This window comes from Malaya genurostris, chromosome 3, assembly GCF_030247185.1.
Source record: "Malaya genurostris strain Urasoe2022 chromosome 3, Malgen_1.1, whole genome shotgun sequence".
Taxonomy (NCBI): domain Eukaryota; kingdom Metazoa; phylum Arthropoda; class Insecta; order Diptera; family Culicidae; genus Malaya; species Malaya genurostris.
The window spans coordinates 173,880,664-173,994,318 of record NC_080572.1 but is presented as its reverse complement, the minus strand read 5'-3'; the positions used below and the strand labels follow the sequence as shown (position 1 = coordinate 173,994,318).

The 113,655-nt window shown below is 35.6% G+C and overlaps 5 protein-coding genes across 7 annotated transcripts; 2 read left to right on the top strand and 3 right to left on the bottom strand.

Annotated features, from left to right (window-relative positions):
* Positions 1 to 423: 423 nt before the first annotated feature.
* Positions 424 to 5,405, bottom strand: LOC131439624 (CTD small phosphatase-like protein 2). Its single transcript, XM_058610872.1, has 6 exons — positions 5,260 to 5,405; positions 2,838 to 4,255; positions 2,391 to 2,782; positions 2,042 to 2,161; positions 1,884 to 1,986; positions 424 to 1,659 (listed from the first exon to the last, which is right to left on the bottom strand). Exons 2-6 carry the CDS (start codon positions 4,248 to 4,250, stop codon positions 1,594 to 1,596), a joined length of 2,094 nt encoding a protein of 697 aa, XP_058466855.1. The 5' UTR covers positions 4,251 to 4,255; positions 5,260 to 5,405; the 3' UTR covers positions 424 to 1,593.
* Positions 5,406 to 11,082: 5,677 nt separating this feature from the next.
* LOC131439628 (uncharacterized) lies at positions 11,083 to 12,018 on the bottom strand. 2 transcript variants are annotated; one of them, XM_058610877.1, is made up of 2 exons: positions 11,882 to 12,018; positions 11,083 to 11,801 (listed from the first exon to the last, which is right to left on the bottom strand). In XM_058610877.1, exons 1-2 carry the CDS (start codon positions 11,926 to 11,928, stop codon positions 11,384 to 11,386), a joined length of 465 nt encoding a protein of 154 aa, XP_058466860.1. In that variant the 5' UTR covers positions 11,929 to 12,018; the 3' UTR covers positions 11,083 to 11,383. The 2 variants fall into 2 exon arrangements, with proteins under 2 accessions (XP_058466860.1, XP_058466861.1); XM_058610878.1 differs by having other exon boundaries at positions 11,857 to 12,013.
* A 6,930-nt stretch (positions 12,019 to 18,948) lies between these two features.
* LOC131439627 (DNA polymerase epsilon subunit 4) lies at positions 18,949 to 19,625 on the top strand. Its single transcript, XM_058610876.1, has 2 exons — positions 18,949 to 19,239; positions 19,296 to 19,625. Exons 1-2 carry the CDS (start codon positions 18,954 to 18,956, stop codon positions 19,547 to 19,549), a joined length of 540 nt encoding a protein of 179 aa, XP_058466859.1. The 5' UTR covers positions 18,949 to 18,953; the 3' UTR covers positions 19,550 to 19,625.
* A 9,510-nt stretch (positions 19,626 to 29,135) lies between these two features.
* On the bottom strand, positions 29,136 to 107,966 carry LOC131439625 (G2/mitotic-specific cyclin-B). Of its 2 annotated transcripts, XM_058610874.1 has the most exons (8): positions 107,757 to 107,966; positions 106,671 to 107,189; positions 106,425 to 106,604; positions 106,251 to 106,367; positions 105,866 to 106,192; positions 104,120 to 105,421; positions 93,135 to 93,244; positions 29,136 to 30,367 (listed from the first exon to the last, which is right to left on the bottom strand). In XM_058610874.1, exons 1-6 carry the CDS (start codon positions 107,790 to 107,792, stop codon positions 105,140 to 105,142), a joined length of 1,461 nt encoding a protein of 486 aa, XP_058466857.1. In that variant the 5' UTR covers positions 107,793 to 107,966; the 3' UTR covers positions 29,136 to 30,367; positions 93,135 to 93,244; positions 104,120 to 105,139. The 2 variants fall into 2 exon arrangements, 1 of the variants encoding a protein (XP_058466857.1); XR_009231155.1 differs by lacking the exons at positions 104,120 to 105,421; positions 105,866 to 106,192; positions 106,251 to 106,367; ... (1 more) ...; positions 106,671 to 107,189; positions 107,757 to 107,966 and adding an exon at positions 97,160 to 97,757.
* Positions 36,261 to 37,258, top strand: LOC131439626 (conserved oligomeric Golgi complex subunit 4-like). Its single transcript, XM_058610875.1, has one exon. The coding sequence runs from the start codon at positions 36,467 to 36,469 to the stop codon at positions 37,010 to 37,012; it is 546 nt and encodes a 181-aa protein (XP_058466858.1). The 5' UTR covers positions 36,261 to 36,466; the 3' UTR covers positions 37,013 to 37,258.
* Positions 107,967 to 113,655: the final 5,689 nt, after the last annotated feature.

The following is a 113,655-nucleotide window of genomic DNA, read 5'->3' as shown; positions in this document are numbered from 1 at the left end:
TTGGACCATACACGGAAATTAACTGGCAATATAGCCTAAGTTGCTATGCCATCAAATCGACGTCAACTCAAGTGAGGTGACGCCAACCAGAACCTGAAGGAAAAGACGACACAGATTTCTCAAACCGATCACACACTGAAAATCATTTCTGCCTTTTCTATTTAGTCGATGCCGGATAGGTCGGATCGACAAAATTCAGGTATATTTCTCGCTAACAATTAATCGATACATTATTCCTTTTAACTCGCTTGGTCATTCACAACAAACAACAAAGTCTACCAGTCTACTTCTACCAAAGACATCATAGCTTCTACTCAACTCAGCTCGGGTTCGGGTGCCTTTCTGTTGATATCGGTTCACCATTTTGGTTTTACTACATAGTAATTTCTCGATGAATGTGATATAATAATGAAAATAAAACGATTGTTTTGAAAATAATCATTGTATTCTCGAATTAGGCTTCCTGTGTCAGTTGTTCTGCGCAGTTCCTGTTGTTTAATCCACCAATCTGTTAGATAAAAACAAAGCTTTATAAGCTCGACTGCTTAAATGATTTAAAGCACGGTTCTATATTCGTATTCTTGATGAAGCAACTTGAAGAGTTCCAAATGATGTTATCTATTTGCGATAGGGTATGATTTGGTGCTTTTTAAACCAATAACCCTAAATCATCACAAGCATTCTAATAATGATCGGATGATGGCCCAAATTAAAAATCTCTTACGAATTCAATAAATCAATGAAACGGATTAATTCAGGACATTCTTTCTGTTACGCCAGTTACAACGGATAAACATGGATGATCATTCGATTGGTTTTCACTAGTTTTGACTGAAAATTCATTACTAGGATTTTCTGTACACGAAAGAACAATGTATAATTATATCATCTTAAAAACTAATCATATACAGCAATGATACATGGAAGTTTCCTCAATAAATAAAAATAATATCAAATTATTTATAACAATAATGATCGCTTGTATAGGACAATATAAACAATGATATATGTTCACAACTTAATGGTTGAAAATGTTGCATATTTAAATTTCGTTTTAGTAAAGCTAACGACTACGCTTCTAATTAAATATGTTGCATGTGTCGATTAAATTGTTTATCTTATTGCATTCTACGCTTAACTTGATTTGTTTGTTATCAGTTAACTTATACTTTGTTAATGCTTAATTTTCATAATCAGGGATTTTAAACCCACTGTAACTAAGTGAAAACAGTAACCTTTACAATTAGGTCCACGAAATTTTAATTTGCTCGGACTCTCATCATGTATGTGTGAAATTTTCAATCTGTATTGTACGGGTATTTGTTTTATTTGATTTCTGTCGTTCAACATGTAGACGCTTAAGCCTCTAAAAATGTGTGTTAATTTATGCTTCATTTTTTAACTTAATCTTGTTGTTTTGTTTACTTTGTCTAAATGTGTATGTTTATGTATCTTTTGTTATCTAATTGGTTTAGTATAAATTTAGTTTCACCGTTCGCAGTAGTGCAGTGGAAACAGAAACACTTGCCTAGAAGATGCCGTTGTTTTGCTTTTCAGACAAGTCAACATACTGTTAGAACAATACGGATTATCTTAGTCTGGTGGCAAATACGAAAACAAACGATATTTCTCGCGTATATGCGGTCGAACATCCTGTCTCTGTGGAAAAAGAAAAATTAGCTATGTCCGGAAAATATTTTGTTTATCGCAATGTTATGAAATAATCGTCTCCATAAAAATCAAATTCAAACAAACTATACCTAGTATAGAAAATCAAGAAATGATAGTTTTTTCTTCAAGTTGATAATCGATCTTATAATCCAGTTAACGAAATTATTTTTCCTGATACAAGTTAATTTTTTGGGAAGAAAAACAATACTCACCATTTCCGCTAGCCTTTCTAAAAAAGGTAGTATTTTCATCAATTCTGAGTCATTTTTGTCCATATACCAGCTTTCAATGGGAATACCATTCTCAAGTTGATACCTGCAAGCACAAAAAAATCATATTTGGAAACTACGCAAACTCATTGTCCACATACCCAAATGCTTGTGGAGAGTTGTCTATGATAATCGTCTTAGACAAATCTCGCCCAAGAATGGTCAAATCTTTGATATAGTTATCCTTGACTACTACGCAATGCTCACGGAACAGACGATATCTACGAAAAATGAAAATGAACAAAATGAGGATACTCGTTGATATATGTTTTCAACTAAACGTCAATTTCTTAATCAGTTAAATTCTTGGTAGTGCATTTCAATATACATAAAACTCAAATTGCTATCTCAACAGATTTCAGTATTGACAAAATTATCTGAAGAATTTGACATAAAAGAGAAATTGATATGACGTTTAGATCAGTGCAACGTAAAGTCAAGTAAACCTACTTAATAAGTCTTCGCTCGGGGTCCAACAGGTTGAGTAACTTATCCGCGTAGACCCGCTTAGACGCAGTGAACAAAATCACCTCAAACAACTGTGAAACCTTCTCGAGAAATTCGCGGAAAAATGGTCGCGTGCGTACAAACACCATGTATTTGCGCTCCTGGAATAGCACCGGAAATTTGAAACTGGCATCCGACAACTCTTCCAAACTGCAGTGTACCAATGTCTCGTCCAAATCTAGCACAAGGCTAAATTCGGGACTAGAACGAGTTTTTAGTGGCAGAGCAGGACACTCGGAGCGCATCTCGTTTGTCAATGGAGGCAGGTGTTTAATGAACACGTAAGGATCGAACGGTTCCCATGTCATATGCCTTTGCTGGCCGTCGTTGGAATCCTAAAACATAGTTGAATCTGATTTCAGTTTGCACTGTCTCACTTACTCCACTTACCTCAACATCCATGCACTCGTCGGACTCCAACTGCATTCCAGCCTCACCCTCATCACCGCACATGGGAATCCTTTCGTTACATTCTATGTTATGAATCAGTGATTCTGTTTCTATCTGGACATTACCATGATCACCCATGCTCGTGGATTCCCTTACAACACCGATCTCAGTTAGGTACACACCACTAGAACTTGGTCCGGCTTCATCAATGCTGCTCAAAGTTTGATAGTTGGTTAAAGCCTTCAAATTCTCAATTGCCGTTGGGTTGATCGATGATAGAAAACCAGAATCATTCATCCCCACCGTCATATTTTCTGCAAGCACCTGACTGCAACCTACACTGAGACTAGAAACATCACCGCAATTCAGCAATGCTTGGGTCAGCAATGTATTGTAAGGAAAGTCGGTATACTGGCATAGCTCAGCAGTACTTTTATAATGTTCATCGTCGAACATAGAGATCAAATCCGATGCGGTAGCATTCGGTGAATAACTGCTAGAAGCTGGCAGATCCTCTACACCAGATACTGACGAACAACTGCTGTAACCTGCGGGCTGAAAAGTGGATGACAACGAGGAAGATGATGAAGATGAGGACGACGACGAGGATGACGAAGACGCCGATAAGGGAAACGAAGATATGATGTTAGTCGCTGTCGATTCCAATTCATTTGTTGTATCAGGGATAGTGTCGGTTGTAGAATCCACTTCCGGAACCACCACATCATGCGTTTGAGGAGAGCATTCCAGTGGATTCTTAGACCGACGACTACCAAATCCAGACGTTGATGGAAAACTTTCATCGCACAGGATTGCATCCGTGGTGCTATCACACTCTGTTATGCATTTTGATTTCAATGGATCAACAGACTGAGGAGTACCCAAAACGTTAGTCGGTACGACGTTCCCCGATTTATTCGAATCGTAACTAATTACACCAAATTGATTGATACAATCGTCCGGCGATCCAATCTCATCTGTTTTCTTTGAGTACAGATTGGTAGTTTCATACTGATTTTTCAGATTGACAGAGGAATCGAAAAGCGTGAGATCATTGCTGTCCTGCCAACAGTTTTCTTTGCAATCCTCTGGAATCGTTTCGTTACTAGCAGTCAACACCAAAGATTTGTTCGTTCTTCGATTGGGATTAACTGGCCGCTTCGGACTGGTCCGATTTGCCGTGCGGGCCGAAGTACGTGTGGTGATGGCTGTAGTACCAACGGATGTTACAATTGCTCGACAGCGACCGGATACCGGTGAAGGAAGATGCGAACTTCTCCGTGTTCCAATTACGGCCTCCGGTGTGATTCGTTTTAGTTTTTGTTGGCATTTCACATGCTTTTTATTTTTTACGGTCATCCGGGCACCACTGGACCGCAAACGTCGGTCTCTGGTTTCGCTCCTCAGCCACATAATTCCTAGAAATACAATATAAAGTTAGTAAATTAAGAATTTCATTCATTAAAATTTATATAGCACTGAAAAAATGACTTCATGTTTAAAAAAAGAATGAAATAAACAATATTGATCATAATAACATTCATATATTGTCAGTATATTACATATTTCAGCACAATAAAACAAGAATTCAATTGATTATTTATTTATTTATTTATTTGTTTGGCACATAAATCAAACTTTAAAAAACTAGTAAAACTGATATTTATTTATGAAAGATTTTGGGCTTACGAGGGAGCTAATTTTGAATAACATGGTTGTACTAATGCTGTTAAATAAATAAAATAGCATACTCTATGATTATAAGATGCACAACAGAACATTCAATAGTAGGAAATTTAGTGATGGAATTGTACATCGATAAAGACATCTATCGATCCAACAATATTTTATGTTGGTACTTACCAATTAAAACTTTTCAAATATTTACATTAGTTTCTTTTATACGTTATACAAAGTCGTTTAATAAGTGTATCTATTTCAAATCACTACAGAAAATAGTAGAAACAAAACTGAAGACCTAAAGAAAATTAACACGAAAAATCGCGTAGGCGAAAGTTAGAAGTGAAAATCAAAACGCTCGCTATAGTATAGACATGAATATTTTTTTCATCACGACAAAGCACCAGACTCTTCCATTGGCTTGGAAGCACTATTTCGCATCACGCTCGCATGATTGCTCATAAACAATAAACAAATATTTAATTATAAACAAATAACAGTTGAAAATTTTACTACATCTAAATGTATACTGGATAAACTGTGCATATAAATAAAAATATGCAATTAACATAAAACACCAGATGAGTTAACCGAATCCGAAGTCTCACTTGATTCATGACTGAAACATTCGAGCATTTCGGCTGAAGTATAGGAATAATCCTCACACCAAACCTTTCAGTACAGATGAAAAGCAATTTTGTCCAATACAATCACCGTTGGCTTAATTCAACTTTGTACTTACCCGATAAACCTTTCAAATTCCATTCGATAGATACATTTTTCTACGGTATCACGACTGATTGAATTAAGAAAAAATACTTTTTTTCTAGACCGCGCACTAACGTACCGAAATTTTCACTGTTTTGATTTTCTAAAATGGCTACGCTTTTTGACATTAACAAACTTGTCACATATACTGTTGCAGTGATTTCCGAAACATTTAGTTGTGTTAGTGACATGTACATGGGTAATAAACAAAACATATCCAGGCGGCTTAAAACATGTTCAGCGGCCCATCGAGATGTGTACACAGAAAAAATAGGAAATAGATTACAACTAACTATCCTAAAATAGCCGCCCGGTGGAATAAATAAACGTTCAACAAAAGCTAAGAGATGACCTGACAATTGAGCACTGGCTCCTTATTCTTCCTTCGTTATTCTGTTTTTCGACATCATATACATGCTGAAAATAATTCAACTGGTTGGTTACGTGTCGATTACAGTGATCTCAGATTTATTGATGTAGATATATTCTTATGCATTAATTTAAGTCAAGAAAATTCAGGACCACCACAATTGTTACGTATTAATCGTTTTAAAGTAGAATAATAATGGTTGATAACTCCACCCAGACACTCCATGATAAATAAACAATCTTTGCATTGAAAATCATTGACTTATGGCGTTTTCGCTTGCAAAAACGGAAACTGACCCAGGGTAGTTTAATCAAATAAACACTTTTCACGGAACTGTGTTGTGTTCGCACCTAGCAACGGGGGTTTGAGCAAACCTGATATAAAAACCGGGTTTGAAGCTGACTCGATTTTTAGTTCAACAACGTTTAAACTTGGTTCGAAACTACCTTCAAACAAACGGTTTGACAGCAGTTAGGGTGGAAACTGGGTTAGGTTTGACATCAAGCGAAAACGACATTACTATTTTGTTTTATTTAACGTCACATATCTCACTTATGTTACAAAATAACTGCATACTACTATTTGTTTTTTTTTACTGCTTTTTCAATCCATCCAATTAGTAATACAACTCTTGCAATGAAAATAAATTAAATCTGAGTTACTAAAATCAAGTGTAAGCAATAAGAATGTAAAAGTAAATTCGTTCTATTGGTATTTGAGGATAATTAAATTATGAAGTAATAGGATTTATAACAAAGTTACAAGAAATTAAATACATTCAATGTTACCTTTTTTTATAAAGGGGGCACTCGCCCCGGGCGCAACGATTTTCGGGTTTGCAAACCAATCCTTCAGACCTTCTTTTTTTACTCGTTCAAGTCATCTTTCCAGGAATGGAGTACAGCTTTTTTTTGCTCACTAAACCAACGATGGGGCGGCAAATCTAATTTTGCTCCGGGCAACAAATTTCCTCTGTACGCCACTGGATGATTTGGAAGTATGTATTTTTTTCAGCACGGCTTTGATTTCTCTTATAAACACTGCCTTTAAGCACAACAGGATTTCTCCTAACTACCGAAGTTATCGAAATCAACCAATCAGAAACTGGAACATTCGGACATAAAATTGGAACAAAACCAGCCCCAGTTGTCAGGTCTTGTCTTAGGTAAACCATAGAGAAAAGTTTTCTCTTTCGTCTGGTGTTAAAATTTATACTCTATTATTCATAGCTCGCCTGCAATTTCTTTCAAAAGTGAATGTTGAAAGGTGGCTATTGGCCCTTATCACATTTTCCCTATTTTTTGAGGAGAAATCATCATGAGCTCTTCTATAAGCTACCCAAAATTAGGTCGTGCTGAGTAGCGTGCTTCGTTATGGGATAACACTTTGAGCAAACTTACATTTACCTAAATTTTGAGGTCATCGCTCGTTACCTAAAATTGGGGAGATGCAGTTTAGTTGATTTTCGGTATGTTTTGACCCAAAACAAACCCTGCCAGCTTGGAGCGAAATTAATATTCAGTTCAGCAACGCCATCGCACGGCATCACATTCAACATTTCATGTCAATTCCCGATAAACATTAGAAAAGGTCCCAAGTGCAAATGACAGATTCTCTTTGTTTGCATACTCTTTCGCTTATAACGGCTTATTCCTGTATTTTCCAACAATTTCTGAACTACAGATCGAAAGTCGATGGGTTCAGTCGTTATTCTATGTAAAAGGTTGGATAGAGGGATTACCGATAGGGCCGTACTAATCGAAAGAGAAAGTAAAGAAAGAGAAGCTCTCATTTGCACTTAGGACCTTTTCTCTTGTTTGTCTTCAATTATATGGGTGCACAGTGCTGCTGATATGGTGCGCACGAATTTGACATTCCTCTCCCCTACTTCTATGTACGAGTTTCAATGCGGACTCACCTGAGGGCGCCATGTTCGCTAAAAAGAATGTTGCCATTGATTTGTTCGGGAAATGTGATAGCTGGATATCTTGTTAATATGATGTCTTTGCCCAAAATTAGGTAGCGGCTGGTAAAAGTAGGGATGCCAGGTCATTTTTTCAAAAATCTGTCTCGGACTTAAAAATTTAGGTAAACCATTTCGCGATTATTTTAACTTTTGAATGAAATCTGATACGACGACACGACCAGGCACTCCGAAGGAAAATCTGAATAAAAAGTGTTCGTGAGCGATTTACCGCCAGTTACCATAAATATAGCGACCCCTTGATAATGATAAAAATAATTTTCTTGAGCAACACTGTTTAAGTTGCTACGAACTTGTTACCAAGGAGCCCTATAATAAATAAACAAACCTTTTGAGAGAGTTTTGAAGCAGTTATATTATTTTAAATTGTGTGCCATCAGTGCCAAATTATAAAAACGAAAGATTTTTCTGTACAAGGTGCCGCGAGCTATCGGCCGGAGACTCGTCACTCTGGGGACGTTTAACGTAACTGGTGACAGATTCAGAAACTCTCACAACCTACAAGTTTAACCTTTTGGATTTGCACCAACCGAACTAGGACTGGAACTGGGTGCCCAATATCCAAATTTGACATGACAGACATGCGTCATCTTATATCATCATCATTGATAATGTAGTGTTATCAAACTCATTCATGATGCTGGTCATTCTTTTCAGGAATATCCAATCGAGTTTCCGGATCATCACTATAGCTTAATATAAACAAGGAAACTAGGAATTTCTTGCCAGTCTGCACGGAACAAACGAAGAAATTTATTGTTTGAATGTATCCGAAATGACATTTGACTACTTCAACAGCTTCCAGACGCCTTACGGGAAATCATAGTTACTGACTATTTTCAGCTTGAGAATAAATTATCAAATTATTTGAAGCAAACTTGTTTTTATGGGTAATTTACAATGTGCACTTAAGAACCTATAATTTTGATCAGATCCTAAGAAGCTTGATTCCCGCACTTTTCAAGTGTCTTTCATGTTCATCAAATTTTACACATGTTTTGCGAAGGTCTCCAAATAACAAAGCAGAAGTAGAGGAGTTTCTCGAATGTCTGAAATATGACAGCGTATTGTTTTACAACATGTACGCTGATCAGCAACGAGGGTTGAACGATTTGGAACAAACTCAGATGTGCAAATATACAAAGATTTGTGGAACAATTGAAATAGTTTTACTTTCAAAAGTCGTTAGAAAGAGCAAATATGAATTCGGTTTATATGTGTATTCGTTCCTGTATACGAAGTGCGATTCTGGAATGGATTAAAAAATAAAGCTCAAATATTTAAGTATCTTTGATTTACTGCACTCGAATTTCATGCATCTCGTAGAATAGTACGAATATACCGGATCGACTCAGTTTTATCGTTTATATTTTGATAGTTTCGATAATTGGACTGATAAAAAGTTTCGGAACAGCGGTACTCCATACAAAAGATCTTGGTCACATACAGCAACCTGATTGCTCTGGCCTTACTAGAAATTTTTCATATGCTCGAGTCCCAGCAGAACTAATCGATCCACTGCCCTGACGTTTAATGATGCTGCAGAACTTGCAACTTGCCGCGAAATAAGGATTTTACACTCGTGGCAGTTAGTTTTGTTTACATTCCTCAAGTCTTCAATAAGCGGTAACCAAGGTTTCGTTAATTGTTATTTAAAATCAATAATTTATCAACTTGTGTTGCCAGTTTTAATAATTTTTCAGGTGATTTCGTTTTGACATTACCAGTACCTGAGGGGTACTTAAATTTGCGATACAGTTTCGATAGACGAGTGGCAGGTCGTGTCGTCGTCTGATACTTGAGTGGTTATTTGTGTCGAGTAATTAAATTTAACTAAAACTGCGGCCCATTTCAAAATTGGACGGATGGAAAGTAATTTGGGTTTATTTTGCACTGGAAATAATTTTAGCTAAAGAATTCTGTATAAAATGTTCAAAACGACGTATGTAACATCACAGACTAACAGACAGGACACTCAAATTAATTCTTCGATCATTTTAACGGTCATTTCGAATATTCCTTTATTTGGGACAGTACTCACATGTGTCATGATGGCGCCACGTTACCCTATCAAAAACATCCTGTCTGTCAACTAGACTGTGTTTATTTTTTTCATTTACCAACAGAGTTGCCATTCATACAGAATTACCTGTAATGTATTGATTTGTATGCGTCCATGCGAATTTCATGCAGGATACAGATTTAATACATATTGCCAAAACTATATACATAATTGTGCCTATTTCTCATCCTCCAACGCAAGACAAAATCGAACCCGTTTTGTTACAATATTTACTTGCTTCTGGTCTGCCGCCACTTAATTTCTGGTGAAAACTACCAACACAATAAAAAATAGTCTAGATGAACAACGTTGAGTCAAATAAATGATTACCTTCCAACATCGCAAAAAAGTTAAATATATTATCAACGTAATACAATAATTTATTGTGACGATTCATTTTCAAATATTTTGATGAAATCAGGCATCCCTGCAAGCAGCTGATCGGTGTTGACAAACGAGGGGAAACCAACTAGTAAAAAAACTTTTACATAACACAAGGGGTGTGCAGATAGTAAATAGTTCGCGCAGTACAATATAGGTGGAGCTAGTGCATCACGAAAAATTATTTTTTATAAGAATTTACTCATACTGTCATGTCTGTTAGTCTGTGGTAACATTGAGAGATTTTCTTAATGATTATTGCGAAATATTCCTGCTTTTTTAGATAATTTCTCCAGAGCAGATTAAAAGATGATAGCTTTAGTTATTATTATCGGTAAATAATTAAAGAGAAGGATTGCTAAGAGTGCCGTAATAATCAAAAGAGAAAGTAAACAAAGAGAATCTCTCATTGTTACATACGTCGTTTTGAACATTTTATACAGAATTGATATTAGAACTTTCTTTGCAGGATTTTTCTCAGTGTCGGAGAATAACCATCGATCTGTCAAAAATAACCATGCTTTTTTGGCAACATCAAAATAACCACTCGAGTGTCAGATTTCAACCAAAAGTTAAAATTAACCGCGAAATGGTTCACAGCCTTATCTGGATTTGTCTGGGTCCAACTACATACAAGAAAATTTTGACCGGGCTTTATTTTCAGTGAGAAAATAGGCGAAGGGAGAAAACTTTGTCATTTGCTAGATAAATCTGGTAACCTAGCAACGCTGGGTAAGAGTGTGCATATCTTTTAAATTTATTTTCGATGAAAACTGAAGTATATTATTCATACTTATCTAGTTTGAAAATGTTGACTTCAGAAGTTGACATGAAATTCCAACTAATTTGCAGCCTCAATTCAGGTCATACATTTCTATATGCAGTAATAAAGTTTCATGATGCAGACTTTTTATTCTTTTTTTTTTTGAATATCAGTTCAAATTATATTATAAATGTATGTCAGAGGTGATCATCAAACATTGGCCCAAACGTCTCCTACTTCAATTTTTTATTTGTTCGTTTATTTAAAAAAAATTATCTAGCCACTGAAATTAAATACTAAAAGATAGCTTAGACGGGAAGGTTATTTTCTTTATGATTTTTTGTGAAATCTGTATGCGCATTCAAAACTCGGTATAAATTGCATCTCTGGATTATAAATTGGGTGCGTTTATTGTACATTTAGTCCGTTTTACGTGGGTCGTTTGCCGGGAGTAGCATAAAAAGTTTAATAATGTTATGTAATCCGTCCGGATTATTATAGACACCTGTATTTTCTACAATATTTTTACTATAACAGATTACTCAGTATTAATTCCCAGCTCTTTCATCCTCTGTTCTAGCTCGATTGTTGATAAACCATGTTCTTTGTTGTAATTATAACTAATTACTAGCTGTTTCTCCTCTAATCCGGGAACATGATCGTACAGTGACCGTCCTAGATCTTGATCAATATCATTTTCCTCACGGAGAACACAGAAATAAATAAGAAAAATTGCTACACTTGCCATTACAACGTAGGGCTGGTACCAAGGAATATCATCGTCTTTCACATGACCACTTCGGGAATACTCCGCCTTCCATCGAGCTGCTGAACTACCAAAGTATTTTATAGGTTCATTTTTGGTTTCTAGTTCAATATTTCCTTTTGACTGTTGTAACTTAGCACTAATTGCAGTAACGCTTCGAGTGCTTGAGAGTCCATATATCATGTGTCGCCTAAAATAGTAGAAATTTAGCAAAATGCATATATGAAGCATTATTCCATTGAAACCCAATTTATTCCAGAATACATTTACATTTTTTGCATTCTTCGCAAAGACTGACATAGACAAACTTGTAACATTTTGCATTTAATACCAAATGCATATATTAATCTAATTACACAATAAATGTTTTTGTTTTGAAATCGTTATGGAAGCTAGAGATGGGAAACTTATCGATATTTATCGATAATATCGATATTACTACGATATCAACGATATCGATAATTCAGAGCATTGACAAAAAATATCGATATTCGATATTGCAACCATGAGCGGCCCTAACACGAGTCATTAAAAATGTCATTAGTAAAAAAAAATCATTTTAATGAACGTGTAGTGGTGCACTAATGACGAAATTTCTAACAAATTTGAATTACATCATTTAAATGACATCATTTAAAATGACATTTTTAATGCTCGTGTAAGGGCCGCTATAGAGTTAAGTAAAATTATAATTTCATATTATTACTTCGCTCGTGTAGTTTTTATCTAATATTAGATATTTAGGCTATGTTAACAAATGCTTAAATCAAATCTTACCTAAAATCAAAGACATCATATTAACTAGATATCCAGCTCTCAAATTTCACGAACAAATCATTGGCAACATCCTTTTTAGCGAGCATGGCACCCTCAGGCGAGTCCGCATTGAATCTCATACATAGAAGTAGGGGAGAGAAATGTCAAATTCGGTTGACGCGCACGAATAATACGCGCCCATACAATTGACATGATATGTTAAATGTGATGCCGTGCATGGCGTTATTGGAATGAAGATTAATTTCGCTCCAAGCTGACAGGGTCTGCTAAAATTGACTTGCACGCAACTCTTCTAAAGGGCGAACTGTACTTATTGTTAAGTATTTTGTTTGCAACGTGTATGCTACGTATTGAGCAAGCACCAGAGAAAACAGATATTTTCTCTTATTGGGAAAATTACACAGAAATTTATTGCACAGCGTCATTTGATAATTCTAGCAAAATCAGTTGCCGCTGAAAGAGTCAATTCAACAGCGGGAAACACGGCTTGTTTGAGTCCAGGGATTTTACAATTTTTGAAAATGTAATTTGTTCGGCTGTGAACCTAAAATAATTTTTGCAATCAAATATACTTTCTTGTTTTAATAAATTTTGATTCGCCTGGTGACAAATATCGATATTTATCGATAATATCGATATTGAATTGCGAAATATCGATATTATCGATAACTGATTTTTTTCGATATTTCCCATCTCTAATGGAAGCGGTCTCCAGAGCTGAGTTGCCAGCTGGTATTACAAGTAACCGGTACACTAGTAAAAATAAATAAAAGATCAAATCTTAAGAAATAAAATTTCAAAACGTAAAATCTTTTAGTATTTGATTCCAGTGACGATATAAAAGTCAATCAATCAACGGACAAATCACAAATTAATATGGAAATCTGTGACATCCATTTATATTATAATTTGAAACCAATTTGAACTGATATTCAATTTTTTGCAATGACTTAGTGGAAACATATATTGGAGAAGCCAAATGAATGAAAAACTAACAGAAAAGATAATATATTGGAAATAGATACGATCAGAGACAGTACTTTATTCAAGGAAGTAATGGCATCATGAAACTTTACTGTCAAACTGAGAGTTGTATATGAACCGACTTGACGTTGCATATTGGGCGTTGAAATTCCATGTCAAATTATGAAGTCACCAATTTCTAACTAGATAAATATATAGAATTACAATTCAATTGATGTGGATAAAAAAATGAAACTTCGCCGTTGAATATTCTTTTGAGCGCGGCAATGACTGATTGAATCTACCATCCTACAACCACAATCTATTGGAAAAACATATCTTAGCATCATTTTGTTGTAAGAATTTCATTTTATTAGTGAATACAGATTAGTACAGTTTTTTTATGCAAAGGATACAGATTTTCTATGAAAATATCTGGCATCTCTGCTTAGATCTTTGGTATCACGATGTAAAATACCCTGGTGATCACGTTTTTCTATGTGTTAGTGCAGTTGTCATTTTATGTCGGAATAACAGAGAGGAGTGAGGAAGAAAAAACATAAGCAAGTGACGTTGCAGGAGTTGGTTTTATGCAAATATTTAGAATTGATTCTGTTTGCGAAAAAATTTACAGTAAAATGCGGTGTTTTGTTACGGGATGTTTCAATCGTCAAATTCGAGGAATTGATATCATCGAGCATCGAAGAACTCGGTTGTTGAGCTTGAGCTTGAGCGACCACCTCTGGTTGCTACTCCGTTACTGATCGGGATTAGCTGAACTTGTACAGGGAGTTTCTAGATTATCGGACCTGGGACTGATAAATTATCCTTCAATGTACATCTTCTGGTAATTCCAGAATTCATTGATCAGTACCGGCGACGGTCAGACCCGAACGTAGACCGTCTAAGGAATGGGAAGGGATGTTAGTCCAACACTTGTTGTTACTAGAGGCCGTATATACTACTGCGCACTCCACAAGTGTCACGGGAGAAGGTTATTTGTTAGTAAAAATTTCAGTATTGGTATTATTCGCGCGCGACTCAGTATGTTCCGATTCCAAGATGCTCGGATGCACCACTAAGCTCTGTTTTGCTCGCTTGTTCGTTCATCCTTGGAGTACTGTTCTCTCGTTTGGAACCCTCACTACATAAACGGAGCTCATAGAATCGAATCGATACAACGCATTCGCTTTGTATCATTCGCTTCGCCCTACGGCGCTTACCGTGGAACAATGCTCACCAACTACCAAGCTACGAAAGTCGCGGGATATTAATCGGTCTCGATACACTACAAGTTCGTCGAGATGTTGCACGTGCTTTATTGATAGCAGATGCTCTGACCGATAGGATTGACTGCCCTGCTTTGCTCCGCGAAATTAATATCAACGTCCGACCCCAGGCTCTTCGCAACAGTGCATTTCTTCGACTTCCTTTACGACGAACTAACTACGGTGTTAACATTGTTTTGATTGGCTTGCAGAGATCATTCAACCGATTTTCATCAGCATTTGAGTTCAATCTATTACGCAGTAGGATACTTGGAATTTTTTTATATATTACTAGAAATTATCATTAGGACCATGTTGTGTCTGTTGATTATACCTAAATAAGTAAATAAACAATAAACAATATTACTATCGAGTAAAGAATAAAAACTTCCCTATTTTTGTAAATGAAATTACGTGATACAAAATAAACGAATGAATAGGATTTAGACAAAATAGTTGATTCATTGTATTGACATATTCTAGCAAAGCAAAGCCTTGGCATTACATTCCTGTATTGGAATTTGACCTTCTGTTTCAACAGACTTCGCAGCCGATTCAGAGTGTACAGAACCATTGCATGGCTGATGCTACGATTCTACTGACACTACGAATCCTTCCAGGTAGGGGCTCGAACATACGACAACTGGTTTGTAAGACCAGTGCCCTGTGCATTGAGCCGCCAACCCGGGACACATTCTAAACGGTTGTTATAAAATCATTTTAATCATCAAATAAAGGTCAACAGATTTCACGCGCGTCTTGATTCTGTATTATTTCCGCTTTATTATTTTAATTATTTATTAAAATTATTAATTGGTTATATTGGTTGATCTGGGCACCCGGCTACCGAGAAAAATATTAATTTATTGTTTGAAATAATAATATCAAGTGTTTTTTACTATGTATTCAATATACCGATATATGTTATCTTACAAGCCAGTTGTCGTATGGTCGAGCCCCGACCTGGAAGGATTCTTTGTGTCAATAGGATCCGTAGTACTAGCCATACAATGATTCTGTACACTAAGAATCGGCTGCGAAGTCTGTTGAAACAGAAAGGCCAAATTCCACAAAAGGAATGTAATGCCAGGACTTTGCTTTTATATGTGTTATCTCTGTTATTATATCATTCAATTTATAATCCTGAAAGACAATCAATAACATGGAAGAAGAAAACATTCCAAATAAAACTTTTCTCCGAAGCTAGACGGAAATTGATAAATTGAATGAAGAGATAATTTATTAAAATAGAGTAGTCAGCAGTTCTCAGACATTGAAAATATATGAGAACTGAAAAGAAAAAGAAACTCCTGCAATTGTCGCCTTTTACGACATGAAAGCAGGACATTGAAAATATATGAGCACTGAAAAGAAAAAGAAACTCCTGCAATTGTCGCCTTTTACGACATGAAAGCAGGAATCCAGTGGATCTATTCTTGGTTCATTTTTTCCGCCGGATTCCACACGGCATCTAGGCTGATACTGTTCGGAGAGAGCTAATAGGTACTATAAATCTCCTAGTGGACTTCAGCCCCTACACCGAGCATCGAAGAACCTGGTTATTAGAAAAAAAGCCGGTTTATTATTTGCGGACTGGAGTACTATAGTGTAAAGAACTGACGCGTAAGTTCTGCACATGTCAGGATTATCAGTCGAGCGAAATGCAGCGTAAATTTTGTGGATTTCAACGTCGGATCTAGGTAATGAGGACATTGATTTTAGCTCAACCTTATTTTCGCTGTAATTCCACCACAGACTAACAGACAGGACACTCAAATTAGATTCTTCAATCATTTTAACTGTCATTTCGAATATTCCTTTATTTGGGACAGTACTCACATGTGTCATGATGGCGCCACGTTACCCTATCAAAAACATCCTGTCTGTCATCTAGACTGTGTTTATTTTTTTTATTTACCAACAGAGTTGCCATTTATACAGAATTACCTGTAATGTAATGTATGCGAATTTCATGCAGGATACAGATTTAATACATATTGCCAAAACTATATACAAAATTGTGCCTACCTCTCATCCTTCAACGCAATACAAAATCGAACCCGTTTAGTGGCAATATTTACTTGCTTCTGATCTGCCGCCACTTAATTTCGGGTGAAAACTACCAACACAATAAAAAATAGTCTAGATGAACAATGTTGAGAAAAATAAATGGTTACCTTCCAACATCGCTAAAAAGTTTAATATATTATTAACGTAATATAATAATTTACTGTGACGATTCATTTCCAAATATTATGATGAAATCAGGCATCCCTGCAAGCAGCTGATCGGTGTTGACAAACGAGGGGGAACCAACTAGTAAATTAACTTTTACATAACACAAGGGGTGTACCGATAGTAAATAGTTCGCGCAGTATAATATAGGTGGAACTAGTGCATCACGAAAAATTATTTTTTAAAAGAATTTACTCATACTGTCATGTCTGTTAGTCTGTGATTCCACGTCGGAGTTGGATTTCATTCCATTTGATAGTACCGGTAAGGACAAAATTATCCGAAACGGATTAGGTAGAAGCAAATGGCATTGATCGAGCCAAACTTAGTGGTCACAGCACCTTCCTTCTGTAAACTAACAAGATCAGAAACACATCGACCATCATTAAAAAAGCACTTAGGCACTACTGATAACTTGAAATGAACCGTTCGTACTGTGTATGAGTTGGCGGGCGTAGAGTAGAGTAGAGCAGAACTTCGGCTGGTAACATTCTCCACCGATGGATTTCAGTGTAATTCGAGCGAACAAATGGCTTGATTCGCTTGACCTCTATCCATAACATCGGAAGTCTGGGCTGATTTCATATTGTCATCTTCGGTGTTTCACGATGGATTGCTGTCTCGTTGTGGTGTTGACAAAACATCATATTCGTCAATTACCTATTTAGTGAGAACGCTGAACCGATGACAATAAATTGTCAGCAAAAAGGTTAAATAAAACCATACTTAAGAGTCTTAAGAGCTACAGGCAGATATTGTTTGATCGAATAGGAACTGTAAAACCAAGAAGTATTCATTATTGATTAACCGATCGGTTAAACGACATTCAACGTGTGGTCTTCTTTGTTTATCAATAAAAATTATAGATAAGTGCAACATGTTATTCATCCAATTCGGAATGCTCTAAATGATCATCACCAGTGTTTGAAATGCCAGCCACAGCACAATCACTCCATTATCCATGATAACTGTAATAGATTCCACAGTGCGATCCACCAAATCCTTCCTCCAACGAAATGAACAGAATCGGATGTGTGTACAATTTTCTATATTTCGACGTTACCTTGCAAGCCCTTGAAGAAAAATGTCCAGATTTTCAATTAGATTCAATTCAAAGATTCGCCAGGCTGCGCGACAACCGGAGCAACTTAGAAGTAAAATCCCGATCTGAACTGGTCGTTTGTTTATGTTTACATGCTTGAATCCCGTTGCACCATACTTAATATCGTGAGAAAATTACCAACACAACCAAAAATGTCTTATCACGCCACCAGCGTATTTTACATAACATGCTTTGGTCACCCTCCTGTTATGGAAGCTGGTTCCTGAAACCGACGCATTTTGTTTTGGTGGCGTTGTTGTCAACAATATGTTAAGATACATTCATACCATACAATCAAACCACACTGGTGTCAGAAGTTAATTTCTTCAAACCGAATATAAATATAACTCTAGTCTAGTATTCTCTATAAAACAAGTAATTTGACCTATTTTTGAATAAGAAAAAGAAATTGTGGTTTATTATAGTTTCATTATATTCCATCGAAATCGTTTCCTTATGTTGGTGCCACCGCATGAAGAAATATGTGAACGTGTGAACACTGCTTAAACACTGCATTTGTCAGCGAACTAGAACCAAAGAACCAAAATTTTCGGCTTCAAGCCAATTGTATGCAGATGACTATCGTGCCACCGGGGTGGCTTTGGTATAATGTTAGAGACATGATCAAAGATAAACTCAAGAGAGAGTAGTCTGCGATTTCTTATGTATCATTTGAATAGGACCCCTCGATGAGCTCGGTTCACTGTCAGTTTCAGTCTTTTGAAGCAAAACAAGAATCGTCTGATCACTAGAGTGACTATAGTCAGAGTGGCGACAGCTGTTCGTTTGGAATGACAGCTACCAGTTCCAAACGAGCAAACGACCTGTCAAATCAATGTAAAGCTAATGGAATGTTTTTAATTGTTGCCAGCATTACGGATGAGATGTCGTCACTCTGGTTATAGGCACTCTACTGATCACTATACTTGGCAACGTTGAACCACACTTACACGTAGAAAATTCTCGCCACCTGTTCATTTACCATCGTGTAAATATTATGACACAAATGAAAACCCGCAAAAAAAATTATATCACGATGGAGCAAGAACTATCCGAACAATCGCAAAACACCGCTAATAATAGATCAGGAACTATTGATTCAGAGGAAGTATATTTTGGTAGCGAACCGTTACCTCAAGAGAACGAAACACACCAGGCGGAAATTACTGAAGAAAGAGCTGAGATTGAAGATATCGATGAGATTGAAAATTTGATAAGTGCATGTGAGGATTCGGTTGATCAAGAGAAATTGCAAACGGCAGCTACTACAAAACTTGCGAATGGTGAATAATCCGTTATCCTGATAATTTAAGTATTAAACACTTGTCCTTTATTTCAGAACCTCGCTTAGTCAACTTACCGTTGAGTAAGGTTAAACAGTTGATGAAGTTTGACCCGGATGTGCATATTATTTCAGCGGAGGCAATATTTCTGGTGACTCGAGCAGCCGAACTGTTTGCCCAAACTCTGGCGAAAGAATCGCACGCACAAACCGCTGCTAGGAAAAAGAAAACGATTGTTAGAAGCGATGTAGATGCAACCATCGAGTCAGTAGATAGTTTAATGTTCCTGGAGGGAATGATGAATGCTTGATAACTTGCATAAATCTTTTAATACTGTTCTAAGAAATACGAATTATTTAAACTATTAAAGTTTTACATAAATATGACACTCTTCTGGGCTTCATTTGAGCAAAGACTTCATATTAAGGTAGCGCTTCGCCGTGGTCACGAAAGTTCGCTGCCTATCCCGGGGTTTCACGCACTTTACCCAAAATTGTGAGAAAACGGGGAAGAAAACGGAAATTCCAAGAACATACGATTCTAGATAATTAATTTTTCTATCGATTCGTATATAAATTGTGCCTGATAAACATATTTATCGAAAGATTTCGTGCGAGTTATAAAAATAAATGAGTTTTTCCTTATTCTTTCGCACGCACACAATCACCCTCATTCTTGTTTACGTCCGTATCCGCTATACGACGAACGGGTACTTTCGAACGAATACGAATAAGCCATTCTTGTTTTCACTCGAATGAATTCGAACGCGACTCGTTTGCCACAAAATATTCAAATATCAGTAAACTTCTTCAAAAAAAATGCTAAGCATTGATGAAATCAGTCCAATTCTTGTGATTAACCATATGCGAAACGCTAGAATGTATGCCATTTTAGCTTCAAACGATACGTGTATTCGAACATCATTCGTACGAACGAAAAGTCGCATTCTCGTTTACGGACGAATAGACTACATGCCGTGGTTTCGATTCGTCAGTTTAATGTTGCGAATCAATCGTTCGAACACATTGAAAAATGTTTAACCGATTTCTAATAAAATTATTTTCGAATCTAAAGGTGATTTGTAATCAAATCATAAATTTGTGTTTTGCATAAAACATTTAGAAAGCATAGCAGTATAGTAAAATGCTGTTTTTTGGCGTGCCTTTGAATATATGCGAGGTTCAAAGTTTTTACGCATCAATTTTAAATCTATTAAGTACTTTATGGAAAATACGCCATGGGTAAACATGCTTTATTTTATATTAAATGCATGATTTTACCAATGTAATAAATAAGTAGGCTATCGAAAACATGACAAAATTGCAAGAAAAATGCAACATATTTTTCGCAGATACTACTGATCGGACTGCTGTTTTAAATGTTTTTTTAACTTTGCATGAAGTTTAATTTGAAAATTTCATTTACCGACATGAATGAAATTGGTCCTGAGTGCGATATTTATTTCTTATGTAGCATTCGTCACTTCCTTGATGCTTGGAATCTTCCTTAAAAAACTACCTGCGCTACCGATCCTTCTTTTGCATAGGAATCGCGTACGTACACGTTCGAGTGAAAACAAGAATGGCTTGTTCGCATTCGTTCGAAATCATGTGTTCGTCGAATAGTCAATACGGCCGTAAGCGAGCATGATGATACAAAATCAGCGAAAAAAACAAGTCAAATAACAAATGATAGCAAAGATTTTTATTTACAACTCAAATCTGTACCAGAACTGATAATTTAAAGTTGGAAGGGCGTTGTTTTTATGCATGTACGATGTTTAAAAGTGTGATTGATTCGAACGTAAACGGGAATACGAATTTGATATACTTTCGAACGTATCGCATACGGCCGTAAACAAGAATGAGGGTAAATGTCAACGCATGCATTGGGGTGTGCAAAATGCTACATGCGGTAGACGCTAACAACATTTCTTTTGTTTTCGTTGTCCGTTCTCTCTGCGTAAACGTTGAATATAGATGAGTAGAAAATGCAAGTAAGTGTTACTACTTTGTAAAATAATTTCTATTCATGTTTCAGTAGAACCAGAAATCAGTAATGATTTTCATCGCTACTAGCTTTGACGTAGAGTGCCTATAACCAGAGTGACGACATCTCATCCGTAATTTTGGCAACAATTAAAAACATTCCATTAGCTTTACATTGAATTGACAGGTCGTTTGCTCGTTTGGAACTGGGAGCTGTCATTCCAAACGAACAGCTGTCGCCACTCTGATTATAGTCACTCTACTTTGACGCTTTGTTGAAAACGTAGCACATCCCTACATATGCGAGTTGTTTATAGCGAGAAAACGAAAAAAGAAAACCAAATTTTAACAAAACTCGCACGAAATCTCGCGAAAGAAAAGCTTTCTAACTGATATTTTTTGCCAAATGCATACTAAAATCATTTACATACAATCGTATGTTTTTGATTTTTCGTGAATCGGGTTAGTATTTTAGAAATTTGCAATTTAGGGTGAAATTTCGGCGACAAAGCAAGAGGAAGCAGTGAGTTGTCTTGCTTCGACCTGACCACGGCGAAGCGCTACCTTAACAAGATATCCAGCTCTTACATTTCACGAACAAATCATTGGCGACATTCTTTTTTGCGAGCGAGCGAGTTCGCATCGAATCTCGTACATAGAAGTATGGGAAAGAAATGTCAAATTCGTGCGCGCCAAAATAGCAGCACTGCGCACTCATACAATTGATAAGATTTGTTGAATGTGATGCCGTGCGATGGCGTTGCTGGACTGAAGATTGATTTCGCTCAAAGCTGACAGGGTGTGATTTGAGGGTAACCGCCAGAGATGCCGTTTATACAGATTTATCTGTATTATACAGATTTTTAAATGCTCATACAGATTTAATATAGAGTACAGATTTTATTCAGATTTCCTCAATTTAATACAGATTTATACAGATCTCACAAAAAGTAAGAACGAAAAAAATCAACTTTTCTGTCTGAGCTATGTTTTATTATTTGATTCCAGTGATGAGATAAAAGTCTTGCAATCAACGGACAAATTACAAATTAATATGGAAATCAGTTGTGAAATCCATTTGTATTATAATTTGAAACCAAGGATGGCTTTTATCGTATCAAAGAACGCAACTCTTTACACGATTCAATCAGTGCCATCAAAGAGAGAGGAATATCATCGCAGTAGCAAAAATCCGACATGGTTCATTTAACATACAATAGACACAAGTGTGAGAGCGAATTTCTTTCGATGACCTGTCTGAGAATCAAAGGTTAGCTTGCTGCTGTGGGAATTCTCTCTGAAGCAACAAACGGTCGCTTATTCTCGTCTCGCGATCAGATTCCACATGGGCAGGGGCTAATTGCTATAGAATCATTTCGACCGTTCCACGACAAAAGGGCCTAACTGCAAATGACACTTTCTCTTTGTTTACTTTTTGTTTCACGATTTACCGAACTGATTTTATATTTGACGCTTTACTCTTCGCAAAACCTTCAAGGTGAAACTACAAGCTTTCGATTTATATTGTAAACTTTAGAGAATTTGCAATAATGCCTCCGTAATAATCAAAACAGAAAGTAAACAAAGAGAGGTTCTCATTTGCGGTTAGGCCCTTTTGTCGTGGGACTATTGGTTTTACTATTGCCGCTCATTCTAACTATGTACATATAACCTTTGTATAAGTTGTGTTTATGAAAATGTGTGTGAATGCTCCACACAAAGGTTTTTAAATATTGCAACATAGTATGAGAATCATCTTGAAAAATTACTGCCAAAAAAAAACTGAAAGCATTTTGAAATTTTACTGCCAAACTGAGAGTTGTATGACCCGACTTGACGTTGCATATTGGGCGTTGAAATTCCATGTCAAATTATGAAGTCAACAAAGTCAATCCGATGCTCTCAATGCATGACCGTGAGAGAATTTTTCTGCATTTCTTTGCTCCACTTCATACTCTGAGTATTTCACGGCCCTTAATAAAATTATAGTCTGATAATTATCGTTGCTGGCTGGAATTTACCAAGAGAGAATCGCAAGTTGACAATTATCGCGGAAAATCGAATCGATGATTCGACTTGATGATACTCATACTATGTTGCAATATTTAAAAACCTTCATAGACACAACTTATACAAAGGTTATATGTACATAGTTAGAATAAGCGGCAATAGTAAAATCGATAGTCCCCCGAAAAAAGGCCTAACCGCAAATGAGAGCCTCTCTTTGTTTACTTTCTCTTTTGACTATTACGGAGCCATTTTTGCAAATTCTCTAAGTTTCCAATATAAATCGAAGGCTCGTAGTTTTACCTTGAAAGTTTTGCGAAGAGTAAAGCGTCAAATATAAAATCAGTTCGGTAAACCGTGAAAGAAAAAGTAAACAAAGAGAAAGTGTCATTTGCAGTTAGGCCCTTTTGTCGTGGGACGGTCGAAATGACCCTATCGCAATTATCCACTGCCCATGTAGAATCTGATCGGGAGACGAGAATAAGTGACCGTTTGTTGCTTCAGAGAGAATTCGCACAGCAGCGAGCTAACCTTTGATTCTCAGACAGGTCATCGTTAGAAATTCGTTCTCGCACTTGTGTGTTAAACCAACTTTGTCGGATTTTTGTTGCTGCGATGATATTCGTCTCTCATTGATGGCACTGATTGAATCGTGTGAAAAGTTGCTAGTGAGCGTTTTTTGATACGATAAAAGCCATCCTTGGTTTCAAATTATAATACAAATGGGTTTCACAATTGATTTCCATATTAATTTGTGATTTGTCCGTTGATTGAAAGACTTTTATCTCATCACTGGAATCAAATACTAAAACATAGCTCAGATAGAAAAGTTGAATTTTTTCGTTCTTACTTTTTGTGAGATCTGTATAAATCTGTATTAAATTGAGGAAATCTGTATAAAATCTGTACTCTGTATTAAATCTGTATGAGCATGTAAAAATCTGTATAATACAGATAAATCTGTATAAATGGCATCTCTGCCCCCAACAAACTTTGACTTCGGCTCGCACACATTCTAATTTCGTATATGAATAGAACTGCTCACTTTGCATCGGTGTGAGTAACAGAGACGTCAAATTGCTCAATACGGTGTCTGTCATTTCCGACACTGAAAAAAATCTTGCGAAAAAAATTCTTTCAGGCCTTTAATAAAAATTATTTCTGTGTGATATCTTTTCATACTTTCAGTCTAAAAAAAAACATTCCATTACGTTCGCTATATTGCAATTATTAAACCACTTGATATCATTTTATTTTAAGTGTAAAATAAACCCAAAAATTTTCCATCCGTCAAACCTAAAAATGAGCCAAAGTATTACTTAAGTTTAACTACTTGACCAAAAATAACTGCTTGACTGTCAAATTTTATCAAAACGTTAAAAGAATTCGCGAGATGGTTCACGGTTTGAGACTAACAAGTTCATTAAGAGCAATTCAACAGCTGTAAATTTTATATTAAAGATCTATCATAGAACTGAAATTGGAACCAAAGATAAAGTCAAGATTACGAAGTATCATAAAAACCTATGAAGCATTTTGGGTAACGGTTCGTAAACCGATGAACTGTTTCAGAATATCTGTTGATTGACCCCTCAGTCTGTAAGGTTCAATTATAATGCTGGTATCCATGGTAACCTATCTATTATTTACAAATAAAACTAATGTCGTTTTCGCTTGAGAACACTGACACTGACCCAGGGCAGTTTCATCAAACAAACACTTTTCACGAAACTGTGTTGATTTAGCACTTAGCAACGGGGGTTTGAGCAAACCTGATATAACAACCAGGTTCGAAACTGACTCGATTTTCAGTTCAACAACGTTAAAACTAGGTTCGAAACTAGCTTCAAACAAACGGTTTGACAGCAGTTAGAGTGGAAACTGGGTTAGGTTTGGCATCAAGCGAAAACGACATAACTAAAAATGGAAACAGCAAAGCATGGGTCGCAGTTGTGTTGTTAACGACTGTGAAAGCCGACCAAAGAATTCAGCAACATTTTTAAAATTTCCTGACAAGTCAAAACTGTAAGTAATCATGTAATATGAATTATTACTTATGTATGCAACTTTCCATTAGAATTTAAAGCGCTGATATATCTTGTGCTGTTTACATTTTGTAGAACTAAATTGCAATTAGAAAAACGAAGAAAAAAAACGATATCCTTCCAGAGGAATTACAGATTGAGAGAGAGAGAGAGAGAGAGAGAGAGAGAGAGAGAGAGAGTACAAACGAAGACTGCATCGTATATGTAATCGTCTATTGAAATCATTGGAACTAAAAACTACCAACTGCGAACAATTATTCAAAAATTCAAGAAAATGACATCTTCCAGATTTAAAAAAGATCAAATCATCGAAGCTATTTGAAACAATCCGTTATTGAAGGAATCTTTAGAAAAATTTGCTGGTCAATTTTTTAAGCCAATCGGAACAAAACTCTGAAAGTTATGGGCCTTAATCTTTCCTTATCTCATACTGCAAAGAAGCAAGAGTCCGGCGACAGGCCCAAGAGTTCTGCTTCAATTGATTTGAAAATTTGACAAAGTATGTTTCATTATTTTGTTATAAAAACGGTGATTTTATGGAAATGTTAGACTCTTCAAAAAAATTTTTTTTTTATTTAAAAGGTATTTTTATTCAGGCCTATTTGCGTGCAAGCTTTACGTGGCTGAATTAGCCGATTTTTTAAATAATACATTTTTTTAAGTGGATTCCGTTGTCACTCTTTTTCTAGGAGGAGAGAAGCTTCCATTTCCCTCCTGCGAGGGTTGAAGGGTACTTTGTTCGTGACTCGTCTCGTCATCCATTCCCGCATCGGTGGTTTTGTTGTTGATTGCCGTCTTCTTTTCGTTTTGGTTGAAGATGTCCTTTTCACAGTTTCGGTGCAAGGTTTACCGTAGTGTGCAGGTTGTCACAAAACTGGCATGTAACCAGCTGATTTTCATAGGTAATCAGAGTTTTACACGGATGTGTCCCACCTTTACCACAAATGATGTAAGATGGAATTGCCTTACGTAGATGCATACGTACCACTCGCACGCTATTTCGGATACCGGGGGAAAAATTCCGCCATACTTCCCTTTCGATGGAAAGGATTTCACCGTACCGCGACATATTCTCCCGAACGTACTGATCGGTGACCTGCGGGGCGAGGTCATGCACGCGTACTTCTATGGCATTGTCCACCATATGCACAGGGATTTTGTATGTAATGTTATCACACTCAACACTGTGCACCTCGTTGTTAACCAAAGCGAATGCAATTGCATCGTTTTCACGTTTAAACATAATGTACACACAGTTAGACGCCTTGTTGAATTGAATCTCAGTTACATTAATAGCGTCTAGATGCATTCGTTCTATAAGTAAGATTTCAATTTCATTTGCTGCTGGTCTAACTTTGCAACGCTTGAAATCTATACAGATTGAATTTGGTCTTGTAAGCCAAGATTCCGGCTTTGTTAAATCGTATTTGACCATTCCATATACTCTATTGTTCACTGTACTGTATTGTTTTTGTTTCTGTTGTTTCGACCGTATATGATTTGCGACCGTAAATGATTTTCGACTGCGTCGTGTGAGATGCGAGCACAAACTAATAAAAAAAAATTAATTGTTTCTTTCGATTTTATATACAATAAACACTAAACGTTTGAACGTTTTTCTCGAAAGCAGGTTTTGGAAGTCCGTGTCCATCGTATTTCATTCAGCTGTTTATTTTATTTCTCAGCATAGATATTCCCAGTTATACATTCTGGGAATGATTAAGTTTCGTCGGTTCTGATTCCTGATACCTAAATAGAAACATATGTTCCTTGCATATTCAACTAAACAGATAGTGTCAGAGTGATGTAGGATTTATATGTGTGTGTATGTGTGTATGTGTGTATGTAACGTTTTTTTGCACTAACTTTTCTCGGAGATGGCTGAACCGATTTTCACAAACTTAGATTCAAATGAAAGGTCTTGAGGTCCCATAAAAAATCCTGAATATTATTTGGATCCGACATCCGGTTCGGGAGTTATGGGGTAAAATGTGCAAAAAAAAAGAAAATATGTGTTCTAACTTTTCTCATAGAAGACGTGACCGATTTTCACAAACTTAGGTTCAAATGAAACGTCCTATGGTCCCATACGTAATTCCTGAATGTCATGCAGATCCGACTTCCGGGTCCGGAAATATAGGGTAAAGTGAGTTAAAAATTGTATACCATCACTGAAAATGGGGAAAAACCTTTAAAAAATTCTAAATCGACCTCAAATGTTTTCCAATTGATAGTTTTTATCAGTAGACGGTCTAACAAACCGATTTCGGTTATTCATTTAAGAATCGAAGAAAATTATTTTGAAGAATACCACAGTATTATATATGATAGTATGATTGATATGAGAATGGTATCATAGGTGGATTAAAACAGGGTTTTTTTGTTATAATAACCAGATTAGAATCTTAAAACTGATATAAATTATGCATCTAGAACTATCGAGTATTTCTCAACAGAGTTGCCTGATAACAATTTCGAATATCTTCGTCAGGGTGGCAAAAGTCTGTAAATTCGAAACACAATAATAAGATACTACAAACAACACACTTTACTACATTTGATTCATACGACCCAATGGGTCGTATGAATAAAACGTAGCATGCTTGAATTTCGTTAGTAAATGCTACATGTGGATCACGTTCCTGTCAAAAGCAGAGGCTTTACTACACAACAACGTTCGAACATGTAGTATTTACTACAATTTTTCGGTAGGTAGCTCCAGAGGTTGCTACTCGTGTGTTTGCTGATAAAGTGAAGTAGAAAATTAAAACCAAACCAAACGTGTTTGACTCTGTGGACTATGGTTTTGAGAAGATACTACAAACAAGAGACTTTACTACATTTTATTCATACGGCCCAATGTCTGCAGGCATCAGTTTCCCTGTAAAACATGATCAAGTCGCGGCAATTTTAAAAGTCTGTAGATTTTGACAAACTTTTTTTTTATAAAAATAATAAATTCAAATGGAAAGTTAATTTTCTTGTTTCAAGAATACCAGATTTCCGTGTTTGCAAATTTTTTCAACAAAAATTCCTATCCGCGCAAAAATTCTTTTTTTTTCAGTTGTGCAAACGCAGCAAACGAGTCCTGGGTTGGCGGTTCAATGCATAGGGCACTGGTCTTACAAACCAGTTGTCGTATGTTCGGGCCCCTACCTGGAAGGATTCGTAGTGTCAGTAGAATCGTAGCATCAGCCATGCAATGGTTCTGTACACTCTGAATCGGCTGCGAAGTCTGTTGAAACAGAAGGTCAAATTCCACTACAGGAATGTAATACCAAGGCTTTGGCTTTGTAATAGAAAACGAGCTTGAAGAACAATTTTGGGAGAAGTTAATAGGCACTCGGTTCGTAGTAAACGAAACGAGCATTAAACCAGCAATCTGACACCGGTATGTGTAACACCCAGCCATTTGAAAGTACACCGATTACGTTTATTCACGTTGCAATATGCTGATCTTGAAGTTTTGATTTCATCAAGATGGCGGGTTTGATCTCATCAAGATGGCGTCGTAACAAAGGGCCACATTAAGGACTATTCACACAGTTCAGTTCCGTGACGGTTCAGTGAAAGTGCCTTCAGTGCGCCAGTCAGGCAAACCAATTTTGGGACCTTTTTTGCTCATCCAAGTCATATTTCCGAAGATGAAGTTCAGTTGTTTTTTGCTCACTAAACCAACAAAGGGGGCGGCAGATCTTCTTTTGTCCCGGGTGCCAAATTTTCTCGGTACGCCACTGTTTCACGCTCGGAGAATCGCCAGAAATGTTCATGATAAATAATGAAAGAATTCACTGTAGTTAAATTGCGTTTAGCAACTTGTTGTGATACATCACGATATAATTGAAGCATTTGCTGATAGCTTATACAACCTAATTTTCACGTTTATTTACTCACTCTCAAGGATTCTTATATCTATGCGGGGTACAAGTATTCACTTTACTTTATACGATCATGCTAATGAACTGTATAGTTTTTATCCTTATGTCACTTCAAATTCATACTGTTTTATTATAAGACCTTCCCTTAAACATCTAGTAATTACAGACTGTTTGATAAGTCGAATTTTGTCAACAGCATCTTACAGCTTCTTCCAAGCTCAATTATTCAATCGCTTCTGATGTATTACCTTTAATTTCAAATTTCCTCGCATCAAAGATTATTTGATATTTGTGAAAGTTCCCCGCCATTCGGTAATCTTTATACAACGAAAGTAATCAACTTGTGACACCTTTGAAATCATTCAACTGCCATGATGATCGTGCCTATTATCGTTGTTGCTGAGGTGAATAGTGTAATAAACTACTAACATTCAGTTTTACATATTACAGTAAACGTTAAATCATGAAATGATTTAGGAAGATGGAAGACTATTAAATACCTGCGGAGATATTTTTTTAATCCATCGTATTTGGTGCACTTCTGCACATCTCTATAATATTCCATTATATGTTCAACTATGCTTACATTAATAAATAGATGTCAAAAAGGTAGAGATTTGAAGTCCTTTTTAGTGGTGTTGGCGAAGATCGAAGTTGAAAACCGATTAGTTTACGCTTATCGTCTTTCATCAGATGGTCTTGATGAGTTTGCAATGGATAGTGTATTTTTGTTTAAAGACGAAAAATCTAAGCTCGTCGGTTTGAACAACATTGTTTTTCACATGGCGCAACCGTAACAGGACATTATTCGTTTACAATATGTGCTCTTAGTTTAGCGAAATTATTTAAATTGGAATTGACATAACAGTTTTTATTTATAAAAAAATCAAAAACAAAACAAATATCACGTGTTGATGTGATGAATAAATTTCGTTCTTAGATCAACCGAATGACCCATAGAACTCGCGATTCTTCGTTTCTGAAAATATCGCTAGCTTATAGAAGATGTGATAATTGATACACCACCCTTCAGTTCACGGTCATGTGTAGCACAAATCCATCGAAAACGAAAATTCACGTCCAAGAATACATTCCCATTTTTCCTGTTGGCGGGCTCATGGTCCGTTCGTTTTCGATTGCTTCGTGCTACTGATATTGGGATGATAGGCGAAGCTAATCGATTATAATTACAGCTGCTTCATTGTCCAGCCTGAAAGGGAAGAGGAAACACGAGAAATTAGTTGAAATCTTCAAAAACTCAATTTAAACGGCAATGTGTTGCGGTGGGTAGAGAATACTACATTCCGATGCTTAATTTGACTATCTGGTTCAACAGACTTTTCTACCCATTCTGTAAGTGTACAGAACAGTTGTATGGCTAGCGGGGTTAGTGTACTGATCTCACTTATAATGAGAATTCCGACTTTACCTTTACATCAAGTAAAATATTATTATTTTTTATTATTTTCTTATTTGTTTAATGATAAAGCCAATCGTTGTTTTAACTAGCGCGCTGTTGCTATATAAAATATCAATCATTTTACGGAAATAGGAACTTTCCAACCATTTAATTGTGAAGTAATAATTATTAATGCATTATTTGAATAGGAGATTTTCATGCAAGGTCCCACTATCATTCCATGCAGCGAATTGTCATTCGCATCGATTCAACCCTTTCGAGACCACAAGCCTGAATTTTTTTTCTATATTGACCGTTATGATAAAAAATTTAAAAAAAAATCAGATTAATTATCGGCTACTCTGAAAATTGGGTCGTCTTCAGATATATATAATTTTGCGCGTCTGCATACTGGAAATGTTCCAATGCGTGTTAAATTTTGTAAGTCTGACGAGAAAAATCGAACAAACAGATTGTTAAAAAATCTTCGAAAAGCTTTGAAAAGTGCAGAACGGCTAACCCCGCTGAAAACCACAATATGTCACTAATTAACAGGGTTTGAGTGTTTAGTAGAGTATTTATGATCAAATGAAAAAAAAATTCACTATTAAATTCTACTATAGGTATATCACTATACACATTCAGTATGTATCTCACAACACTTTTAAAACATGTATAATAAAACGTCACATCACAGATACGTATTTCGAATACAACTTGTATTCATCATTAGTATATCAGGTTTCTAAGTAAATTTACTTAGAAATTTACTAAGTAAATTTATTGATGTGACGTTTTATTATACGAGTTTTAAAAGTGTTGTGAGATACATACTGAATGTGTATAATGACGTGATATACCTATAGAAGAAATCAATGGTGAATGTTTTTTCATTTGATCACAATATGTCTATCTTGGTCCCATTCGCCATTCTTCAATATTTTCTTTTCTATTATGTTGGGCTAAAGCCATGGAAAAACTGGCATGATAGACGTTTCTACCCTAGTCCAGCGATATATCTCAAGGGTGACTCTACGATACGGTAGAAAAATTGGTCCATTCTTCTTATTTTATTGTACAGAATCAAAAAAGGCAGGAAAAATATTGGTAGGGAAAAGTATTATAAAGTTTATGTTGGTTATTAATTGATTGATTATGCAATTGATTTCGGATGCAAAGAATATCTCCTTTATCTGCTTTTCTTCTATATCGACATTTCAAGGGGCATATTGCATCATTGTTGTTTGACGTAATGTCTCTTGTTGTGGGGCATACCACTGATTTGTAGGCATATGACGATGGGGAAATAAACGAACGAAGAAGCGATTTTTCAATAAACAGGTATGAGACCGAATAATGAAAAAACATAGTTACTGAATTTCGGATAGTATAATATAGTATAATAGAACTGGATTGTTGAATTATGGCTAGTTATTCAAATGCGAGTGGAAATTTACATTTTTATCTTCAACGATCATACAGGAAATCTTTCCGGTACATTGGAAACCAACTATCCATTTGTTTCACGCCAACGATGTAAGACCGTCAATAAACCAAACCTTGCCTGAGATGTTTCCAATATCGTTCTATAACTCTTCGTTAATAACAATTATTTCGATAATTATGCATAATCCCGCAAAGCTGAGCCTTTATTTTCTGCCTTCCGGGGGATAATTTTACCCGCACACTCGTCACTATTCCTGTGTTATCCCTTTTCCCCACCAGTGACCTTTGGTCTCTGGTTTTCTCTTATAATTCTCCATCTTTTACCCTCGAGCCAGATTCATATTATGCAAGCGCGAGTAGTGCATTTCGTAGAGATGTTTTGCATTTGGCGCGAATAAGTTGAAGCTCTTAGAGGACCACGCGCACTGGGGAGCATAAACGAGCTGCTGCTTGCTGTAATTACCGAAAAATCTCAAGTCAAACATTAATTTAGAGAATCATCTCTTATGCATGTTTTCAAATCTTAATCGTAAATAAGAAAACTAGGCAATTGCGCTTCAACTCCCTTTTCTTCAGACATCCCTATCAGCCCGTTCTCTGAGGTGGTGAGCCATATCGATTCATGTCATATTTTGAATAACCGTCTCACCCTTTGAAGGACTGCTCTCGGAATACACGGTTCCATAAGTACCAGCACTGGAGTGCATCATAACTCTTGCATCTGAGAGACACCGCAGCACCAACTGGATGATGGTGAGTTGCCCGAAGCATAAATTAAAGAAGAATTTTAGCAGCTTGCCACAGCTTGGCTTATTTTCACACACAGAGTCGGTCATACGAGTCTGACTTTAATAAGGCAAACGGGGAGAAAAAACTCATTAATTTTCTGGCTGAAGCTAAATTATTTTTCAATTTAAAAGAAACTCGTGCGTGAATTTTGTGCTCTGCTTCAGCTTGATTTTTTTTCGCTTTCGTGGCAGAAAGTGGTTTTCCTGGGAGAATTGCGATTTTTTTAATTCGAGTTGTGACCACAACGATGATCGCAAATTATGTTCGGCGGTTATTATTTCTCGTTCTCACTTTGTATACAGCTCAAAATCGTGCCAGTAAAGTCTCGCCAGAAATTAGAGGACGTTCATAAAAAAAACATATATTATGGTTGTAATTAATATTTTCGATGCGATTACAGATGATTCGTGAGATTTTGTTTTGCTGGACTAATGATATCAAGTGTTACGCTGAAGAATTAAACAGGTAACCTACTATCTTTCCAATCTGAGCATTAAACTTCTTTGAGGGAAAGTATTATAAAGCGCCCCAGTCCTTCTTTAAGTATTCAAGAATTTTCTAAACAAAAGTTTTATCGCTAACGCTATCTTTTCGAAGGATCTTTCTGCTATGCAAGTCTGGCAGCTTTCTGAAAAACTGAAAATATAATTGAGCAGTTTTTCGATGAAAGGTTTTACTTCGACTAAATATGCATTTATCCGTAAACGTAAAAACGTCTAAATGTGGGTAGCTACTTAGTAACTTTAGCAGTGCTAATGTCTATTTTTACGGTATAAACATGCAGATAAACAAAGCAATTTCTTTGATATACTATTTTTTCGAAACAGTCACTTTACGGACATTATGCACCACACTCGATTCAACAGTATTTTTCGATTTAAAATATTGTTTTATTGTTTTACAAAATATTTCCCTAGATGATCAATATACTTTTGCATACGCTTGAACCTATTTTTATAACAGAAAACTTCAATTTTAAGTCCTCCTGAAAATTGTATCATAAATTACTGAACATATTTCCGATGGTATGAAGAGAAAATGTTACTGAGTTAAATACAACAAGAGATAGTTTGTTAATTGATAGAGTTAATTTTGATATGGCGCTGCATAGTATAGTAAGACGTATTCTCGTCAAATAGTCAAATACGGTTGATGTTGACTTCAAACGGACTTTATCCATTTCTATTATATGAAAAATGTGAATATAATCAGACCCTGTCAGCTTGGAGCGAAATCAATCTTCAGTTCAGCAACGCCATCGCACGGTGTCACATTCAACTTATCATGTCAATTGTATGGGTGCGCAGTGCTGCTATTTTGGTGCGCACGAATTTGACATTTCTCTCCCCTACTTCTATGTACGAGATTCGATGCGGACTCGCTTGAGGGCACCATGCTCGCAAAAAATGTTGTTGCCAATAATTTGTTCGGGAAATATGAGAGCTGGATATCTTGTTAATATGATGTCTTTGATATAATGTAGCTCGCTTTTCTCAGAGATGGCTAAACGGATTTTCATAAACTTAGATTCAAATGAAAGGTTTCATAGTGCCATACAAAGCTCCTGAATTTCAATTGGATCCGACTTCTGGTTTCGGAATTATAGGGTGATATGGAAAAAAATGTGAAAATTATGTCATACACTTTTCTCGAAGATGACGGAACCGATTTTCAAAAACTTAGATTCAAATGAAAGTTCTTATGATCCCATAAAATATCATTTGAATCCGACTTCTAGTTCTGGAATTACATGGTGATATGCACCAAATATGTGAAAATAAGGTCATTCACTTTCCTCAGAGATGGCCAAACCGATTTTCGCAAAATTAGATTCAAATGAAAGCTTCTATAGTCCCATGGAAAGTTCCTAAATTTTATTTGGATCCAATTTTCGGTTCAGGAATTACAGCGACACAAATGTGAAAATAACACCAATAAACCGATTTTCACAAACTTAGATTCAAATGAAAGTTCGTATGATACCTTACTAAGTTCCTGAATCACATTTGAAAATGACTTCCCAATCTGAAATTACAAGGTGATATGCGCCAAAAATGTGAAAATAATGTCACTCAAATTTTCTCGGAAATGGTTGCACCGATTTTCACAATCTTAGATACAACTGAGAGGTCTTAAGATACCATAAGAATATACCAATTTTCATTCGGATCAAACTCCTGGTTCCGGAGCTATGGTGCTTAGTGTGAAAATGTCAATTTCATTATTTTTTTATGCTTGGTTAGTGATTATATGTTTTTTAAATTTAAATGACTTTTTCATTTCGTTGCGCTTTAATTTCTTATCATTTTCATATACATATTTTCAACACAAAATTTTGATCTGATTTGAATCATGAATTGTGGAAAACGGTTTAACCGTTGCTGATAAAGCAAAGTGAGTTCCATTTTTTGAGCTTTTCGTAACAGTCATCGGTGCTTTCGGAAAAAAACCGGGAACTGGTAGTCACAAAGACTTTTCAAAGAATTTCAAAACCTCTTATTTGGATCTTAGTTTGTGAAAATCGGTTAAGAAATTTCCGAGAAAATTGAGTGCGCATTTTCTGATAGATTTTCACATATTACCCGAACCGGAAATTGGATAAAGATGAAATTCAATAGCAAACTATTAGGCCTTTCGTTTGAATCTAAGTTAGTGAAAATAGTTTTAGTCATCTCTAAAAAAGTGAGTAGCAATTTTTTCCATTTTTGTGGTGCATATCACCCTGTAACATATGAACATATGACTGATTGAAGAAATTTTATATATTGAGGCCAACTATGTCCTATATAGCAGTTATAGCGATTAAATGATTACTATTTGAATAAACAAGTGATGCGTAAATGATTTAAACTAAAAATAATAGGATTATGTTTAGGGGCTGTCCATAAAAGACGTCACGCCGCAAGGGGGAGGGGGAGGTTTTTGGAATGTGACGTCCAATATTTTCAATGAGCGCATTTTTGAAATACCTAATTATATTACTGCTTTGCCCTATTTCCTGAAAAAATCTCCACAATAAACGTTTACATTCTATAGGAAAACGTGTATTTGTTGATGTAAAAGCTTCTTCTTGTAAATTCGGAAATGAGTGATGCAGGAAATCATTTCTGTTGTGATTAGCAAAAGTGCACGGAGGAGCGAGTAAATTAGCGAAATTAACAAATTTTGCCTAATATGAGTAAAAAAGAAAAAGATGCCTTCAAACGGTTTAACCGACGACACGACCAGACACTCCGAAGAAAAATCGGAATAAAAAGTGTTCGTGAGCGATTTACCACCAGTTACCATAAATGTAGCGACCCCTTGAAAATGACAAAAACTAACTATTCGAGCAACACTGTTTAAGTTGCTATGAACTAGTTACCAAGGAGCACCAGAATAAATAAACAGTTTGAAACAGTTGTGTAATAATTCCACATCTCATGGTTATTAAAAATCTTTTACAAAAAACTGCAAAAAATAACAATAATTCATTCGAGGGCTGAATTGTATATAAAGTTTGTCAAACGCCGATGCTTGGTGAGTGTAAATGATATTCTAATTCGTATAAATGGATTTCTAATCGCTTTGTGTTTTTAGTTCGATCTAGAAAAAAGTTCTCTGTAACCAAATACTTAGGAAGCGAAGCTAAAAACTTTAAATGAGTTGATTGAAAAGTCCCGATTGAGTACGCAAATGCAGGAAAGTCTTGGTACATATTTACTTTTAGAGCGTTATTTCATGGAAGAAAGCGTCCTGAAAGCGATAATTTTGTACAGCATTGAAACGGGGCAGCAATGCTCCAGCATGTTGGACGATGTATTTTTCATTATTCGGAAGTGCATTCGACGTTCAAATGGAACGCAATCGCTAGACGGAGTGTGTGCTGTTGTTAATAACGCTGCTAGTTGCTTGGAACCAGACTTCATAAATGCTTTGAAATCACCTCTGAAATCTGGTTACCCTACCGGTTACATAGGTTACAATCGGCACTTCAAAGTTCAATCCAGCAAGGGCGATTACAAACTAGTGACGTTGAACAGGCACGTGCAAAATTTTTTTAAACCTCGTTTGCATCCGTGGGTTGACCAATTTATCAATCACAATCACAACCTCGCTGAGGAAGAGTTGGCATCGTATGAAGCTAGGGAAACATTTATACAATTACTGATAGTGCAAGTCGACGCCTTATTAACGGCGTTCAAAACTGCCCTCACACCAAGAAATTATGATGGATTATGATTATTCGGTTAGTATCATTACTAGTGAAGTAACAAGTCGCCTGGAGCGAGTTATCAAAAAATCAACATTCAATCGGCTTGGTGGACTAGTTTTAGTTTTTTTGCTTAGTTAGATGAATATATTCCCCCTGAAAATAGCTCAAGAGAAGTTTTTTATTGCCTTAAACAACCGAAATCAAATTTTTGGTAGTGAATAATTTGCGGTACGCCACTACGAATTACATATTCGTTATGAGACAAGTACTCCAAAAGTGTCGAGAATACAATGCGCCATTGACTTCAAAGCGGCATACGACACAATCGCTATGGCAGATTATGCAGCTATGGCAAATCTCTGAAAGAATAAATTTAATACCTGCCAGCGGGCCAACTACACTCAGTGGTTTCGTTTTAAGTGAGAATCTCTTGTTTTTGTTTACATTCCTTTTGTGGTTACCAAGGCTACTGGTAACTGTTTTTCAAAATCAATAATTTACCAACTTGTGTTGCCTGTTCCAACATTTTTTCAAGCGATTCCATTTTGACATTACCAGTTACTGAGGGGTAGTTAAATTTGCGATACAGTTTTGATAGTTGAGTGGCAGGTCGTGTCGTCGGTTTAACTTAAGTTATACACTGACAATTTTCTCAGTAATTTGATTTTCTAGCATTGATAATAGTATATCATAAGAATTTCTCTTATCTGATTCTGATGCAGTTTATTCAATTGTACTCCATTTGAAAAAGGGCAGGAGATCAACGATTTTAGACGTAGATCATGTCATGTAGAGTTGATCATATGTGATTTTCCTCCACCAACATCAAAGCTTATCGAATCATCCAATGATTGAACTTACATAAATCAAGAATTAATTTAGCTCAAAATCACTACCCATTGTGTGACGGAATATCAGTACCGATATTGATCGATGTGATTTAAATTTCGCTGATCAACTGATAATGAAGAGATTCTCCGGCAGTGATCTCGTTTTGATGAGGTTTTGGTCATTATTTTCTTAGCCCTGTATGCTACACTAAGGAAATATTATTCTTTATCTAAAACAATAATATATCTGTGTACCCCTAGGAGGAATAAAACAGATGATTTAAATGTTTCATCAATTCCAACCAAATACTTTTGTTAATTTATATAATTGATATTAATAAAATAATTCCGATGATTTTGTAGTTTTAGGGATATTTTTCAATCTAATGACAGCATGTAATAAATCGATTTTTCCCTCATATTTGTATGGTTTGTCATACATATTGAGAATGTATTGAGATGAATTTTATTTATTTTGAATTCGTGACATGTGACATAGGGGGGGTGGGGGGTCTTTGCTCTGTGACAATTTGTGACAAAGGGGGGATGGGGAGTCAAAAATCGTCAAAAAAAGCGTGACGTCTTTTATGGACAGCCCCTTAAGAGAATCAAAAACTACCAACAAAATTGTTGTCTTATCAATAATTTATTGTTATTATATTTTTCGTATAGAAACAGTTTTATAATAGAAACTTATTTTAAAATCTCAACTACACTTACTAATTTGAGACTGGCTGATTTTATCGGATATTTATTGTTGTCAGACGAATCAGGTACAGTACGAATAGCAATTCATCACGAACTACTACTTTTCTTTCATGATCTAAGCTATACTAGTGGTGAATTCCGTAAGGGAGGCCCTGCCCCCTCCCGAAATCAAAAACAAATATATAATTACTTAGAAGATCTCAGACATGTGTTACAGAAATAACAAGACAGTCAACGTAAAGAAATGTAATACAATAACAGTTCCAGTGGAAAAGTTTAAAGTGTCTGTTAAAAACACCCGTAAAAAAACACACAGAAAATTAGGTACATAAGCAATCTTCAGTAACATTTTTGCTTTCTCACATAGAAAGGTTATGCAATCACTGTGACTTTTGAACCGAGGCCCGGAGGACCAAGTGTCATATACCATTCGACTCAGTTCGTCGAGTACGCAAAATGTCTGTGTGTGTGTTTGTGTGTTTTCTGAATATTATTTGGATCCGACTTCCGGTTCGGGAGTTATGGGGTAAAATATGCAAAAAAAATGAAAATATGTGTTCCAACTTTTCTCGTAGATGGTGCTAGCGATTTTCACAAACTAGGGTAAAGTGTGTTAAAAATTGTATACCATCACTGAAAAGGGCGAAAAACCATAAAAAGTTTTCTAAATCGACCACAAAACTTCTCAAATTGATAGTTTTTATCAGTAGACGGTCAAACAAACCGATTTCGGTTATTGTTTAATTAATCGAAGAAAATTATTTTGAAGAATACCACAGTATTATATAGGATAGTATGATTGATATGAGAAAGGCATCATTACACCACTAGGTGGATTATAACAGGTTTTTTTTCTTTGGGCCCCTCCCGAAACGAAATCCTGGGTACGGGCCTGGCCTGAAGCAGTTGATGAATATAGAAGACACACTCCATTTTTCAACCACAAGAAGTAGGGGAGACCAGGATTAGTTGGCCGAGTGCCTTTTATGCACAGGCTATTATGCGCAGTGGCGACATCTAAAGTGATTTTGGTGGGGTATTCGTCAACATAATTTTAGGTTTGTGTTGTCGTTTGGACAGCATGCCCGTCTGTTATTTTTTTGACGCCGGTGGGTAAATTTTTACTTTTGTAATGTAATATGTGTAAGGTAGATATATTTACATCCTATCTCTATAAGCGTGGTACCAGTGTATGTATGAGAAATAAGTAATAAAAATAAATTAAAATGATTAATAAACAGTAATAAAAAATTGGAAGCATTAAAAGCAGAAACATTTTTGATAAAAAAGTTGATTCCAATATTTTTATGTATCAATACCATTAAAACTCTTAGTATTCAAAGTTCCTGATAGGATTTGTCTCAGAATGACCCCGAACAGAACTCGTCCATCAACATAGATTCTGCTGCAGAAGTCGACCTCTCTGGAGATGTCAGACTTCTCCCCAAGGCGAAAGCATGAACTGATTCAAAGAAACGTCAGCGTCGGAAACGCCGATTGAGCCGATTTTTCAATAAAAAGCAGCTTTGGAAGAGGAGAAAAATTAAACCAAACGTAAGCGTGTACGCTGGCAGAGGAAAAGTGAGCCCCGGAGCAGTAAAAAGTTTGCTAATGCTGCCGAAATTAAGCCTAAAATAGTTAAAAAGACTAAAAAGTGAGGGTCGGAGTTTTTCACGTTTCTTCATAATAAAACATGGTACACGCTATTTTTTTTCACTAATAAACATTTTCCATTGATGCATTTGATGTATTTGATATAACTTTTTCTCCGATTTTTCTTTAGTAATGAAAAAATTCACATATATGTTCAAAAGTTGTATCTTTAAGACAGCGCGAACCGTTTATCAAAAAATCTAGTCAGAATGAGTACAGGAATTCCACAAGCAAAACTCGGCTTCCTCTCTCCTACGATTCACTATTATTCTTTGTAAAAACAAACCCCATAAAATGTCTAAGTTAAAATATTGTCTCAATAAAAATAACTAATTTCTTCAGATTAAGAAAACAGTATTTCATTTTATTCTTTGTTGAAGATTTTATGCACGCTTCCAACAAAGGTCATAAGTTTTTATATGACTTTCATTAAATATAATCAGCATGCGATCCATATGACAAATCTGCAAATATTAAAATTATATTGGATTAATTTTTATCGGCATTTTTTAAAGGTTATGAAGATATAAAATTTCATAGATTTTATACCTATAGTTCATAAGTCATAAGTTGTCATATGTCTTTTATGAAAAATCATCTGCATGCAACTAATATGGTACATCCAGTGAATATAAAATGTGTAACAAGTTAGGTTCCATCGGGTTAAAGATGGTGAGTTTCCATATAACTTCTTTGAATTAGAAATCAAATGAGTATAAATAAGATTTTTATTTCAGTGTTGGCAAATCAATTCTTGATATCTTTTTTTTCCTTACCAAACTATTATTTTTTTGCTCACTAAACCAGGAAAGCAAATCAATTATTGAATTATTTTGAAAACATTTGTTATGGGTATGTAAGGGGAGGAAGCATCAGGGCATCAGACGAATTGATGACTGGATGAAGGAATTGCTATACTTTTTTGTTCATCCTGAGCTCTGTTCGATGCTTTTAGGTTGATGGCAGCATGAGATGGTGCGAAATGGCTTATAAACTCAAGCACATAATACATAGTAATATATATCATAGCATATCGCAACATGTGTTTTTTTTTCATTATATCATATATTATTATTCATAACATTATTGTCACTATTACATTCATTGTTATTACTATAATTTTGTTATCATTAATAATATTATATATCATTTTTATAGATGTGGATTTTTTTATTATTAGAAGAGAAATACTTTACTTCCTGCAGTATTGCGAAAATAGAAGAGGATAACTGACACTCTACATTAACTGTTATATATTATTTTGTATATTGTTTTATAATATATTATATTATATTGTATTGTATTATATTATATTATCTTATATTATATTATATTATATTATATTATATTATATTATATTATATTATATTATATTATATTATATTATATTATATTATATTATATTATATTATATTATATTATATTACACTATGTTTCATTATATTTATCAACATACAACATTTATCACGGGGCGTAAAGGGGAAGGAGCATCAAGGCATCGGACGAATTGATGACTGGATGAGGGATTTTGGATAGCCAGCCCAAGTCACTTGAAGGAAACTTGTTTCCTTCTGAAGGTTTGACATGAGTCTGACGCGCCCTTCTCAAACAAACCATCAGGCGGGTTCAAGCATGTATAGCGATATGATTCATCCATGCACTGGATATTATGGTTGGGAGAGCATCTTTTATTCCCGCGGAATACGAGTAAGTGACTCTACTTAGATATCCGCCCAACCACTTTTGTTCGCTTTTCGGTAACAGCTATAGTAAGAAGGTGAATGGATGAGTCATATCGGTGCTACTGTAAGTCTACCCGCATCCACTGGCAAGTCCTTGAACTGATGGTGGCTTCACTTCACATCACATCACATCACTAAACCAGGGCGTCAAATCAAGTTTTGGCCCTGGTACAAATTTTCCTAGACGCGTCATTGTGGGTACTACTGGGGAATTTGGACTTCATTTTAGTAGAGGATTTTGATGTTAATAATTATATCATTATATAGCACAGAACTACCAACGAGGCTTCGGACGCATTTCCATTTCTTAATGGATTACATAGAACAGTTTAAAAACATAATAGTCTGCCACTACAGCAAGCGATTGAATATAATGAAATAATTATCCCGAGTATAAACGTACATGATTTTTCAGTTGGGTTTCTGTATTATGCACGATGCACTTGGATGCTACGAGCTCGAAGTTCCTACATATGTGCAGCAAAATTCCTGATTGTGTCATTATTTGCCGCTTATGGCATTTTTGAAATTCAGAACCAATTTGAACAACTGCCTCAGCTACTGTCAATCAACATTGTCTCGACGAACAACAGTTCGAAACCGTTGCCACTATCACTGCAATACAGTAATTGCAGCAGCATCACTTCGCTACATGTGAACATTGTCTTCGCGAGTGCTTCGAAATACCACAAGAAACTCAACCATCAGCAAAAAGGAGTTAATCCTTTAATTTTGCATTAATCTCATACCTCAATACCTCCTTCTTCGCTAAAAAAGTTTCTGCATGCTCCAAACCGGCAGAGAAATAAATTATTCCAAAACCATAAACGTATTCGGGGCACTGCCATGAGAAACCTTTATTATCGACTATTTCCTTATTTTGCCGTGTCGGATAAATCAGGTTTTACGTTATGTGCAGTCAGTATGTATGGTAGAATCCATCAACTTCTTACTTACTTCAAAATTATTGTAAACCACTGCCACTCATCGATTGTGTTGCGCCCACACTGGTATCTTCCACCCAACCCGCCGATTCTTACTTCATTGGGATAGTGAAGGAAGTTCTTTGGACAATGGGACTGGTCAAGAAAAACAATGTGTAAAAAAAAAGAGTTACTGTACAATAAGAAGCCACCTCCATCTCTTTCACAAATCGGAGGGATGAGGCGTTTCTGGGACCGGACTTGATGAGATGAGACTTGAGCTCTGATTGAATAATTTTAAATAATCGAATTATTTTATACTGTGGTTTCTCTCTTTCTCACTTATTGGTTTACCTCTCACTCAAAGAAGTCGCATTGGTTATATTAAAAATTTAATTTCATTTCTTCTAATTCTTTGTTTCTCGGTTTGCATCAGCGTAACGTCCTTTTATTACTGTTCATCGTTCTTCGGTCGTCGTTGTTTAAGACCATTCTTCCTTTTGCGTATTACTATATAGAGTTCTCTTTTTTCGTAGGCTTTCGTTTCCTTTGATTCTGCCGTCCGAGACGAAGATTCACAAAAGAAGGAAAAATTCTGAGTAAGCTGCTCGTTTGAAGATCCGTTTATATTTTTTTTTTCTTGTATACACATTTCATTCAGCATTTTGAATGCTGAATGGGAGGTGTTTTATGGGAGGTAACCAAATGTGCTAATGGGGTGCTACTTAATAAAACTGATATGTTGGTTGAGGCTGCACCTGCTTGCTTCTTAATGATGTAATATGAAAACTGATATCGATTTTACGATAATGATTAATATTTATCAATCTAATTGTTTTGAAAAAGCACTACAATACTCGTACCGCATGATGGTTAGGCTCTAATACGTAGCGCATAATTATTAATCATAATTGTTTGTAGATTTTGCGTGTTTACCTAACTGTTCTGATAACGTGGTAATGAGTACTAAATTGATTTATCTGTCAAACGCAGTGAAAAATGCAACACATTTGTTAATAACGGCTACGATATTTATTAAAAGTTTACCGCATCTTTGGTTCTAATACAACAAAATATGGACTATATACACAACATTAGAATGTAGGTATGAACGTACTTACTGTTCATTTTTCAATATGCATACACACTTCACTTTTTGTGCTTTAGAATTCATAAATAGTTTAACGAACTTCCAATCAACGACTTTTGATAAAATCTGATACAATAGTTTCGCTTTGGCTCTAAAACCGATATCACAGAAAAATTAGTTCAGAAAATGTGCAATACTCAGGATTTGAAGAAAAAAGATCGTGCAATTGGAGAGAGTTGCTTTTTTCAATTTTCCTTGATATACCAGAAATATCATAAAATCATTGTGATGTAGTACCTGATACTGGAGACGTACTCGAGTTTTGATTATACTATATTATTCGCAATATGTTAGTAATGCATGTATCTAACTAGGAATCTAATCATTGGTTTCCTCCAAGTGCGCTGTTTCTGCTCTCAGCAACAATTTTTCATCCGATGGGTTATCTACCGATTAGTAAAGCCTTTTAGTTCTTGAATTGTGGGATCTTATCTATCATTGGATCGGAAGCTTTTCAAAATTTGCTACTTAATAAAATATTGACCTAAATAATTATAAGAATTTATGATTCGATAATAAATTAATTCAAATATATATTGATATATTGATCAAAAAATATATTCAAACCACACGGCAAACCAATATTTTAAAATATATAAATGCTTAAACAAGTTTGTGAATGCAGGGTCGCTAAACATGAGAATTGAAAAACATTTTGAGTATCAAGAGATTTTTAATTACATTATTTTAACAAAATAATTTGCAAGCCATTTACTTGTTTCGATTTTTGATATTTTGGTTCGTTATGAAGAATGCAAAAAACAATTTTGAAACTTTGAATTTCCGGCCCCTCTGAGAAAGTCTGGACCCTGGGGATTCGTCCCTTTCCAAATCCTTTCTCGGTGGTCCTGAGTAAATGCTCTATAAATCATCGTCTCTTTTTTAGTCATCTGTAGCAAACTGTAAATTTGGTTTTTTATTAGATCCCGCACAGAATATAGTCTCTATTAAATCCCTTTTTATTACAGATAAAATTCAATGTTAGAAATTTCACTGTGGTTGTTATGTTTATTTCTTGAAACTTAAACACAGTAGCAATTACAAATGAAGTCGGTTTTATGCTGTGCGGTTCGATGTTCAAAAACTAGCCAGGAAAGTTTTACGATATATAATTGCAACAGCTGTTAGAATGATCGGTAAAAGAAACCATCCGCAACAACCTTAATTGTGAGCATAATTTATTACCTATTTAAAATAACAGAAGAGCTTCGGTGTAACAACATACAACATAAGACCATTGGGCAGTTCGCTTTCACATCTCATTCAAGTCAGTCGATAAAACAAAACCGCTTACGTTCGGGACGGAAGAAACCAAGTACAGTATTGTGTAGTGAACAATAGAACGAGTTCGGAATGAGTGAACTGAACGAACAAAAGCTACCGCCGATACGAAAGAATACAATTATAGTTGACTTTCGATACGAGAATTTGAAGGTTTGCTTAAGGAGTTTGCTGTCATTAAACGTGTGCATTTACTTCAATGCAGTAAGACAAATAATGTTGTTTACATCCAGTTTTATAAAGAGTTGGATGCAATTCAATTCGCAAAAGACAATAACAATGTGCACTATGTGGAGCACGAAAACATTAAGTACAACATTCCAGATAGTGGAAGTGTGCTATAGAAGTGCGTGTGCATGATCTTCCCTCAAGCGTCATTGATCCTTATACTCGCAAAACTATGTCCCAATACGGAGTGATTCTCTCTATCGAAAAAGCAAAGTGAAAGAACGTTTTCTCCGGTATTCTAAATGGCGTACGTTACGCATGCGCTTGAAGAAACTTTCTTATGTAACTTTCGGTCAGGATACTAGAATCCCGTGCAAATCACTTGTTACGTGATATTACAGTGCTTCTAGTTACGATGATATTACAGTGCTTCTAGTTTCGTGGCCGAAAGATAGACGAAATAACCATACGCATCTAAACAAAATATTTTTTAAGTAAGTTAAACGGGATGCAAGACATATGTGCATAAGTTTTGTTCATTTATTGAATATAGGAGACGGCGAATGCATCCAAACGAATTCGTGGTTGTAATTCTTTTGAATGTTTCAAGAAACTTCAGTTTTCTTGTTTTAATTTTGATCCGTGCAGAAATTCTTATAGTAGTTAGTTGTGTAATAGCGAAGGAACTTGTAGAACAGTTCTAGGCGAAGTTAAGAGGCACTCGGTTCATAATAAATAAAATCCTGTTGAATTCATCCTAGTTTGTCCTTGCGACTTGTATGATTAAATATAAAAAACGAACTGAAAATGTCATAGTAGGAAACACAGATTTTATGATATCTTTATCATGTGAATGATAGAAACAAAAATATATCAATTATTAGATATAGCATGTGAATGTTTGCATGCGATATAAGTAAGCTTGCCATCTGAGATGTATTTGATTATCATTATTTTAAAATCCATTTCTCGTAATTTCATCTTATCATCTTGCGATTCCCAATCTGTCTTCCATTGGCTATTGATTCAAAGTTAAACTATGTTAATGATTACTTAATGTCATAAACCAGATTCATCAGTCGTACTGTAGCTGGACAGAGTTTTTGTATGACTGGGAGCTTCTCCTAGGCCCAACACTGCTTTCCAGAAACAGATTGAAAAATGACCGATGATGACGAACGAAATAGAAATGAAAACTTGCAAAAAGTTTGAGTTCGTCTCTTGGGTTTTTTCCGAAAGTTTTTGTTTTTCTGTTATTAATTTTATCCATGAGGTTAAACTATGTTACTCATCTCATCTTCCTGTTCCACTTAATATATAATATTTACGACAATTTTTGCATGACGGTACTAAATATGGGTAGCATGACACAGATCCCAAGACCTCCTGCACGTCCAAGTGCGTTAAATTTATCTCTTTGCTCAATTTCAATTCGACTAGATTGCACCTGGAAAGTATTTCCTGATTTACACGGTAGCGATCATTTACCAATCATCATCACAATTAGCAGTAACAAAGGCATTGCTAATTCAGTTAATATTCCATATGATTTGACAAAAAATGTTGACTGGATTAAATACCAAAGTAGTATCTCAAGTGCTTTGAACTCAATGGAAGAGCTTCCCACACTTGAAGAATATGACTTCCTCGTTTGTTCGATTCTGGAGGCCAAACCAAACGTTTTCTTGGTCCATCGTCTGACAGAAGCCCTTCAAACCCTTGGTGGGACAAAGAGTGATCAGATGCTAAACACGCGAAACAAAATGCTTTCAAAACGTTTTAAAAAGGAGGAGGAGGAACTCCTCAGAATTTTGAAATATTCTTGACTTTAGAAACTTTAGAGCATACTTCGGGTCAAGAAATGTAGCTATTGAAGACATTTTGTCAAAGGTTTGTCAAGAGAAACCTCAATGAGAACTCTTTGGAATACGGCCAAACGAATGAGGAATCGTAACGTAGGAAATGAGAGTGAAGAATACTCGAACCGATGGATATTTGATTTTGCGAGGAAAGTTTGTCCAGATTATGTTCCTACGCATGGGAGTCTTCTCCAAATAATGGTACCATTGATAACCCCATTTCAATGATGGAATTTTCCATAGCACTCATGTCTTATAACAATAACGCTCATGGGTTGGACAGAATAAAAATCAACTTGGTGAAGAATCTGCCCGACCTTGCAAAAAGACGTTTGTTGGAAATATTGTTCCACCTGACTGGGGGCAACTGAAAGTTATCGCCATTCAAAAGCCGGGGAAACCAGCTTCCAATCACAACTCATATAGACCCATTGCAATGTTGTCCTGCATCAGAAAAAATTATTCTTCGACGTCTCAGTTTGGCTTCCGTAGAAATAAAGGTACGAATGATTGCATTACTTTCGTCTGACATCCAAATTGCCTTCGCTTAAAAACAACAAATGGCATCTGTATTTTTAAACATTAAAGGAACATTTGATTCAGTTTCCATTGATGTTCTTTCAGACAAGCTCCATCAACATGGACTTACAGCGATTATAAAAAATTTTTTGCACAACCTTTTGTCAGAGAAATGCATGTATTTTTCACATGGCGGTTTGGCAACATTCAGAATTAGCTACATGAGTCTCCCGCAAGGCTCATGCCTCAGTCCGCTCCTCTATAATTTTTACGTGAATGACATTGACAGCTGTCTAGTAACCCCATGAATACTAAGACAATTGGTAGATGATGGCGTGGTTTCTGTTACTGGACCCAACGCTATTGATCTGCAAAAACCATTGCAAGATACCTTAGATAACTGTCTGTTTGGGTTGTTCATCTGGGTATCGAATTCTCTGCGGAGAAAACAGAGCTGGTCGTCTTTTCAAGAAAGCATGAACCCGCGCAACTTCAGCTTCATATGATGGAAAGAATGATCCAACAGGTTTTGACTTTTAAATACCTCGGGTTGTGGTTTGATTCCAAATGCACGTGGGGAGGACGGACACATTAGGTATCTGATAACAAAATGCCAACAAAGAGTAAATTTTCTCCAAACAATAACAGGATCTTGGTGGGGTGCTCATCCGGAAGATCTAATAAAATTGTATCAGACAACGATACTTTCAGTGATGGAATATGGATGCGTTTGTTTTCGTTCCGCTGCAAACTCTCATATTATCAAACTGGAGCGAATTCAGTATCGTTGTTTGCGAATTGCTTTAGGCTGCATGGATTCAACACATACAATGAGTCTTGAAGTTCTGGCTGGAGTTCTTCCATTGAAAGGTCGTTTTTGGGAGCTTTCATCACGACTGCTAATGAGATGTGAAGTAGTGAATCCCCTGATTATTAATAACTTCTAGTTGGCTAGTTGAGCTTCAATCTCAAACAAGATTCATGACAGTATATTTTAACCATATGTCACAGGAAATCGACTCTGCAAGATGTATTCCTATCCGTGACAGCCTCCTAAATGTTCCTGACTCAATTCTATTTTTCGACACATCCATGCAGCGCGAAGTGTGTGGAATCCCGGAACACCTACGCTCGATTGAAAATCCCAAAAATATTTACAAGTAAGTTCAGGTATATTGACTCTGAGAAAATATTTTACACGGATGGATCACGAATTGAAAAGGCTACGGTTCAACAATAATGTTTCGGCTTCATTTAGGCTTCAAGAACCTGCATCTGTTTATATAGCAGAGTTAGCAGCAGTTCATTATAGTTTGAGTGTAATCGTCACATTATCTCCAAACCATTATTTTCTCTTCACAGATAGTCTGAGTGTAATGAGTGTGTGAGCAATTCGCTCAAACGCTGCTTGCAAAAATGAACCGTTTTTCTTGGGCAAATCAAACAGTGCCTGAACGTCATATTGAATAATAATTATCAAATCACAAAAGTATAATATATATATATATATATATATATATATATATATATATATATATATATATATATATATATATATATATATATATATATATATATATATATATATATATATATATATATATATATATATATATATATATATATATATATATATATATATATATATATATATATATATATATATATATATATATATATATATATATCATTTCACACCGATAGATCATGCTAGAATACCGGTTTAGGACTCACTCATTTTATCAAACTATAGAGCTAAATTCCCTTAAGGGTTCGTTGCAAAAACTGCATACTTAAATTTTTCTTATTTTTTTCATTCTTCTAGATTGCCCCCACATCATGGAAGTCAGTTTCTCGATCTTGAAAGTGATATGCAAACTAAGTGAGCCTGCCTGAACGGTTTCAACCAAACCGTAGCGTCCCGTTGCTTGAGGAAGGGCTAGTTGCTGAGGTTGAGGCTGATGAATCGATCAAAAGGGAATATGAAATATTCTGAACGCATTCATGTTCTTCGATAAGGGTTACCATGAGGTGGGAAACCGGACGCTTTCCAAGAAGAGAACAAAACGTATAATTCGCTCCCGACATTTTCCAGGTAACCGAGACAAACGGGGAAAGTCCGAAATCTAATGGACCATTCCGTATAGACGGGCATGAAGTATTTTTGAATGAAATAATATTTCAATCTCATCGAATTCTTGTATTCAGTATTGGAATCTTGAATTATTAGCAATAACAGTAACAGCTTTAGCTTTTCGTATCCAAAGAAATGTATTTTCAAATAGCGACACATTATTAAACTTTCGTGCGATGAAATTGTGAAAAGTAAAATTCATTGAAATAGCACAACATTTGCTCCCACCAAGAACAATCTGTTGGTACATCTTTTTTAAGCTCAAGCGAAGCAGATTGTGGTTTAAAATGAAAACTGATACAAACACAAATTGAAAAATCAGATGAATTTTTAACACGACTGTATTACTTTTAGATTTCACTATTTACTAACGTTTTCTTGGGTTTTAATCGGATTATTTGTTCCAAACCAGCATGCTCAATGCCCCAATTGTAACTTTCAAGCGAGCGTAAATATTTCGAAATTGGTGCATCATCTCATCATCTCCGAGTAAATTGAGCGGTAAGAAAAGTATTTTGAAGGTACACACAAGGATGGCTTTTATCGTATCAAAGAATGCTCACTCGCAACTCTTCCACGATTAAATCAGTGCCATCAAAGAGAATCGGAAATCATCACAACAACAAAAAAACCGGCATGGTACATTTAACATAGAATAGACACTAGTGCGAGAGCGAATTTCTCTCGGTGAACCGTCTGAGAATCAACGGCTAGCACGCTGCTGTGGGGATTCTCTCTGAAGCAACAAACGGTCGCTTATTCTCGTTTCGTGATCCGATTCTGTATGGGCAGTGGATAATTGCGATAGAATCATTTTACTATTGCCGCTTATTCTTACTATGTGCTTATAACCTTTGTATAATTTGTGTCTATGAAAATTGTGTGGGTGCAAACGAGTTTATAATAACTAATGTATAGTATGCCATGACAAATTGCGGTAGACATCATTGCACCAGGTCAAGCGAGCTGTAACAGAATTGCTTTGCACATTTCACCACGAACAACCCTACAGGTAAGAAGTGTACCGCTCTGGGTGATTCCGTTTCCGATTAATAGTTATAAAATGCACAATGGCGATCCTGCCAGGAGTTGCAATTCAAATAGCATAGTTATTCAAAACGGAAACGGAATCACTTAAAGCAACAGAAAATTATTCAAATATTTGGCACAAAGATTTTCATTTTCAAATGAAAAAAAAAGAAGCGTCGGTGGAGATTACGTAACGTTGAAAATAACTGGAACAAGCGGATCATTATGGTCGCGCATCATAAGCGGACCAAGAAGGTCGCGCATTATAAGCGGACCAGGAAGGTCGCGCATCAAAGCGGACCAGGAAGGTCGCGCATCAAAGCGGACCAAGAAGGTCGCGCATTAAAATACATTAAAAAAAATGTTGACGATTTTTTTTAATTGAAAAAGGCGGATTCATAAAATCGCGCATCACATAGCGGATCTGGAAGGTCGCGCAAATATTTAAATATAAAGAGCGAACCGAAAACGTCGCGCATAAAGGGAGCAGGCAACGTGGCCGTGCAAATGAAAAAAATAAGAAAATTAATGAGCGGATTTTCAATAATCGCGCATCGTAAAGCGGATCGTTAGATCGCGTACATTTCAGTTATAAGTTATCTCACGCATATATTTTTGTGTATAATTCCAGACCACAAAAAGGCGTTAAACTAAAGTAATATGGCAAACGACGGAAAATATGTCCGATTGGGCAACTCAAAATATATACCAATATTCGGCTACAATCGTACTATCTGGTACGCAGATTTTCTCGTTCAATTGTGAAACGAAAATGGCCGAAGAGAAAATGAAATGAATGAAAAAGCGGATCACTATGGTCGCGCATTATAAGCGGACCAGGAAGGTCGCGCAATTTTAATAAAAATGGCGGATTCTCGAAATCGCGCATCACAGAGCGGACCAGGAAGGTCGCGCAAATATTTAAATTTAAATAAGCGGACCGGAAACGTCGCGCACAAAAGGAAGCAGGCAACGTGGCCGTGCAAATAAAAAAAAAGCGGATTTGAATAATCGTGCATTGCAAAGCGGATTTTGAGATCGCGCACATTTGCTTCGTAAGTAATCTTACGCGCATATTTTTGCGTGCAATTCCAGACCACAAAAAAAAGTGTTAAAAGCAAGATATATGGAGAATAACGGAAAATATGTCCGATGGGTCAGCGGTACGAGCAATGCAGAGAATCAGACGACATTTGACGCATCTGTTGATCAGACTGACGAGGAGTCAACGATTTCAGTAACGCCGTGCAATTTGAGCATGTTATGCTTCAGGTAGTGAAATCGAACTCGAAAACATGTTGACAATGATTTAGAAAATGTACAAACAAATAATGTAGGAGTTTCGCTTCGCCATCATGATACACCACACACAAAAAAAAATTGTATTTTACAGGTGTACTCATAAAGACCTGGGAAATTTCATTTGTAATGGCTTAATTTTTTTTCCATAAGTACGTTTATTTAATAGGCAATATGCTTAAGTTTTTCTTCGCCGTGGCATCCACAATACATAGTACTTTAAACGTAATACATTTCGAATATCATATTAGTATGTTTTTATCAAGTGATTTACTATTACTGGGACATTGGATAGTCTACCTTGGGTACGCAAGAAATTTATTAGTTGAGATCTGACATCACGATACTCCACGCACGTCCAAACGACATGATCAATATCGCGATAACCTTCGCCATAAGCACAATGATTAGTCTAGGAAAGTCCAATTCGAAGGAGATGTGTAGTGATTGGACATGAGTCTGGATATCACACGAATGAAGTCCCTACTCACATTCAGTCCCCTGAACCATGTCGATATTTTAGGAATAATTGAGTGCATCCACCGACCCAGATAATCTATATCCCAAGAAGCTTGCTGGCAAGTGTTCTTTGGCGGGACGCGCTATATAATTCGTTGAAAGCAATTGGTCTCTCATGAGTTTCACCCTCAAAAGCACCACGTTTGGACAAACTCTTTCATTGCCTAGAATGGAACAATGAACCGGGAGCCAAAACTAAAGTGATTTGATAATTATTATTCAATATGTCGTTCAGACACTGTTTTATTTTGCCCAAGAAAAATGATTCATTTTTGCCAGCAGCGTTTGAGCGAATGGCTTCAATTGCACTCAGACTATCTGTGAAAAGAAAATAATGGTTTGGAGATAATGTGACGATTACACTCAAACTATAATGAACTGCTGCTAACTCTGCTATATAAACAGATGCAGGTTCTTGAAGCCTAAATGAGGCCGAAACATTATTGTTGAACATACCAAACCCTGTCGCTTTTTCAATTCGCGATCCGTCCGTGTAAAACATTTTCTCAGAGTCAATAGGACTGAACTTACTTGAAAATATTTTTGGGATTTCCATCGAGCGTAGGTGTTCCGGAATTCCACGCTGCATGGATGTGTCGAAAAATTAAGTTGAGTCAGGGACATTTAGGAGGCTGTGACGGATAGGAATATATCTTGAAGTGTCGATTTCCTGTAACATATGGATAAAATATACTGTCATGAATCTTGTTTGAGATTGAAACTCAACTAGCCTTTCGAAGTTATTAATAACTAAGGGATTCAGTACCTCACATGCTATTAGCAGTCGCGATGAAAGCTCCTAAAAACGATCTTTCAATGGACGAACTCCCGCCAGAACTTCAAGACTCATTGTATGTGTCGAATGCATCCAGCCTAAGGCAATTCGCAAACAACGGTACTGAATTCGCTCAAGTTTGATAATATGAGAGTTTGCAGGGGAACGAAAACAAACGCATCCATATTCCATCACTGAAAGTATCGTTGTTTGATACAACTTTATTAGATCTTGCGGATGAGCACCCCACCAAAATCCTGTTTTTTTTTTCGAAGAAAATTTACTTTTTGTTGGCATTTTGTTATCAGATACTTAATGTGTCCTCCCCACGTGCATTTGGAATCAAACCACACTCCGAGGTATTTGAAAGTCAAAACCTGTTGGATAATTCTTCCCATCATATGAAGCTGAAGCTGCGCGGGATCATGCTTTCTTGAAAATACGACCAGCTCCGTTTTTTCCGCAGAGAATTCGATACCCAGATGAACAGCCCAAACGGACAAGTGATCTAAGGTATCTTGCAATGGTTTTTGCAGTTGTCTTAGTGTACATGGGGTTAGCTGTCAATGTCATTTACGTAACAATTATAGAGGAGCGGACAGAAGCAAAATCAAATATCCATCTGTTCGAGTATTCCTCACTCTCATGTCCTACGTAACGATTCCTCATTCGACTGGTCGTATTGACAAACCTTCGACAAAATGTCTCCAATAGCTGCATTTCTTGGCTCGAAGTATGTTCTTGTACTTGGTTTCTAAAACAAGAATTTTTCAAAGTTCTGAAGAGTTCCTCATCCTCGTTTTAAAAACGTTTTGAAAGCATTTTTTTTTTCGCGTGTTTAGCACCTGAGCACTCTTTGTCCCACCAAGGGCTTGGAGGCCTTCTGTTAGACGATGGACCAAGAAATCGTTTGGTTTGGGCTTGTTCTGCGGCCTCCAAATAATGGCTTAATATTTTACTAGTTTGATTGTAGTGCATGAATTTTACTAGTTTGATTGTAGTGTGCATTCGGCTAGCGGGTTAGACTGTATGAATACAGATGTGTTCTTCTGTTGCTCAGTCGATCAATGGACGTACTTTGTAATCCGATTATTCTCAGTTCAAGTCACAGCGGTCGCAATCATAACCTTCTTTTTATTTCAATGAATTTCATGTCATGGAATTTTAGGTATAATATTGAATGTTCTTGCACGTAAAATTGCTCCATTTATGTGCATTTGATAAGATATAAAATCACAGGATTTTTACAGGTAAGAAGTGTACCGCTCTGGGTGATTCCGTTTCCGATTAATAGTTATAAAATGCACAAAAATGTATGTGAATGCTCCACACAAGGGTTTTTAAATATTGCAACCTAGTATGAGAATCATCAAGTCGAATCATCGATTCGATTTTCTGCGATAATTGTCAACTTGCGATTTTCTCTTGGTAAATTCCACACAGCGGCGATCATTATCAGACTGAATTTTTTTAAGGGCCATGAAATACTCAGAGTATGAAGTGGAGCGAAGAAATGTAGAAAAATTCTCTCGAGGTTCATGCATTGAGAGACTCGAATTCTTGTAGCATCTTCTACCGGATTGAAAATGTTGTATACAATATAGATAAAAATCGAGCAGCTTCTGTCAAATTTTCAGCAATCACCAACACTGGGTACACATACATACAAACACACAAAGATGTCCATCTCCTTTGTGTGACAAAGAGCGAGTTTAATTTCTCCTCTTGTACTGACAACATCAACGAGTGCTCTTCCCTTTCACACACGACGTTTTGAAATTTTTAATACTTATCATCCTGTTGTCCGGATGCGGATAAAATCCAGTGGCGGGTTATGAGTTCATTAGACTTTTAATTTGTATCTAAGTTAATAAATTGAAAAAACTCGTCCAATTTGTATCTAATTAAGAAGCATTTATTAAATCATACTAATATCAACGATATACTGAAATTGTAGCTGTTGTCAATGGTTGAAACACTCCTAACTCTGAAGCGTGTTTATCACAAGCATAATGAATAAAAAAAATAGAAGGCATAATGCGTATCCTCCGCCTCTCCTTCATGTATTTTTACGCTTTCATTGATGATCGTAGCAGTTTCCGTTCTTTGACGTGGTCCTTTTTGTCTGGTCTGGCTTGTCCGTCTTGTGGCAGCGACGGTATATTTTAACTGTGATTTGTTTCAGCATTTATTTTGATAATTGATGACCGAAGAGGGAAAACGGAGTGGAATGGTAGAAAAAGATAACGGCACATCGATACGAATTGATTCGATAGAAACGAGTCTGTAATAAAACGAACAAGGCAGGTTTTCACTATACAAACAAACACTCATCAGGAATGTTTGTGCAAAAGGAAAATGAACAAAATTATAATTGGATTTCTTTTGTTGAAAATTATTTCTGCCCAAGTCTCCCCCGCCCAGCAAATGATCACTGCAACATTCGGTGGGTGCGCTGCAATTCTCGATCCAGCTTGGTAATCTCTCGTATGTTCCCTCTACACTAACAAAACTCTTCGATACGTATCGTTGATACATCTACTCAGAACCGGTGCACAACATTCGGCTTAAGTCCATGATGATGACGCTGTGTTTGAGCTGAGTGATGCTCGTTTCTTTGGTGGCATCAGTTTAATTGCCTCTGTTCGTTAGCCACTTATCACCTCTCTATGCTTGTTGAAATCACCAAATTGATGCGTTTGTTGGAAATTTTCTACACGCGTTTATATTATATTTCGAACATTTTTCTTTATTAGGTTGAAAATATATAAGAGTGAATTTTTATATTTCATATTCCGATAATTTTTTTCCTTTCCGATAAAAAATTGCATTCAAAAAAGTAACTATTCTCGTGTAATTTTTGTTCTAGTAAGATTTTATATCCCTTTGGAAGATTCGTGCTCATCATTAAAAATAAATCAATTAAATGAGGGAATTCATCATTCATCGATAGTGTTAAAAAAAACTTGAGCAGTTTTTCATTGCTCCCAAGCCTCGAAAACAGTCGGAATGGTATTTTTTCTTCGTTGGTACTGAACCGATTTGGATAATATTTGTATCAATGGTTTTTTTTAATGTTTAGATTAATGTATACTAACAGTGACTTGAATTTAAGTATTGATCAATTTTGAAAATTGAAAACGTCGGAGCAACTTTAAAATAACCTATGCATCGCAAGAATTGTTGAGAAACCTAACATCTATCGCGATAATCTACGTTTTTTTTTTATCTAAATCACTAAATTAATAAATATTGACACTAGTGATAAGTTATCAGATTTTTTTTCGAATTTTGACTTTGAAGAAATCAAATATTTTCACAAAATGACTAATAATTCAGTCAATTTCGGTTTTTTTTATATATAAATTTGTTATTTTTTCTCCGCAACGACTCAGAGACGTTTTTCACCATTACTACATGGAGCATTTACACATCAATATTTCATTATAAATTAGCGGAGATGATTCAGAGTGCAAGAACCGAGTATCTACCTGTATTCATTATGAAATTCTTTCCTTTTCGTGCAGCATATTTCGAAACGACACCCGTACTAGTATGAAGATGGGTTCCACGTCAATACTTTCATTTTGGCATTGCGTGTGAGCGTTGCTCGTCGCAATAGAATGTGTTAGTGACGGCGCAAACTTTTTTCAACTTTCATTTTGAAGAATCCGATACTTTTTGTCATAAATTGAATAAATTTAAATAATTCTTTATGATTATCTGTGGTGCCTAAAAAGTGTCTTGAATTGCAATGACCTATGGGAACTGCATTTAGGCAGAACTGAGATGGCTCTTGGTGTGTATACTCGGTGAAAGCTTCCGGAATTTAACTCGGAATTCATTGTAATTTTCAATTGGGTTCAGAATAAGACAAAACAATCTATTACAAACTGTATCGGTAGGTGTATTATAACTTATAACTCACAATGAATTGCGATTAAAATTCCGATCAACTTAACTGCTTAAGCGCTCCCATCTGGCTCTGACGACTTCCACTGCTGCACACTGGAAACTCAAATCGCTGTTAAAAAGTGTTCTCCAAATAAAGTTCCTCGGGACAATTTTGCTGCTCGCATCGAACCTAAAGCATGAGGTGTTTGATGTCGGGAGACCGCCACGACAACCGTTGCACAGAAAGTAATGGGAAAAGTTGAATATTTATGGTTCGAAGGTCATGTTATACATCTGGTGGGACCAAAAGGGTGTTGTGTACAATAGGCTGCTACAACCAGGTTATACAACAACGGGCGATCGGTATAGGCTGCGATTGATGCGTTTGAGCCGTGCATTACGAGAAGAACGACCGGAATACAAGAAAAGACATGATAAGGTTATTCTCCTGCAGGACAACGCTCGGCCTCATGTCGCAAAAGTCATGAAAACATTGTTCTGATTAATAGTTGGTCCGACGGATGCAGCACGATTTGGCAGGTTATCGGTTTACTTCTTTCGTATGAATCGCAAGTTGGCTTCAAACTTGGATCACATCAAAAGACGAGACATTTTTTCGAGATGGAATTCAAAAATTGCCTGAGTGTGAGAAAAACTAGGAACTATCGTAGTAAATTCTTTTCATTTTGAAATAAATGCATTTTTACTACATGAAACGGACCGAATTAATTTGAACTTCCAATACAACAGTGTCGTACTGTACAATAAAACAAGTATTAAAAATGCCAATGTTAATGAACTGAGATTAGTTGCGTCCATTACCAGATTTACCCTTGTTGAGCTTTTTGGTGTGGGGGAGTGTGGTGGACAATTAAAAAAAAACACTCTCTCACAAAATCAGAGTTAGTTGCGATGTCTGCTGAAATAATCCTCAAAATTACTTCTCATCATTATTATCTTTATTTATTTTTAGTTTATTATAATTTTATTTTTAAGTGTATTACCTTTGCTAATGAAACATTGTTACACGTTTTAAAATACAATCTCAGGAGGCGGGAATACCGTGATGGGTTGGCACTCTAATCGAAACAAAAACAAAGGAGCAAGACTCTTTGCAAGTTTTGAGTAATGTCAACAATGTATGCGTAAAAACGAATTCCGGCGCTTCTTTTCCTGATTTTAATCAATAAATCTTCAATAGGGTTGAAAAATAAACCAATCGGTTCATTCTGTTTAAAATTGCTTAAAATTCAAGAAAAGCAAAAATCTTAGTCTAATAAAACTCTTCAGTTTTCCTTAAAACTGCTCGAGAAAAATTATTTCAGTTTCAGCTTACTTCAACTAACACATTTGATTAGCAACAAATACAAATGCATTGAAGCAGTGTTGCCAACTTTTTTTTATTAGGGAATTAAAACCTACAAGCAATTTTCCTTCAAACGTTGGTGAAAAATTGATCAAAACCGATATTTCATCCAAAAATTCAGACACAAAATTTATTGTTAAAAAAGACTGTCTGAAACTCAATCGTGCAACCCACTTTGATAAACTGGTTGCACTGCATATATGAATACAGAGATCTATGACATACATACCAAATAAAAAGTACGTAATACACAAATTACCAACACAAGTTAACTTGGTTTACTCTTGATCCTTATTATTATGTCAAAAATGGATAAATATAATAAGACCCGTCAGAAATTCTTTCACAAAACCGGTTTCCTCTACATCCATCGTCAGTATTTGGTAGTGTATCCATTGTTCCGGATTACCTTACACAAAACTACAAACCAAATCTCATGTATTCTTTTCCAAACTTCCACCCTAATTTTGAATTTCGTGGCTTTGACTGACTTCTCGGTGAGTTGCACAAGTTTTCGTTGGGATTAAGAACGAGGGACAGCGCCAGCCATTTCGTGAAGTCAACGTTATTGTCGACGAACGATTTTTAATAGTACATGTCGTATATTTAGGATCATCAACCTGCGTTGACTGCCATTTCAAGGGCATTTCCAACTCCGCATGTGACTGCGAAAATATTTGCATAATCTAGGCATAGAGATATTGTTTCATTATCTTATGGATCCAGAGATTTATTTTATTGTAGCGCCGCTAGTTATTTATTTGGTTACACTTGAAGGAAGCCACAAGTCGAAAATATTTTTTTAATACCCAAATTTGAATTTGAACGGTCTCAAAAGTTGTTTAATTTGGTTCAATCGACCATGTGCAGCGCTCTCAAACATTTTCTAGGCAGCACACTACCGATCAGCAGAATCACAGCAAGTGACATAGTGGAACTATGAATCAGAAGCTGTATTTAGAAATGTTGAGTATGATTAGAACAATGGCAGTCAAATTATCAGTTTTGCAATGACTGAGTGGAAAAATATATGGAAGGAGCCAAATGAATGAGAAACTCACAGAAAAGATGTTTTTTTTTTTTGGAAAAAGATACCCTCAGAGGTAGAACTCATTTTTATGCAATCCGTGCATACAAAAGCAAAGCCTTGGTATTACATTCCTGTAGTGGAATTTGACCTTCTGTTTCAACAGACTTCGCAGCCGATTCAGAGTGTACAGAACCAGTGCATGGCTGGTGCTACGATTCTATTGACACTACGAATCCTTCCAGGTCGGGGCTCGAACATACGACAACTGGTTTGTAAGACCAGCGCCCTATGCATTGAACCGCCAACCCGGGAATCCGTACATACGATTTTGACCATTTCCGTCACCCTGAGCTGTGATAGACGCAGTTCCCAAGTAGCAATTAAAACTTGTTAAAATTGGCATGTTTCACAATTGCTAGAGAACAGTTATTATTGACAAATGATTTTACATGTTTTTGTAACAAATGTGAAAATCATTCAAGCAGTGCTTGCGAAACCAAATCCAAAACCTAAAATGGTTAAGTTCCACATCGGTTTATTTAACTGCTTCTACAATAAGTTCATTTGAGCAGTTTCATTTTCGGTTTCTACTTAACAAATACTACTGCTATGAAACATATCAAACAAGAAACTTGTTGCACATCATACAAGCAAACTGCGAGAAGAGTGAAGAAATACAATGCTAGAACAATGTTTGCTACTTTGCTTCTATAACAGCACCGAGTTGTTCCCATCTATTACATTATTATCAAAGGAGAATGTTAGTTGATTGGAGCATTTGTTCATTTAATTTCTTCCTACTAATCATGTCATAAACTTAAACTTAAGAATTTGGAACAACAGATTTTCCTAAAACATTATCGTTGAATTCGCATGTAAATGTTCTTACTTTTGAAAGCATAGGAAAACTTGCCGAAAAAGTGGGAAAAATCCATAAAATTGTTTTGTATGGACAATGGAATTTTCCGTTGAAAAAGTCGCCCTTGCTTGCTAGATCATCGATAGATGTTTGGCACATAACGAGTTGCATAAGTGTTTGGTGGTCGAAAAAAAGAATACTAGACCGTTGAAAAAATTGTTTGGCGCGCTACGAGTTGTTTTATGTAGAGATTTGACATGCATACTTGATCCATATGATTCGTCATTTCGAGCCACGTGTTTAAATGGGTATCAAAGTTATTGTTTGCCAAATGTCTAAATGACGAAATGCATATTACTTCTCTAGAAAACCCGCTGTAGACAGGAGAAAATGTTCTGATATCATTTATCAGTTGATGAATTGTGTTCAATGGAGTCAGATGAATAGTATTGGTCATCGCACGAGTTTAACAAATCAGAGATTTTTTTGATGAATCAATGAAAAGATTGTGCTGTAGAAGCGCTAAGATCAAATTAAGAGATTTTCCTTGAATTTTGCTTTCTAATGATTTAGATTAGACTAAGCGCACACAATAAGAGAAAAATATATTTCAATGTATAATAAGATTACCATAATGGATTGGGACTGCAAGTTTATATTTCATATTCTGTGAAGAATGTTCACATTGGTAAGATCAATATCAAATTAAAATTTAAGCGTCGTCTCTCCAAGTAACCAAGAGTTTCACAGTACCTGAAAAATTTTCACTTTATTAGAGCTCTAAAGTACGCGTGGCACTTTATGGCCACTTGAACATACAGAACAAGTTCTGAAAAAACTTTATCTTTCATAAAAGCTGTACAAGGAATTGCTTCAAAGTTTTTTTTCTGTTGCGTCGGGTGAACATTCAAGTATGAGTAATTCCTTAAAAACGGACTGTTCAGAATGCTATGTATGCTGCTTAAGCCAAGTATTTTTTAAGAACTTTTGGTTACTTGAACTAAATACAAATTGTAAATATATCCTACTCTACCGAAAGAACAACTCTAGAAGAAAATGTAAGCTTTTTAATCGATTACTGGAAGCAAGAATCACATACTAAAAAAAATATGTATTATGTCGAAGCCATTAGAGAAGGATCTCTTTTCAGTGCATTGACTCAAAGGATGAGATGACAATCTGTGCATTTGCTCAATTTTTACTTAACAGAAGTATTCAATTTTGGGGGATATATCTTTTTTGAGCTAAAGCGAATGTATGTCGAACTCTGTTGATTGTAGGTTAAGTAATCACAAAAATATTAGAGAGAAACGTTAACCACTTAGTCGTTTGACAATTCTGGCTGTCTAAAAAAAATTCGAACAAATTATTTTTCGGTGAGACGAAGTTCGACGGGTCAGCTAGTTAATAATTAATTTCACTTTTTTAAATCTTTAAACTCGACGGTGAATAATCGAAGCTTCTTTTTTACACATCGGAGTAGTCACACTTGGTCCTTAATCTTGTATCCAAGTTTGAACTTTTTATTTCCTTTCGATATATTGACATTGACATATATTTCCATTGTAATCAAAGCAAAAAACTGTTAGTAGAATACTAACTTGTTACATTCAGGGGACACACATAGGAATATGATACAAAATACCGAGCGACATTCATGCACTGATGCATGATTCGTTTTCAATCGCCCTTTTTTCGCAATTAACATAAATCCTAATGCATGAACGGACAACGCATCAACCTTCTTTTTTCAACGTTGCTGTGTAAGTATTTCATTCCATCGTTCCCGACGTCGCCATGTACACCCTTAAAAATCTGGACCATTGTATTCACGTTTTGTGTTGACAGTGAAACCTTTTATTTACCGTATACAATTAACATATTGACGTACATCTTGGTCCATCGAATCATCGCTATCCTCGACAGGCTGCTGGGATTCGAAATCAGAGAAATCCAACATAGTGACCAGATCAGAGTGAAGAAAAAGGGATCACGTGGTTTTTCGGTTTGGTCACGTCCCCCAGATAACCGCGCATATCAATTAGCGTACTGCGATGATGGTGATCTTGGTAATGTAAATTAGATGAACCCATTAGTTAGGTAAATTGAATACGCATTCGTTTCGACAACAGTCGATGATCTGTGTCATTTCATGATTCAAATCAATAAGTAAAGTTTGGTGAATGAATTTTGGTGGCCGATATTTGCAATGTTTATTATCAACTATTTCGTGTCCGTACTATTTATGTATAATATATGAGTTCAATAGTATAACAAAACTAAACTTTCATTGAGCGTACTAAAACGATTATTTGATTTGATAACATAACAATATTGAACCATACAATAATATGCTAATGTGTTTCGATGTTCGTGGATGAAACTATGCTACAAAATTATGTTCAAATTTAAACGGACGTCAAAAATGTTGCTTCTAATGTTAACTGGGGATCATTTCTCAATCCCATAGACCAAAATGTGGCGCTTTTAGAACGGCCCATCCCCTCTCGTAGATTGTCGAAGACTTTTTCAAAATTTCTTTCGTTGGGATACAAGATCTTGGCGAATATATTTCAAATCGAACACCATAAATCACTTTGAATCAGACTTGGAGATGTTTGCGCATCTTTAACTTAAAGATAAAATCAATCGAATGTTACTAATTTACACGCACAGCGATCTCTATGTCTAAATTTGTTCAGGTGAACTATTTCACGAATTAGAAAATTTTTTGCTGAATCGAGATTTATATTTGGCTCTGGACATACTAGATTTAACAAGATGAATTGTTTGGGACTCGAATTTAAACGTCTAATACAACTTAGTAAATTATTATACTACATAAAATATGAGAATATGTAGACTTTCTAAGAGTGCCCCTCCCTAAAGTTGATATTCTGCAATATTTTTTCAGGCGCCAAATTCGAACAATCTAAATGAACTTCATGGTACTCGCTTGTACTGTGACGTCCATTTATAAAACCTTGTTGCGACTTAGCTCTCCGCCGAAAAAAGCAGATAATTTCCAGATTAATGATCTCTTTTGAATACTGTGTAACTTAAAACCTCGACATATAATCGTTGGTTGTTATTAGCAGGAATCGTTGTTTATGGATTTAACTGATTGTATGTAAATAAATAAATGAGAACGCACATCCGGGATTGACACAGATGAGTGGGTTCTCCGCATTTTCAGTTTTATTTGAATAATTATATTTACTGTCAGTTTGATGACTGCGTTCCTCTTCCCTAACGGGCTTGATCTCACTATCGTGCGGGGAGAGGCCCATGAATAAATGAATTCCGAGAGGCGCGTTTGCGTAAGCCAGAACCGAAAAGCTGACTTGCGCTCCAGCAGTAACATTTAATTAATTAAGGAGTGTCCTTTATAATTCCCTCTTTGTGTTCGGGCGAGTCGACTTATACCGATGTTTGACACAGCGATCAGTCTGCCGAGAGCTGTCGATGATAATAACGATGGCACAGACGAAAATAGTAGTTCCGTTCGTTGGACTATTTCTTTGAGTTTATAATTTATTTCGATTGGAATGCTGACTTTTCCCATCCCATGTTAACAATTTTTAGCGAGTAACCACATTGACTTGCATGTCTAAGTAGGAACAAAATCGCGAAAAAAGAAAATTTGTCACATTACCAGATAAATCCATACCGCCCTGATGATTGAATTATGCGAACATTATTAGATTTGGTGCACGGAACCGCAAAACAACCTAATTTTAAGTACATTCTACTCAATTTGGAGGTTCCGTTCAATAACCTAATTTTAGGTAAAGTGGCTCTAGGTAGTTTTCATAAGGCACGAGCAAAAAAATACTTCGTATTGACTCAATTTCAGGTTGATACAGTTGACTTAATTTTAGTTTGTTGAACGAAACTCTCACTGTTGGGTGGTTGTGCTCTTTGTATTTTGCCAACAATGAAAGAAGCGAATGAAAGAAAAGATTAAAAGGAACTCAAAATTAAGTGAAAAGAAATCAAATAATAGGAAATTTTCATTTTCCGTGTGCCAAAGTTAAGTTAGAATTATAAATTTACCAACTTCAACAAAAATACAAATCTTGTTTTAATCCACCTAGTGGTGTAATGGTGCCTTTCTCATTAACATTTCGTGAGAAATCGGTACAAGTTTCGCATGGGAATTTTTGACAACTTATTTCCGGAACCGGAGGCTAGAGACCGTCATAATCGTAGTAAGTTTTTACGGACATCAATCAGTAAAACCTAGAAGTAAACCTAGAAGTTTAAATAGAAACAACTCAAAACCCTTAGCCTGATTTCCCAGCTCCGATGATCAATAACATAAAAACCAAAAGTTTTTGCGGTTTGGAGTGTATTCCTAGTAACTGATTTTTGACAGATATAATCAATACCTCTCTGAATTATTAAACTAGTTTTGTGTGTACGTGTTCATCGGATGACAGTTTCACTCATATAAAATTTTATGGCTTCAAGGTACATTCATGACACGTTTGTTCTGGGATATCGGATTTTTCCTTCATTGTTTAAATGTAATTAGCATCAGGGAAAATTTTATGTTCATAAATTTGATGTTCTACCGTAATCAAATAAAAAAAGAAAATTGAGAAAATATGAAAGGCTTTTAGAACTAATTTTTGGAACACTAGCACTATTAGTGAATTTCAAATCATTCAAAATAGATTTGGCATAGGTTTGATGCTTCATTTTGCTTAAAAAATGTTATGAAAAATAATCTACTAGGCTGGAAAATAATCTCATGAAGGTTTTTTAGGATTTTGAAAAGTTTAAAGTTGTGATTACACAATTGGTTTATTAATGTATTCTATATTTATTGTTTATTATTACCACATGTGCATTAAAAATATGAATCATTATGTTTTTTAAATCCATTCCAACAAAAAATTTACTTGTTATTGAATAGAAAACAATTACTCAATAGTGTTGATTTTAAGTACAAATATGAATAAATTGTTTTCCTTATTTATATTTCACAACTTCATCAAATTTTTGAACATTTTTTGGTTTGACTGCTTTTTGAAAATAAGCTACAACGTTGATAAAGTACTTAAGTTTTATGCTGCTTGTTAGCTTTTTACAGAGATTTTTTCAAAATAAAATGAAGGTTTTTTATTATTTGATACTCAGAGTGAGTTCACTCGAATCGAAATTTCATCCAAAATGAGTTGGTTAGGTTATGAATCAAGAAGACCTACTTGCTAAAAAAATTTGCTTACTATTTTTGGAATTTAACTCATCTTTACATCTTCATTAAAAAACACACACTCTTGAAATTGAAGTGTTTTTTACATATCATTTTATAATGTAGAAGACTCAAATGATTTTTTGTACTGATGGCAACGCGTTTGCTCGGTCTATTCAAAACTAGAAGCCTATCCTTTAGGCGAAGCTCCGTTTCCCTTATGCAGGTGACGCAGTCTGGACTGCTAGTTTATATGCCTTAGGTTTCTGCCAGAGTGCAAGCGTCATGCGAGCTTGTCACATTAGCTCAAAGCAAACCTGTCAGCGTTGAAGTGATATGCTAACAGTATATCGCTTCGCTCCGCTTGCCGCCCTCATTCTGGCGGTACCTTTAGGTTGCAGCTGTCTGAGTCTAAACGTCGCGCGAGGCGTCAATATGCGCGTGCGAGCTAGTTATATTTGATCAAAGACAACCTGTCAGAGTGAATGAGATGCGTTATCGTTATCGTTCCGCGTTCCACGTTCCGCGCTCACAACCCAAGTAACATTTTTTATATTGATAAATACTTGTAAAAAAAAAGTCTTGGCATTACATTCCTTTTGTGGAATTTGGCCTTTCTGTTTCAACAGACTTCGCAGCCGATTCTTAGTGTACAGAATCATTGCATGGCTAGTACTATGGATCCTACTGACACAAAGAATCCTTCCAGGTCGGGGCTCGAACATACGACAACTGGCTTGTAAGACCAGCGTCCTATGCATTGAACCGCCAACCCGGGATACTTGTACTTGTAGCTGTCTTCAATATTACATCATAAATATTGCATTAAAACTTTAAACTCAACGAAAGCTAACTGAAACTCACTATAAGAGCATATTCCTGCCAATTCTTCTTAAGGTTTATAAAGTGAAGAATCAGCATAAACCCGCGTTAAATCTCCAAATTCAAAAAAAAATTAGAAAAATAAGAATTATATCGCCTAGAAATAAATGCGGTTTTTGAGAATTTATGAAAATGATTTTTTGTGATTCATCGTCATTTTTGTATAAATCTATTTCGTGGCGTCAAAACTTGTGCATACGTTCTAAGAATGAATCATAAAAGTCCATCATATTTCCTCGTTTTTGCATTTCGAAGTTTATTTGATATCAATAAATGCTAGGTATAGAACATCAAAATGGCGGCCATGAAATTTTTCTTAATGCAAATTAAACTTAAACTTAGAAGTAATAAATCAAATAGCACTCAAGAAATGTGTCATAAATGTGCTTTAGAACTATCGAATTTGCTCTGAGTGAAACTGTCATCTAATGAACACGCAGACACACAAAACTATAAATTAAAATCAGAGCCCTAAGACAACCGAACTGTTACTTCGGTTATGGCTCGAGTTTCGTTTATTTGTTTTCATCAAAAAATTAACATCTATTTCAGAGTAAACACGAGGTGTTGTCATATTTGGCATATATACTATGTAGTGTCTGCATAGTGAAAAGCAATATTTTCATACGCAATCTCTGTTGGGGATCCAATGATCTAAATTCGACCATATATATTGCTGCTATAGATACAAAACAGATGAATGTCACGACTGGCGAAACAAGTGATACCAACTTTTAATTGTGCAAAGCTTTGCAGATTAATGCTCGAGGGATGTTTAAAATTGTCGCTTTTTGCCCAGTGAAATATAATTCAAGGTTTCTGGTTATTCTGATACGTGTTATTCTTGATGTCATTTTATTTAAGAACATATACAAGATAAAGGAAATCTGATTTTAGAATTACAATAATGGTAATGTTTGTTGAATAAATCAAATCAGTTATTTTGGTTTCATATATAAATGTTAAATTGTGATCGTCCCTACCCTCTATAATGTTCATTACAGTTAAGCAGCCGAAGAACGTTCGTTTGGTTTGTATGCTACCTTTCCCCGTCTCGGATGAATACCCGTAATCGTCATCACGACGCGGTGCCGCGTTGTATTCACATTGCTATACGTATCATTGTTTGATTGCGGCTTCATCGAATCGACTGCTATTGCTGTGGTATTCGAGAGCTTTTATTAATTTACAAGTAAATGATGTCAGATAAAATTAAAAGTCATTCAATTAATCTTTCGAAGAAGGAGGAGGTTAATGACATACAACACTCGAACGCGAACGCGCGGCTGTGATTTCAATAATAATTAATCAGTCTGTGTGCTCGCGCATATCGGCCAAACCTCCGTTGCAGCACCCGTCACTACCACTATCTGACCCAGAAGATCTCGCCCGCCCTGGAATCGCCTAATAATAACACACAAAACCAGCATCTAGAGGGAGGGCGCGAGATATGAAAATAAGCACTTTTGGCCACAAATGAAAGCATGGTACGGCGGTCGTGCTTTGGCAAAGTTAACTAGCCATCAGACACTCTACATTTTTACCCTCTTATGTTCAAGTATTTATTTCCTTGTTCTGGAATATTTGTCATTATTGACGATAGCTATTCGTTATTGTGGTCATTTTTTTAAGACGAAACATTCATGCATTCTGATTTCATAGTCTTTGTCGTTAGTTTAGGTGACAAGCAAGTTCATTTAAATATTTCTTATCAAGATTATCGCCTGCAAAACAAAATCCTAGAAACTCATTAAAATTCCTCAATACCTAATTGATTCAAAGCAGACTAAGCAAACCTATAATATATTTATGAAATATTTTATAATTTTCTCTCGTCGCTTCTGTTGCGATATACCAGAAAGCACAAGCGCATTGATCCCACTCATTGTTTGAAGGCGATTGCTTTTGCATATAATCGGCCCAAACCACTCTGTCCCTCATAAGTCCTCATGCACTTACGGATGCATACAACGACGTATGTAGTAATGTCCAGCATCCAGTGGGAAAGATCATTAATTCTTTCTCACCTCATTTTAATATCGACTGACTCGGTACGGTCCTGTATGGCTTCCACGTGTAATAACTGCCTTGAGATGGCTAGCGAGATGAAGAAACCCATCGAACTGGGCAGACTTGGTAAGCAGTTGGCGTACACAATGGTACATCTCGGTGAGATTCGCGCGAAGAATATGAAATTATTACAGCCAGCTTAACAACATTAAACAAGGGGCGAAAAAGAAGTGAAGCAATGATGAGCAATGAGCGAACATCATGAATACTGACCGTAAACTTGCCAACTATATGCATATGTACTTTTTTTTCTCTGTAGCAGCACAGTCAGTTCAAGAAACCAAGTTTTACCGTCCCTATACGCATACAGGAAATATTTTAAATTCTAGGTTTCATTTTTTTAAAATTGGTCGATCGCTTTCAGGGTGTAGCACAAATATATGGAATCCCAAAAAGCTTTAATTTTCCTACTACACTAATCATAGATTACAATCAATTGAATTTATAGAAAAACAGAACGTTGTAAATTTTATACCTACGGTTTTGTTTCTTTTCAATGCAAGTACAAGTAGATTAAAGGTTTGGATATATTGTAGTTTTCGAACTTGTGAAAAAAGTTATTCAATTGTTGTACTTCAGTATAAATTCGAAACTATGATGAAAAAACACTTCTTAACCCACCTAGTGGAGTGATAATTTCTTTCTTTTGTCTTTCAAACACATTGAGACATTTTTTCACGCTGAAGCGACTTTTCTGAGCAAAAATAGGTAGATTCAATCGAGTTCATTCAGTTTGATTGAGGGAATTGAAAATAATATACTTCAACGCTTATTCGGTAGCATTCGCGGAACCGAAAATATCAGCAATAGTGCATTTGAGTCTGACCATTGAACTTTTCCTGAGACAAAAGAATCCGGATAAATTCGTAGCTGGAAATCGTTGATAAAAAAAGATAATCGTATTATTTTACGAATCAATATGGAATCAAAACTTTAGCATTTAAAGTTTCTGTTGGGATTTGTCATAGATTATTCCCGAGCAAAACTCGTCCATCAGTATAGAATCTGCTGCAGATGTTGGGCTCTCTGAAGTCGTCTGACCTCTCCCCAAGACGAGTGCACGAACTGATTCCAAACAGCGTCAAGGTCGTGAACTCCAATTGAATAAAATTTTGACCGATTTCCCAATAAATCCCGAATTTTCAGTCCCTAACTATAAATTCAAACGCTTAATTTTCATACAGTATAAGTTGTAAAATCAAGATTTGTGAAAAACGATATATTTAATCTCGTACTTGAAATGTGTGCAATGGAATTAGAAAAATATGAACTGTACATTATGTAACTTCGCGACAGAATCTTTCGATAAACGTTCAAAATACAACATTCGAGCCATTATTGAATCTAAAAGAGTTGAAAAGCCACCTAATTTACATCCGGGGTGTGCACGTAGAAAAGAACCGCACAGTAACGAAAACCAACTTATCGATGCAAGTATACCTACACGGTCAGAAGGACGAGCGCGAGTCGGTAAAAAACAATGAAAATCTTTTTATTATCAGATTAAAGACAGATGAATTATGAATACAGAAAATACCTAATGAAGTTCATTGTAATCTACAGCGCGCGAGAATGGACGAATTTTTACTCGCGAACTGAAGGCGAATGCCGACGATCGAGCCGTGCATAACCACTAACAATAACGGACCCAGCGAGTTGCCGATCATGCATTGGCTGAAACGAAGGAGGAAATGTGAGAGTTTGCGGTTTAGGACTTCAATGGCAAGGAAGAAGACGGAGATGATATACATTAGCGCATGAAACCATACCTACACTGGACAGACTATGCTCAACGATGAAAGATACTTGAGAGTTAGCCTAAGGGAAGAGGTAACGCAATGGGGGGTACCTCGAAGGAGAAAGAAGAAAGAACCTCGCATGAGCAAACATACGGTCTTAAACTGACTCTCGCAAAGTCGCGATCCGATCCATGGTAGACTTTGCGGTGTTGTCTCAGGTCCTGCTCTCGAACACGTGTGTTTACTGGAGAGGCCCGATAGCATTTAGCGGTTTGCTTGTTACGTATGGAACAAGAGCGGAAAATATATGGCAGACTTGACGTATGAAATGGAAAATAATACAAACCAACTAAAGCACATATGAGTATTCCAAGCCCATGACTCTCGCCATATTTACGATTATTTATTTATTTTATGCTTATAGGATAAACTGCTTTATTGTATTCAATTAACCAATATTTAATGGAATTCCAATATATCACGGACAGGCAGTTAGATCAGATAACATTCACAGTACATATCTGTGAATTTATAAGAAATAGAATTGATGGTAAAGTAATTCTCTTATCCTGGTTTGTCTGCAGTATACAGAATGTTCATCACAAAGTTATGCTCTTCTGGACGGATATATTCCAAACACGCTCAGATGCAGAAACACAAAACGGATCAAAATTTTTTAACGAAAATCTTAATCTAGAACTGTTTTGAAAGTGTTTATCCAATGTGATAATTTCACGGCAGCATTATGAACATTATGGCACTTTTGATCACATTTGTTCATTTGCCGAACAATAGTTCAGACTCTTCTGAATGCAAATTGAAACACAAAAATGCATATCATGAATGCATTTTAATCTTAAAATGTTGATTTATGACAGTTTGTCATGGTTGATTCGTGTTTTTCTCACCTTTTGGAACCTTGCACAAAAAAATAATAATATTTACAGGGCATGCAAGTCAAAAGTCATGAGAAATAAACATCCCTTGATTTGAAAACTTGGACAGAAACCCTCATTGATTTGAAACTGTGTTCAAATGTGTTGCACTTTCAATTATTGACACTGTAATTAAATTTTTGTCGGTATTTCTACCGATTTTTGTACTCGACACAGTAATAGAGCTATGTTCTCTTAAAATACCGATAATTCAATTTTTATACAGATAAATAGTGATTTTCAATTTTTGTGTTTGATTGTATTGTGTTGAATAAGGTGGTGCGATCGCCCACGTTGTACAGATAGAAACGCATAGAGAGAAAAGCAAATATTGATCAAAAAAAATTTTTAAGTCGAATCTTCTTATTTAATTCAATTATATACGTTTCGATGATCATACTCAAAATTTATCACACAAATCCATCAAACCTTTTAATACAATCGGTTCAAAAATAACCCAGAAAACCCATTGAATACACTAACGACTAATGGATGCGCTTTGAAATGATTTGATAAACTTTATATATAACAGAACACGATGCTAGTTATCGTAGCAGCAAACTACTGTAGAACATCCATTGAAATCATGAAAATTCGCGATCTTTAAAAAATGCCACATTAACATAATAACTAAACTTTGACGAATAAACCGGTTTTCCGATTTGAGCTCGTATAAAATTTGGAGCTACGTACCCTAAATTCTCTAACCAATAAATTCACATTCAGTATATGTTGATGAAGAGCCCCAGTACGAACATCAGCAGGATAGCGGGAAGCAGAACACATACGCTATGCAATAACAATGTGCTCAGAATGTGGAGCGTAGAGCTTAGACCCTATATGTGCCCAACCCGACGCGGCATGAAATGCAAATGAAAATAATTGCTATTCTCCGAACGATCTGAGATTTTTGCCCGCACTGTGTCTTGTTCTGGACTCGGTCAGTCATAACGAATTTAATTAAAGTTGCTATTAATATAATTGTTTGTCGTTTGTCGGAGTGCTTGAACGTGGCATACAACATCAAATGTGTTCATTTATTGGAACACGTCAAGCTGTTTGTCAATAAATATATTCTGCATCGTTCAAAATTTTTAGAGAGAACCGTTCAGCCTGTCATGACCACAATCAAAGGAACGAGTATAAGTAGAATGAAATTTAGTGCAAATACAATAAAAAAGTTGTCTTACTCATGCACCACTCATTAATATTCCGATCATGGTAATTACAGAAAACCATGTGCCCGTTAGATATAATGCAATGGTTAAACCACTGAATCATGAATTTCATTCAACTGCTCTTGTTATATCTTGTTGAACCTTTGGCAATTAACGATAACCTGTATCTAAGTTAATTCAAATACGTTTGATATTTGCCCAAAATAAATAATAGGTTATACAATGCAGAAGATTTAGAAAATGTAGGGCATTTAATGACTTACGTTTGAGCTTGTGATAGCTTAATGATTATTTTGTTCATGATTTTAATTTTTTTTATTCGTTTCAAGATGATAGCTTCACGTCTAAAAATTAGTATGTTATTTATATCAATACCCGAGTAATAACAGGTATATATAGGTATGTCTCTCATGATGTGATAATGGTGGGAAGCATTCACTTTTCGGAGGAGGATATTTTGACAGCAATAAACAAATTGAAAATCTCAGAACCGAGAGAGCCATGAGTTTGTCCCAGAAACATCTACAATCGTCAACTTGGACCAATTACATTGAAACTGAAGATGCAATATACACGGATTTCAATACTGCATTGGATCGTGTAGATCACACGTTCTTACTTACGAAAATTGAGCATCTGGGTCATCCAGGCATCATCCAATTTCTAGGAACGGCTTCTCTGTGAAGCTAGGAAAATTTGATTCATACTACTTCAGTAATGTATCAGGTATCAGGATCCCGGATCCATGCTGTAGAATCAAAGAAGTACAAGTAAGATTTCCTTGATTTGCTCTTGAATTTCTGCCATGGCGTAGTCTGAACGATTAGTTTTTTATCACGAACTTGTGTTTTGTAAATGCTTGTAAAATAATTTTGCAATAACTCTTCGTTTTAAAAAGTCAATTATCAAATTTATATCCAATATTGGTTTTCACAACTGGTTCAAAATAATAATATTAGATTTGCAAAAATAGTCGATTCGGTCTATCTATCCGTGAAAAATTAAGGGGTTACATAAAACGTTGAGAGGGAAAGATAAGCTAAGTTTGTTAATATTGTTACAAACGTTATTTCAACAAGCGAAAGATAATTTGTTTTTTTTTTTAATTTATAACAATTTTTATTCAGGCCAATTTGCGTATAGCTTTACGTGGCCGATTTACCCATGTTTTGTTACATAATATGATGTTTTAATAATTGGATCTCGTTGTCACCCTTCTTCTAGGGGGAGAGGAGCTTCCATTTCCTTCTAGCGAAGATTGGAGGTCATTTTGTCCGTTGCTCATATCATCCATTGCTACATCGTTGGAATTGTGAGTGGTTTCCGTTTCCTTGTTTTCATTGTTGATCGCAGTCTTGGGTTCATTTGCAGTTGCTGTAGATGCGCTTTGTACATTGATTGCAGTTGATAGTTGGTTAGATGGTGAAGGTGCATTTGAAACAGGAGCACTGCATTCACTAGTTTCCGTTGTTGGGTGGTTGTCCTTGTTTTTGTTTGTTTTGTTTGTTTTCGCAGTTTCAGTGCAAGGTTTGCCGTAGTGTGCAGGTTGTTCACAAAACTGACATGTAACCAATTGATTTTCATACGTAATCAACGTTTTACACGGATGTATCCCGTCTTGACCACAAATGATGTAAGATGGAATTGCTTTACGTAGTTGCATACGTACCACTCGCACGCCATTCCGGATACCCGGGAAAAAATTCCGCCATACTTCCTTTTCGATGGAATGAACTTCACCGTACTGCGACATACATTCCCGAGCATACCCCTCGCTGGTCTGCGGGGGAAGGTCATGCACGCGTACTTCTATGGCATTGTCCACCATGTACACAGGGGTTTTATATTTAACATTGTCATGATCAATACTGTGCACCCCGTTATTAACCGAAGCAAATGCAATTGCATCTTTTTCGCGTTTCAACATAATGTACACACAGTTCGACGCCTTGTTGAATTGAATCTCACTTACATCATTAACGTTTAGATGCATTCGTTCCTTAAGCAAGATTTCAATTTCGGTTGCTGCAGGTCTAACTTTGCAGCGCTTGAAATCAATACAAATACAATACAGTTAGAGCTACGACCCCTACTGCAACAATATTTTTTTATAATTTTGCTTTTTTCTTTTTCGATAGTACTTATAACAAATTATCTTCAGTTCGTGCTCGCATCGCAAACGACACAGTCGAAAATTTCTTACGATCGCGACGACAGAAATTTATAAAAAAATATTGTTAGAGCTACGACCCCTACTCCGAAGCGTGTTTTTAGCAGAGGCTAGCGGCAGACTTTGTCAGCTTAGATAGAAATCAGTCTTCAGTGCTGCATCTGTCGAAACAACCAGTAATTAGAAGGAGCAATGTCAGGAGAATAAGGCGGATGTGGCAAAATATCTCGCTTGATCGCATTCAAATTTTTTTCACGACTTTTGCGACATGAGGTTGACCGTTGTCATGCAGGAGAATAACTTTATCGTGTCTTTGTTTGTATTCCGGCCGTTTTTCTCGTAATGCACGGCTCAAACGCATCAATTGCAGCTTATATCAATCGCCCGTTATAGTATTGTCTGGTTGTAGCAGTACATAACACCCACTGAATGCACTACATGACCTTCGAGCCATGAATACTCGACTTTGGTGTTGATGTTGAGGTCAATGGTAACAATTGACCGGGTATAGCGTAGTATTTCTCCTCTTGGGATTATCAAACAATATACATTTTTAAACCCCAGTAAAAGTTCGATGTAAAAAACCCTTTCTTTGATAATTTTGAATCATCTGCTCGCAAGTGAAAAATCACCTTCCAATGTCTCTCGGTTTCAGTTCATAAGGCACCCAACTGCCTTGCTTTTGAATCATTTCTATTGATTTTAATCGTACAGAAACTGCTTGTTTAGTAACTTCCAATTATTCTGCAATCTCCTCCTGCGTTTGCTCGGATCTTAATGGAGTAATGCATCCAGTTGTTTGTCTTCTATTTTTTTATTGTTGTCCAGAGCGAGACCTGTCTTCAACTCTGAAAAATCTCTATTCTTGAAACGACTAAACCATTCCCTATATGATTTATCAGTTGGAGCATTATCATCATAAACTTCTAATTCTTCTAATTAAAACAGAAAACTAAAACTTCTAACAAATGTTGCTTAGTAAGAAAACAATTGATTATTATCAACACAGCGAAAAAAAAAAGGTTTAAAAAAACACGAAGCAGAATGACATCAGCTGTTACTGTTCAATATTCATAACAGCCAGAGCCATCTTTTGAAAACGGACCGAACTAATTTGTACTTTCAATATATAACCCTTAATGGTACTGAAAATGTGCATAAAGCTTGATCCAAATCGGCGAAAATTGATTTTGCCCTTTTTGCCTTTCTCATATAGAAAGGTTATGCAATCACTGTGAAAACCGACTTTTGAACCGAGGCCCGGAGGGCCGAGTGTCATATACCATTCGACTCAGTTCGTCGAGTACGCAAAATGTCTGTGTGTGTGTATGTGTGTGTGTATGTGCGTATGTGTGTATGTAACGTTTTTTTGCACTAACTTTTCTCAGAGATGGCTGAACCGAAATTCACAAACTTAGATTCAAATGAAAGGTCTTGAGGTCCCATAAAAATTACTGAATATTATTTGGATCCGTCTTCCTATTCGGGAGTTATGGGGTAAAATGTGGAAATATAGGGTAAAGTGGGTTAAAAATAGTATACCATCACTGAAAATGGGGAAAAACCTTTAAGAAAATTCTAAATCGACCTCAAATCTTTTCCAATTGATAGTTTTTATCAGTAGATGGTCAAACAAACCGATTTTGGTTATTCTTTTAAGAATCGAAGAAAATTTTGAAGAATACCACAGTTTTTTTTTTGATAATGTGATTGATATGAGAAAGGCATCATTACACCACTAGGTGGATTAAAACAGGTTTTTCAGTTTCAGTTCAGTTAATGTGCCATTTGAATGTTTCCACTTTAAATAGCCCACCCTGTAATAAACGTACGAAAACTGATCTTAAAACTAGTCAAAAACTAGTTTAAGACTAAGCAAACTAATTTCGGTTACTTTGTTCTTCAGTTTCCAGTACCGGCAGAAACTGAGATCCCAGTAAAAACTCCGAAAATGGGAATTGTAACGGGTGTTTTTTCAATAAGGATTATTCTATTGTCAAAGTTGTTTTGACAATGTGAAGTGACATCTATACTTAGAATTGTTTGGCAAATCATCATGAATGGGTTAACTCTAGAACAACGCTTCCAAATCGTGAAAATTTGATTTCAAAATTAGTGCTCAATTCAAACTGTTTTTAGCTCGAAATTCTCTTCAGTGATGAGGCGCATTTTTGGTTAAATGTATACGCCAACGAGCAAAATTGCCGTATCTGGAGCAAAGGTAATTCACACGCCGTTCAAGAATTACCGATTCTTCTCGATAAATGTACTGTTTGGTGCGGTCAATGGGCTGGTTAAATCATGGGTCCTTATTTATTTAAAAGCAAGGAAAGACGATGCGTTACCGTGAATAGAAAATCGATACAGAATACCATGATCAATGATTTTTTGACAAATCTTCAAGATATGGATGTGGACGAAATGTAGTTTCAACAGGATGGTACCACTTGTCATACAGCGGCCGAAACAATCGCTAATTCAAATAACATTTCAAACGAAAATATTATTTCGAGAAATGAATCGGCTACTCAATTATTTTTTTTGGGGATTTGTGAAGTAATTGGGTTATGTGGTTTAATCAGCAACGATTGATGCCTTGGAAAACAACGTGTGATTGCTGAAATATGCCCTCAAATGCTTGAAAAAGTGGTTGAAAATTGGAACTCCAGAATGACCTTTGTGAAAAATAGTCGTGGCGACCATATGCCTGCAATCATATTTAAATACCAAGAAATTATCTACCAAATAAAAAAAAATGGGCATTTTTTAATTTGGCATGTGTTTTATTTGAATTTAGAATCAGCAAGCTCTTAAGAAAACACCCTTTATATACCTTATGATAAAAAAACCGGAATTTTCATTTTAAAATTCCCGCGCTTGTCCAATCGGTAAACTTTCATTCTCTCAACGTTGGCAACACTTTTATACACATTCTGTCAAATTTTGACGCATATCGTACGATTAGTTTTTGTTTGGCGTATATACAAAGAAGTTGAAAGTTTTTATAATGGATGAAAATTTAGAACAACGTGCGTGCATCAAATTTTGTGTTGCAAATGGGTTTAAGAGTTCCGAAACATTGAAAATGTTAGAAAGGCCTTTGGTGAATCGTGTCTAGGAAAAACACAGGCATACGAGTGGTATAAACGCTTCAAAGGTGGTCGTACAAGCTTGGATCATGATGAGATCCCTGGCCGCCCAACAACATCTGTTACTGAAGGAAACATTGAATCGGCGAAGCAAATCGTGTTGCAAAATCGATTAGAGAGATTGCTGTGTTGTTGAGCATCTCTTATGGATCAGCCGAACACATTTTAACTGATGTTTTGGGTTTGAAACGCGTCGCTTCTCGGCTGGTGCCAAAAAAGCTGAATTTCATTCAAAAACAGCGTCGTGTTGATGTGGCCAAAGAGATGATTTCCAATGCAGATAGTGACCCCACATTCATAGAATGCATCATAACTGGTGATGAGGTGTGGATCTATGAATATGAAGTCGAAACCGCACAACAATCGACCGAATGGCGCTTCGAAGGCGAGCCGTTGTTCTAAATTTTCATCCATTATAAATATCGCCACACGAAAAATTTTCAACTTCTTTGTATAGACGCCAAACAAAAACTAATCGTACGATATGCGTCAAAATTTGACAGAATGTGTATGTGTGTTGCCAACGTTGAGAGAATAAAAGTTTACCGATTGGACAAGCGCGGGAATTTTAAAATGAAAATTTCGGTTCTTTTTTTATCATAAGGTATTTTGCCTTTCTCATATAGAAAGGTTATGCAATCACTGTGAAAACCGACTTTTGAACAGAGGCCCGGAGGGCCGAGTGTCATACCATTCGACTCAGTTCGTCGAGTACGCAAAATGTCTGTATGTGTGTGTATGTATGTATGTATGTATGTATGTAACATTTTTTGCACTCACTTTTCTCGGAGATGGCTGAACCGATTTTCATGAACTTAGATTTAAATGAAAAATCTTGTAACCTCAAACAAAGCTCCTGAATTTTATTCGAATGCGACTTCCGGTTCCGGAATTACAGGGTGATATGTGCAAAAAAATGAAAATAAGTGCACTCACTTTTCACAGAGACGGCTGAACTGATTCCTACAAACTCACATTCAGATGAAAGGCACAATTGTCCTATACAAAGTTCCTGAATTTGGTTTTAATCCGGCTTCCGGTTCCGGAGTTACAGGGTGATTAGTGAAAAAAAATTATTTCAACTTACATCCTCACTTTTCTCAGAGATGACGTGACAGATTTCAACAAACTTAGATTCAAATGAAAGGTATCATAGTCTCATACAAAAATGCTAAGACTCAGCCGGATCCGAATTCCGGTTCCGAAATTATATGGTGAAATGTGTTAAAAATTGGATACCGTCACTTGAAGCGGCGAAACGAAACAAGTAAAAAAATTCTTAACTTGCCTCGAAACTATTCCAATCGGTAGCTATTGTCAATAAACAACCAAATAACCCGATTCCGGCTATGCTGGTTCTCGGTTTCTGATTCCGGAAGCACTGGAAATAAAAAGCAAAAAAAAATTTCTAAACTTGCCTCAAAACTATTCCAATCGATAGTCAGTAGACGACCAAACATTAGTTTTACTTTCTTGTTTGTTCTTGGGGTTTTGATGAATGACCGAAGATTGTAGCCATAGACTCAAAAATGAATCCCAGTCACTTTTCTCGAACCAACTTCAATTATACCGGTTCCCAGATTCCGGTTTCGGAAATACCTCTTTTCGTTTCCTCAGAGATGACCTAACCGACCTGAGTACTGTTTCACTCTGTAGGTTATACTATGGACAAACTTTTTTGTTTTTTAGAATCGAAGAAAATTATTTTGAAGAATACCACATATTTATATATGAGAATATGTGAGATATGAGAAAAGCATCATTACACCACTAGGTGGATTAAAACAGGTATTCCTTGTAACATTACACAACAAGGTGAATTGAAACGAGTTTGTCAATGTAGTTTTGGTGGAAATTGCTGGCTCAATTTATTTTAAAATTTTAGTAGGTTACGCAGATGCTTGGAAAAATGTTTGTATTCCTTTAGATATACTTTTATTTGTATGATTATTTGCAACACTACTTTACCTCGGATATTCGTTCAACAATGGATGAATATATCAAACTATTATATTTTTTCGATTATAGAGATTCTAACCTTAAGGTTAATTTTCTGATCTTCAGGGTTGGGACTCGAACCAAGATGGGATGCATGAAAGGCATCAACTAACCCATCACGCTATACTCGTCCCCAGAAAATTTATACGCAGAAAACGTCGAGGTCCATGCCGTGAAATAGAATCTTGATTAAAGTCTAAACAATACACTATTCACAATATTAAATGTAATTCTAGGAAGTTTTCTTTTTAGGATACCTAATTTTTTGATCGTCAATTTACACACAAAAACTCACAGATATCTGTAACATAGATCGATGAAAACCCGTGTCTGCTATTTTTATTGATAATTTATATTTTTTATAACAGGATAGGTAATTTGACTTGAAAATTAAGATTTTACTTTACAATTTTCTTAATCTGTGTTCAAGAGATCTCTTATATTCACGTTGGATCACTTTATAAGCTTTGGACAAGCAGCTGCTTTCCGCGCAGCATCCAACAACCAAAGGTTGCGGAAAGCGAGGGAGAGGGAACTCAATTTCATTATAATTCTCAAATGTCTCGAAGGCACGATGAGTGCAAACTCATTTATTGGTTCTTGATAGGTACTTTATCGGCATACCATGGAGCCAGCGTAGAGAGGCGAGAGCGAGAAAGCAACCATATTGTTGTTCGGTCAGAAAATTGGTACTGATGGCTACGAAGGCATAATTAGCGTTTGTTGCATTCCGATGCAAGCAATTGAAAGGTTCAACTGCGGTTATTCATCACTCGCGATGTTTATTTAGTTCGATTATATGCTTTCGCAGTTGTTCGATACCGTTCAATAGAACTGGTGAGCTTTAGAATAGAGAAAAAAAAGTATACACAGTTCCAAATGTCAAGCCAAGCTGGCAAATAATTGCTGCACATTTTCACAAACAATTGCTTCTGTACCAAGTAATTTGCGTAGTTTAAATTGCGTTGATAGCTTTCGTCTCGCTTTTGCTCACGCCTATATAGAATATGCATGAAATTCGCTCAGTTGTTCGCATTTCCTATATTCATTTATGAAACTTTAATTTGAATTAATTGAACGTGTTTATGGGTTGTTATTATTATCTTGTTTATTTCTCTTTTTATATGTGCTGTACGATCAGTGATTTGCTCGGCCCTAATACCTCCCCGTTCAACGACTCTCCCATTGTTCGTCGCTCTTACCATCAGTCTTTCTAAGTCGCCTTTCTCTCGTTCCCGTGATAAACCAAGTCTGCTGCTGCTTTAACCAGACTTCCCCCATCGCTGAGCAACGTTGGATGTTAGTTTTTAGTTTTGCGTTGAGCTTAATGTCATTATCATTAAATTAAATATGATTTTTTGTTCCAGTGGAACACATTCAAATTAAACGCAAATTACAGAATAATTACCAGCAATTTGACGTGCTGAAAATAATTGCTCATAATGAGGGTATTGTTCTTTTGGTTTCGGAGAAAAACGATAGATATTTCGTTGATGAAACGATGTAATGGTATGACAAGGTTTATGGTTGGATTTTGAGAGCGATGTAGCGTAGTACTCATTGTTTCTTATTTTAATTATCTATGGAACTCGTCCAGCAATGGCATTACAGAGTTATAGTACCATCATTTATTACAGCACCTTCATTCATATAAACATCTAAACTATATAAACTCGAACTCCCAAAACCGCGGAAATTTGTTTCGAAGTTTAAGTAATTATGGTATACTAAACCAGGCTTGGCGGTTCAACAGCGCTGATCGGGACCTGGAAGAATTCTTAGTGTCAGTATGATCGTAGGATCAACCATGTAATGGTTCTGAACGCTATGAATCGACTTCGAAATCTGTTGAAACAGAAGGTCAAACTCCGCTAAAAGAATGTAGTACCGCAGGTAAACTTGGAGTTTCATTCCCTATTTTCAAGCGTGGATCTAAAAAACTATAGGTTGCCTAATCTTGGAACTTTATGTAATAATTATTTTTTATTATAGACTATTACAGTGTCAATTGTATGTCAAAAGATCGAGTCATTCCTGGTATAAGCTTCGGAGTTGATTATGGAAAAAACAATATTTTATATTATTTGTTTGTTTTGTGTGTGTGTGTGTGTGTGTGCGTGTGCGAAATTACAAGAAAATATGTGCAAATTTATATAAAAATGCGTACTCAATTTTCTCGAATTGCACAAACTAAGAAGTAAATAAAAGGTCTTAAAATTCTTTGAAAAGTCCCTGAAAAGTTGATCCAGATCCGACTTCCGGTTCCGGTATCACAGTGCAAAGAGTGAACATTTTCTAACGAGGTGCATATTTTTATAGAATTTACTTCTTAATTCATCCAATTGGCAGATCTTGTTAGTTAGTGAATATATAAAACTACTTACTACTACTAGTCCCCGGTTTCCGCTTCCGAAAGCACCGATGATGGTGAAGAAAATCTTCAAAAATTTAACTCAGCAACGGTTAAACCGATTTCCATGAATAATGATTCAAATTAAAGCTCTCATTGTCTTTAAATATACTGTGCAATTCAAATTGTCGTTCAATGACGATGCAAATCTAGTACGCAACGGTATGTGCGGCTTTGCTCCGTTCGCAGCGTGCTTTGTTAAATTTCGTCAGACCCTGTCAGCTTGGAGCGAAGTCAATCTTCAGTTCAGCAACGCCATCGCACGGCATCACATTCAACATATCATGTCAATTGTATGGGTGGGCAACCCTGCTATTTTGGCGCGCACGAATTTGACATTTTTCTCCCCTACTTCTATGTATAAGATTCGATGCGGGCTCGCCTGGGGGCGACATGCTCGCAAAAAAGGTTGTTCCCAACCTGCCTTTCTCATATAGAAAGTTTACGCAATATCTTGAAAAATTGACTAGTGAAAAATTGGCCCAGAGGACTAACTGTTCTATATCATTGTATGTTTCTGTGCGTGTATGTGTGTGAGTATGTGTCTAATGAGGTCACTCATAAAATAAAAAATCTCGTTGTTTCATTAGTTGCTATTGAATTTTGTTATGCTTTCGTAGGGTAAAGTGTGTTTAAAATTGCACACCGTCATTTAGAGCTACGATGCAAAAATGGGTAAAATTCTTCTAGATTTGGCTAAAACGAGACTCACTCAATTTTCTCAGAGATAATTGGAACGATTTCCACAAACAGGCTCAAATAAAAGTTCCTATAGTCTCATAGGTTGCTGTTTAATTTCATGCGGGTCCGAATTTCGGTTCTAGAACTATAGGGTAAAGAGTGTTTAATCATTTTCTGTGGCGATGCAAAATAAAGAAAAATTCTAATTAATATTTACAAATTGAAGAGGTTATGTTAGTTTATACCCAAAGAAAGTTTCTTATTTTATTCAAGATTGAAAAAAAAATTCTTCACAGAATTTTCTAGTGATATTTTTGAAAATTTAAGTAATATGAAAAACCGCCCAACCACTATGTGGATTAAAAAAGGTTTTATTAATATAATTTCTTACACGAATTAGAGCTCATTTTTTAAATTTATTTAGATTGATTCGGGTAAATAACAAAAGTGTGCTTCGGTCCTTACGATCATTAGTCAAATCTGTCTGTCGGTTGCGTCCTATATACAATTAAATCTTCAGAATCGGAAGAGCTAGTCATATGTTCATCGAATTCGATCAATAATCCAATTGTAATTTTCAAATAAGTCTAAGCTTATTGAAATCGGTTTTGCCATCTCGGAGAAAAGTGATCGTATAGAAAAAAATGTGGTTGATCGATTACGTCACTTCTACGATTATAACTTCTAAACTGGAAGCGTCAGCCGTTTGATCTTCGAACTTGATTCACAATTCAATGGCAGCTTTCAAGCGAGCCTAGGTTTGTTGAAATCTGTTTAACCATCTCCGAGAAAAGTGAGCGCACAGATAAAAAATACGGTTTGTTGGTTACGTCACTTTTACGATCATATCTCCGGAACCAGAAGTGTCAGCCATTTGATCTTCGAACTTGATCCATAATCCAATAGTAGATTTCAAACGAGTTAAGGCTTGATGAAATCTCGGTTTAGCCATCTCCGATCAAAGTGAGCGGATAGAGAAAATGCGGGAAGGAAGGCATATATGCACGCACACACAGACATTTTCCTATCTCGTCGGGTTGAGTCGAATGGTATATAACACTATGGATCTCTGGAGCCCCAATCAAAAGTCGGTTTCTGCAGCAATTCTATTACCTTTCTATAGAGAAAGACAAAAACATGCGATAAATTTATCAAAAAAAAATGTTAATTGAATGATGCTCTTTTATGATCTACTTCACCATGCCCAGCAAACGAGTAAAAGAAAAATTTATTGAATTGTTTATAAGAAAATATTGTACATTTATTGTCTTCATATTACATTTAATTATCGAGTAAATAAATAAATCAAACCCTGTATAATTCTTTTAAATAAATAATCGTAGCGAATGGGATAATCTATCATATCCAGTTTATATTATTATTATTAATGCTGATATTGCATGCAGTATTCCGTTATGATTTTCTATATAGACCAACTATCGAATGGAGCCTCGGAGACCCATAGTGTTATATACCAATCAACTCAGTTCGACGATATCGGATAGTGTGTATGTGCACCTTTTAACTAAATCGGATATGGGTAAGGGATGCTACCCGGCGGTTGAGGTTAGAAAAATTTTGGATCTTGAAATGGCTACACTGATTTTCAAATGTTTCGAATCTAATGAAAAGGTTTACAATCTATTAGGCGAATTTAACTGACCTTGGTTACATCGATTTCCGAATTCCGTTCCCGAAGGTGTCGGGAATAGAGAAGGTAAAAGAATGCCAAAACGAATTTAATAAACAATAATTCCGATTCCGACTTCCAATTTTGAAATTACAGAGTGATGAGTTTTTAAAATTCAAACCGTCATAGAAGATAACGATACCAAAAAAAACTTCAAAGTTGGGCTCAAAACTATTCCAATTTATTCGTCATATTAATTCATGGACATACGAACTATTTTGGGGTCTGCTGGTCTCTGAATACCGTTTCTGGAAGTGAGAGGAACACTTCTACATCTCATGGAATGCTGAATCATACGTTTAGATTGAAAGGAATAAATTTAAGGTCTCATACATTTTCTATTTTCTATTCTTCTTGCAGTTCCAAAATTACAAAGAGTGATTGAAATTGCAAGCTGTCGTTTAGAACGACGGTTATTAAAATAATTTCATGAAATCTAAAAAGAATATTCACGCAAAAAACACATGCGGATTGATAAAAAAAGGTATCATATCATTGCTAGGTGGATTAAGTACGTTTTTATATATCCAACTGAAACTGGTTAGCTTATTGGAGAAACAGTGAAACAATTTCTAGTTTGATGAATCCTAAATCAAATTGTTTTAGTCAATATGCACTATAAGCACACGTCTCTTTTGCATCGGTCGGTACAGACACAAAATCATTTATTGTAAAGCATTCTAAATTTGCCGATGCGAGTTCGAGTTTATCCAAAAAATATTTTCCTCTTCTTTTGCGTCCCTTTGTCAAAGGGTTCGGCATTGTCACCGATAAATGAGTGAGCACCAAACATGCTTTTGCAACCGAACACACGCTCTTTATATTGTTAGCATATATTCTTTTCCCACTCTCGCTCTGATACCGGCGCGGCTATCTTTGTGTGAACGTATATTTTATGTGTGTTTAAAATAATAAATATTGGAATCATCATTATCTCCCGATCGTGATCATGATCGAAGCGGTGCAAGCCCGTACAGGCCTGGACTCTCTTTTTAACTAGAATTTTTTATTGTTTAAAATTATTTATGCAGATATAATACAAACAATACATAAGAAGGTGAAGGCGCAAAACACGCGCCCCTCTGCGGCAAACTTCTCTGGTGTCTGCTGGATGTGTGGAAAAAAGGAGTTGGCCCAAGTCATCCAGCTCCACGAAATTTTTTTTTTTTTTCTTTTGGTGCCAGTTGTTACTCTTTTACACCAACAACAACTCAGAGACCAAGTCGCGAGAATAGCTGGTCAACGGTGAGTATGATACGAAACGATGATCTTTCCGGTGGGTGGGTGGTTGGCCTGTCGAGTTGGCTGGCGAGTGTGCTTTTTATAGCTTACGGGATGATCTCAAACGTGTTTGGGGAGCAGTCAAATGGGAGAATGGAAGTTTTCGTCGTGTTTCGTTGCGGCCTTACTCATTCGTGTTCTTTGTCGTTTACTATATCATTGGGTGCACGGTTGAGTTCGAGGCTAGCTGGGGATGCTGGTAGAAACTGCACTTTGGCTTGAAATTCTTCCCGTTTGCTGATGCCTCTCTTCAACACCTTTAGCGGGAGATAATCCATAATCGGAGCAGTAATTGGATAGCGATATCACGCTGGAATTTACCTTAAATTGAATTAATTTCATCGCGAGCCGTACTGGTGGATGTAGAAATAATGTTTGTTAGTTTCTGCATAGGTCAAGTTAGAAATTATACACAGTACTAACTTACAATACAAATAAAGTACTGTGGTCCACTGTGAGATTGATAGTACTTATTATCCTTTTCCGGACAAACAAGCCCAGGGGCCATGTGGCTACGAAATAGCCAATAATAGATCCACAGTTCCTGCTCTCATGTCGTAAATGGTAACTGGTTGTGGATGCTGCTCTATTTCACTAAAGTATCTTATTGTCCAATAAACTATTCTTGTTTTCAAAAGTATTTATTTGTAGCTTCTTAAATGTTCCGTTACAGTTATATGTGCTGGTATAATGATTTTGTGCACAAATTGTCTAAGATATCTTGATGGTTTATTAGTACAATTCTAGGACGCAATACTTCAAACTTAACGCGCTATATAAATCGTTCAGATTGCAAAGAAATAGTTATTCAGTATCTGAAGGTTTCGATCAGAAAGTGAAATTAGATCTTATTTCACATTGCATTAGGGGTTAAATTGGTTGTTCAATCGGGTGATGTCTTGCGAATATGAGGTTATCTATGGTAAAACCTGTTTTAATCCACCTAGTGGTGTAATGATGCCTTTCTTATATCTGACATATTCTCATATATAAATGTGTGGTATTATTCAAAATAATTTTCTTTGATTCTAAAAAACAAAAAAGTTTGTCCATAAACTAGTATAACCTACAGAGTGAAACAGTACTCAGGGCGGTTAGACCATCTCTGAGGAAACGAAAAGAGGTATTTCCGAAACCGGAATCTGGGAACCGGTATAATCGAAGTTAGTGCGAGAAAAGTGACTGGGATCCATTTTTGAGTCTATGGCTACAATCTTCGGTCATTCATCAAAAACCCAAGAACAAACAAGAAAGCCAAATTAATGTTTGGCCGTCTATTGACAATGACTACCGATTGGAATAGTTTTGAGGCAAGTTTAGAAATTATTTCACTTTTTATTTCCGGTGTTTCCGGAATCAGAAACCGAGAACCAGCATAGCCGGAATTGGATTGTTTGGTTGTCTATTGACAATGGCTACCAATTGGAATAGTTTAGAGGCAAGTTAAGTATTTTTATTACGTGTTTCGTTTCGCCGCTTCAAGTGACGGTATCACATTTTTAACACACTTCACCATATAATATAAGGTTTCTCATCAATCGCACTGTATCTCCGGAACCGGAAGTCGGATCAAAACCAAATTCAGGAACTTTATAAAGGACAATTGTACCTTTCATTTGAATCTAAGTTTGTACGAATCGGTTCAGCCGACACACACACATTTATATATATATATATATATATATATATATATATATATATATATATATATATATATATATATATATATATATATATATATATATATATATATATATATATATATATATATATATATATATATATATATATATATATATATATATACACTGAGGTCTTTTTTATGCGGTCTTTTTTTATGCGGTTTTTTTTTACGCGACTTTTTTTATGCGAATTTTCAGAGTTATGCGGTTTTTTTTTATGCGAAGTTTCAGAGTTACGCGGTTTTTTTTTATGCGAATTTTCAGAGTTATGCGGTTTGCCCTTTTGCGGTCTTTTTTTATGCGAAGTTTCAGAGTTATGCAATTTTTTTTTATGCGAATTTTCAGAGTTATGCGGTTTTTTTTATGCGAATTTTCAGAGTTATGCGGTTTTTTTTTATGCGAATTTTCAGAGTTATGCGGTTTTTTTTTATGCGAATTTTCAGAGTTATGCGGTTTTTTTTATGCGGTTTTTTTTATGCGGTACGTAAATTCGCATAAAAAAGACTTCAGTGTATATATATATATATTTATATACAGACATTTTGCGTACTCGACAAACTGAGTCGAATGGTATATGACACTCGGCCCTCCTGGTCTCGCTTCAAAAGTCGATTTTCACAGTGATTGCATAACCTTTCTATATGAGAAAGGCAAAAACACATAGGAAAATTGTGAATTAATGAGTGGCAAAACTACCAACTGCCGGGTGTCTGGAGTTTTACGAATTTTAGAAATTAATCGTTTCATGCACTATTTTTCTCGAGAAATATATAAATTAATGCATAACACGATAAAACTTCATAACATTCTCGGTAGCCAGTTACCCAGAAAAAAAAAACACATGATAATATTATTAGTACATTTATTAAGAACCTTCCAGTAATGTATTGATCAGCCTGCAGGGATCAATACATTTTGCACATTGTGGAGCAACGTATTATTCTCAAGCATGTTGAATCCAAAGATCATTTTGAATCATCAATTGATCTAGATCATTAAAGGAGTTTCAACACACAGAATATCTACTAATGCTAATTCTAAAATCGAATTGTTTACCGGAACATATCCGGTTCTACTGGGATCCCTATCTGATACATTGCTTCTTGATAATCGTGAAGATGCAATGGTACTCGCAGAAACGGCGAGTATCAGGCTAACATTTCTTCCTTTCCTCAGTAGCATAGATTCGCCACTGGGAACTATGACACCTTCCAATTGAATTTAAATTTGTGAAAATCGGTCCATCTCTATGGAAAGTCCCCTGTCATTCCGAATCCCTGTCATTCCGAAACTGGAAGTCGGAACCAAATAAAATTCAGGAATTTTTTTTAGGACTCTAATACTTTTCATTTGAATCTAAGTTTATAAAAATCGGTTCAGTCAAAAACGTTAAACGCAAAAATTTTGCCTTTGGTGCACAGTTTACCTCATATTCCCGAAACCGGAAGTCGGATCCAAATAAAATTATGTTTTGGAATTTTGTATGGGACCACAAGACCTTTCGTTTGAATCTAAGTTTGTGACACATACATACACACATACATACAAAGACGTTTTGCGTGCTCTTCGGGCCTTTCTTCAAAGGTCGGTTTTCACAGTTATTACATAACTTTCCTAATGGGGAAAAAACCATTGTGACAACTTCAATATAAGCCAATCTAGATTGAGAACTAATCACAGTACCAATACTTCAGCTTTAAGCGACTCGTGAAACGTTTCATTAGAGCATAAAAGTAAAATTTTAGTTTTAATCTAACGAAAACGGGTTTCACTTTTGTTGAGGTGTATTATTTCCAAATCCTCAAAAAAATCTGTAAATCAAATTATTACAGTTAATTTTAAGACCGGAATCATACATTTCACGAGAACTAATAAGATTTATTTGTTCATAATTAACATATAAACGTTTGAGTATTTGAACAGAATAATATCGCTAGGGTAAAATTTTTTATTACCATGTAATTCTGTTACAAGTACATCACGTCACTATTTACATTCACTGTGTATTTCGTATACTTTTTGTATTCTTCTTCAGTGTATGAGGTTAAATCATTATACATGATTTAAAGTGTTGTGAGATACACAGTGAATGTGGTTAGTGACGTGATATACTTATAACAGAAATAAATGGTAATAAAAAATTTCACCCTAGTTTATGTTTTAGTATCTTGATGTGAACAAAAATTCCTTCATTGTTTGCATTTTCGTCAATAATGAATGCATTAGAGAAGGTTAAAACATTTTCACATCGCCAATCATTGTAATATCATTTCGATACGAAAAATTATACAGTTCTTAGATAACAATTAACAAATCCATATAACTGTTTATGAAAATGGAATTAATTTTTATTTGGGTAATTTAGCCTCATATATATTTTTTAATAGAAAATATCAGAGCCCTTATAACGATTTGGATGGGGGAAATACCACCGGCTACTTCCTATTTATTGGGGTTATTTTGAATTAAAATGATTTGTATGTCACGAGTCATAAGTGTAAGTAGGATTGTTTGATTACCGGCCATCCAGTTACTGTTTGTCCCTTCATATAATAACATGAACATCATACTGGTAGTTGAAACTCAAAAGTTTATGGTTACTTAAAAGTTCTTGCTCGAATCGAATCGTCTCCAAGCCCTACATCTATGATATGATGAATACGATACTGCATTATTTAAATTCTAAACTCCCAGTGAAATCCATAGTAATGCTATGCTACACTAGCAGTTCAATTAGAAATTCCTACGTGAAAAGTAAAACATAACAAACTGGTTTTATTCACTTTTGTTGCAATGATAAGTTAGATACCTTAATTGTACGGTGAGAGGCCATAGATTATACATACAGATTCTTAAATCCTACTTAAATGAACTACTTAACACTTCTCAAAAAATTGGATATTCATTTTTGAGGAAATCCAAACAGGTGTCATCTTGCAAGAAAATTCGTTCGATAACGAGAACAATATTCACATATGCAAGAGTAAAGTGCATAATTACAAATATTTTTAAACTGTATGCTCGTTTTCGACATACCTTTTTTATTCCTCTACAGTTATTTTAGTTAGCCTTAGTTTGCCAAAGTACTTAAGGTATAACCATCCTAATATGTGCAGATCGTCAAACGCCTTTAGTTTGCCAGACAAAGCCAAGAATTTGGTAGAAAAGGGAACGCTTACAAATCGCCAGACGCAACGAAAAGCACAAAAAATTAACGAAAGAGGATTAAATTATAAGCGAGAAAGGGGCTATACGAAAATAATAATTACTAATAATTATTCCTCAGAGGAACAAATTTAATTGAGATGTTTGGTACAGTAAGCAACAGCAGCCCGCCAGCCAGGTCATCGGAACAACAGGAAAATCTCACAGACAAAATCTGTACAGTAGTGAAAAGAGAGGACTTTTTTTCTCGAATTCATGAAGACCGAAAACAGCACGTTTAAACTCATCAACAGCACGGAGTATAATTACCGTTCATGCTCAAAACAAATTATTACAATGATTAGAAGTCTAGGAACGTTAATTTGGCGCGTTAGTATTATTTCCGTTCTTCTTTATGCCATTATTCGTGACTCTATCATAAAATTAGGCTTTTCACTGATTTTAGTTTAACACGCTGCTTCAGAAGTAAGTTACATTACACCACTCACCTTTGGATTAGAGCTACGGCGTCGTAAACCTCTCTTGAAATGAAGTTATACGTTAGAGTAGGTAATTGAAAAAGTTTTGAATTATCCGATATGCGCGTAAACACTTTGAATTTAGCAAATTGTTGTTCACCACAGTAGAACATGGAAATTTAACAATTATGCAGAGAACCGGAGATGTACTAAATCATAATAAAGGACCATTAGATCCATAGTGTTCAATGTTGAGAATCCATTGTAAGATTAGAGGTTGCAGTTTGAAAAACCGGCTTCAGTTGTATTTTTGAATGCAAAAACCGAACACAGAATTGTGCAATACGAAAATCGCTGAAAAATGTATTTTTTGCAAGAACCGAAAAGAAAAACTCTGAATTCAAAAACCGGATAAAAAAAAGTGTTTATCCGGTAGGGGAAAGTAGTATAAAGAGCCTTCTTTCGTTTCTAAGTATTCAACCCTTTTCTAAACAAAAGTTTTGTCACTAACACGATCTTTTCGTGGGATCCTGCTGCTATGCAAATATGGCAGTCGTCGTCTGCTGTGAAATTTGAATGAACTGAATATATCATTAGGCAGCTTTTCGATGTAAGATTTTGCTTCGACTAAAAAGACATGTTATCTGTGTGCAGCGTATAATAGTCTTTTGCTGACCATATTATTTTACCGATTTCTCAACTTTTGAAACAATATCTTTGCTTCGGCTCTAAGAAGTAACTCCGACAATAATTTAGCAATTCTGCTGTTATAGCGACGAAATTTTCATGTCACTCAAATATATCTATGAAATATACTCAAGAATTAAGTATATTTATTTAAATTGTCCTGCTTATTTTAATAAATAAACTTTTTATCCTATTAAATTTAATAAATCAATCGATTACTATTCTTTCAAGTCATAATTTTTAAGAGACAAACGAATATTGATATAGATACATGAAGATCGATAAAAAAAGTTATCATCTCACAGCTAGTTGGATAAAGCCCGTTTTTTCATAACAGTCACTCTATGGACGAAACGCCCCACTCTCGATTCAGCAGTTTGCTTCGCTTTAAAGTTTTATTTTATAGATTTATAGAAATTATTGAAACAGATCGTAGCATTGGGAGGATTGAAAATGTTGGTTCATAATTGCAATTAGTTGACTACGAAGATAATTTTTTATTTTTTGCAAATAATATTTTTTTCTATTTTGACATTTTAAGCAGCATAACGCATCAGTTCAGTTCATCCGCTGCAGACGCTTGAGATTCATTGTATTTGCCTACCGATTAGATAGCATGAATAAAAGGGGATTCAAGACATTTCAAGATAACGAGATTACCAATATTCCACTGTGCTTAGTGAAAATGAGCAATCTGCGTAGACATAATTTCGGAGATAATATTTTAAACTTATATTCAGATGAAATGTTATAGTTTTAGGTTTATGTTTTTGATTGCCATAAGTAGCGTACTCTCTATTAGTAAAAAGTTTTGGTGTTTTTATACATGGATCAATTGGTATGAAAAATTGTGTAATCTGCAGTCAGTTTTTGAATTAACTCATCCACAAGTAATTAATAATAATTTGCTTTGTAGTAAAATATAGATCTAAACAAAGCAATATGTTGTACAACTTAACAAACAAGTTTTGTATCCAACGTGAATCGACATGTTTGGTTCATCTGTAAAAAAAATATTAAGAAAACTCGAGTTACCTGTAATAAATCCTAGTTTTTCCAAGCTTATGATGATTATTCACTGAACAGAAGTTCTTAAGATGAACTCCGCGACATTTCGTTCCGATACATTGTGGCTATGACAGTACCTATGAATAAATTAATAAAATATCAGATAGAAAACTACAATTTCTGCACACATATTGCGGATGTAGTGGGAATTAAAAGCACTTAATCATCGATATAAAACCCGGGATGAAATAAGTAGACGTATCTATCTAAACACACTAAATTTCATATAATTCAGACAACTGGAAAACAGGACTAACTAAATTATAAAATTGGCCTAAAAACGCATTATATTATTTTATTAGTATTATTGCTAGATCTTACTTGAAAATCACTATTTTTGAGCATTCGAAAAGTTAAAAAATATTAAATGTCCAGGAAACGAATTTGGTTTGATATTAGGAAATTGTTGATCCGTGATTATCCAACGGCCTTTCTCTCCAGAATATTGATAAAAATATTTAGTTTCCTTGGGGTTATGCAACACTTATGGAGGAGGTATGGAAGCGATGCTATGGTGCAAAATAATACGGATAAGGATAACAACACACTAACAGAATGTCAAATGTTGCTCATTTAGCCAAACAAAATCCGAAATTTTTATCTAGAGAGATTGTTGAATCAATAAATTTAAATGTTGATCGACGTATTGTTCGTCGATGGCTAAACGATAGTGGATTGCGTGTCCTTTCTGAAACACCGCCCTCACAATGAGTTATTTAATATTGAGCAAGTCGATATCAATTTTGGCACAAATTTGTCTTATGAATATATTTTCTATGTTCAGAAGAAACTTATCATATACCATTGAAATCAGCTGAAATATCAAAAGAAATAGCAGAACTTATCAGGTGTATGATTTTTTTGTCAGCATTGTATGGGAAATTCTTTTTTGTAAACAGTGAAACATTTCTTTTTGCGAGCACAGGTTTTAAGATTATTACTGATAACGGTGACTGCTTGTATTTAGTAAACATCAGAGTTTCGTACCATAATCAGATTTAAAAAAAGTTAAAAACTTTGAAGAATTGAGTTTCTTATGAAAAACATGAAGAAATTATGCTCACATGCAACTCATTTTCAATTTACTGATTTGGTTTTTCTGGCAGCACCAACTCGGCATTTACAGTCAATCAAACGGTTTCGGATTGTTCAAGTAGAGAAAAGGTGATACTTCAATATCCGTTTTAGTGGCTGTAGATTTAATAAAAGCATTTTTTTCTTCAACTTCAGTATCCGACGGTCATCCCTCATAAGGTTTTGTATCTATTAAGTTAGATTATATATTGTTTATTTTACACCGAGTTTAAGGATTTATTCGTTCACCGCGGTGAAAAATAAGTAGTTTACAAATCAAAAATATTTTACTATAAGTTCTTAGACTTAGTTTGAGTGATAATTACGTCGTGTTTTGCTTTATAGCAACAGAGTATATTTCGTTGGACTGGGAAACCATCCCCGAGGGAGATCTCCCAACAAATGGCCAACGGTATCAAGCATCTTCAGGGTACTGGTCCGGCCTGGACGTCCTTCGGGAAGTCGGCAATCATATTCAATCGTTGACAATATAGGCTTCATATTCAGCAATTGCTTGAATGTTTTACCAGCGAGCATTTTTTTCTAGATCAGTAGTCACTTGGTGCAAGATCTGGCTTATACGGAGGATTAGAAAGTAACTCGAAGTGTTTAATTTAACCATCATGACTATCGACTTGTGAATCGGTGCATTATCTTGGCTAAACAGTGGTTTTCACTTCGACATATGAGATCGTTTTTCCTTGATTTTTGCATTCAAACGATCTAAGAGAAGTGATGCAGCCATCTTTCATCCATTGTAACTTATTGACGCAAAAAGTCTGATCTGAGATCTGTTTGAAACATGACCAAGCATTGCTCTGAATCATTAACACGTTGTTGTTTTCGATCAACTGTGAGTAAACGTGGCACCCACTTTGAAAAGAGCTTTATAAACACACTGCCTTCTAATATCTTCACGGATCTCAGCCATCTCACGCAGTTTCAATTTACGATTAGATATAACCAATTTGTGAACTTTTTAGACGTTTTCTGGAATAACCACCTCATTTGGAGAACCAAAAGGTTTGGATAACACTCTCCAAGCCATTTATTAGTTTGTGCAGTATTTTTTTCATCAAGAAATGTTTATAAATTTACACACGACATTGTTTTGAATTCAATGTTTTGAAAATTACAAAAGCAGCTTCACTTAAATGGATGTGACTTTTTTCTAGCTAATCGAAATGTCATGAAATTTCACACATAGTATTTTGAAAGTGGGTCATTAATTAACGTCACATTAAAGTAATGTTTTTTTTATGTGGAACACATCTTTATTTTCTATATAGGGGTGCAAATCAGAAACTCAAGGAAAAATATACTTGGAAAGTTGTTCAGGTTTAAACACTTACAGCTCAGTCTATTTTGTATCAATTATAAATATTATTCCATCATTTGATTGGAAATATTTCTAAGTTTCGATTTGAATGTATGAAGCCACGTATTTTTAATTATATATGATTGAAATTTTGATTAGTATCGAGCAGTATCCTACTTTGTCTGCTAAAAATCTTCGACATACCGGATTCCCCTGCCATAGACGACGGTTTTGAAGAAGTAAGCGATATATCAAAGGGAAAGCATCGCTCTGATTGGTCAATCGATGCAGAAGCGAAGCTGTTGGAAGCACGCGAATCTATAAATAGATGCAAAATTATAGCTAACGTTTCAGTCCTACGCGTAGCATGCTAGAGGTAGGTTGTTGCTAGACAGCAAGGCAAAAAGTGCCATAAAACGATTTGAGGCTTTAATTGGTATGCTCTAATCTTGTGTCATGCAAGCTCGGATGAAATTCCGTGTTACGTCGTTTCGTCTGAGAAATTGACAATTACCCCGAGTAAATTTTTAATACTTAAGATCAATTTCTAATTAATATAAGATGAACTCCATGGATAATGAGTAAAAGTTTATCGCTTCAACCGAAATCGCAAAATGGTAATAATGATAGAGAAACTTAACGCTATAAAATTAGGTGCTTGCATACAAAACTTGAACACAAGCTTTGCGAAGGAAAGCTAAATAACGAAATCCGTATCGCAAGTATGTACAAAGATATAATTGCATACATTTGGGATATTGGTGTAATTTCGTCGGCTATAATGTCGTTTTCGTTTTTAAATTGCACTACCCCGGTGTAGGGAAAGCTGCACTGAAACCGTTCGTTTTTACCCAAAGCACTACACCAGTGCTACACTTTTTCTGCACCGATACCACTGGTGTAGCACTCATCAAAAGATTGGAATTGTTTATTGTAGTCAAGGGTTACTGTTTATGTTTTTATCATTTTTGTTCGTTTATTTATGCCATGGTGTAGCACTGCACCGGTGTAATGCTGTATAAAAACGAAAACGACATTAAACAAATACAAATCAAACAATGTTCGTAATCAAGATCAATCTAAGCAGACCCTCATACAATTGCGGATTTAAAAGTGTGACGATTGATTGAACTGTTTGATTGTAGATCATGAGAAATTTTGGTTGCCTTGTTCCACATCAATGGCTCGAACAACCCGATGGGGTTGATCCTTGTAGTTTTTTTTCCAATCAAAATTTCAATCGTACTCCAAAAAACCAGTGCAATAACTCTATATTTTCTAATCACGATTTTTTTTATAGGATACCACGTTAGCTATATGTGATATTTAAAAATTTACAAGCGCAACTGTAAATACTATAGCAAGTTGCATGTTTTCAAATTCATTTCCTTAGTCCGTAATGAACTATCTTTTGAAATTTTACTCGGTTCAATAGATGTCAAATTACTATTTGGAGTATACATTCAATAATTTAAAAAAAATTATGGTCCAACATGTTCTTAAACCTATGTTACATCATAAAAAAAACAATGTTGGTAGCTTACATTGGTAGTTTACACAATTCCTATATTATTAATTTCTGATCACACCACATACTTACTTGACTGCTAATGTGATATCTTGCTCAGTAATTCGCAATGCTTAGTTCTCAATAATCAACTGATTGAATATGATGCGTATCCTCGCTCAACCAAACCATTCATTCCCGTCGGTACTTGAAGAAAATATTCGGTTTCGACTTCGTTACACCTTAAAATCTGTTACACTCTCTGGGAATATCGTTAAAATTCCAAAACAATTTGTACTGTCACATAATCACTGTATATAAATCGTCTATCGTTGATCGAACAAATATTCCAGTAAATTGAACTAGTGTAATTCCACCATGAATCTTCATAACACCAATATGTATCAATTAAAAACTGGGAACATTTCACTTCTTATTCCAAATTCTGTACCAACCACAAGTTTTGCCATTGTTTCCGATTTTTTCGAACCTATGATAGGAGAGATTTCTACAATTCTCTTCATCATAATACTTTCCACAATGGATCTATCGATAAATGAGTTAGAAAGCACGCACGCGATGTTCGATGCCATTCACACCCGCGCCGGTGCGGGCGCGGAAACCGCGTTCGCATCTAACTACGCTCCCACTAATGCAGTCCCGTTGGTGGTTTGTTTATGAATGAAAATCAAACAGACATCGAGAGGATGGCCAACAAGTTACGGTGAACGCGAAGCGAGAGAAGTCAATTATGAGTAAAGCAAGAGAGATGAAAAGACTACAAATACACACAAACAAAGGACACGGCGGTCGAAGAATGTTACGTTACGTGTATGCAATGAGAGAGAGAAAGAAACAAAATTTTGAAATCATTGCAATCTGCCCGTAGCATGTTTCTTGGTGGCGTGTCAAATATAAACAGAAGTGTTAGATGCATTAGGTTGCCTCAAGTAAATTTAAAAAATTCTATTTCGTTTGACTTAACAGCAACCTAACCTAAATTTACTTCTGAAATTCTTTTCCAATTTTTGATAAAGGTCAATTTAGTATTTAATCAACTTGTAACAACACCAAAAAAATCCAGTAAGATTCATCCTCTAGATAGGGAAGCATTGCAGCAAAAACGGAAAAAAATCTTACGAACGATCAAATTTAAATTGACTTATAGTCGTTCATCCGTATTAAAAAAAACAATTTCATTATAGGGTTCTTCAACGAAACTGCATTCGATATTTCAACAAAATAAAAGATGTTGTGAAAAATAAATTTATATTATTTTTGCATTTTTTTTTCTCAGTGTGCACCTAGTGATGAGATGATTTTTTGTTTTTTTATTGGTTTATTTAGCCCCAGCTTTAACCAATTGGTCATTCGCGGGGGGGGGGGGGGGGGTGGTGAGATGATGTCCTTCTCACAGTGCTCCTATTTTCATATAAATTAGGGTAACGGTACCCCTATAATCCCAGCTCCATTAGTCATATAAGAAAATCATTAGTTAGACTGAGATTAAGACCATTCGCTTCGAGATGAAATTAAGACTATTCGCTTCGAGTTTTTGCATCGCTATAACAGCAGTATGAAACAATTTTCGAACTACTTTTTCAGCGGTATTGCTTCTAAGAGCCGAAGCAAAGATTTTGTATTCAATTGTACACAATTCATTGATTGAAAGATGAGTAATTGGTAAAATGTCATGGTGGCTCTACTAATGAGATGACTATTGGTACAATAGTCCTACTAAAGGATTCTTCCAAAAACCTATATTTGGACATGAACCTGCATAACCTTTTCAATTTGTTTTTAGCCAAATTTGAAAGGAATTTAACGTTTTATGTACTATGACTAGAAGGCCCTGTAAATCCGAGACCGGAAGTAAGATCCGAATGAAATTTAGTATCAACTTATGGAACCATTAGAGTTTAAAATTGTGAAAATCGGTTCCGCCGTCTATAAGAAAAGTGAGTGAGTTTCATTTTGGAGTATGAGGACCATTATTTTCGGTAGTTTCGGAGTCGGAATCCGGGGAGCGGTTTACTTGAAGTCGGTTCTAATGACCAAAACCTAGAAGTTCTGGTCTAGAATAATTCGTGTTTGGAAACTGTATAAGTTTTGAGCTCAATTTAGAAGATTTAGTACATAGTTAACAGAACACAGTTTTTGTATCGTCGTACAGTGGTCCCTTTCATAAAAAAACATTTTTTTGTGTGTGCTTCAAGGTTTGGTTGTGGAGCTTTCGTGTCTTCAGGAGACTTTTTGGAAAAGTCCACTTTTTTGATACAGTCAACATTGCCATTATTCCACCTAAGAGATATATTTTCTTTTCAATTACGAGATAGAGAATTGATGTCTTCAGAAAGGTGGTAAGGTAGTAAAAATAACAAGAAAATATGCCGAAAAAATGAACTCTTTTAAATGCTTCGCTGTCGAAATATGGAGTAGGGGAGACCGGGGCTAGTTGGCCGAGTTTCGCTTTCGAAATTTCTGTACTCTTTCTGGTTAGACATTTTGATAAACGCTTTGCTCTGTCATGAAGATACAGCTTTTGAACACATGTGTGATTTTTTTCATTCCTGTATGAAAATCAGGAAAATAGTTATTAACAATCAAATGTGGAGAAAATAAATCGGCCAACTAACCCCAGAGCCGGGGTAGGTTGGCCGAGTATTAAAAAGTATGTGAAACATATCAATTGCATCAATAAACGTTTTCATTAGTTAGAAAAGTGTGTATGCATCATTTTTATTATGTAAGTACGTGAAAATACTCCCCTTCTCGGTTTTTGTGTCTTTTTAACTACTCTGGAATTAGTTTTTGCAGCATTAGTGATTTTTTTCAGTTTCCCTTCTACCTTTTCCTCCACCAGCTTTCGCGCTTACGCTTGGTTTCATTTTTTACTCCTCCAATGCTGCTTTTACTGAAGAATTGTTAAAATTTTGGATTAATTCGGGATTCACGACCTTCATGCTCCTCCGAATCAGCCTTGGAAAGAGGTCTGCTATTTTCAGGAGGGCTTACATCTGCAGCAGATTCTATACTGTTGGACGAGTTTTATTCGGGGTTGGGTCAATCTGCGAGTAATCCTGTCAGGAATTCTAAACGCTAAAAGTTTTGATGACATTTGATTCATAACATATTGTAATCATATTTTATATCGACAATTCCCAACTTTTAATTATGCTAATCTCTTATTTCTATTTGTCAATGATTTTAATTTATTTCCATCACCTGTTTCTCATGAATATTTTTTCTAATAATCATCATTATAAACATACAATCCAATTCCGTCCAAAAAAGACTCTAAGCTAAAATTACAACTCGGCCAACCAACCCCGCACAAAACTCGGCCAACCTGACCCAATGAATGTTTTCGAGAAAAATCACGATTAGCAAAACTAAAAGTAAGGTTATACTGAAAACCATTATGCCATTTTGTAAAGTTTTAAATACCCTTTCCAATGATACCACGTTTTTGGAAATCAAATATAAATTGATCCACGTTACACGCATTACTTTACAAAAAAAGAAATTTACTCACCAGTGCCGAAAAAAGAAAAACCGTGCTCCTGCACAAATGACAACACAGAAACACCTAAAATCACATCGGTACGTGGGTGACCTAATGCTCCACCAAAATCATCATAGATGTCGCTATTGTGCATAATAGCTTTTTCAGAAAAGCTACTCTGCCAACCGGCCGTTCGACCAACTAGCCCCGGTCTCTCCTATTGTTTATTAGAGATTCTCAAAATCGAACTTTCCATCATAATTTTTTTCAATGATTTTTATTTTTTTTATGCCAAATATCTTAGAAATGCATGAAACATTCAGATCTGATGTAATCTCAAAAAAAATATTATTTTTAAATCGACTTTGGAACGTAAAAAAAATTTTAGATTTCCTAATTTGAAATTTTGTTTTTGATGCCAAATGTCTAAGAAATTCATGAAACGTTGAGATATGGTGTAATCTCAAAAAACAAATTCATGGAGATCTGGTGTAATTTAAAAACCCTGTTTTAATCCACCTAGTGGTGTAATTATGCCTTTCTCATATCAATCATACTATCATATATAGTACTGTGGCGTTCTTCAAAAAAATTTCTTCGATTCTTGAAAGAAAAATTGAAATTGGTTTGTTTGACCGTCTCCTGATAAAAATTATCAATTGGAGAAGATTTGAGGTCGATTTAGAAAATTTTTTACGGGTTTTCGCTCTTTTCACTGATAGTACAGGGTGATTTTTTAAGAGCTTGAGAACTTTTTTAAACAATAAAACGCATAAAATTTGCAAAATCTCATCGGTTCTTTATTTTAAACGTTAGATTGGTACATGACATTTACTTTTTGAAGATAATTTCATTTAAATGTTGACCGCGGCTGCGTCTTAGGTGGTCCATTCGGAAAATCCGCTTTTTTATCGACAAATTTTGTTCAGCGATGAGGCTCATTTCTGGTTGAATGGCTACGTAAATAAGCAAAATTGCCGCATTTGGAGTGAAGAGCAACCAGAAGCCGTTCAAGAACTGCCCATGCATCCCGAAAAATGCACTGTTTGGTGTGGTTTGTACGCTGGTGGAATCATTGGACCGTATTTTTTCAAAGATGCTGTTGGACGCAACGTTACAGTGAATGGCGATCGCTATCGTTCGATGCTAACAAACTTTTTTGTTGCCAAAAATGGAAGAACTGAACTTGGTTGACATGTGGTTTCAACAAGATGGCGCTACATGCCACACAGCTCGCGATTCTATGGCCATTTTGAGGGAAAACTTCGGAGAACAATTCATCTCAAGAAATGGACCGGTAAGTTGGCCACCAAGATCATGCGATTTGACGCCTTTAGACTATTTTTTGTGGGGCTACGTCAAGTCTAAAGTCTACAGAAATAAGCCAGTAACTATTCCAGCTTTGGAAGACAACATTTCCGAAGAAATTCGGGCTATTCCGGCCGAAATGCTCGAAAAAGTTGCCCAAAATTGGACTTTCCGAATGGACCACCTAAGACGCAGCCGCGGTCAACATTTAAATGAAATTATCTTCAAAAAGTAAATGTCATGTACCAATCTAACGTTTAAAATAAAGAACCGATGAGATTTTGCAAATTTTATGCGTTTTATTGTTTAAAAAAGTTCTCAAGCTCTTAAAAAATTACCCTTTATAAAATTTTTAACACATTTTACCCTATATTCCGGAACCGGAAGTCATATTTAGGAATTCATTTGAATCAATTCTGTCATCTCCGAAAAAAATTGAATATATATATATATATATATATATATATATATATATATAGATATATATATATATATATATATATATATATATATATATATATATATATATATATATATATATATATATATATATATATATATATATATATATATATATATATATATATGATTTCTGGTTCCGGAATTACAGGGTGAAAATGTTAAAAATTCGATATCCAGAATAACCAAAATGACCATACACTGAGGAGTTTTTTACGTGATTTTTATGCGGTTCCGTTTGCACGCGGCTTTTTTCAAGGTGATTTTCGAAGTTACGCATTTTTTTACGCAGACATCTGAAGCTACGCGTGTTTTTATGCGAAATTTCGCGGTTTTCTTAGAATTGCATAAAACGTCGAGATCTGGTGTTATCCCGAAATTTTGTTTAGGTCAACTGACACTTTTTCGTTTATTTAAAAAAAATGCATTTCTCATATAGAAAGGTTATGCAATCACTGTGAAACCCGACTTTTAAACCTCGGCCCCTTAAATGAAAGATCTTAAAACCCCATAGAAAATTTCTGAATTCAATATTGATCCAACTTTCAGTTCCGGAATTACAGCGTAATTAGTGTAAACTTTACAATTTCATGTGTGTTTTTCTCAAGAAGGACTACGTAAAGAGCAGCCATTTCCTTGAAATTTGTTAAATACCGGAAGACCGCTTGCAATGGTGTAGAATAATTACTTCCATGGGTATTGGGGCCTTAGCTTTTTGCCGTGGGACCACAGTCATTTTTGCCTTTCTCATATAGAAAGGTTAGGCAATCACTGTGAAAACTGAACATTTAACCGAGGCCGAATGACATATACCATTCGACTCAGCTCGACGAACTGAGCAAATGTCTGTGTGTGTATGTATGTACGTATGTAACAAAAATGTGCACTTGATTTTCTCAGAGATGGATGGAGACGATTTTCACAAACTTAGATTCAAATGAAATGTCTCTTGGTCCTATAAGGTGCTATTGAATTTTACCCTAATCGGACTTCCAGTTAGGGAGTAACGGGATAAAATGAGCAAAAAAAAAGTGCGCTCGATTTTCTCAGAGACCGCTCAACCGATTTCCTTCAACTAAGATTTAAATAAAATACCTTGTACTCTCATTGGTTGCTATTGAATTTCATCTGGATCCGAAATGTGCAAAATGAACTAAAAACGTGCAATCGATTTTCTCAGAGACCGCTGATCCAATTTTTGCCGATGGTTTGACACAAACACAAAGATTCAAATGAATGGTTCTGTGGTCCCATACAGGATTTCTGAATTTTATCCGGATCCGACTTCCGGTTTCGGTATTATAGGGTGCAGTGTGTTTAAAATTTGATACTATCACTTAAAGGGGCGAAACAAAAGAAGAAAAAAAAATCTAAATCAACATCAAAACTGCTCCAATCGGTAGTCATTATCAGTAGATAGCCGAACAAAGCGATTTCGTTTATTCCTTCAAGAATCGAAGAAAATTATTTTGAAGAATACCACTGTATGATTGATATGAGAAAGGCATCATTACACCACTAGGGGGATTAAAACAGGTTTTTTTATCACCATCCGCATTTTTTAATGCAAAAGCTAAATCACATAAAATATATATCTTTATAATGAAAAACTAAATATCTATCTTCACAGCAAAGAAGCAACTAAAGAAATGAGTTGCTGTATATCGGGGCACTTTTAAAGCAGTTATAGCCGGAAGTTTCAAATCAGGTTTTAATTCAATAAAAAAATATATAGATAGGCGATGGCAATATTTACAACATGCTTTCAATATAATACCTACCCTGTCTACGAGTGAAGCTAATTGATTTAAGCCGCCATATGAGCACGCATTCAATAGAACTTTTTTCTTCAACATCATTCACACTCTACTTGAGATTTTCTCCAATTGGTCATTTACTGTTCCTCCTTAACCGATAGCAAGTGATAAAGTGACCGATTGAAACTTCAGAGCGATGCGACAATCTGCTGGTTTAGGTGAAGCACATCTCGTAATTAGATCTACATTTTTAAATGAGATAATGACCATAATGGGTGCCAGCTTCTGTATGTATGTGCATATTAACTATATAACAAAACAAACCAATGACACGGGAACGAAGGCAACAGTGTCATACTATGGATCATGAATAGGAATGAAACACCAAGCGTTCGCATTAAATAATAAAAGCATAGCCATGTGAATGAGACCCATCAGACAGGAACGAAAGTTGGTGGAGTGTTGATTATTTAACGAGTAAAATTTTACGGGATGTATCCAATGAGTGAATAAGCGCGCTCTGAGCGGTGGCAATGTCGAAATGCATGGAAACATGGATAATTTCAGTTGATTAAATTGAATGATACAGATGATATCAACGTGATGTGAGCTGGGAATACAAATGATACTAAAGACCGAATCATTGAGTGTGTTGAAGGTGAATTAGTCCCTGATTTGATCCATTCATAAAATCCCAGTCGTTTTGCTGAACAATGAAACAAACGCAATCTAAATATTACAATTAATCAGTCAAATATGTTTATTATCGTTCTATGCGCTGAAGAACATTTCCATTCGAAGAAGCAGGTTCTTTGTTCAGGGACTGAAATATTTTTAAGGCATTGCCTAAAATGATATTAGTAGGTTTATAAAAATCTTCTAAACACTAATCAAAAACACTACACTTATTGACACAACAATCATCGCATAGAATGGCCGATTGTGAAGCCTAATTTAAAAAAAGATATTAGCCACCAGTGTTGGGTCACTCGTCTTCCAAATAAAAGAATACCTAAATAAACAAGTAAAAAAATTTCCTACAGGTTATGGAACCAATTGACCTTCTACTAAATTATTCATGAGGGATCCTTGAAACTCTGACTGAGTAGAAATTTTTTCAAACTTGCTAGAATGATATTTGGAGTAGACGGCTTGCACCTTCATATTGGGAACGTTCTTAACCAGCTTCGCTAATCGTTGAACGATCGGTACCAAATTATCGACAGTATATTTGGTGTAGAATTCTAAAGTCTTTGTCCAAACTTTTTGCTCGTTGTTTGCAAGTGGAAATAGATACAATGCTATGTACAAAGCGGCAGCAGCAATCTGTAAAATATGAAACTCAATATAATCAAAGGAAAAATGGTAGTAATTGATTATAAGTTCAAAATCGATTAGCTGTTGAAACAGTATGTTTCAACATCAACGCACGAAATGTTAAAATGATCGAAGCTAAAAAGCTGAAGGTCTACGTAGAAAAAGTTAATCGTTCACAACGACGCCTAAACACCATGCAATTTTATACGCCGAATGAAATGTTTCATATGAAAGGCTTGTATCTGAAACTTGAATACAATTTCTTAAATCTCATTAAATTCTAATATAGTACATTTATTCCAATATCATTTAGTCTGAAATTCAAGCGTATGAGGTGAATATATAATGGAATATATTACAAATACCTTTCTAAAATAAGGTGTTGCGTCTTCAAGGAGCAAATGAAAATAACTTCAAAGGGACTTTTATGCAACGTTCATAAAAAGCGCTTACCTCAGACGGCTTGAAGTGAGCAGTGCTGTAGTCGACGCTGGCAAGCTCAATGAGATATTTTGCAGCCAAATGATGCTTTTCGACTGCTTTGGCAGCCTTCGAAAAACGTCTCAAAAAGTGCGTCGGTAATGGTTTCCCGAGATGAAAATCCAACACTTTCACAATCTTTTTCTCCATTTCGAGAATTTGACGCTTTTTGTACGTATCGTCAGTGATGTACGCGAAATCGCTGATGTCGGGCGGGAACAGTTCCTCGTACTTGGAAGCGATGAACATGGCCGTCACTCCTACCAGCTGCAGGTCTTTCTTTTGAGTGTCGGTAACCAACTAAAATCGACCAAGAAAGGTAAGTCCTAAAGAATTCCTTTTATTTTGATGAATGTACCTGTAAATATCTATCGATGATGGAAACAGTCATGTGATATGTGTCAATTTCGAGTTTGAACTGGTAATGAACTTCATTGATCCAATCAATGAGAATCGTGCGCATTTTATGATTGATCTAGAGAGAAGTATTATTAGCTATGATTGAAGCCAAATTACCCATACTATACTGAACCTGCTTATGTCCTTCGAGGAAGTTTTCTCTGAGAGCAAAAACATCCTCAAGATCGTTCAAATATTTGTAAATGTCGTTGACATATTCCGACACTAACATTGGATTCCATGCATCATTAATGTCAATGTTTTCAATACCTTCCAATAGTTTGTGTGAGTGCGTTCCGGGCGAATCATATTTCTGAATACAGGAAAAATCAATCATAAAGTGGAGACCATTATGTTTAACTTTCATAAACTAATTTACCTCTTGAGCATGTGAATCGTCATCTTGTGAACTACTTTCAGTAGATGTTGTAGATGATGCATCTGATTGTTTTCTAATCAATTTCAGTTTGTTTAAAGAACGACGAGATAGTCGACTTTCTTCTCGTTTCAGATTTACAAGTTTCACCTTTTTTATCTCAGCACCTTTGGTAACGTGAACAATTTTTGGCTTTGCACTGACTGTGGTTTTAGTCGTGTTGGATTGCTTCACCGCAACGTTCACTCCTACGTTGTTAAGGCTTTTCAAAGAATCGGAGCGAGTAACTGGCTTTGCAACAGGATGCCCATTACCGGTACCATCGTTTTTCTTCCAGTGCGTATCAACGCGAGCTTTAACATGTTTGAAAGAAGAATCGGTTTGCTTGAATGCGATTCCATCTTTGCCTTTGCCGATATCAATGTTCTTCAATACTTTATTACCGAGTTCTCCCAACACAGCTCGTTTACCAAGTGTCGGTTCTTTCAACATTTTCTTCGCCTGAACCCGGGCTGCGTCATTCTGAAAACAGAAAGTGACTTTTGTATAAATTAATCGAACCCATACTCTACATATCTAATCAACTAAGGGCGAAAAAATATATAGCGATATACAATATACGATGTACAACAAAATGTAGTGAATAACGGATATAAAATCAAACATCATATAACTTGGACCTGCGTTTCTGATTTAAAATAACTAATCATGATATATCAATACTTTAGCTCCTAAACTATCAACTGAGTTTTGCTGCATATCCATATTGAGTTTTTCAATACGATGAAATTCGAAATGAGACAGCCTAACATTACGAGAATAGATATGGTTCATAAAAATTAAGTTAGAAAAAAAACCCCACATTATCATGACTAACAAAATTTTCTAAAAACTATTACACTATTATAGTACAATTGAAGAAAGATCTAGCGAAAGCTTAAAATCATTTCATAAAAATCACGAAGGTTATCAATCTCAACGGCCATTTATAATTAGAACAAAAGATTTCTGATCCCTTTAAATTACGATGGCGTCAGTTTGGCTTGGGGAGCAGGTGGCATAACCCATTGTATTCTTGAAGAAGCTTACCTCATCCGTTTTAGCAATCCGAAAATGTGTGGCCATCTTCGCCTGAGAAACTCGCGTTCTTTTAATAGTGCACAAATAAATCTCAATAAACGTAATTTAAAAAAAAAAAAAGTACTAGTGAATCTGTTCAATTCCAACGGCAAACGATGACGTGCTCTCAATGACAGCAAATTAAGCCGTTTGAAAATGCGACCCACAGCAGGCGCGAGAAGATGGAGAACTAAACGAGAGCTTTAACAACAGCAGGGATGCCAAACAGAAAGATATATTTTCATTCGAAAGCAAAAAATGAAACACTGAAAAAAATACAATGCGGTTTAGGCAGAAAAATCACGGTTTTTAAAACATCAACACGGTAAGTTCACAGACTAACAGACAGGACACTCAAATTAGATTCTTCAATCATTTTAACGGTCATTTCGAATATTCCTTTATTTGGGACAGTACTCACATGTGTCATGATGGCGCCACGTTATCCTATCAAAAACATCCTGTCTGTCATCTAGACTGTGTTTATTTTTTTCATTTACCAACAGAGTTGCCATTCATACAGAATTACCTGTAATGTATTGATTTGTATACGTCCATGCGAATTTCATGCAGGATACAGATTTAATACATATTGCCAAAACTATATACAGAATTGTGCCTACTTCTCATCCTTCAACGCAATACAAAACCGAACCCGTTTAGTTGCAATATTTACTTGCTTCTGATCTGCCGCCACTTAATTTCGGGTGAAAATTACCAACACAATAAAAATAGTCTAGATGAACAATGTTGAGAAAAATAAATGGTTACCTTCCAACATCGCTAAAAAGTTAAATATATTATCAACGTAATATAATAATTTACTGTGACGATTCATTTCCAAATATTATGATGAAATCAGGCATCCCTGCAAGCAGCTGATCGGTGTTGACAAACGAGGGGGATCCAACTTGTAAAATAACTTTTATATAACACAAGGGGTGTACCGATAGTAAATAGTTCGCGCAGTACAATATAGGTGGAACTATTGCATCACGAAAAATTATTTTTATAAGAATTTACTCATACTGTCATGTCTGTTAGTCTGTGGTAAGTTGCTCATCAAACTCAAAACATGATTGTCACAATGACGATAAAATGAAGTGTAAATGCACTGCTTGTTTAGAGTTGATAATTTCAGCAAGAGCTGTTGAATCAGCAGGAAAATTACTTCACCTTCTACGATTTGTGATAAAAACGGGCAAATTTATCATAGTAGAAGTTGAAGAAAAAGTTTGCACTCTTAAGCAATGTTTTTCTCGATTTATTGTACGAAAACTAACGTTTATTTAGAATGAATCATTATACTTGGTTCAATACCATTCTTCAAATGCCCGGAAATAACAAATGAAGTATCCAAAATAAATGGTACTCGATCACTAATCATTCTAGTTCTCGGAAAATCAACACTAAACAAATTTCTGTTTAAAAACATGTTAGTCCGAATAAACCTAACCTTATCCAACTTCATACATTTCTGAAGATGTCCCATGTTTTATCGAAGTTCAAACTAGAACAAGTAGTAATAATCATTTTGAAATCAATTTTCTTCTACACTCAAAAAAATATACATGTTGTTGTTATGTGTATGCATCTATGAAATGCTGCAATAGACAGTAGTAGTTCTAATTCATAAACTCTACACATAACGTTTATTAGATCTACAGAATACTTGCAGAATGATTTCGAAACATACTCACAATGTGATGTTCAATTAAACGCCAAGTTATACGCGATTCTTTTCATGTAGCATAATATAATGGCAAAGATGATGTATACTTAAATAACAATTTTCGGATTATTGAAAAATTTAAGAACAAAAATAGAAATCAATTATAATGAATATGCCGCATATGTTATTTTGACTGTACATTAGAGAAGAATGTTTTGTTTTATTTCATTCAATACCTTTGATAGTATGAACCAAATTGAAAGAAAATAATCATTCATAATGTTTGATTTATTATAACTATTTTCAAGGTTAGTCACTTGGAATGCTTTCGCATACAAACGTGGTTACAGTGATGATGCGATGTTATTTGAAATTTTATCCACTGTCCATTTTATAAAATTTAGGAGTAACAAGAAAACAGTGCTCCATTTCCTCCAAGATTTGTTCGTCGAAGCTCTAAGATTTTCGCTTTCTTATAAATAATACGACAACGGTTTAACCAGGCTCAACTATTTCGATGCGATTACTTCGTGCAATATTGTTCTTCTCTCTTAATCTTATTGTGACCGTTTAGTGAACGTTACCGTTCCCTATGTGATTGATCACCACAGCTTTCTACTGATATTCTTCCATTGGCGTTTCATCCGGATTTATCCAAAAACACAAAGTGTCTTCATTTGCCAGTAAACACCTGAAAATTTATGCATTGTGGATATTCAGGCGGAATAGTATCCAATTGACTCTTTTAATACTTTTTTTCTTGAAACACTATAGTAAACACGAACAATTAAATTTTACTTATTTGAAATAGTACAGCTCAATCAGATTTCTTTGATAGTATCTTTTTTCAAAACAATTCGTCCTCAGCATGAAGACTAGTTTCTTTCTGGAGAGTATTTATTAACTAATTTCTATTTGAGGTGAAATAAATACTGTTTATAGCGGTGTATTTAAATTCAAAAATCTGTACACATAAGTTACATGTTCAGTAGAACAATAACAAAAAATTATACCTGCTCACACATTATGACAAAGTGGTGTAATTTACATTCTGTAATGTGCATTGTATAACATCCGTAAGTAATATTTTTTAAATGTGTTTGAGCATGGCAATATGAAACATGTTTCAATGCACAGAAAATGAATGCATCTGTATTACGTAGTCAATATGTTTTTCACCTATATTGTATTTGAAAATAAAAAGCTTTCGATGTTTGTTTGATTTTGACTCCATTTAACATAAATAAATGTATGTACAATGTGGTAACACAATCTATGTATACTTTGTGCATATATGTTTAGTCAAGGCGACATTCCACTATTATTCTACATTTTCATGCATGTCATAAATTCAAACCATTGAAATTATTCTATTAGACAGTAGCATGCACCATATAAAAAGTAACATAGAAAATTATGTGTGAATTCATTACTTTCTGTTGAAAGGTGGATATATAGGATATTATAGATATTCCTGTAAAGCTTACTCGTGAAAGCATTTATGAAAAACGTTTGATTTTTATTCAGTGTACTCCGAGTCAACTTTGCCATGTGTATGAAGCCGAGATATCTTCAATCAAAACAAAAATTGCTTATGTTGAACTTGAAAATGGTTGTTTAAAACAAATATTGTTGATTCAAAAAATGGTTTAATCAAACCAAGATTGTTATGGTAAACAAAACAATTGTTAGAATTACCAGGAATATATTCATTTTAATAATATTTTTATCTCCGTGTACGATTGCATTGTACGTTGCAGAAATCGCGCGTTTTTTCTGATAAAAGTCAATTGGCAATCTAACACATAACTAATTTTACCTAACGCGCAATCTAAGTTTCATTATTTTATCGAATTTTAAAATGATGATTGAATATTAAAAGGGATATTATGGGGAACTCATATAATTTCAATGATATTGTTGAATTTTAAGACCGGTTACTGTCTAGAATTGATGTTGTAGTGGCCGTTTGCTGATCGGTATCTACCCTTCCTTCGTTCTGTATAGAATCCGGTATAGTTTGCAACCAGAGATGCCAGATCTGCAGATTTAGAATAGTGCTGCAGACATTTTTTGTTGTGCAGACTTTTGCAGACTTGAAAATCGCGTTTTTCGCAGACTTTAGCCAAAATTTACAGACTTTTGAATTTGTCGTGACCAGTTTAGCGTATCATACTTTATAGAGAAGTTTCTGCCAGAAAAACATACTTGCTAACTGCAGATTTTTTTCGGATATACAGACTTTTGCAACCCTGTCTGAAGATTTAAATAAAAATTACCTGGTATCTCTGGTAGCAACGGTGTTTATTTGCATCTTCGCCCTGATACTCTCACGGAACTTAAAAACTACCTAATATTTGACTTCTTTTTACTTAATTTTGAGTTCTTTGAATCTTTCTTTCAATCGCTCCTTCCATTGTTGTCAAAATACAAAGAACAAAACCACCCAACAGCGAGAGTTTCGTTCAATAAGTTAAAATTAAGTGAACCGTATCAACCTGAAATTAAGTCAATACGACTCAACAGTAGAGTAGACATAACTCACCATTGTGTAGATATAACTCATCTTTAAGTATTTTTTGCAGGTGCCTTGCGGAAACTACCTATAACCACTTTACCTAAAATTAGGTTATTGAACGGAACCCCCAAATTGGGTAGCATATACTTAAAATTAGGTTGTTTTGCGGTTCCGTGCTCACCACAAATATCAGTAGTTGGTCGCACTCGCTGAGGTTGCCCGTTCTCGGCACTTCAAAAGCTGTCCTCGGCCAGCCGCACGCACCCCATTGTAGCTCTGTCTTGGATTTCCGAGTACGTTGTGGCTGCTTACTTGCAGTGCCCTCCTTGTAGTTCGATCCGTCCATCTCGAGAGCCGTCAATAGCGATGTCTTAATATCGATCGATTAATCGAGTAATTAGATAATAACCCTGAAAATTTAATCGATCAGTTTGAAAATTATACTCGACAAGTGAATAATCCAGTAATTCGAAAAATCCGACATCTCTGCCGTCATAAGAATGAGCTGCCAGCGAATTTATGTTTATGTTATTGTGATGAGGGACTGAACTTCCTCCAGTGGCGAACCGAGGAAAATTGGTGCCCGGGGCAAAATAAGAGATTTGCCGCCCCCATCGTTGGTTTAGTGAGGTGAGCAAAAAAAAACTGAATTCCATCTCGGAAAGATGCCTTGGGTGAGCAAAAAAAAGGTCGCTCCCCTCTAGATACACCACTGACTTCTCCTTAAATTTAGATCCAATAAGAATAGAGGATATCATCTGGTTTATAGCGAACAGTAATAAGGGTTTCGGTAAATAATTCAAAACATTTTTTTTTTTCATTTATATTTTATTGTCATATCTCGTATATTTTACTACTACAAGAATTGTTCGTTTTAAAATGTAAGAATTTTTTTTGGTGTAATCACTCTTGTTTTAATAAGATATGTTAACCAATATCAAGATCCGGTATAAAGCTAATTCTAATCATAATATCGCATACTTGGTTGAGTTTGCGCATTTGAACGGTCCTTTAAGTGACATTTAATAATAATACGTGACGAATAAAATCACTTGAAAATGATCAACATAACATTTTCATTGTTGAAAAAGAATCTTGATAGCTGCCAAAATAGCAGAGTTTGCTTTTTGCATGAACAAATCACGCGTTTTTTTAGAACGGCCAATAAGCCATCCATCAACATTCACTTTGAAGTGTAATTTCGAATGACTCGGCACTAGCTGAGAGTAAGTCATAATAGTAAACGGCAGAGAAAAGTTTTCTCTTTCGTCTGGTGTAAAACTTAATACACTATCTTTCATAGCTCGCTTGAAATTTCTTTCAAAACTGGAAGTTGACAGGTGGCTTATTGGCCGTTCTCAAAAAATACGCGTGAAATGATACAGTTAGTATTTTTTACGGCTTTACCACTGAAAACTTATTTTCCCTTTTATTTTGACAAATAAAGATAAATGTTACAAAAGGTCCCAAGTGCAAATGACAGTTTTCTTTTGTTTACTTTCTTATTTTATTATTACAGTTCTTCGATCTAACACTTCACATAGAATAATGACTAAAACCATCAACTTTCAATTTGCACTGTACACGGAAAATAAAAACTACCTATTATTTGAGTTCTTTTTACTTAATTTTGAGTTCTTTTGAATCTTTTCTTCCGTTCGCTCCTTACATTGTTGTCA

Bases quoted from the DNA above. Each gene is read 5' to 3' on its own strand.
- LOC131439624 (XM_058610872.1), bottom strand. From the start codon at position 4,250: ATGTGGCTGAGGAGCGAAACCAGAGACCGACGTTTGCGGTCCAGTGGT. The intron at 2,783-2,837 runs GTAAGTGGAGTA...ACTATGTTTTAG, and splicing joins ACGAGTGCATGGATGTTGAG to GATTCCAACGACGGCCAGCA. The intron at 1,660-1,883 runs GTGAGTATTGTT...CTTTTTCCACAG, and splicing joins TAGAAAGGCTAGCGGAAATG to AGACAGGATGTTCGACCGCA.
- LOC131439628 (XM_058610877.1), bottom strand. From the start codon at position 11,928: ATGTTACAAGTTTGTCTATGTCAGTCTTTGCGAAGAATGCAAAAAAT. The intron at 11,802-11,881 runs GTAAATGTATTC...CTACTATTTTAG, and splicing joins TTGCGAAGAATGCAAAAAAT to GCGACACATGATATATGGAC.
- LOC131439627 (XM_058610876.1), top strand. From the start codon at position 18,954: ATGACACAAATGAAAACCCGCAAAAAAAATTATATCACGATGGAGCAA. The intron at 19,240-19,295 runs GTGAATAATCCG...CCTTTATTTCAG, and splicing joins TACTACAAAACTTGCGAATG to AACCTCGCTTAGTCAACTTA.
- LOC131439626 (XM_058610875.1), top strand. From the start codon at position 36,467: ATGCAGGAAAGTCTTGGTACATATTTACTTTTAGAGCGTTATTTCATG.
- LOC131439625 (XM_058610874.1), bottom strand. From the start codon at position 107,792: ATGGCCACACATTTTCGGATTGCTAAAACGGATGAG. The intron at 106,368-106,424 runs GTTCAGTATAGT...ACTTCTCTCTAG, and splicing joins TCCTCGAAGGACATAAGCAG to ATCAATCATAAAATGCGCAC. The intron at 106,193-106,250 runs GTACATTCATCA...GGTCGATTTTAG, and splicing joins TCATCGATAGATATTTACAG to TTGGTTACCGACACTCAAAA.